Source organism: Malania oleifera, chromosome 11, assembly GCF_029873635.1.
Source record: "Malania oleifera isolate guangnan ecotype guangnan chromosome 11, ASM2987363v1, whole genome shotgun sequence".
Classification (NCBI taxonomy): Eukaryota; Viridiplantae; Streptophyta; class Magnoliopsida; order Santalales; family Ximeniaceae; genus Malania; species Malania oleifera.
In genome coordinates this window covers 35,443,039-35,587,217 of record NC_080427.1, presented here as the reverse complement: position 1 = coordinate 35,587,217, position 144,179 = coordinate 35,443,039, and the positions used below count along the sequence as shown (strand labels likewise).

The 144,179-nt window shown below is 35.5% G+C and overlaps 3 protein-coding genes across 8 annotated transcripts; 1 reads left to right on the top strand and 2 right to left on the bottom strand.

The window, feature by feature from the left end:
• The first annotated feature begins 6,510 nt into the window (after positions 1-6,510).
• Positions 6,511-8,261, top strand: LOC131167317 (zeatin O-glucosyltransferase-like). Its single transcript, XM_058126081.1, has one exon. The coding sequence runs from the start codon at positions 6,596-6,598 to the stop codon at positions 8,066-8,068; it is 1,473 nt and encodes a 490-aa protein (XP_057982064.1). The 5' UTR covers positions 6,511-6,595; the 3' UTR covers positions 8,069-8,261.
• Positions 8,262-26,190: 17,929 nt separating this feature from the next.
• On the bottom strand, positions 26,191-88,104 carry LOC131167316 (uncharacterized). 5 transcript variants are annotated; one of them, XM_058126075.1, is made up of 7 exons: positions 87,845-88,064; positions 84,667-84,849; positions 84,447-84,578; positions 56,056-56,448; positions 29,113-29,262; positions 28,155-28,326; positions 27,490-27,772 (listed from the first exon to the last, which is right to left on the bottom strand). In XM_058126075.1, exons 2-6 carry the CDS (start codon positions 84,786-84,788, stop codon positions 28,188-28,190), a joined length of 936 nt encoding a protein of 311 aa, XP_057982058.1. In that variant the 5' UTR covers positions 84,789-84,849; positions 87,845-88,064; the 3' UTR covers positions 27,490-27,772; positions 28,155-28,187. The 5 variants fall into 5 exon arrangements, with proteins under 5 accessions (XP_057982062.1, XP_057982058.1, XP_057982061.1 ...); XM_058126079.1 differs by lacking the exons at positions 27,490-27,772; positions 29,113-29,262 and adding an exon at positions 26,191-27,141 and having other exon boundaries at positions 87,845-88,104; XM_058126078.1 differs by lacking the exon at positions 29,113-29,262 and having other exon boundaries at positions 87,845-88,104.
• A 1,080-nt stretch (positions 88,105-89,184) lies between these two features.
• Positions 89,185-135,304, bottom strand: LOC131167315 (nuclear pore complex protein NUP93A). Of its 2 annotated transcripts, XR_009140093.1 has the most exons (16): positions 135,102-135,304; positions 134,863-134,954; positions 134,222-134,288; positions 120,616-120,675; positions 118,712-118,801; positions 116,475-116,744; positions 115,843-115,938; positions 115,606-115,740; positions 115,229-115,282; positions 115,003-115,086; positions 111,330-111,416; positions 110,359-111,258; positions 109,472-109,653; positions 91,551-91,839; positions 89,767-90,254; positions 89,185-89,673 (listed from the first exon to the last, which is right to left on the bottom strand). XR_009140093.1 is itself a non-coding variant. In XM_058126074.1 (15 exons), exons 1-15 carry the CDS (start codon positions 135,201-135,203, stop codon positions 90,177-90,179), a joined length of 2,586 nt encoding a protein of 861 aa, XP_057982057.1. In that variant the 5' UTR covers positions 135,204-135,304; the 3' UTR covers positions 89,185-90,176. The 2 variants fall into 2 exon arrangements, 1 of the variants encoding a protein (XP_057982057.1); XM_058126074.1 differs by having other exon boundaries at positions 89,185-90,254.
• Positions 135,305-144,179: the final 8,875 nt, after the last annotated feature.

Here is a 144,179-nt window from a genome sequence, read left to right as displayed (position 1 = left end):
CATTCTAATGTCAATATAGCCAATGATGATGGAAGTGAGTCAGATTTTTCTCTTGTTGGAACATCTTCGTCACATTATTTTGGTGAGTGAATTTTGGATTCTGATTGTTCCTATCACATGTGTCCCAATAGGGAATGGTTTTCTAATTTTGAAGAATTAGATGGTGGGGTTGTTTTTATGGGAAATGATAATACTTGTAAAACAACTGGAATAGGATCAATACAGTTGAAATGTCAAGATGTAACTATTAAAACCTTGACTGATGTTAGGTATGTTCCAAGCCTAAAGAAGAATCTGATTTCATTGGGTGCCTTAGAATCTAAAGGGTTTACTATCACTTTGAAATATGGAACCTTAAAGATTAAATCAGGTGCGTGGTGATGAAAGGAATAAGGAAAAATAACTTGTATTATTTACAAGGTAGTATAGTTATTGGCTCAGCGGCTATTGTTTATGAGAAAGATGCAGGTTCAGATACAACCAAGTTATGACATATGCTATTAGCACATGTAGGAGAAAAATCTTTGCAACAATTAGTTAAGCGAGGTTTGTTAAAGGGTGTAAAGGTGTGCAAACTTGAATTTTGTGAGCATTGCATTCTAAGAAAACAAACTAGAGTGAAATTTGGCACATCAATCCACCGGACTGAAGGTATTTTAGACTACATCCATACAGATGTATGGGGGCCCACAAAAACGGTTAGTTGGCTGGTATGCATTATTTTGTTACTTTTGTTGATAATTTTTCCAGAAGAGTTTGGGTTTATTCTATGAAGCATAAAAATGAAGTGTGTGATATTTTCCTTAAGTGGAAAAAAATTAGTTGAAACTCAAACTGGCAAAAAGATTAAATGGCTCAGATCAGATAATGGTGGTGAATACACGAGTGACCCATTTATGAAGGTATGTCAAGATGAAGGTATTGCTCGACACTTCACAGTTCGAAATACACCACAGCAGAATGGGGTGACAGAGCATATGAATCAGACTTTGCTAGAGAAAGTTCGATGTATGTTGTCTAATGTTGGGTTAGACAAAAGGTTTTGGCCTGAGGCTGTTAGATATGCGTGTCATCTCTACAATCGCCTACCATCATCTGCAATAGGGGGAAAAACACCCTATGAGGTATGGTCTGGAAAGCCTGCTAGTGATTATGATTCTTTACATGTATTTGGTACTATGACTTATTACCATGTTAAAGAATCTAAGTTGGATCCAAGACCCTAGAAAGCAATATTTTTTGGGGATAAGTGCAGGAGTCAAAGGATACCGTCTTTGGTGTCTAGAGACAAAAAAAATGATTTTAAGTAGAGATGTAACTTTTGATGAACTTGCGATGATGAAGAAAACTATACGCAAGGAGTCACGAGTTGAAGAGAAGACCAGTGGTACTTAACAATAGGTGGAGGTTGAGACAATTTTAGGAAACCTAGTGAGAAATGAGACTACACAAGGTAACTCTCCAGTTATGGTGGGGAATAGTGTACAAGAAGAGGAGATTTCAATTCGAGAATCTTCACAGCAACAAGAATCAATTGTTTCTTAAAGGCCAAGATGAGAAATTCGAAAACCTGCTCGGTATATTAATATGATGGCCTATGCACTTCCAGTTGTGGGTGATAATGTTCCTTATACTTTCAAAGAAGCAATGAGGAACTCTAAATCAAACAAGTGGAAAAAAAACAATGGATGAAGAAATGCAGTCTCTTCATCAGAATCAGACTTGGGAGCTAGCCCAGCTGCCCAAAGGTAAGAAAGCAAATGGTTGTAAATGGGTTTATGTAAAGAAAGAAGGATTTCCAGATGCAAATAATGTTCGCTTCAAAGTTAGTTTGGTAGCTAAGGGCTATGCACAGAAGGAAGGCATTGATTATAATGAGGTATTTTCTCCAGTTGTTAAACATTCTTCCATTATAATTTTGTTGGCTTTGGTAGTACAATTTGATCTTGAACTAGTTCAACTCAATGTAAAAACTGTATTTTTACATGGTGATTTGGAAGAGGAAGTCTATATGACTCAGCCAGATGAGTTTCAAGTTGTAGGAAAAGAAAATTGGGTATGTAAATTGGGTAAATCGTTGTATGGTTTAAAACAGTCTCCAAGATAGTGGTACAAATGATTTTATCAGTTTATGATGGGTCAGAAGTACATTAGAAATAAACATGATCATTGTGTTTATTTTCGTAGACTACAAAATGAATCCTTTATATATTTACTCTTATATGTTGATGATATGTTGATAGCTTCAAAGAATAGGAAAGAAATCAACAAGTTGAAAAGTCAGTTAAATCAAGAGTTTGAGATGAAAGATCTTGGTAAAGCAAAGAAGATACTTGGCATGAAGATTCGCAGAGATAGAATGAGAGGAAGAGTTAGTTTGTCTCAGAAACAGTATTTGAAGAAGGTAGTACAGAGTTTTGGCATGTTTGAGCAGTCAAAACCAGTAAGCACTCCTCTTGCTCCTCATTTCAAACTTAGTGTTGTTTTATCTCCTAAATCAGATGAGGAACGTAAGTATATGTCACAGGTTCCTTATGCAAGTGTTGTTGGTAGTCTGATGTACGCAATGGTTTGTACTAGACCTGATATTTCACAAGCTGTTAGTATGGTGAGCAGGTATATGCATGATCCGGGTAAAGGACATTGGCAAGCTGTGAAATGGATTTTGAGATATATTATGAATACGATTGATATTGGTATTGTATTTGAGAAAAAATAATACTATGGTTTAACGAGATATTAGATATGTGGATTCAGATTTTGCAGGTGATTTGGATAAACGTCGATCAACTACTAGATATATTTTTATATTTGCTAATGGTCCAGTGAGTTGGAGGTCTACCTTACAGTCTACCATTGCTTTGTTTACAACAGAAGCAGAGTACATGGCAGTTTCAGAGGCTGTTAAGGAAGCTATTTGGTTGGAGGGTTTACTTGAAAATTTGGGAGTTATTCAGAAGCACATGGTTGTATTCTGTGATAGCCATGGTTGTATTCTGTGATAGCCAGAGTGCTATTCACTTGGCAAAGAACCAAGTCTACCATACACGAACGAAGCACATCGACGTTCGATTTCATTTTGTGCGGGATATTATTGATGGAAGTAAGATACTTTTTCAGAAGATTGCTACAACTGAAAATCCCGCATATATGTTGACCAAAATTGTGACAACAATCAAGTTCAAACATTGTTTGGACTTGATCAATATCCTGCAAATCAAAATATTTTTGGAAGGCGCCGATGATGTGGAACTCCATAAAATGTTGGTGACTGAAAAATTTGTTGAATTTATTGTCAAGGTGGAGATTTGTTGTTTTTTGTCTCACATTGCTAGAATACTTCCACATTAGTATAAAAGGTTGTTTTGAATTTTTTATATTATTTGTTCCACATTGGAGAGAAGTGTTTTTTAGACTTGAAGTTGAAGCTATATAAAGAGCTCAACTCTTTATTTGTAAAACACACCTCAAAGTTGTACTTTGTCAAGAAGCTGTGGATTAATCATCAGCGCCTAAGGACGTAGGTAATTCTATACCGAACCTCGTAAATTTCTTGTCTTGTTTTTTTTATTGCTTTATTATTAATTTCTGCATTGCTTTAATTTCTTATATATTCAATAGCAATAATTGTAGTATTGGTGTTTGACACAAGTGGGGTGCCCCACACAACAATTCTATCTCCTATATATTAATTATATATTTCATTTCCATCAATCTACACACGAATCGTGGCTTTACATCTACCAATTATTGAGTGATAGTTAATTTGACATGAAATTACTCTAAGAATGCGAAGAGGAGTTTTTTATCAAAATATTAAATAAAAAAAATCGAAAAACACAAATATGAAGAAAATAAGAAAAATTTACATAAATGTATCCAACTGACTTTCTAAAAATCGATTTGGGTTTTAAAATAATAAAAAAATATCAACCGTCAACTCTTATCGGCCAAAATAAAAATAAAAAATAAAAAATTTTTGAGAACCGACTTTTCTTGACTGCAAAAAGTCTCCACCCTCCCTCCCGGTTCTGCCCCCTGCCCCACCCCACCCCCCCCCCCCCCCACCCCCCAACCCTGACCCCCCACCCAAAAAAAAATCAAAACCCATTTTAGAGTAGGAATCATAAATTTTTTTAATTTAAATAATAATAAAATATATATTATTTTTCAAATTTTAACATTGAAATAAAAATTTATGAATAAAAAATATATTTTTAAGTGTTATTTAATATAAAAAATATTTTTTTACATTTTATTTTTTTTCACATGAATTAAAAAAAGTAAGTTAGTTTTTTAATTTCAAAATATTATATAAAATTGAATATAATAACAAAATTTTTGAAATAATTTACTTTTTAAAATATTAAGACAAAAAAAGGACATCTTACTTCCTAATTTACATAAAAGAAATTATTTAACATATAATTAAGAATGAAATAAAATTGAATTAGTCTATGTAATTATATATATATATATATATATATATTTATTATAATTTTTTATTTGATTACACTTTTCTTCCATTCCATTATTTGATTCAAAAATTATTTTTAAATACAATTAATGTGATGGGTCAGCTCTGTCATGACCTCCAATCCTCTTTGGAGACTGATTGCGATTGTGACTTTCTTCGTGGCAAAACTCACACCACATCTTTCGATTGCCCTCTCGTACATCTATTTCAGTGATAGGAAATCTAATGCAAGGGTTTCATGTTTGAGTTCGATACAGATCGGTTGCGACTCGATTTTTTGATGTGGGGGTGTGGTCGATTGTGACAGCGAATGAGTCTTTGACTCATTTAGCTGAGTTTAAGTGTCATGTAATAGTAAAAATATTTTTCACTTTTTTATTTCATTACACTTTTTTCCATTCCATTATTTTATTCTACTCCCATTTTTTTTTATTTTAATATACAAAACATAAGTAAATTTATAATAAAATTATATTCTAATGAACATAAAACTGGAAATTTCAAAATGAAAAAAAATTATTATTTTATATAGGAAAATTTTAAAATTTAATATTTCTTTCCTAACCGACTTTTCAAAAGTCGATTTAAATTTAAAAACAAAAAACTTGCACAAAAATTTAGGCACCAAAAAAAAAAAAATCGAAAATGTCAAAAAGCGACTTTTGAAAAGTCGGTTTTTGACCTACATGCATTACACAAAATTGTCTTCTTACAATATATATTTCTTTTAAGAAACATATTAGGTCAAGGCTCATCAGCTCGCCGGTCCTTTACTTCTATACGTTTTATTCATAAAACAGACGTACTCTGTCTTTCTTCTCTCCTTGTCTCCCTTGCTCTACGAGTCTCCCTGCATCCTGAACCCCTAGTCCTCTTGATTTTCCCTCCTCTCCGTGAGCAGTTTCCTTACCATGAAATTCAACTTCCGCTCAAACTATCAAGGTTGTACGAGACCTCTCCCAGTATTTTCATTAATTAGCAGTACCTCCTTCGCCCCCCCATGATCCCCCACAATACTCTGTAGGTTCCAACAATTTTTATATAAATTTACTGATGTTTGGTATATTAAAATAAAAAAGAATGGGAGCACAATAAAATAATGGAATAAAAGAAAAATGTAATGAAATAAAAAAATTATAACAAATATATACATATACGCGCGCGCGCGCACACACACACACATATATATATATATATAATTACATATACTAATTTAATTTTATTTCATTCTTAATTATATGTTAAATAATTTTTTTTTATGTGATTAGGAAGTAAGATGTTATTTTTTGTTTTAATATTCCCAAAAGTAAATTATTTCAAAAATTTTTGTTATTATATTCATTTTTATATATTATTTTAAAATTAAAAAATTAACTTACTTTTTAAAATTCATATTAAAAATAAATAAAAGATAAAAATAAATTTATATTAAATGACACTTAAAAATATATTTTTTATTTATAAAATTTTATTTAAATATTAAAATTTTTAAAAATAATGTATATTTTATTATTATTTAAGTTAAAAAAATTTTATGATTCCCACTTTAAAGTGGGATTAGTTTGGTTGCCTGGGTGGGTGGGGGCTTGAGCGGGCTGGGGACAGAACTGGGAGGCGGGACAGGTGGGATTTTATTTTAGGAGGGGCGGGCGGTGAGGGTGTGGGAGTCCAGAACCGACTTTTCAAAAGAGGTTCTCAATATTTTATTTTATTTTATTTTAAGAGTTGGCGGTTGATTTTTTTTATTATTTTAAAGCACAAATCAACTTTTGAAAAGTCCATCTATTTGTATAAATTTTTTTAATTTTCTTCGTATTTATATTTTTTGATTTTTTTGTTTAATATTTTGGTAAAAAACTCATGCGAAGAGGCCCATAACAGCAAATTCTTTATTTTTTTTTTTTATTTTTCGCTGCTTGAGGCTTGATCTACCACATATCCTTCCATTGTCATTGCATCACAAACTTGACAACAAAACAAATAGCCCTTGAAAATGAAGTTTTCACCGGCATCCATCCCCACTCCCACAAAATCCTCACTGTCTTCTCTTATAAAACCCCCTTCCCCTCTCTCCACATCCCAACCCTATTTCCTTCCCAAGCTTCACAGTACCCATCCATGGCTGCTCATCACCCCCACCACCAAAATGGCACAGATCATTCTTATGACCATGATCATGATGATCAAGTGGTTGTGATCATGGTCCCTTTCCCGGCACAAGGCCATCTCAACCAGCTCCTCCACCTCTCCCGACTCATCTCCTCCTACCGGATCCCTGTCCACTATGTCGGCGCCGCCACCCACAACCGTCAGGCAAAGGCTCGCGTCCACGGATGGGATCACGATGGGGCGCTGGCCAAGCCTAAAATCTACTTCCACGACTTCCCAGTCCCGCCCTTTGCCTCCCCTCCCCCTATCCCTAACTCCCCCACCCAGTTCCCCTCCCACCTCCAACCTGCCTTCGACGCTTCCTCGCACCTCCGGCAGCCCGTGGCAGCGCTTCTGGGCGAGCTCTCAAATAGAGTGCGCCGAGTCGTCGTCATCCACGACTCTCTAATGGCTTACGTGGTTCAAGACGCAGTTCTTTTCGAAAACACTGAATCCTATAGTTTCCACAGCGTCTCCGCTTTCGCCACCCTTTTGTCCCGGTGGGAAACGATGCAGAGACCTCCCTCCATCACTGCAGAAATTCCGAAGCACATCCAGAATAGCATTCCGCCATTAGAAGGTTGTTTCACTGATCAATTCTTAGACTTCGTCCGCTTTCAACATATGTTCTTGAAGCTTGATTCGGGTTGTATATACAACACATGCAAAGCCATAGAAACCTCTTTTGTCGATTTACTAGGGAGAGAAGAAATGAACATAAACAAGAGAAGGCATTGGGCTATCGGCCCTTTCAATCCGGTTAAGATTCCGGTTCGCCGAACTAACGGCTCGCACCGGTGCCTAGAGTGGTTGGACAAGCAAGAAGAAAACTCTGTTCTCTATGTCTCATTCGGGACGACGACGGCGATGACGGAGGAGCAGATAGGAGAACTGGCACTCGGGTTGGAGAGAAGCGAGCAAAAGTTCATTTGGGTATTGAGGGATGCAGATAAAGGAGACGTTTTTGCCGGAGAAAATGGAAGCTTAAGGGCTAAATCCAAGCTTCCGAACGGGTATGAAGAGAGGGTGGAGGGGGTGGGGATGGTGGTGAGGGAGTGGGCGCCACAGCTAGAGATATTGGCGCACAGGTCGACCGGAGGGTTCATGAGCCACTGCGGGTGGAACTCGTGCATGGAGAGCATGAGTATGGGTGTGCCAATGGCGGCATGGCCGATGCACTCCGACCAGCCGCGGAACACCGTGCTGGTGACGGCGGTGCTGGGGGTGGGTGTCGTGGCGAGGGAGTGGGCGCGACGGAAAGAGGTGGTGAGAGCGGGTGAGATTGAGAGGGTGGTGAGGAAATTGATGGCGTCGCCGGAAGGGGAGGAGATGAGGGAGAGGGCGGCAGAGCTGGGCGGAGCCGTGAGGAGGTCCGCGGCGGAGGATGGTGGGTCGAGGGCCGAGCTGGATTCTTTCATTGCCCATATCACCAGAAAACTATAGCTGTAATTTCTCTTTCTTCACTTGAAATTTAAACCCGAGAGCACACTCTTATCTCAGACCATATATAATTTTTTTTATTGTGCAGTAGAGTATATCAGAGATGAGAGATGCTCAGATGCATGGAACTTAATTTATGAGATGGAGATTAATAAAATTTGCATGTGAAAAAGCGGGATCTCCTGTGAAGAATCCACTAGAGTACATTGAGTAGTAGCCAGCTAGGTGGCTAAGCAATAAATAATGAATTGTGTAAATTTTTTTTTTATTTTTTTATTAAAAAGGTCCTTCAATTTTTTTTGAAATGATTTACTCGCACACTATACTTTGGAGTTTAAGATTTTTATGTTAAAAATTCATACGTAACTTTTTTGAAAAATAATTTATTCGCACCACTAGACATTCAAATTGTCAAAGTTTAATATTTTTATCTCAAAGATTCGTACTAGACTTTTATATTATACATCTCAACAATCTTAAATTTTACGTAAAAAAATAATATAAAAAAAGTTATAAATGTGAGATGGGTTATATTTCATATTTTGTATATGTTGCTAAATAAAATTGAATGATCTTTGGAGACATTCTCCGATCACCATCACCTGAAAAGAAAAAAAGTATAAATGGCTTGAAGGGTCCGGAGTGTATTCCGGGGGATTACTCTAATGCCTAAGTAAGAAATTTTATCGAGAGATTTATTGCAACATTAATAAAAGAACGGGTATGAATGAGATGCCCTTACCCCTTCCTCGCATCCCCTTTTATAGTGGTGGAGTTTGACTTTATGGTGATATGACATATATGAGCGTATTATAATATTGGAGTTTGACTTGGGTGGTTTTGTAACTACTCCCATCAATGTGAGTGATTTGGTCTTCACGTGTGTTTATGGAAAGCGTTTTAATGAGGGAATTGACAATCAGTCTTTTTCTTTAATGAGAATATTTTTGGGATATATCAGTTGCCCCTCCTTCAGGTTTCGAATGTTTGGAATTGGTTTATAAAGTTCGAAGAATTTAAGTGTTGGAAAATATCCACCTTTTTTTTTTTTTTCATCTGAACCATTCTTTGGCTTAGTCGTTCGAGTCGCTTGTGCTTTGTTCGAGCTGTTCTTGACTCATCCTCAACATTACCAACTCATCTGAGCTGCTTCTAACACGTTCGCGGCTTTACTGGCTCGTCTGAGTCGCTTAATTAATTGCCAAGCCATTTTTATTCATTCTAGTCGTTATGGGCTCGTCCGAGCCGTTCCTGACTCATCCTCAGCTTTTTCGGCTCATCCAAGCAGCTTAGTTACTTTCCCAACTGACTTCTCTTCGTCCAAGCCGCCTTCGTTTTGTCTGAGCCACTCATGGCTCATTCACGACCCTATCGACTCATTCAAGATGCTTAGTAATATGTCGGGTCCTTTCTGTTCAAGGCTTTGGTGTATTCCAGAGCTGCTCCTTTGTCAAAAATTTCGAGTAGCTCCTTTGTCAAAAATCCAAGCAGCTCCTTTGTCAAAAAATTCGAGCAACTCCTTTGTCAAAAATCCGAGCAGCTCCTTTGTCGAAAAAATCGAGTAGCTCCTTTGTCAAAAAATCTGAGCAACTCCTTTGTCAAAAAATCCGAGCGGTCCCTTTGTCAAAAATTTGAGCAACTCCTTTGTCAAAAATTTGAGTAGCTACTTTGTCAAAAATCCAAGTAGCACCTTTGTCAAAAAAAAAAAAAACCGAGGAGCTCCTCTGTCAAATATATATATATATATATATATATATATATGAGCAGCTCCTTTGTCAAAAATCCGAATAGCTCCTTTGTAAAAAAATCCAAGCAGCTCCTTTGTCAAAAATCCGAGTAGCTCCTTTGTCAAAAAAAAATCCAAGCAGCTCCTTTGTAAAAAGTCCGAGCAGCTCCTTTGTCAAACATTCGAGCAGCTCCTTTGTCAAAAAATCCAAGCAGCTCCCTTGTCAAAAAATTCAAGCGGTTCCCTTGTCAAAAATCCGAGTGGCTCCCTTGTCAAAAATCCAAGCAGCTCCTTCGTCAAAAAATCCGAGCAACTCCTTTATCAAAAATCCAAGCAGCTCTTTCTTTAAGTCTCATGAACTTTGCTCATCAATTGGGTCGTTTCTTCATGCCTAATGAGTTGTGTTCATCTGTTTGGGCATTCTTGGGGCCTCATGAGCTTTGCTCATCAGTTGGGTCATTCTTTTTGTAACGCCCCGACCCCCTACGTGGATACGGAGTGCTACTAATCCATTCATTTACCTGATAATCTGTAACGACCTGCTCATTTTCCATATATTTTTTAATAATAATAATATCAACGTCATACATTCCAACTCAACAGGTCACCATCCACCTGGACCCGTGGGTACCAGGGATATATCAGAATATATAGCAGAAGCCTAAGCAGCAAAAAACATATAATCATATACATCTCATCATAACATGCATTACAACACCAGAGTTACTACAATCACTATATCTCAGTATGTACATCCCAAAAATCATATCTAGGGACATTCCCCACAAAATCTAATTGTCCCTACAAAAACTTACCCTTCAAAAAGGACAGATAAACAGTATTATATCAGCGGGGCTTTTCCCGCTCTTCTATCTGGAGCTCTTGAAAAGTTAATAAGATTTAAGGGTAAGACACGTCTCAGTAAGAGAAATAAACTAATATCAATGTGTGGCAGCATGAGTATTCTGTATTCTACATATACCATATATAACATATTTTATCACTGTTTTGTCAAATCTGGGAAAACATATATACATGTCAAATCATGGCAGAACATATTACAATTTCATAATCATATCTCATCTCATAAAATAATAATAACATAAAAACCATCCTGGTAGGTTAGCTGGTTGTTGTTACGTATTACCCCCACATGACTAGGTTGTGTGGCTCGAAGGCGGGACCTGACAGTGGTTAGCCGATCACTGCCAAGTCAAACAGTAGTCTGTAGGTCCGATGGGTTTGCCAAACCTGGTTCATACACCAGGGGCGATCACAACAAACTTCTTTAATAACCACATCGACCATCCAATCTCACACCACTCCGTACAGCGGCGTTAACATAAATTTCATGATCACGAAGACCATAGACACATAGCAACGGTACCGTGCACGTGCTAGCCTAGACCAAACCAACCAGGTTCTGATATCATATAGCATATTCTAAAACTGTGATACATAGATATTTCATATCATTTATTCTCACATCAATCATATCATTTTGCATATATATATATATATATATATATATATATATATATATATATATATATATGTGTGTGTGTGTGTGTGTGTGTGTGTATCATGAAAATCATCGGCCCATACGCCGATATCACACATTTTATCATAGTTCGGCCTGTACACCAGCAAAACATAGCACAACCCGTACGCTGGCAAATCACATCACATAGCACGGCCCGTACGCCGGCAAAACATATAAAATCTCGGCACGGGCGTTTTCCATCATAAAAATCCATATCATCCACATTCCCAGAAAATAGTGTTTCACAATATTTTTACTCATGCCACACATGGATTTTCACATATTCAACATACGATCATTTTCACAGTATTTTGCAAATATAAATCATATATATAAATATATTTATTTTTCCTGAAACCAGATGCTATATATACCTATACATGCATTTTCTCAAAACGAGACTAGCTTTGTTTATCCACTTACCTGTTTCTTGAAAAGCCCCTAAGAAAATTCTATCTCGCACTCGCAAGGTCCCCAACTCAACACCCTAATAATGCAAACCCCCAGTATTAAACTTCAACATTTCTACGTGCATAACACTTCTTATAACTACTGTTAAGTCAAATTTGGCTTTTAAAGCCTTACCTCAACTTAGGGATGATTTCCAACGTTCCCAATTCAACACCCCTGGAAATGAAAATTCCAAATATTAAAGTTCAGTATTTCTAAGCGTATAAAATTTTTCTCAACTGTCACAAATCCAAATATTGAGTAAAAATTCTTACCTTGGATTTGGAATGGTTTCCACCTAACTTTCACCAACGATCCGCTCCAGTAGATTTGGAGAGAACTTCGCCAGGAACGTCGTGGTAGCCTCAAATCTTCGATCCGGCGAGAAACGAGCCCAAAATCGAAAAAGAGAGAGAGAGAGAGAGAGAGAGAGAGAGAGAGAGAGAGAGAGAGAGAGAGAGAGAGAGAGAGAAAACCGAAGAGGGGGGAGAGAGAGAGAGAGTTAGCTTCTTTGAGAAGTTTAAAAATCCGGATTTCCATATTTATAAAACAGGGGATTTCATCGATGAGCCACGTCATTCATCGACGAATCTTTCATTAATTTCGTTGACGAAATTCAGTCGGCTCAAAACCCCATTCTCGATATTTCTTTGTCGACGAGTCCCTGAATTTGTCGACTAATTTTCTTAAGCCTTCATCGACGAATACAAGGGATTCGTTGACAAAGCCCTGATAATCCCCTTTTGTTTTCCCTTCTAAAATCCAATTTCGCGTTCGTCGACGAAGCTGACTGCTTCCTTCTGTTTCCGATTTGCATTTCCCATCCTCTATATCATTGAAATTCCATTTTATTCGGGTCGTTACATAATCTACATTCTAACATCATGTACACAGCGGAAAACATAAATATAATCTCCACAAATATAATACTAGAGTTTACTATTCCTATCCATAATCCCGATTTCTTGAATTACGCCAATAGGGACCCCAAAAAATACATGCGGCGCTCACCCGAGTCTTGAATCAAAAATTTTAATTTCATTAAATTAACCATAAATAAAATATTATTTTAATATTTCCTATGCCTATAAATTTTAAATAAATAATTATACCCTCAAATATAACCAATTTACCTAATTCCCCAAATCTCACTCTCACTTTAGAGTGGGGCCTAGAAAACTCCAATTGGAAATTTACTCCCATCAAAATGATGACGATCACGACTAGGACCCTGTAGTGGTGTCTGATTGTCGATTTAACGGTAGATTTAAGGAGAAATTAAAGATTTAAAGAAAATATACCTTTCCTCATGAGTGGTGTCTATGCCACTCCCACAACAAATCTACTCCAGTAGAAATGTTGATGGCAGAGTTAGGAATCCAATGACACCTTCTATTTTTCAATCGACTGAATATTCGTTGAGAAATTGAGAAGAGAGAGAGAGACGGAGACGGAGACGGAGGAGTGGACGGACGCATCTAGGGGGGTCGTTTGCCTTTGAAATTTGATTCAATCTTCCTGAAGCTTTCTGCTTTAGGAAGTAATCTATATATATAAAATCTTATATTATCATATAATATAATATATTATTATATTCTATTATATCATTTAATTAATAATAATAATAATAATTGAATTAATTAAATTTTATTTATTTATTAATTATTATTTTTCCCGAGTTATTACATTCTTCCTTCTTTTAGAAAATTTCGTCCTTAAAATTCGCTATCCGAATATTGTTCACATTTATTTTTTTAAATTTATTAACTAATTATCTCACACAATCTAATACATATCATTATATAGATTTCTACATTATCCATAATTAAATAAAACTATCATTTATCTTAAACATAAACTCATACCTACCCCCCTTGGCAATATCTACCTCAGTCGGGATCAATGAGTACACTCGTACTGATCCACCTCTACCTAGAGGTACTTGTTGGTTTCCCCCAATACCATAACCTGTGAAATCAACCAGCCAGCCTCATACCACATATTTTCATATACTCCAATTTAAATATCAAACACTTAAGTTGACCACAAACTGTTAAACCACAACACCTAAATTATTCTCCTTCAAAAATTTTTCTCCCTAAATCAACCAGCCTAACCTTCGAGTTCAAATTCCAAATTCTTATTTATGTGCTTGGAAACATCACAATCAATGGATTTACCATGATTCTCTGAAGTTAGCTGCTTCTTCAGAAAAACACAAAAGACTATCAAGGGATTTCTGCCCCCAAGCTTACGAAACACAACTCAAAATTCCTAACGATATCTTAATCTACCTATCCCTATCCTTATCACAACTCAATCCTATACTTTGATATAAATTATTCCTAACCTAATACTCTAATATTTTCATAACCAGGCGAAATGAAATTAATCACACTTCCGGCTGGACATAACTCTAATACCATCTGTAACACCCCGACCCCCTACATGGACCCAGAGTGCTACTAATCTATTCATTTACTTAATAATCCACATTCTAACATCATGTACACAGCAGCAGAAAACATAAATATAATCTCTACAAATATAATACCAGAGTTTACTATTCCTATCCATAATCCAAATTAACTATTCACCACCTGTACACACATATATACATGTCTCCAAAACATTATCCCCAAATACTAGTATTCTCAATCATCCATTTCTCAGAAAACTTAAAACATAAATTTAGACATATCAAAATTAACATAAAAATATATCATTTTCTCTTTCTATTTCCCAAAAATGTTATAAAACCTCGAGCTCCCTAAACTCGATCTCAAGAAAATCCTGAAAAAGATAAATTCATATTCGGGTGAGACACATCTCAGTAATGGAAGAAATAATATATTAAAATTGTACATAACATAAAACATAAATATAATCTCTATAAATATAATACCAGAGTTTACTATTCCTATCCATAATTCAAATTAACTATTCACCACATGTACTCACATATATACATTTCTCCAAAACATTATCCCCAAATACTAGTAGTCTTAACCATCCATTTCTCAGAAAACTTAAAACATAAATTTATACATATCAAAATTAACATAAAAATATATCATTTTTTCTTTCTATTTCCAAAAAATGTTATAAAACTTCGAGTTCTCTAAGCTCGATCTTGAGAAAATCCTAAAAAAGATAAATTCATATTCAGGTGAGACATCTCAATAATGGAAGAAATAATATATTAAAACAGTGTGTGGCTAACATGAGTTTATATAACAACATAATATTTAACATTTGAAAATCGTTAACATAAGTTCTGAAATCATTCTCTGAACCTAATCAATCACATGCAAAATATTTAACCCACGATATTACCCAATGATAGGGGTGATTAGCCGCCCATATAAGTAGCACCCCTCTGCTCTTATACTTAGACAACCCTAGGATCGTTGCTGAAACATACTAGGGCACTCATCTTACTCAATAAGCCCTCAAGTATTAGATTGATCTCGTACTCACACAGTTCAAACAATGGTTTACCAGCAAAGGCCCCAAGGATAGGAAATCTACCCTCCTATACAAGTAGGTTCCCTCTGCCCTAATACATTATGCAGCTACTGCCATATCTGAAGTTACTGACGCACTCGCCTTTCTCAGCAAGCCCTTAGATGAAGAGTACGCCCCGTCCAATCGTAACATGTTTTACAAGCATAGATACTTCTAATATCATAATACATTATTCTTTCTGTCATTATTCAACCATTCACCTATGTTCATGTTCATAACGTTAACATTTCATCTCATTTTACTTTAAGCGACTCTTTCCCATTTTACATTGTTCACATTTCACACTTCATTTTCGTTTCATTCATTTCCATTTTCATTTCATTTCATTTCATTACATACCCAACATCTTTCAGCTGTTTTACCCAATATTTTTTAACTGTTTTACCCATCATCTTTCAACTGTTTTACCCAACATTTTTCAACTATTTTACCCAATATTTTACAGCTGTTTTACCTAATATTTTTCAGCTATCATACATTTGCATGGTTGCATTAACATACACAAGCAACATGGTTCATATCATATTTCATTCTTAATGTTTTACTTACTTAGTCTGCATCTCATACATTTAATATATATTTGTACAAAACTTACGTTTACTCATGCCACACAATTTAGTAATAAAATTCGTACATATTCCTTGTAAAATAAGTTAACCCACATTTAGCATTTAAGTACTGAAAATATAATTTCCATTTCTTACATAATTATCCTGAAAATATTTCCCACTTTCATCAGTTCATTTTCGCATATACGTATAAAATAAACAACCCTAAACTCGAAAAAACATAATTTAAATGGTTGGCATTTTAAACCTATACCGAAACATATACATGTATATACAACACAATTAAATTTTGATTAAATTCATAAGAATTATGGTTTAATATATATTTTTTTCCTTACCTGATTTCTTAAACTATGCCTATAAGGACTCCGAAAAATACCTGTGGCGCTCACCCAAGTTCTGAATCAAAAATCCTAATTTCATTAAATTAACCCTAAATAAATATTATTTTAATATTTTCTCGGCTCATAAATTTCAAATAAATATTTATACCCTCAAATATAACTAATTTACCTAATTCTCCAAATCCCACTATCGCTTTGGAGTGTGACATAAAAAACCTCAATTGAAAATTTACTCATATCAAAATGACGACGATCACGACTAAGATCCCGAAGTGGTGTTTGATCGTCGATTTAATGGCAAATTTAAGGAGAAATTAAGGATTTAGAGGAAATATATTTTTTCTTAGGAGTGGTGCTTACACCGCTCCCACGACAAATCCGCTCCAGTAGAAATGTCGATGGCGGAGTTAGGAATCCAACGACACATTCCGTTTTCCGATCGGCCGAATATTCTCTAAAAAATTGAGAAGAGAGAGAGACGGAGACAGAGGAGTGGACAGACGCATATGGGGGGTTGCGTTTGCTTTTGAAATTTGATTCAATCTTCCTAAAGTTTTCTGCTTTAGGAAGTAATCTATATATATATAATTTTATATTATAATATAATATATTATATTATATCATTTAATTAATAATAATAATAATTTAATTAATTTTTTTTTATTTAAATTTAAATTTTTTTATTTATTTTTTTCTCCGAGTTATTACACTTTTGTGCCTCATGAGTTGTGCTCATCCATTTTAGCTGTCTTGGGGCTTCATGAGCTTTGCTCATCAATTGGGTCATTCTTTTGTGGCTCATGAGCTATGCTCATTTAATTGGCCTGTCTTGGGGTCTCATAAGACATGAAGAAATGACCTAAACTAAAGAGTAAAGCTCATTCCTTCATGTCTTTTGAGCTATGCTCGTCTGCTGGGTACTTTCTTCAGGCCTCATGAGCAGTGCTCATTTGTTAGGTTATTTCTTCATGCCTTATGAGTTGTGCTCATATGCTGGGCAGTTTCTTCAAGCCTGATAAGCAGTGCTCATCTGTTGGGCAGTTTCTTCAGGCCTCATGAGTAGTGCTCATCTGTTGAGTCGTTTCTTCATGCCTCATAAGTTGTGCTCATCTTTTGGCTAGTCTTCGAGTCTCATAAGTTGTACTCATTAGTTGGGCTCTTCCTTTTCAGGTCAGTTTGACTTCTCCTCATGTCCATCACCTTCTCCAAGTTGATATATTTCTGAGCTCGTGCCATCAGGTCTCCTATATTGGCCAGGGGTTTCTTACCTAGTGAGTTCAAGAAGTCCGCTCGCTGGAGAGTCGTTGTTAGGGCTGCCACTGCTACCTGTGATCTAAGTTTCGAATCTCCAGGATTGCCGTAGCAAAACGGTGCACGAACTTCTTCAATGTTTCTCTTTCTCCTTGGACCAGGCTCATCAGATGAGCCAAAGTTTTGTCTTTTCTATGGCTGCTGATGAAGTGTCCTATGAATTGCCACTCCATTTCGGAAAAGGAACCGATAGAGCCAGGCTTCAGGGTCTGATACCATGCCCTAACATTCCCTTTTAGAGTGGTTACAAATGCCCGACATATGATAGCATCTTGTGCGTCTTGCAATTCCATTAGCACTTTAAAGGTATCTAGGTGGTCGACAGGATCGGATGAGCCTTCATACCTCTCAAAACTAGGCATTTTGAACTTACTAGACAAGGAAACATTCATTACTTCTCTAGTGAAAGGCGGGTCTGAAAACTTCTGTGAGGACTCCGCGAAGGATAGGTTTCTGCGAGCCTCCTTCATCATCTTCTCTAGTGATCAATTCTTTTGAATCTTTCCTTCCAGTTCATTTGAGCGTTGCTCATTTATCCCACACTATTCGCATCCTTTACCTTCTTTGCGGGGTCAACCTTTTCATCGATCTCCTGTGGGACTGCAGCCTTTTTGCTTGACTCAGGATCTGCTTGCTTAGGATAAAGAGCAAGTTCCTTATGATCCTTTTGCTGTAGGATCATATTGAACATTTCCTCCGTTGTTTTTTGGAAAGCAACAATATGTCCTCCATTTTTTTTTTGGAAAGCAACAATATGTGCTCCATTTTTTTCAAGAAAGTAAGGAACTCACCTCTCGTCACGCTAAAATGGTCACCTGGTGCGGAGTGTATGGATTGGGGTGACTGATCACCCATGGCAGGCTCTGACTTCAAGTTATTTGACATGGTTATGATTCAAAGATTGGAAAAGAAAAACCTTTCAAGAAGTTCCCACAAACGGCGCCAACTGTTGTTGAATAAAATTGAACGATCTTTGGAGATGTTCTCCGATCACGACCACCTGAAAAGAGAGAAAGTATGAATGACTTGGAGGACCCGCCCAGGGTGTACTTTGAGGGATCACTCTGATGTCTAAGTAAGAGATTTTATCAAGAGATTTATTGTAACAGTAAAAGAACGGGTATGAATGAGATATCCTTACCTCTTCTCGGCGTCACCTTTTATAGTGGTGGAGTTTGACCTTATGGTGATATGACATTTATGAGCGTATTATAGCGCTGGCATGAATCGCTCTATCCTTTATAGACATTATAGTGCTAGTGTAAATCACTCTAACTAGACATTGACTTGGGTGGTTTTATAGCTGCCTCCATCAATGTGGGTGATTTAGTCTCCTCATCTGTTTATGGAAGAAGTTTTAATGAGGGATTGACAACCGGGTCTATTTCTTTAATGAGGATATTTTTTTAGGTATAGTAGTTGAGATTTTATGGAAAAAGTAAGATAATAATAATAATAATAATAATAATAATAATAATAATTGGGACATTCAATCAAAGGGCTTGCTTATATAGGAGTTTTGGTCATCAAATAAATAATAATAATAATAAAATAATTTGGATGTGCGAAAGACATGACAGCAAAGGACCTCTATTGTAGCATGTCGTTTATATATGTTGTCATTTTGTTTGTATGTTCTAATTGTAGCATGTGGATTAGTTTTGTGTGTTTGGAGAGCATTCATGACAGCGAAGGGCCTCCTTTGGAACTTAATTGCATGTTGAAAGTCTTACCATGTGCTCAAGTCTTAGGAGGGATTGAAAAATCCAAAGGGATTGAAATGGGAGATTGGGTATTTTTTATTTTGTAGTTCGGGTCTAATATGAATTTATGAACAACTATTTGGATAAAGTTCATTTATTTTTTCAGTCCTCTCGAGTTTCAAAAAATGACCCTACTTACCTAGACCTAGTAAAGTGGATCGGGTCGGATAATCCATAGCAGATTAGACGGATTATTGGGTGAGAATATTACAATTCATATCCGACTCGTTTAAGTCACAGATTTATGATGGTTTTTAATTGAAAATCCATGGCGGATGGCGGATAATCTGTCATTTTCATCCCTAATATAATTTTTTTACCATTCAATGAACAATTTATTTTATAATACAATAATTGAAGTTGTTTTTACAATTATAATTTAGTAATATATTAAACATTTAATAACTAATCACAAATATTATAATTATTTTTTAAATTTTTCAAAGCATGAATTTAAAGACTTTTATTTTGATCACAAAAAAAACTGAGTAATTGGGCTTGAGTTTGCATGTGGACATAGGGTAGACCTTGGCTAACAGAGCCTATGCTAATTAATTTGATACGAAATAAGCATGAGCATATCGAATTATCAATGAATTCAAACATTAGTTGTTAGAGGATAGACGGATATCAATTGGATAAAATCTTAAATCTGTCAACCGACTCATTTAGAGACGGATAAAAAAATATTCAAACCATATTTAACTTATTTAATGTGCGGATCAATTTTGAGTCAATTTAAGCGGGCCGGATTCGAATTAACGGATTTTTATTTATTTTGTCTAGTCTAGTTGCACCACCATTTTAATTTCTATGTTAAACTTACGTATATTAGGTGGATCAAGCTGGTTTGATCGAATTATGCTAGTTGGTTAGAGTCTCGTTCGAGCTAACCTATACTCTTCTAAGGTCAAAAAATATTTAGAAATGTTGAAAATCACTTTAAAACATTAAGGTAATGTTTGGAAGTATGAATTTTAGACTATGAATTTGGATTTGGGTAAAATTTAGAAAATTTCAATACAATTTTGTATTATGTCTCATTCAAATCTAATATTTTTAAAAATATTTTAATATATATATATATATATATATATATATATATATATATATATTCAATTTCTTATTTCCTACATCAGACCACCTTCTGGAGAGTGGAGCACTCCTTTGAAAAATGTTTTTTCAATTAAGACGGCGGAAGTATTGTCTTAAAAAAAAATCTTTTTCAAAACTTTTTCCTACTTTCCTTTCAACTTAAATCCTTTTCTGAGAAAGTCTTTCCGGGATTTTCAAGTCTATTTTTTCTTATTTCAACCCTAATTTTTCAAAATAAATACATTTTTTATTTTAAAAAATAAAATATAATGCCAACTCCAAACCTCTTTAATTTAATTTTTCCCCGAATGCGGGTCACCCTTGATGGTTTTCAAAAATGAATAAACTTATTTTTTATTCCACTCGCAATGAACATTCATGCAATATTTAGTAATAATTTTGGCTAAAACTTTTAGAAAACTCGCAATTCAGTGATAAATTTTTATTAATAATTTATAAAATACATGTTTTTAATTTATATAATTAAATTTTCAATATAAAAATATTTACTAAATCATAATAATTATAAACTATATAAAGAAATGAGATATTTAATTTTTTATTTGAAATTAAAAATATTATTTAATTTCATGGCAAGATTTTGTTGAGGTTTACAATTTATTTTTTATTATATTTTTCTACTTTATATAATACTCGCTCTAAATTTATTTAATTTCCAAAATGTATACAAATTGTATACCGGTACAATAATTTTTTAAGTCACCAATGCAACTACTTGCATTTATTTTAATTGACAAAATATAAAACTATCAATTAAATTTAAAAAAAAAATTGATATTCTCACGGTAAAATTTTAAAACTATAATTCTTTGTGTATTTCATAAATGAATTCACAATTATTTTTTAATTTTTATTATTTTATGATGACAAAACATCTTTCCCAATCTACCAAAATTCTTACATTATCAACTCATTTGGCTAGTTAGGAATTTCCCTGCAAATAGTTTAAACAATGTTGCCTTCCCTCGACGGAGAAGAAAGAAACAAATTCAAGGGATTCGGAATTCTATTTTCAGAATTGAAGGAAACCATTGAAAGAAAAGAATTTAGGAAAAAAACAAAAAACGAAAGAAGATATATTAGTGTAAGGGGCATTCTCAATTGATTGTGTTCAAGCACAAATATTTGCTATAAGAAGACTTGTGGTCTTCAGATTATAAGAACTAAATTCTACATATTTTCAATGAATACTCTCTTAAATAAAAATGATTCTATCAACCAAACAGTTCCGTATAAAATAGTGCTGAGATTTTATTTTACTCCAAACAGAATCATATTTCCACTGAAGATGATGTTTCATTGGAAGATGAAGCAAGCAAGCAACGAAGAGGAGCAGAATTCATTTCTGTTGCCAACTATAATTTAAAGACGAGTATTTTAGTTAGAAGGCGGCAGTTGCTGTTGCTAAATAAGGGAAGAGAAGCCGATTTTATCCCTCCTCGCAAGAATCTGAAAGTTTGGTACTGTAATCACCAAACTTTCAGCAATGGCAAAACACCAACAACAAAGCTATGACGAAAAAAGCGTAGGACAAAATCCAGTCGTTCAATCCCTTTCTGCAGCTCTCACAGCTTATTGTTCGTGATAACATTCCAGTTCACCACGTTGGCTCAGCAATGCACAGCGGCCAGGTCATCCTTCGTGTGCATGCCTTGAATCCTCTCGACAGTGTCAAAATCCATTTCGATGGCCTTCCAGTTGCCCCTTCCCTTCACCTCCTCCCACAATCCATTTGGCTCCATTAAATTTCCCATGTATCTCCAGCTGTTATTTGAAACTTTGCAACTTCACCAGCCATTCACTGCGCTTCTCCATACACTGTACCAAACAGCTAAAAGAGTTTGTTATCCGTGATCCCTTAATGGCTTCTGTTGTTCAAGATGCTGCTTCTCTCCCAAATGCAGAAGCCTATGCTTTTCACTGTCTCTGCCTTCTCTTACTTCTTTGATGTATGGCAAACCATGGAAAATCACTCACAGTAGAAGCTGAAATTCCAGATGGGCTTCCATCTAATGAAGAATTCTGCAGTTTCAAGCTTGTGAACTTTGCAGCGTATCAATGCAAATTCATGAATCTTAGAGCTGGAGAACTATACAACACGAATGGATTAATGGAAATACATACATTTATCTGCTGGAAAAAAGACTGATAATGGAAGCAAGAGGCGATGGGCAACAGGGCCATTAAACCCAGTAACATCCCACCAGGAAAGGACATTGGCCAGACAATACAAATGCCTGCAGTGGTAGACAAACAAGCCCCAAATCTGTGATATATATTTCTTTAGGGACTGCAACTTCCATGTCAAACGAACAGATCGAAGAGCTTGCATTTGGGATACTCAGAGATGGAGATAAATGACTTACTTTTCCAGCAAAGGAAAGCAAAGCTGTGTTTTCCATAAAGGTAATCAAGAAAGAGTGAAACAAGTCGCAATGGTGGTCGGAGACTGGGCACCTCAACTCAAAATTTTGGGCCATCCATCGATTGGTGGGTTTGAGTCACTATGGCAGGAAATGCATGGAAAGCATTAGCAAGGGGTGTCCAGGGCAGCGTGTGCAGCGCACTCGGACCAGTTTAAAAAGAGTGATGCTAAGCACCACAAGCCCACTACGCCCACATGGCAGGCCAGGTTGGTTCAAGCAGGTGTTTGGCCCACTCTGTGTCACCTATTCTGATCTTGCCACATGGGCTCGGCCTGCGACACAGAACAATGTCCTCGTAAAAGACTTGATAAAAGTTGGTCGGGTTGCCAAAAAATGGGCATGCATATAGAAGCTTGTGACAACCACAATAGAAGAGACCATGAAAATATTGGTGGCGTCAGATGAAGGGATGAGATACGGCAGAGAGCTGCAGAAGTTGGGGGTGCCATTGGAACAGTCAGTGGCAGAGGGTGGAGCTTCTTGCATGGAATTGGATTACTTTGATTGCTCATATCACTAGATAGCTTCATTTGTCCCAGTAGATATAGTTTTCTAGCATTCAAAAATAAACTCAAGTAATCCGTTGACACCAAATTTCTGAATGCAGATATTTAGATCAATCAAATGAAAAGAACTTGTCCGGAACTATGGTTAATTGATTCATCATCATTTGAGTTTGCATGCCACTCGCACACGTACGTGTGTGTGTGTGTGTGTGAGAGAGAGAGAGAGAGAGTACATCTTTACAAATACATACCTAGATTACATGCAGTCTAGCAACAGTTTTTAATCCAAGCATGTTTTGTTGCCAATTCATCCATGACAAGTTTTTAATCCTAGATAAAGAGCCTTACGACACAAAAATTGTCTCAATGTACACTACAAAGTTTTTAATCCTTGTTGAAGAGCCTTATAATACAAAATTTTCTCAATGTACACTACAATAGAGGGCCCCATGAACAAATTACTTTCACTGAGCACTAACTTGAGAGATTGCAGTAATTGTCTAAGATTCTGTCTCTATGTACTTCAACAATCTCATTTGAATGTTACCAACAATGGTGGATGGCCCTATTCGTCTCCCCCTCACTATACTATTCCTCTTCCCCTCTCGTGCATACACTGTGATGAAGTTTGGTCTAGGGTATGACGAGCCCTTTAATCTGCATTTGGTAGAGAAGAATGCTATTCGCAACAGATGGGTGAGGAATTGGAAGAGGCTGTTTAGTGGTTTGTCTAAGGGCTGTCGGTTTTGTTGCATGGAGAGGGGTTTTCGGAGTTTTCACAAGGGATTACAAACTATTGGATGTTGATTAGGTGGGAAAGTTCCTGGAGTAAGGGTAGGACTGGAATCGTAGGAATTTTCCTGTGTACATTCCTGATGGCACAAAAGGCGAGGGATGGCGAAGCTTCGCAAGTGTTTTCTGTGACCTGGCAAAGGAGATATGAAAAGATGTGGATGAAGTAGTTGCAGAAGGTCGGCCACGTTTCAGATCATAGAGGCAAGTCATACTGGAAGGTAATATAGATGGAGGCGAGGGTCACGATCGTCAAGCCCTTTCTGGAGTTCGAGTTATGGCAGCTGACAAGGAAGATAGGTGCTGTAGGTGGTGTGGTTCAGTTGAACAAGGCTGAGCTTCCAAAGTCAGCAGCAGTCACCGTTAATCAGCCAAGACTTCATTTAAACAGGCCCATTGTCTGAATAATGTGGACCAGGCCCAAGAAGATTGTGTTCTGGAGCAAGAGGATGCTGCAGCAAAGGTTATTTACAATGGTGATGGTGTTTTGGGTAGGATATCTGATGCCTCAGACCTTAAAGCAAAGGGATTTAAGGGTCCCAAGGTTTATGCTCGTCGAAAGACTGCGCAGTTGGGTGCAGATATGAAATAATCATTCAAAGAAAAAAGAGAGCACTTTGGTGAGGTAGAGCCTAAGATTTTAAAGAGAAATTTAGAAGGAGAGCTTGTTATTATGGAGTACATAAATGCTAAGAAAAGATGAGCAATTCTTGCATGGGGTAAGCTAAAAAAAGGAAAGGAGGTATTGAAATGGGAGGATTTATTAGATAATTAAAGCGATGGTCTAAGTAAGTTTGATTGTGGAAGGTTTTTACAATTGGATGAAATTAGGAAACAGAATACGGATATGTTTCTAACTCCAGTAACGGTTTAGGGACTTATCATATGCATACCCATCCCTTTGGAAAGATTGGAAAGGGTCTCCTTATTTGAAAAGGACAATTTAGTTAGCAAGCTGCAGTGCAAGGATGGTATTTTACCAACACCATTGGAGGAGATTTCAGGCAAGAATTTTGAAGTTCAAAAATCTCATGGATAAATTGGATTAAAGTTTTGTGATCCTAGGGGAAATGAAGTGCATCTTGATGGGTGTAAAAACAGAGCTAAAAAGGGTTAAAGGGAGTCAGCTAACTTGAAGAGTTCGGTGAACTATAAAGGAAAAGGATTGAAGAGGGGATTCATTGTTTAGCCGTTAATTTTTTTTTATGTTTATTTTTTTTCATTTTATTTTATTTTATTGGGATGGACTTCTTGTCCCCTTTCATTGTAACTTCTCTTTCTCTATCTAAAATACCTTTTTCTATTATCGAAAAAAAGGCTCTTGGGTTTCATGCATCATGATCATATCAAAAAACACAACATGAAATCTTTCATCAAAGTACAAGTAAAAGCACACAATTTTTTCTCTGTGGAAGCCACAATGAACAAAAAGATAATATTTCTGATCTAAAATCTAATGGTCATAATACAATTACGTAAATAAGGTTGTTTTAATATTTAAGGATTCTATGTTCTGGTATGACTTTCCACACTAGAAGCTACATAAAAATCCTAAAATACAACTGTTCTAATAATAATACAATGTTTAAAAAGCAATAAGTAAAATAGTGAATAACTATTTTAAAAATATTTACAATCCAACTTTTTCCCTTCAAATTCCAATATTTTCAACTTCTTGTTTGTTTGTTTGTTTGATTGTTTTTTTTTCGCCTGATATTCTGGGAAACCTGGGGTGGCTAGGGCCCTCAACTCCTTACCAAAACCCAAGAGGGAATTGATCACACTTGCAGAAGCCAACCCCCAAGCAAGTCAAGGAGGCCCAGAGGGGAATCAAACTTACCACAGAGCCCACCTTGGCGGGTTAATATTTTCAACTTTTTTTGTGAGTTTAAAATATTTAGCATTCTATGTTCTTGTGCAACTTCTCAAAACAAAAATTAACTAGAAACACTAAAATACAACTATTTTAGTGTATTAATAGATGTTTAAAAGGCTAGGAGTGAAGTAGTAAATAAATATTTCATATAATATTTAGAATACAAACTACTCCCCCCAAAATCCAATATATTTGGTGCATGCATTAAAATTGATGTGAGTGCACGACATTTAAGTCAAACAAAATGCAGAAGTATACCGTTGTTCAAGGGGAAAGATAAAGAATTTGGGAATTTCAAGGGCTGAGAGAAAAAGGATTTTGTGGAAAAGCACCAGATTTTGTGGAAAGTTTTTATGTGAAGTGGTGAACCATACCTCATTGGTTCTTCATAGGCTAAATAACAATGATTTGTTGCAAGAGCAGAGACCTTTTTAAGGCTATCAGTCCAGATATTTGTTTTATGTGTTTTGAGTCAAGTTTTACAACTGACCACTTGTTTCTTGTCAGGCAGATAAGCAGCTTTGTATCTATCGGTTTTCAGTTTTTGATGAGGCTTTGGTGCTACCAGTCCATTGACACTTTCTTATTTGTGTATACAGGGATTTTGGGAGTAAGAAAGGGTTAGCCTCGTGAAGATGGACAATCTTTGCTCTTTTGTCTTCCATGGGATAGAGTTGTTTTTTCCTTGCTTCCTTTTGGGCTCACTGTTTTTTCCGGGAGTTTGTTGTCAAATCTTCAGAGGGACTGGAAGGGCCCTTTACTGTAATTGTGTTCTTGTGAGATAATCTTTGTATTTTTTTCTCCTTTCTGGTAATGAAGTTATTCTTTTATCCAAAAACAAAATTACTTTTGTCCAGCCCACCAAGGGCACATACACACATTTGTACACAGGAGCAAGAGAAAGAGAGAGAAGCCTCACGGAAATAGGTCTTACTTTCAACAAACCACCTTATTACGTCAGGCTAATCCACATTGTCCACTAAAACGCACCTGCACTCCATGCATGAAGATTTAAGGGGGAGGAGATTGGGTGGCCATTTGGAATAAGCAGCTCTTCTAGTTCCAAATTATTTGATTATGGTTAGTAAGAGGGATCTTGAGGTAAGAAATCAAGCTGAAAATTTACCTGAAGAGATTGTGACAATTGGGTTAATATATATTCCTGATATGATAAAGAACTATAACAAAGAAACCCTGTAAGAATCTTGCCTAGCAGAAATTGAACTTAAAGCAGAATTAGTTCTCTTCCTCACAACACCTATTTTGGTCAGTTATTTCAACATAATTAAAATTTTGAATGGATATATCTAGTGAAAATCATATCATTTGATGAAGTAATCCATTCATAGACCAAATTCAGTGATAATTGAAATAATGGGTCCGTGCACCTAAAACTTTGCACTTGGTGCAACATAACAGATCCAGATTCATGCACCTAATTGTGCACTGCATGCAACATAAGAATCCTAAAAAATTTCATGTTCAAATTATTTTTCTCCTCACATATAAAATTTCATTTCAATTAATCAACGTCATTTTGTATCAATTTCTGTAGCTTGGTCAGATGTCCATAACAAACAAAACAAAAATGGAAAAGATAGAAGAGATGTCACAAATTTGAACTACACCAAAATCTTCTATCTTAGATGACATGCCTGCTCTAGAACCACAATTCCATGCATCTTCCTCAGAACATTGTTAAGACTTGCAGCTCTCTCTTATCATGAATCCAGAGTTTGTTATGACAACCTCGAAATCTAAAACAAAACAAGTTCAAATTATCAAGAACCTCAAAAGATTCGAGGAAAAACACATGCACACACAATCTGGTGAAGTCTTCCAAAGCTTTCCTCAAGGACCAAAATACCCTACTGCTTTGATAATTTTCACAATATAAAATGATAACAAAAAAGAGGAGAAATGTAATCCAAAAAAAAAAATAAGCATGAATCAAAAGAGATGAAAGCTAACAATGATATTCTACCTACGTGCCATAAAAGTCATTATCATCTCTCAGAATTATCATCATTCATCTAATTTAGAGTTTAATGGTTTGCATTCATAGTATGCATCATGCTTGAAGACATGCAAATCCTATTAAGTTCAGTTAAAATTAAGTTGTTCTTATCCTGTACTTACATCAAAGTATCAAACACCATTTGCATGGGAGTGTCAGGGCAGCATAGGAAGCTCCACTCTGTTGAAAGAGAAAAAACTGACCCGCCCATGCTCTAAATGATAAAACTTTATAGGAATGCCATTGCATTGTCTCTCAAGGCCTTCAATTTCTTCTTTGGATGGTGGGTGACACCTAAAGCAGGAGTGCAAAGGAATTACCATCTGTTTGACAACAAATGTAAACTGCACTATAATAATAAAAACTGAAGATGCAGCAGTGTAGATTATACTGAGCTCTAATAGGAAAAATAATTTGATTTAACAACAGCAATAATAATGAACTCTGAGGGCTTCAGGAAATAATTTTTCTTGCCGAACTAAAAGATGAAACTGCTTTTTTGGGTAATGCTTTAATGCTTCTCTCTCTTTTTGTATATGACAATATGATTTACACATCAGTACATCAGAGGTCATCAACCAGATAAAAAATACAAGCACCAAAAAAAATATCATGAAAGGAACACATCGATTTTCGTGCTCCACTCGACCTAAAAAAATGGAATTGTAAATGCAGATGAAGGGCAAGTCACCCATGCATGAACCTGAAGGCATGAGCACAGCATTTAGACAGACTGTATTAATCAGTTGAAAATGGCAGTGTGGACAAACCAAGGAGTGAACCCTTGACACCAGGACGAGTGCATTTCTTCATGCCTATATAAAATAAAAAGAATAGAATTCTTCATACTACTGAAGAAAGTGTCGCAGAAATAATGGAAAACATGACATGTTACAACAAGAGTGCTACTTAATTTTAATCTGCTGCATCTGCACAGATGTAAACTCTGCCTGTGATGCACTTAATGTCCTAATTTTTTCACACACAGCCAGTCCCAAGCCCGGGTTAAGGAGGAGGGTTGCGTTAAGTAGCTGACAGCCAGCGTAAAATTTGTCAGATCACTATGATATGAATCCTTACCGAATATTTACTGGGGCATCCCCTACGAGCGACGCGTTACACTTGAACCACCCGGGTGTAGCGAAAAGTGGGCGAGGGTGGGCTAGGTCGTCGCCCCGAAGCGACGCGCCATGTCGGCGCCTGAGTACGGTGTCAAATATGCGAGAGTTCCTGCATCATTCTAGACGTGGGCAGGTAAAGACGTTAGTTCAGGAAACTAGGATTAGATTAGCAACTTCGAATATAGGACACTTATGGGTAAAAGCATGGAAATTGTGGATACAATGATTAGAAGAAGAATTAATATAATTTGCCTACAAGAAACTAAGTGAGTGGGGGAGAAAGTTAGAGAAATTGATAAATCAGGATTTAAACATTGGTACACTGGAAAAGAAAAACATAAGAATGGAGTAGGCATTATTATAGACAAAAACTTAAAAGATAACGTTGTAGATGTAACTAGAGTAAGAGATAGAATTATAAAAATCAAGATGGTATTAGAACAAGAGATAATAAATATCATTAGTGCTTATGCTCCTCAAGTTGGCTTAATAGAAAATCTTAAGAGACAATTTTGGGAAGATATGGATAGTATTATACAAGGCATACTAGGGACTGAGAAAATATTTATAGGAGGAGATCTGAATGGACATGTTGGAAGAGATAATAAAAATTATGAGAGGATACATAGAGGATATGGATATGGAGACAAAAATGAGTCTGGGGAGATGATCTTAGACTTTACTATGTCATATGATTTTAGTATAATGAATACTTGCTTTAAGAAGAGAGAAGAACACTTAATAACCTTTAAAAGTGGACAAAATAGAAGTCATATAGATTTTTTTTTCAACTAGGAGGGTAGATCATTTATCATGCAAGGATTGTAAAGTTATTCTAGGTGAAAGTCTAACCACACAACATAGAGTCTTAGTGTTAGGTATATGTATTAAAAAATAGAAGGAAAAGAATAAAATAAACCAATGTAAGAGAACTAGATGGTGGAACCTAAAAAGAGAAAATATAATAAAATTTAAAGATAAAATGATCAAAGATGGGGATTGGACCTTAGAGGATGTGATAGATACAAATACTCTTTGGAATATATTAGCTAACTCTATTAAAAAGATAGCAAAAGAGATTTTAGGTGAATCAAGGGGAAGATTCTCGAATAGCGAAGAAAGTTGGTGGTGGGATAAAGATGTACAAAAAATCATAAAGACAAAAAGAATTTGATATAAAACGTGGCAAAAATGTAGAAACGGAGATAACTTTGAAAAATATAAGGAGGCAAGAAAAGATGAAAAAAGGGCCATTAGTGAAGTTAAATATAGATCATTTAATAGTTTGTATGATAGATTAGGTACAAAAGAAGGGGAAAGAGATATATTTAAACTTGCTAAAGCTAGAGAAAGGAAGAGCAAGGACTTAGGAAATGTAAAATGTATAAAAAGTGAGGATGATATTGTCTTGGTTAAGGACGAAGATATTAAAGAAAGATGGCGAAGTTACTTTAGTAAGTTGTTTAACGAAAACCAAATAGAAGGCTTAAACTTAGAATTGTCAAATGAGGTAAAGACTAAAAATATAAGATTTATTCGCAAAATTAGAGTTAACGAAATTAAGTTTGCACTAGAAAAGATGAAAAATGGGAAAGCTATGGGACCAGATAACATCCCAATTGAAGTTTGGAAATGCGTGGGTGATAACGGAATTATATGGTTAACTAATTTATTTAATACAATTGTAAAAACTAAGAAAATACCAGATGAATGGAGGAAAAGTACTTTAATACCTATATACAAAAATAAATGAGATATTCAAAATTGTAATAACTATCGTGGAATTAAACTTATGAGTCATAGGATGAACCTATGGGAAAGAGTAGTTAAACAAAGATTAAGGTTAGAAACGAAGATCTCAGAAAATCAATTTGGTTTTATGCCTGAGAGGTCTACCACAGAAGCTATTTATCTTTTAAGAAGATTAATGGAAAAATTTAGGGAAAAGAAGAGGGACTTGTATATGATATTTATTGACCTTGAGAAAACATATGATAGGATACCTAGGGAAGTTCTAAGGTCGGTTTTAGAAAAAAATGGTGTATGTTGTAGGTATACCGATGTCATCAAGGATATGTACAATGGAGTAATGACTAGTGTAAAGACTATAAATGGAGAAACTAGAGAATTTCCAATTACCATAGGCGTACATCAAGGATCTGCTTTGAGTCCTTATCTTTTGCCTTTAGTGATGGACCAATTGGCTAAGAGAAAGGAGGTTCCATGGTGTATGTTGTTTGCAGATGATATTTTGTTAATTGACGAAACTAGGGACAAAGTAGAGGCTGAGTTAGAATTATGGAAAGAAGCTTTGGAATCTAGAGGCTTTAGGATAAGTAGAAATAAAACAGAATATATGAAAAGTAATTTTAGTAATGATAGGAGGAATATTGGAGACAAAGTTAAACTTGATGATGAAGAAATAAATAGCACTTGTAGATTTCGATACCTTGGATCTATTATGCAAGCTGAAGGAGAAATTGAAGATGATGTAATACATAGAGTTAAAGCAGGTTGGGTAAAATGAAGAAGTGCTTCAAGTGTGCTATGTGATCGTAGAATACCCTTAAAATTGAAAGGAAAGTTTTATAGGACAGCTATAAGACCAGCTATGCTATATGGGTCGGAATGTTGGGCGACGAAGAAACATAATATCCAAAAAGTAAAAGTTACCGAGATGAGAATGCTTAGATGGATGAGTGGTATAACATTGAAAGATAAATTAAGGAATGAACATATTCGTGATAAGTTAGGTGTAACTCCTATAGAAGATAAGATAAGGGAGGGACGACTCAGATGGTATGGACACTTGCAACGTAGGCCTTATAGTGCACCTATGAGGAAGAGTGACTTAGTTATTATGGCACTTAAGAAACTACATGATTTTCTTTGAGTTAAAAGCTAAGGATAGAACTGATTGTTGAATGTTAAAACTAAGCCTTTTTTTTTTTGGAAGGAGAGGAAAGGAAATTCTGAAAAATATTTATTATGCCACAATGAACAATTATCAAAAGTTGTGAGAGGTATGGAAGTCCTTTCCCAACATATTCCATGGGTTATGTTGGCATCATGGTTTTAAATCGCGGTAGCGGCTAACATAACGCAACGATAACGGGTGTAACAGGAAGCGCAAGTAGCTGATGTTACATAATGGGAAGCGGGTGTAACGATTGAATTTTTTTCAAGCACACACAACCTTGTGCATATTAGTGTACTTGCATGTTTTAAGCTTTTAGCCCTCAGAAAGAGTTTTAGTATATTTTGGATCCTTTAGTTCGACTAAGTTATTTGGTAAGGGCAACAAGTTTACATTTGTTTTAAACCACCATTGATAGAAAAATTACATGTGTGCGCATATTTATACTTCTCATTGTTCTAATCTGTGATAAATTCTTGTGTGCTAAATTAATTAATAAAACAAAATACATTATACAGTCCATTAATCTATTAGACACATAAGATATATGAACAATACGAATATAAAATAACTAGATTAGAAGGTTGAAGTTGAAAAATATAGAACATAAATATCAAATTACTAATATCATCAAAATAAAATTTTTCTTAACAAGTTAGTATTTTCAAATTGTTAATTAATGCATCTCTTGTGAGTATTTAAAGAAATAGTAAATTTTGTATCATTGTCATCCTCATTATAATCTTTTCCCCCTCTCGCCACATGGTATATTGAGAATGATTTATGAAAGAGAGGGAAAAAGTGAGAAGAAATATTAAAAAATAAAATAATTTTTTTGGCATAACAGTCCTGTAGCGGTTCAATAACAGCCATAGCGGCCTTTACGTAACGTTCGTGGTCCATAATGACCGCTACAACTGTGATTTTTCTTCCCACCAATTTTGCGGCATGTAATGGTATCAGTAACCCAAATTGCGGCCGTTATTTAAAACCATGGTTGGCATCCTTTATGATTGTCCAGTTTCTCACCCACAATCTACGAAGTTACAAATAAGGCAGTTAGGATAAAATATATGTTTTATCAACACACATTACCATAGAACATCAAAAGTAACAAGCATTCAAAAACATCAACCCCAAAATCACATTTAGTTAGCATTTGCTTCACAACTGGAATTAGAGTTGGAATGCATTAGAATCAGAAATGGAAAAGAAAATTCCCCACTCTCGTTTGTTCAATGGAGAATCAAAATTGGAATTATATTATAGTGTTTGATGTATGTAGACATTAGAATCAAAATCAATCATATTTGTCAATTATGCCACTATATGGTATAAAAACTTATGTAATTTAATGCAAAATAATGATTTCACAAATAAATAATAACTTTATAATATTATTATATTTAATTATATAATAATTAATTTCTTCAATATTAATTTAGTTACATCATGTACTTATTATACTATGCATATTTTTTTTTTTTTAAATTTCTTGTTAGCATCATATTTTTTAAACTATATTACTAATATTAATTTGATATTATATTTATAGGTATTAATAAGGCATATTTTAATGTAATTTATGATTTCATATAAAATAATAATATAATAAAACAGTAACCATAAATAATAATATAATTTTGTATATTATAATATTATTAAATTAAATATATTTATAATTAAAGAAATTAATATTAATATCAATATTTTATTATATTTTACTTTACAATTTGACATAAAATAATAATATAACAAATCAATAATCAAACCCCAACTATATCATTGTATTTTACAACATAATAGTACTGTATTATTTTATAGGACCATGTGATTATTACATAACACATATAATAAAGTTAATATGACAGCAAAATTTAATAGTTATCATTATAGTTGTGATGTTCCATATTTATAATAGTATTATTTTTGTTAAAACTTACCATTATATATTTAATATTGATATTTAATAATATCACAATGTTAATATTTTTTTACCTTGTGTAATATATATCATAATTACATATATAATATTATATAATTTTACATAATAATATACAATGAATTATATAATATATACTGAAGATTTGAACACCATTCAAACAAACACCAAATCTAGAACTTCTAAAACATAAATAACAATAATAAATCATAGATCTGCAAGTACTTTTTAGATAACAAAGGCCAAATTTATTTTAAATTAGAAGACACTCACTAATTAACCACTAACCACACAAAAAATATACTCTTCCAAAAAAAAAACTGAACAAAAATATCAACTATATAGATGTTAGTTAATGAATCAGAATTTCCATAAATGTTTAATTATTGATACATTAAAAAACAATGTGTATCAAAAACATTAAAGGTTATGTTAGTCATTTAGAATTACTAATTTACTAGTGTGTCAGTGTTACGTTAATAAGTGAGAGTTAGTGAGGTATTATGGTCATTAGAATGTACTTGGCATATACTATAAATAGAGGGAGTATTGCTGAGTTAGGTCTTCTGTTTACCCCAACTTTCAACATGGTACCAAAGCAAGAACAAGCCTAAACCCTACCACCAGTAACCCAACCACCAGAACCACCAAACCAAACCCTAAACCTAGCCATCCTATGCAAATCAGCCAGTATAGGAGGATCAACTACACTCCTTCAGCCTAGAAATCAGTGCAAGGATTGCCAGAAAACTCGGCCATTTCTAGAAAATACCTTGGCCATCATGTCTTTTCTCAAAACGATCAAAATCCTCCCATAGTTCACAAAACCAACCATATAGTAGACAACAACAGAAGCCAGCAATCTGTAGTTCTGCAAAATCCCATTGCTGGAAACCCCTCCACGTGCCCCCACGCACCGACCAACTACTGGCATTCCCGACCCCTGCACTGGTGCATGAGATACTTCCCAGACAGTTTCTGCAGCCCTTCTTCTGCATAATGTCTTGCTTACTTCCACAGACCATAATATCAAGCTATTGGGCATGTTTATTGTTAAAAAATCCAACCATTTCCAACCATGTACTCATTGCAATCTTGTAGTTGCTGTTCAGTGTTAGTAAAGGCAATTGGTGAGTCTCTTGGAGTAGTGCAGCATTCATACATTGACTTTGTGGGGCTGTGGCAGTGTTATATTAGTTTGTTGGTTACTTGTTTGTGATTGTTTCAGCAGTTGACTGTGTTCGTGGTTGTTCCAATTAGTCCAAATGTCCAGTTGTTCCTCTTGTTTGATAGTGGTCTAGTTTGTGAATTTTGGGATGGAGTCTGTGAATCCCAAAAATATGTTTCCCTCGTCACTGGCACAAATAACAACCAAAAAATTGGATGGAAACAATATGTTCAGGGTGTGTTTGGTAAATTTAAGTGTCAAGTTCTGAACACTGAATTCAATCTGATTTTGTGAACCAAGTTTGAATTAAACTTGAATCGGTCACAGAATCTAAAATCTAAATTATTTTAATTGTTTAGTATCTAATATCTGAATAAGTGTTGTTTTCCAACTTTAACCTTCTCAATGCTTAAAATCATAAATATTTGATAAAATTAATAAGCAATTATAAAGTTAAAAGTTTTTAAATTAACAAAAAGTAATATTTTCTTGTTATATATTTAACAATATTATAAATGAAAATAATATAATTTATTGTTGCACAAAAATATTTATTATTTTAATTTTAATCATTTGGATAGTGAGTTCATTGTCATTTTCATTTTATATAAGGGATGAAAATGGAAAATAAAAACCTCTAAATCCAAATTAGACATGTTTCCATGTTTGGTTTTATCAAAAAAAAATTTAAGAAAATTCAAAGTTGCTACCAAATGCTCTGATGTCTAACCAATTCACTTATTTAGTGAATCAGTTTAGACACAACTTCTATTTAAAAGTTATTCAGATCAAACAAACGTCCCCTTAGTGACCTAAGGCTATTAAGGTCTATTTAACAAGGTTAGGAAAATCTGACCACTTGTTCCAATATGGGCCCTTCGATGAGAAGAGAAAAGAAGTGTCGATTCAGGAAGATGCTTTGACTATTTTACTTTTGTGGAACTTGATGGAACCTCAGGTTGCACAGATGTGCATGCATTTGGACGCATGCAAAGAGATTTAGGTTCATGTCAAGCTTTTGTATACCAATAACATTACACGTATGTATGACTTATCCTTAGAGTACTTTCAATTACAACAAGAGATAGGAGTGCCATAGAGTATTTTGTAGAAATGAAGCAAACTCACGAGGAGCTTAACATCGTCCAACCTATAATCGCTGACGCTCGCGAGATGCAAAAGCAGAGGGAGCAACTAGTAGTTATTTGAGTTCTAGCTGGTTTGAAACTTGAGTTTGAGACAGCCCAGCCCCAAATACTTGGTAGTGCAAAGTTGCCATCATTTGCTGAAGTTTGTTCTCGAGTCCTTCATTCTTATTCTAGCAAACATTCCCCTACCCTTACATCTAGTGTTTCAACCTCTGGCTTTGATAGGACAGCCTTTGCCATGCAAAGTGATTCTAGTTTTCAACCATGCAGTAGCAGATATTGTTAAGGTGGTTCAAGTGGCCATGGTGAAAGAGATGGACAAGGTAGAGAAACTCCTCACAACTACACCCATTGTGGATGAGGAGGTCATATTATTGAAAAATGTTGGGTTTTCCAAGGCAAACCTTCTTGTGTCGCCAATGCAACCACCACAAACTGCTCACCTTCGATTCCAAGTGGGAAGCAATGTACCATATCTATGTCAAAAGAAGACTATTCCAAATTCTAGCAATATCAAGTATCTTAGCAAGCTTCTCTTCCCATTGCATACCTTGCCTAGACAGGTAACCCTACAACTTGCCTGTCATCCAATACTTCTCGTTTTCATCCTTGGGGCTTTCGCTACCACTAACCATATGACATGTATACCTAATTTCTTCTATACTCTCCAGTATCGAAAAAAACTTACCTCGTGCTATTTTTGCTAATGGCTCCACCATTACCGTTGAGGGAATTGGGATTGTAAATCCCACTTCCTCAATTTCTATTCCTTTGGTTTTGTATGTAACAAAATTTCCTTTCAATCTTATATCAGTTAGAAAGATTATCAAATCCATGAATTGTTCAATAACATTCTTCCCTAATTTTGTCATCATTCAAGATTTGAAGACGAGGAAGACGAATAGGAAGAGGGCGTGAATCTAGTGGACTTTATCACTTTCAACTGCTATCCCCTTCTACTGCGTGCAGTGCTGCTGCCACACCACTCCAAATCCATTGTCACCTTGGTCATCCTTCGTTGGAAAAGTTGAAGCTACTAGTTCCTGATTTGAGTCTTGTGTCTAGTCTTCATTGTGAGTCTTGTCAATTGGGAAAGCATCATTGTGTTCCTTTTGCTTCTTGAGTCAATAAACGGGCAGCAAGCCCATTCACATTAGTAAATTCTAATGTTTGGGGTCCTCATCGAGTTGTGTCCAAGTTGGGTTGCCAATACTTCGTAACCTTTTGTTGATGATTATTCAAGAATGACTTGGCTCTATTTAATAAAAGATTGTTATGGGTTATCTCACATATTTTGTGTCTTTTGTTATGAAACAAAGATTCCATTTGGTTTGCTAGTTTGGAGAATTCGTAGTGATAATGCTAAAGAGTATTTCAATGCTCAATTCACTACTTATACCACTTAGTTTGGTATTCTTCATCAGTCATCTTGTGCCCACAATCCTCGACAAAAAGGCGTTACAGAGAAGAAAATTAGAAATATCCTTTAAGTCATTCCCACCTTACTTTATCAAATGCATGCTCCTAAATTTTTTTGGGGTGATGATGTACTTACTACTTACAATCTTATCAACAGGATGCTATCCTTTGTTCTTAATGGTAAAATTTCCTAGTTCATTCTCTTGCCTAATTCACCTCCATTCTCTTTACCTCCTCATATATTCAATTTTGTGTCCTATTTTCATCAACTAACCCCTAAGATGGATACATTGGATCTTCATTCTACAAAATGTGTCTTCCTAGGCTACTCGTGTACTCAAAAGGGATACCATTTCTTTAGTCCTACTCTGCATCAATTGTTTTTTTTAGCTGATGTTACCTTCTTTGAGTCTACACCATACTATTGTTAATCCTTTTGTGCTTCTGACCTCAATGAGTCTCTTCCTTTGCCTAATCTTCAAAATTCTAACTTCTTGTCCTTACCCAATCATCCACCTATGTCTCCAAGAAGTTTAAGTCCTTATCGTCTCAATAATTCTAATTTGTAGGTGCATTCACAACGATGACTCCAAGGAAGAGAGTCCCCTCTAGTTTTTACTCCTACGCTTTGGTTTCCTCGTCTGATGATCATATTTCCCACAATGTTGATCCTCCCATTGCTGCTCAAAAAGGTAGACACACATGTACACGTCATACTATCTGCATCTTTTTGTTTCTATGACTTCTTGCCACCCTCCTATTATGTCTTGGGTTAGTACTCTATCCTCTATTGCCCTTCCTAATTCTGTTTGTGAAGCCTTAGCTCACTCTGGGTGGAGGAATGCAATGGTTGAAGAGATAGTGCATAGAACAATGATACTTGGAAATTGGTATCTCTTCCTCATGACAAATCTATGGTTGATTGTTGCTAGGTATGTACTGTGAAAGTCAATCCTAATGATTCTGCAACTCATCTGAAGGCATATTTTGTTGCTAAGGGATATACTTAGGTGTATGGTTTGGATTTTTAGACAGTTACCCTGCTGCGAACTTACCTCAATATGTCTATTCATCTCCTTAGTACCAATTGTGGTGGCCTTTGCATCAGTTAGATGTGAAGAATTCCTCCGTGCATGTTGATCTTGAGAAGAGGAAGTCTATATGGAGCAACCCCCTAGGTTTACTACTTGGAGGGGTCAGGCTTAGTGTGTCGGCTCAAGAAGGCATTATATGGTTTAAAGCAGTCGAAGTGCACTGGATTATTCTGCCTTTTATCATCATACTTCATTGGGTAGGATTCTACTTATTGTCTATGTGGATGATATTGAGATTACAGGTGACAATGATCAAGGCATTTGGGGCCTCAAACATTTTCTACAAATGAATTTTTAAGTCAAAGATTTGGAACCATTGAAATACTTCTCAAGTGTAGAAGTATCTAGACCTCATATGGGAATTGTTTTGTCAGAGAGCAAGTATGATTTTTATCTTTTGATGAAATTGGGCTATTAGGGTCCAAACTTGTTGATTCACCCAAGGACCCTAACAGCAAGTTAGTGCAAGATACGCAAGCATAGTACTCAAAGGTGCAAGCTGTTAAGAAGAAGAACTGAAGAAGAAGAAGAAGAAGAATTCCCATTTTCCACGCAACACGATTAAAAATCATTACTCAAACCATCCAATTCATAAGACTCATAAGAGTCATAAGCATGGTTTTAAATAATGGCCATTACGTAGCGTAACGGACGATACGTAATAGAAATCAAAGGCTCCGAAACTGATACGGGCCGATATTGCGGATCGGAAAAAATTCACAGCCATAACACGGCCATTACGTCTCCGTAACAGTCCGTTATGGACTGTTACATGGCTGACAGCTCACCAGCATTCCAAATCCCTAAAGCAGGCTTTCCGTTGCTTTCCCCCCTCTCCCAACCACCCATCTGCCATTCAATCTAAGTCTAACATTCAAAGAGCAAAATAAAAAACTTACCTTGAAATTTTGTTGGCCGAAGCTAAATAAGAAGGCTTCACTTCTTCGAAGCCTGAGAGTGAGCAGATCTACTCATCTTCGCAGCCTTGCAGCAGTTGCAGACTTGCAGTAGCTTGGCGAGTCACCGACGACAGCTCTGCAGCAACTCCGCCCCCTCAGCGAGTCGCCGATAGCCTTTCAGCAGCTCCCTCCACCAGTCATCACCACTCGCCACGAGCCAACCCTTCGATTTTGGCTTCAGAGCTTGGAGTCATCGGCTGTTCGTGCTTCGACTCCTTCGAGGCTCCTCTGAGTCCTCTCTCAGTCACAGACTCTTTGTTGCGCTCTCAAGTCTCAAGACTCGAGCTCGACTTCTCCTCCACTCTCCAGCCAGCGTATGAGATAAGCTTTAGAGTCAATCAGTCAACACCCAGTCACCCACTGCCACTTAAACTTTTCATTATGTTTTTTTTTTAATTATATTTTGTTGTAAATTATGTATGTTAAATTGAATTAAAAAAAAAAAAAAGTAATTTAATAGAGTATAAAATTAGAAATCAATAATAATCATATGTAAAATAAAATTTTCTTAATTTATGAACATTTTAATTGTCTTATTTTTTTTTAAATGTAATTATGAAAATCTAGTTTCATCACATATTTCCTTTTTATTAATATTTTTTAAGTTTTAAAACATCATTTTAACCTTAAATTTAAAATTAGGTAAAATAAATCTTTACATGATCTATTTTTTGTTTTTAGTTATCAAATAAAGTAAAAATTGATAACCTAATAAACAAAATTTTAACCTAATAGTTAATACATTAATAATTCTAATTTTTACTACTAAAATTTGTAGAAAAGTTTTATTTTAATCCATATAGTGAAAAATGCTTAAAAAGTTAAATAGTCAATTTGTATTGTATGGATCTCTATTAGTGATGTATATGAAAATAGAGCAAAAGTCTTTTTCACCTTTAAAATTTCAATGTTAATTTCTTATGGTTATAAATGAAAGTAAACTCAAGTTATAAAAAATAATGAAAATATCTTTTTAAAGATAAAGGAATATATTTTTTGTAATGAAATATCTAATATTTTATAATTTTGTTTATTTAAATATTTTAAATAAACATTATTTATTATTTTTAATTAAATATTATATTTTATTTTTACGTAATAAGTATTTAAAATTAGAAGGACTATTTAGTACTTACTATTTAATATTTACTAAATTACTAATTATATTATACCTGTCATTTTTTCGGAAAGGTTGTAACTTTGTATTTTCTCTATATTTTGTGTAGAGATCAACAAATTAAGTCTATCAAGATGTCACATGATAGAGGAAATGAGAACTTACCTAGTGAGGATATTGGATGGCATTTTGGTACTGCGGTGGACGGTAATAGACATGTCATTATGTGTAAGTTATGGGGGAAGATAATTAAAGGAGACATTACACGCTTGAAACAACACTTGGCACATAAAAAGGGTCAAGTAACTGGATGCTCAAATGTGACCACACAAGTAAGAGAACAAATGATGAAACATCTACAACAGTATGCTGAGAAGAAAAGAGATTAACGAAAAAGGCAAGAGGAAGCAGAAGCCCAAATTAGAGGAGATTTTGAGAATTTGAGTGATGAAGAAGACTTGGAAGAAGAAAGTATGAGATTTGCTCGACAAGAAAGCATACGATCACAGCAACAATGGGAAGAGAGACAAAGATTTCAAGCAAGAACAACTGGAGGGGGTAATATTTATGAAGAGGGAAGTGGCTCTGGCAGTGGTGCTACCAGTGGTTTCAGTAGAGCAGGAGCTCGATCTTATAGTGGTCGAGAAGCTGGAGGTAGTGGACGACAATGGATCAATCCTAATGCCCCTGAAGCTAGACTAAAGGCAATGGATCCTATTTTAGAAAGAAGTAAGAGTGCAAAACAACCAAAAAACAACACTAAGTTACTGAAAGGTTTAAGAAGTAAATTAAGAAAAGCAGTTGGAAAATTCCTAATTTATAATTAGATTCCAGCGAATGTAGCTAACTCTCCATTTATGCAATTTATGCTTGATATTGTTGCAGAGGTTGGAAAGGAGGTGAAGGGTCCATCACCCTATGAGATATCTAAAATTTATTTGGAGTAAGAGTATCAAGAAATGAAAAATTATATAACTTCTTTAGCTGGAATTTGGAAGGAGAGAGGTGTGACCCTTATGTGTGATGGTTGGTCAGGACCAATTAAAAAACACATCATAAACTTTTTAGTTTATTGCGATAGAGACACCGTGTTTCATAAATCAGTTGATGCCTCTTATGTGTCAAGCAGAACAACAAAATATTATTTCAGGTAATTTTATAATTTTAATTGTATATGCAAATAGTATTATGAACTTGCATGTTTTTAATTAAATAGTAGTAATTATTAAATCTATAATTTCATTTCAGATTAATGGACGAGGTGATTGAAAAAATTGGAGAGGGGAATGTTGTCCAAGTAGTGACTAATGAAATTGCAATGAAGGCAGGAGGAAAATTATTAATGCAAAAGAGGCACAATCTCTTTTGGACAGCATGTGCAGCTTATTGCATAGACCTTATTCTTAAAGATATTGGTAAGAAAAGTAACGTGAAGAAGGTCTTAGAAGATGCAAGACAATAACCTCATTTATTTACAACCACACATGGACAGTGAATTTCATGAGGAAATTCACAAGTAATAGAAAGTTACTTTGCCCTGCCATCACTCGATTTGCCACCAACTTCATTGCTTTGGAAAATATTGTCAAACATAAACAAGCATTAAGGGAAATGTTTACATCTGATGCTTAGAAAAACTCAAGGTTTGGGATGGCAAAATCAGGCCTAACATATGATTCAAAGAAGATTATCTTAGACAAAGAGTTTTGGCAAAAGGTCTCTGATATAATTAAAGTGTAAGAACCCTTAGTGAAAGTTCTTAAATTGGTTGATGGTGATGAAAAACGAGCCATGAGTTTCATATACGAGGCAATTGATAGGGCGAAGTTGGTCATTCAAAAAGATTGCTGGTTTTACAAAGACTATTAGAAAATTATTGACAGCCAGTGGAGTTCTCAATTGCACCAAGATTTGGACGCTGCTGGTAAGTGTAAATCAAATACAATTTCTTATTATTTTAACTTTTAAATTATGCATAGTTGCATTAAAAAACTATTGATTAATATGTTTCTAAATTTAATTGTAGGATATTTTTTCAACCCACAATTTCTTTATGATGCCCCACCCTCTCCTGAAGTTGCTAGAGAAGTCATGGATGGGGTTAAAAAAGTGATAACCAAGTTGGTACCCGATATAGATACTCAAATTCGGGCTATTAATCAAGTAAGTATTGGTTCCATTAAATTGAATAATGAATTATTCTAGTATTTTGTAATACTTTCTAGAATAATTATTAGTACATCTAATTAATTAATTATATTTCACAATCATCCTTTTTTAGTTGCTGCTATATCGAGATAGGCACGAGACTTTTGGAACCCCATTGGCTCAAAGGGCAATGAAACAAACAAATCCTGGTAAATATAGGCTATATAGCTAAATAATGGATGAATGACTCTATTTTCTCTTTTTATGTTTAAATTTGACTTTTGAAATATATGCTATACTGACATAAAACTCTTTTTAAGTATTCATGCAACCGAATGGTGGATTCATTATGGCTTGTGTGCTCCTGAGCTCCAAAGAATAGCAATCAGAGTTCTTAACCAGACCACATCAGCTTCGAACTCTGAGTGTAATTGGAGCACCTTTAGCCTTATCCATACGAACACAAGAAATAGATTAAAGTACATAAGACTACAAAAACTTGTTTTCATACATTACAATATGAGGTTAAAGTTAAGACGTACAATGAGAAGAAGCCAACGAGAAATTGAAGATGGTTTCAATCCTATCAATTTGGACTATATTTTCGAAGAAGATGATCCTTTAAGTCAATGGTTAGAGGAGAGAGAGACACCACTACTCGACTGTCAGGACAATTCAAATTGGTTAAATGAAGAAGTTGGTAGTACTGCAAAAGGAGGTGATCAACCACCAATAAACGTGCATGATAATTCAAGTTCAAGCTCTGAACGTACACAAAGTAATGACAATCTTAGTTTGAGCCCACCAAGTGATGATGATGGTAATAGTGGTGCTGGAGCCGAGGTTGGGGGGAGTGGTGGTGGTGGTGGTGGTGGTGGAGGCGGCAGTGTAGAATATAATTATGGATATGACACAAGGACATCATTTGTAAGGGATATACATCCTTCTGATTGTTATGAACTACATGACATACCTAAAAATTATGACTTGGGTATTCCTCTAGAGAACCAATCTTCACAATCCAGGAGAAGGAGTGCTCGTGGTGACCCTAGTGATTTTGCTGAAGATTCATATGGTGTGGTTGGTAGTTTTGACGACTTTGGTTTAGATGGTTCATCATCACAATCATATGGATCTCATCCAGCACATCCACATTATGCATCTCATGACTCACATTTTTATCCTAGTTGATCAAGAATCTCAGAATCTAGTGAGTCTTCTTCTACACACTACCTAGAGCCAACCCCAGGCCCAACTTATGGACATTATTTAGGATATGGTCAAAGATGCACCCCCTATATCAGTTGGATTTTCAACACCAGTGCATTTTCAAGAGCAACAACGAAATGGCGCAAACTTGGGTTTATTCAGCTATGTATTTCCACAAGGATGGGGAAATAATTTCCAATCCCAATCTCAAGATACAGATGCAAATTATGAAGACCCTCCACGTCATTCTTTTTGGTGGTGACATGTGTTATGTTATTAATTTGTAATACTGTATTCATGTATTTTCAACTATTTATTGATATTTGATATTAATCACTTTTTAAATTTAATTATGTGTAATGTGTATACTGAGTATTGAGTCTATTGATTCATTTTTAGTGACTTTATGACTTTAATTAATTGATTCTTCATTTTAATTACATTTCTACATCTTTTTACAAATTAAAGTAACATAAACTATAAAAAAAATATTTTTTTTTTTTGTAAACAGCGCACTGAAACTAATATAAAAATCATAATGCCTATTAAAAAGCATTTGTAGGTTGAATGAAAGCCTTCAAATTTCATTAAAAATCATGTATTAATGGATTTCATGCTTATTTTTTGATTTTGGCATGGTTGTGCATGTGTGAAAAAAATTCACGACCGTTACGCCCGCTTCCCGTTACATAACACCCGCGTCTCCCGCGACACCCGCAACCGTTACGTGACATTACCCGCGACCGCGATTTCGAACCATGGTCATAAGTACAAATGTAAGCAAGTTTAAATAACAACCAAGAACCAACAAACAAAACTATAACTATCAAAATCTAGATCATCAATATTGGTATCACAATCTAAGCCATATGCATCGAGATCATTATTAATGTCTTCATCTAGTCCATCATCAATATCATCATCATGGACCTCATCATCATCAAATGTATTGGATGCTTAATTTTTAGAATTAGTCATAGGTTCATAAACTTCATTGTCACATCATCATCATCAATTTCATGAATTTGCATTTCATCTTCCCTTTCAATTTCAACATCAATATTTGAACCACCTATTCAAAGCAATGAACAAATGAAGACAAATTATGAGTTCATAATTTTATTTTATTTTTTTGGCTTCAGATGACCTTCTAGCTTTAATATATACATATGCATATAAATGTGAAGTTATCTAAACTCACATCCTTCTTGTAAAGTCCTTGTAATGAATTCTTCATCATCCCAAGATTCCTTACTTTCATCACCATTCATGGCCTGCTTATGGGCTGCCCTAATAAGAATATCCAACCATCTTCCGTTGGGTGGAAGGGTAGGACTTTCTCTTTCTATTATCCATTAATCATCAAATGGAATATCACCAAAACACAAATTCATAGCTTTAGAATCAACCTCCCTCTTAGTTTGCCTTTCTTTTAACTTCAAATTGTATAAAAACCAAATCATTCATCCTCTTTGGTGTAAAAGATTTCTTCTCTATGTATGAACCTATACGAATACACAAGACTATTATAAGTTGCAAGTTTATAATTTAAAAGTTTCATAAGCTTAAATGAAAGTTATTATTTCTTACCATCTCAAATGCACTCCAATTTCTCACGCATCCACACGAACTACATGTCAAGCTTAATATTCGAACTGCAAACCTTTTCAAGTATGAACACTAATCACCATAAGATTCTTACCAATCAACCAAAGACTTTTTGTTTCTTGTCATTCTTGCTGATTCAATGACAAAGAGTCCACTAACATTCATGAATTATCAAGTTGCATACCTATTTTGGCACTTTCTTCAAGATCACACAGCATTCTTTGGAGGCAATTGAATAAACCTATCTTAACTTCCGCATCTACCTTAAAATTTGGGCTATAACAATAGTGAGGATTCAAAAATTAGGCTACAACATGTAATGGCGATTGGAGTTGAAGCTCCCATCTCTCATCAATGATGTCCCAAATTGGTTGATAACTACAACAAAAATTAAAATAAGATCAACTAAAATAAGAGACTTAACATTTTAAGAGTACTCTAGGCATATATTAAAGCAATTTTAAATCAAACCAAAAGAGACTTGAGTAATCTCCTTTGAACATTGTTGAAGTTCAACTGTATTTGTTCCTTTTGCATGACCCATTTGCTCATAAGTAAATGTTATTGCCAATGTTGCGTCTGAATCAACCATCCTCAATAGCTTGATTACTGGTAATGCAGCTCGTAGACAAAAGTTGACATATGGTCAAAAACCCCAAGTGTCCAACACAAGTTTATAAATCTTCTTCCCTTTCTGTGAGGTTGCAAACCAATTATAAGTCTACTTGTTTGAGTAAAACATAGAAATCAAGGCTCCTTTATGCTCACTAAGGCAAGATAAAGTCAAGTAAGCAGTGGCAAAGCCTGCCACAGCTAGTCTAAAGAGATCCCTCCCTTTGGTAAGCTCCTTCAAACAAGTAATGAGCATGGCCCTAGAGTATATACAAATCATAACACTTCTACCCTTTGCAGTAGTTGCACTCTGTACTTGAATTTTCTTCTGAAAGTCCTCCAATATCAAGTCAATGCAATGTGCTACACAAGGTGTCCAAAACAATTTTTTCCTGTTCTCCATCAACTTCTCACCAGTTAATTTGTAGTTTGAAGCATTATCCATCACTATTTGGACAACATTCTTTTCTCCAACCTTTTCCACAACCTCATCTAACATTGTAAAAACCTTTTCTGCAGTTTTTTAAATTTCATAACTGTCAAAAGATGACAAGAAGACTGAATTTTCCTACCAATCCGTCCATCAGACATAATAGTGCAACTTGTTCTCTTCTACTCTAACTTATACACTTCAATCAAATCCATAACCCTCATTACTTCATATTTGAGAAGCTTCACCATAATTTCATGCTAAGAAGGTGGTTTAAGTCCATAATCATATTTCCCAACCATATCAAGCATTTGCAAAACTTCAGGATTGTTCATACAATTGAATGAAATAGCAATACTAGAAAAGTCTAGCAATTTTTTTTGCAAACTTTATCCCGATCTCCTTTTTTAAAAATTTGATTCAATGTTGCTTGATTTCTTGGTTTGGAGGGAAAAGCATCCAATTTACCCTTTCTTGAGTTTCTTCCTAGTGGTTGCACCTCTTCACATAATTCATCATCTAGACTATGAATTGATTTTCTTTTCTTTTCAGATTCTGCTGATTTGGCTTGCAAAATGCCAATAAATTGTTTTCTCACATCCTCTAGAACTTTACTACAAGGTACAAATTTTGTCTAGTTCCAGCAAGACAATGCTTTAGCCTGTATGTACCACCAAGTCAAACAACTCCATATTATTGACATTTCACCTTCTTAGGATTATTATACACTTCTATACCATGTTCACATCCAACATCAGTTCTATTACCAACTGAATTTTTATTTTTGCTCTTCCCTGATCCACCAGCACCACTAGACATGCTTAAGAAGTAAGAAATTGCCTGCAGTGACTGCACAAGGCCTATTTAGAAGATATAGCTCTGTCAAAGCCCAAAAGATACCAGAACTCAGAAATTCAGAATTCAGGAGTCATGGTGAAAAGTTGAAACCAGATATTCGGTCAATCATCAATCTCCATTCTTCATATCATAAAACAAAATCAGATTTTCAGAATTTTTTCATTGTTTCAAGGCATAAGAACAAGGATGAAAAGAAGAAGATTTCAAGTCTCAACTCTCAACAAGAAGAAATAAGAGTTTCAGAAGGATACCCAGCTGCAACTGAAACAAGAAGAGAGGTAGAGAGAAGCGATAGACCTATTCAAAGCCGAAAGTAGCTTTGCTTCTCAGCTCCAGTTCTGCTGCTGTCAAAGGAGATGATGGCTGTGATTGGAGAAGTGGAGATGCCTGCTGCTGCCAAAGGCTCTCCTGCTTCTTCCAAAGGCTTTCCTGCTGCTGCCAAAGAACTGGTCCTGCTGCAAAAGGCTCTCCTGCTCTTGATCTACCCTCTGAGACTACAGCTGCCGCAAAATGCTACTGCTGAGTGCTGGAGGACCTGAAGGAGTCTCTAGATTGTTACAGCCAAAATAAATCCCTAATTTTTGCACCAAAATGCGAAGGCTTCGGGCCAAATGGGCCAAGAGAGCAGAGAAGGAACCATTCAGGAGCTTTAGAAATTAATATTGAGCCTTATTTATTAAGCCCAAACCCTTAAAGATAAAGACTCAATTTCAGCTCATGAAGTAAACTTGTACGATCCCATTATGAGTCTATGATTCTATGATCCTACACAATCCTATTGCGATCTTGTTTGATCCCAATTCCCCTCATGATCTCGATTGAAATCCTATTTTGGGATCCTATGATTGTACGATCCTACAATTCGGATCGGGAGTTTAACAACCATGCAGATACGGGGGATTTGTTGCTTGACCCAGGATGATACTAGAGACTTGTCAGAAAGTTGAATACCTCAGTCACTCAACTGGATATATTTTTCGCAACAAGTTTGTGAGTTAGCTTCAGGATTCTCCAAGGGCAAGTCATTGAGATGCAGTCATTTGCATCTTGAGATATCTCAAAGGTGCGCCTGGGAGAAGTCTCTTATATCGAGATTGGGGTCACACTTATATTCAAGGATATACTGATGCAAATTAAGCCAGATCACCTTCAGACAAAAGATTCACAACAGGGTACTATGTCTTTGTTGGGTTTCCTAGAAGAGTAAGAAACAAACTGTAATGGCCCCAATCTCGAAGTATATGGCCATGGCTCACACTACATGTGAGCTTGTTTGGTTGAAAAGCATGTTAGAAGAAATAGGTTTTCCACATTCTTGATCTATGGAGTTGATGCGTAATCAACCTGCTTTTTACAGTTTATATTGCATCCAACTCGGTCATCCATGAGCAAAGAAAACACATTGAAGTTGATTGCCAGTTTGTTCGAGAGAAACTTGTACAAAAGCTCATTACAACCACTTATGTGAAATCTGATATACAATTTACTAAATTGTTTACCAAAGCTTGGGGTGGGGGGGGGGGGGTACCAGTGTCATTCATTTGTAACAAGCTAGGAGCATATGATATTTATGCTCTAGCTTGAGGGGGAGTGTTAATGGTTATTTTAGTCACTTAAGGTTTATTAGTGTGTTAGTGTTATGTTAATAAACGAGAGTTAGTAAGGGTTTTATGCACATTAGAATGTACTTGATATATATTATAAATTGAGGGAGAGACCTACCAATAAATAAAGTCTTCCATTTTACCCAAACTTTCAACAAGAACTATTGGATTTTACTCATACATCCCGTTTTACCATATTAGATTTAAATTAAATAATATTTCAATTGAATGAAAATCATGACCCACACATATGGTAAAATACACTATTTTAGAAATTAATGCTTTTGACATTTTCAAATATCTTATATATGCTCATCATCACATAACATATTATGCCCATATATATCTTTTTTAGTAGAAAAAGAAAAAATATCATGAGAGAAGAATGAATGTACATAAAATAAGGGCATAAAAGATCCTCTTAAGAAAGAAAAAGAATAAAGAAGAAAATAACAATCAAAATAACACAGCCTTTCAATCACATTGTAAATCCAAAAAACATACCCTCTTGAAACATCCCTACGCAAAATTGCAAAGCGAAGCCAAATACTAAAACCTATCCCAAAGCACAGTCAAGTAGATCATTTTCCCCATAAAAATATGAGCATTCCTCTCCAACTAAGCACCCCCCCCCCCCCCGGGGCGGCGCCCACCCAAAAAAAAAAACAGCAAAACTCTCACACTTGACAACTCCAAACCATCTCTACTTCTCCCAAACCCCATAAAGGAAGCAACCAACAAATCCTAGATCGAATGAGGACGCACCCTGCTCTCCCCAAACATACCAAAATTCTTATTCCAAACCCTCCAAGAAAAAAAAAATAGTGCACAAGGAGATGACAAACAATATCACAACAGAGAGTGCATAGAAATTAGAAATAAAGCCATAGAAAACCTCTTCCTAAGCAACAGATTGTTGTTGTTAACTATATTAAGAACACAAGAAAATAAAATCTTTAATCTTCGATGGATCTCTAGCCTTCCAAACACAACCATAAAGCTCCAATGGTACTTTTACCTAATCAAATAACCAAAAAGAGACTTAGAAGAAAAAATCCCAAAAAAAATGAAGACTCTACAATTGAGTGTCCTTCCTATTAGAACAAAAATCCTCAAGTGAACACAACACAGCTAAGAGTTCATCCACCTCCATATCATTAAGAGACCTACAAAAATGGAAATCCCAAAAAAGGTTATCACTATTAATGATCAAAAAAGAGAAGATAACCCCATTGTGCAACAAGGATGGACAATAGAGACAAGGAAAAGAAATTAACAGAGCATAAGTATCCGCCCAAATATCTTCCTAGAAACGAATGTGCAACCCATCTCCAAGAACAACTCTATACTATATATAAAAGGTGAAAATCATTTTGTGAAAAAAAAAAAATTATATCTGTCCTCATCATGTAAAAGTAGGACAAAACATTCCTATAAACCTAACTTCTAGGTTATAAATATTAATAATAAGGTCATAAATTTAGAATCGCCCTTCATATAACAAAAATAAAATAATTGAATTAGAAAAGCTCACTAATTAACCATTAACCAAAAAAAAAAACCGCTATAAAGTTATTAGCTAATGAATCACAACATACACAAATATTTATCTATTGCAACAAAAGAGTAGTGTATCAGAACATAGAATTCTATTCATGATCTCTTTATAACATGATAGTATATAAATTAAAATAATATTTTATTATTCTATAAATCATAAATATGATTTGTAAACATGGAAAAAAAATGCTTTTAGAGACAACCCTAGATATCATATAACTATATAACAAGTTTATAAAAAATAACTAAAAATTTTCTATGCAGTTGTCCTATATATGTCCTTAATGTATATGTAAAACACACTTTTTGTACGTTTTCCTAATATATATCCAATATTTCATTGAGATGCCTACAATTTTAAAACATATACATTTTTAATACTAGATACATTTTCGACACTTTAGGAGCACTCTTAGAAGTGTATTATCAATATATTTTTAAATATTTTAAACTATATCATGGATTATTTTAATATTACTCATAATTACTCGCAATAATGTGCAATGCACGTGATGTATTTAAATGTTATATAAATGTTTAATATAGTCAGGTCCCCTTTTGCCTCTTTAATACGCAAATTAAACATTATTTGAGGGTCTTTTTGGTATCATTGTTGTTTCCTGTTTTCTATTTTTGTTTCTCCCCAATGAAAAAACAAATAATAAAAACACGATTGTTTCTATAGTCAGTTTTGTTTCTGTAATTGGTTTTCAGTTGTTTGCCAAAAAACTGAAAACCAAATTTTATGATTTTTGGTTGTTTTGCCAACTACTTGTTAGACATTTTAATCTCCAGAAATAGTTTTTTTGGATTAAATTATTCATTTTATACACTTTTGAATTAAAATCAAAATTAGATGATCATATAAATTTAAATATAATTAAAATAAAAATATACATAAATTTTTAAAAATAATTATAAAGCCAATTACAAAATATTTTTACTATTTTTCAATTGTCGTGTCTAATAAAATTTTTATTGTAAATTAAATTTTGAAAGTAGAACAATTAAGTAAAATAATCACAATAAATTTTATTTTTATTATAGTACTTTTTTTAATGTTTATTATTTGCAATTTTATTATTTTAATCACATTTTTATAATATTTTGATTTAAAGATGAAAATGAGCATTTTTTTTAATTAATTTTTTAATTTGTATTAGTTTTATAAATATTAACCATATAGGTTGCTGGTTTCTAGTTTTTAGTTTCTATTTCTGGTTTTTGGTTTTCCATTTCTAGTTTTCATTTTTAAAATTTTTGACAGTGATACCAAACGGCCCTTTAGTATTTTACAATTCAAAAACATGGTTCAAAAATAGAAAAGATTTATTTATATAAAAAATTTACATATTAAAAAACAAATAAAATTTCATTTACCCTTCAAAAATATTTAAAACTAATTTTTATACATTAAAATTTTTGCATGTAGGACATACGAGCCTTGAAAAATTAAATTATAGCAAAATATCTAAAAGAAAGAAATATATTAAATGTTTTGTCAAAAAATGCTTAACATATGTGTGTCACATAAGATATTTAAACATACACAAGTCCTTCTAAAATATTGTAGCAATATAATTATCTCAATAGATTATTAAAAAAAAATTATGATGCAAAAGTCTGACCTAGCAAAGCCTTTCCAGCCCACCCAAGCAGCACCAAACCAAGGGGCACGTGACTGCCCCACAACTCTCTTGATAAATCATGGTTATAAACTTATAATCTCAGTGCCATACTAAAACATGAGACTTCTGAATTCCGGACCCCAGATTGTAATAAAATAACTAGTAATTTTACTTAAATTTTTTTCCATGTCGATAAGGATTATTCAATCTTCATCCACACTAATGCGATATATTAGTAAATATATTATAAATATCAAAATATAACAATTAAGGAATTATCAATTTGTTCAAAATGTATATTATTATAAGGGGTATTTTTTTTATGCTCCCTTTTGTACTTTTCTTTTGTCTTCAATAAAATCTCTTTTTTTCTATCCAAAAAAAATGTATATAAATTATATCAAATGACTACATACCATGCTAGCATTACAAGAAAAGTGGTTGTCAAGTTTATAAAAAAAAAAAAGGTGCTGATTTGTAGATATGGTCTTCCATAAATTACCTCAGACAATGCTACAAATGTTAAAAATAAGATGATGAAAGATTTATGCTTGTAGTTCTAATATTTGTAATGGTAATATATTTAAATATAAAAATTTTATATAAATTTTGCACGTCATATCCTATACTTTTTAATGTGTCATGTCCCTACATTTGTGGTGTCATGTCCCTTCACATGTGTTGTGTCATAATAGTATCTCATGTTCATATTCATATTTTATAGTTAGAAAGAGCATATAAACATATATAAATAACTTAGAGTATTCTTACTACAATTTATGAATTTAATTATGGCTATGTTACCAATTTGTTTTAAAAACATTTAAACTATATTTAATATTACTCAAGATTTATTTGCAATCACGTGCAACACACATGGTACATTAACTAGTTTAGTAAACATGAGGAAAAGAAAAAAACAGAGTAATGTTATGAAATACATCTCCAAGGACTATCTCTTATCCCTATATTTGCATCCTACCTATTCTTCTACATGCCAAATTTGCTTTTACTTTGTGCCAAAGGAATTTTCCACTGATGGAAATTGCCACAACCATTTATCCAAAGACACCAAATTACCAAGACCCAAACCCTCCTCTTTCGTAGACTTGCAGACTGCCTCCCAATTAATCAAATGATCCTTCTTCTCCCCAACCCTAGACCAAAGTAAACCTCTCATGACTCTCTTAATTCTCCTAGTTACCCCTATAGGGACTCTAAAAATGGATAAGTTATAAAGAGATGCCACAAAGATGAGCCTGAATGAGTTTAATACAACCACCTAGATTGGAGCACCCTTCCACCCATTAACTCGATTAAACAGCTTTTCCACAACAAGAGCCCAAAAATAAACAAATATTGCCTCCCAAAGGAACCCTTAAAGAAGTCAAAGGTCATTTTTAAATATCACACCCAGCTAAAAAGGCAAACTCCAAAGATCTAGAATTGCTCAAGTCAATACCAGCTATGCTCCTTTACCCCAAATTTATTTTCAAGGCTGAAAGCTCCTCAAAAAGCCACAAGATAATTAGGACATTCAAAAAAGACTCCTCATGATCATCTAATAAAAAATCATATCATCCGCAAATTGATGATGAGAAACTATTACAACACCCCCCTCCCCCAAACTCTGCACTCCTAAGTCCCAACCCTCTTTCAAACCTCTATGCACTGCCCTATCTATCAATCTACTCAAAGTATCAACCATGAGAACAAACAAATAAGGAGAAAGAGGAACCCCTCGTCTAACACCCCTCAAAGCCGTCCATAAATATCTTTCGAAACATTGTATTTATGCATCTATTCTAATAGCCATATATTTATACATATTGTTAAGCTAATAACTCAAAATTGAATTTATTTAACTTTTTTCACATCGATGAGAACTGTCTCATATGATGTCTTTGTCAACACCATATAAATTTCCCTTTTAAAATTTTAATTTAAGAACGATATCATAAATTGGTAAATATATTTTAAATATCAAATTAAAGTAAGAATAACTCCGACTAGGGTATTTTAAGTTTGTCTAAAATGCATATAGACTAGCAATACGTAACCATATAGCAAGTTTACTAAAAATAAGAATGTAAAATTTTCTATAAGAGTATCATGTCAATATCGACTTGTCATATCCATAACACCAACTCCCTTTTGATGCTTATCCGACACTTCATTGAGACATCCACAAATTTGAATATATGGATTGTTTAATGCTCAAAATCTTTTTTGATGTTTCCCAAGGCATTTCATCAATCCTTTCCACCAATTTTTTAAAATATAATTCAGACATATAATGATTATTGCAATATGACTATTTTATTTTCCCATTCGAACATGTTTACAAAAGAAAAACACTGCAACTTAAATTTTTTCTTTAAAAAACTAAAATTAATTATTGACATTTCTAATGAAAAAGCTATATAATGAAAAATTTTATAGAATTAAAAGAATGAAGGAGATGTAGTCGTACTAATTAGATTTATCACAGGGTGTCATAAAAAACATCAGAATTCAATATTTATAATATGCAATATATACTTAAATATAATGTAATATTGTATCATTTAAACTAGCATGTCATTGTCTTGCCATGCCTCATATTGTAAGATTCAGTGTTATATAGCATTGCCCCATGTTTGTATCCATGCTTGTAGTTTATATTCGCAAATAAAACATCTTATAGATAACTTTGAGCATTCATACTTCAATTTATAAACTCAACTATGATGATATATTGTCAATTTATTTTAAAACAAACCTAAATTGCATTGTAAATTATTTAAATATTTCTGAAAACTACTCACTTATACGTACATAAGTATTTTTATGTAAATACTTGTGTTTGTGTGTGTGTGTGTGTGTGTGTGTGTGTTGTTGTCGTCGTTGTGTATGCATGTATAGTGAGCGGGGCAATATTGTGCTTTCAAGAATCAAAATTTAATTCTAGGGTAGAGGCAGGAATCAAAAAATGGACTAAAAGGGGGAATCTAACTCCTCCATGGAATCAGAATTTGAATGAGATTACTACTGTCAAAGCTTGATACACATTGTTGGCCCCAACCTAACAGCACAAGCTTTTAGGTAAAGTCGCATTCTAACATGGTATTCAAGCCAGTTTGCCAGGAGGTCCTAAATTCTAGTCTTGTTATTCACATTTGATGTTTGTTTGTTAAGAATTATCTTATTCTATATAATGGTGTTGTTCATCATTCGTTTCTCTCTCCGCGTGCTGTTAGGCTGCACGTACAGGGGAGTGTTAAGGCTTGATATAAATTGTTGGCCCACAACTTAATAGCTCAAGCTTTTAGGTGAAGTGGTATTCTAAAAACTATGAACCAAACATTAGGAATTGGGACCAATTTCTGGAGTTGATTCCGAGTTAACTGCCACCTAAGTTACCTTCAGTAAATGTTAAATTCCAGACTGATTCCAATATCCAGTACATAACAAAATGTAGTGTGATATAAGAGTTACAGACCTGGTTAGGCAGAGCATAAAATTTGGACTGCCTGGGGAAGACTTTTTGAACTTGCTGTTAGGAAGATAAACGTCAAAAATTAGTTTCACTTCACTGATCTCCATATTATTGAACAATCCAGCAATGCAACTGTCTTCTGATTTCTTGTCACTTTTATCATCCCTTAGTCGCATGCCTTCAGCAGAGACTGAGTGATTCTTTGTACACTTCATAGTCCAAGGGACGCCATGCCGCCCAACAATGTAACCTAGGGATTTCAAATGCCTATAAACCTGAAAAGACTCCCAACAACATCCATTTCTTCCTTCTGCAATCTTCTCATACAGATCTTTTAAGGAAAAGGAAGTATCATTATCATCCAAGAGGAGCAAGGCACCTATTTCAACCAAAAACCTACAAAAAGAGTTTAATGTTACCCAACCGAAATAGAGGGAAAAGGCAATGTTGATGACCACTTCATTTTAAAAACCACATTAAAGTGTTTGAATATATGTGTGAAACACAGATGCCTTACACAATTTTCAATTGCTTAACTCGTATAAAACTTAATTTTCTAGTTTCTACTCATCTTCAATAAGCATGAGCAATGAGCAGATTAATTATATTTTTAGCATGTCAATTTTAACACTGAAATTTCTTAGGCAAAAGGAAACCAGATTTGTATATTTTTTTTAATAGCAAAACAAATCTACGAATGATAAGAAACAATTACAATGGGAGGATAAGAAATCCTCTAAAAGAGAATGCAAAAAAAAAAACAGTAGGAAACCCCCAAAACCACAAAGGAATGTGCGCAAAGAGAAGCAAAAAAATTCACTTTCTCCCAAATCAAGTATGGACATCTTTGAAGATTCTAGAATTCTTATTGAGCCAAAGAACCAAAGGATTTTATAATACAAATGTACTGACAAATTCAAAACAAATGAGAAACGTTTTCATTCATCAGTTGAGGGCAATGACCATACCCTGTACGTAACTGCCGGCAATTTGTTTATTCAGATAACTAGAAAATTTAGAATCGTTGACTCAAAAGAGTGAAGACTCATATATTAATATTTTTAACCCAAATTGAAAAGCATATACAATACAAATCTCGTTAGTTTTTAGTTTGTAATTTCAAACAGACAATCGTACACTAACTTTAAAGTTAAACACATGGATAAATACAAAGCCATGAACGATCTTAGGTTTCCATGGAACTTTTCCAAATTTCCGCTTTCCACCACTCTTGAAATCGAAATGGCAATCAATTTCCATTTTACAACAATTCTGCCAAATTTTCCATGAATCGCCTGAAATTTATCAAAATTAACTATAGAATGAAAATTTCCTTGAAACTCAAATTTGGGATTCAAAACCCAAACTGAAATTTCTACCATAATATTTTTTTATTTAAACTAAATATTATTACAAGAAGGATACGAATAGCTTTCAGAATTTTTAAATTATATGACAAATTGAACTTAGATATTGCTTACAACATTCTACTTGACCATTTTTTTATAAATTATCTCCATTTGTGTAATAAAAAATACTTAACTGGTTTATGAATTTTATTTATATTAATTGAATATGATTGGTATGATTAAGCATATTACAGTTACTACACCTTATACACCACACACTTAGATATATTTTATTTATATTATTTATATCTATAAATAGTTTCTAAAGTATCATAAAAGAATTTCATGATTTACTGCTAATTTCCGCCATTTTTTTAAATGAAATCAAAATTGACATCAACATTAAACTTTCTGTACTTTTTGTAGCCTCGAAATTTAGTCGAAATCAAAGTTTAAGAACTTGCCTGCATGTAGTTGGGCTGGGTGGGACAGGTTGGGGTATAAGGTTGAAGACATCCGATGCAAGGTCTTGAAAACTGCTGACGGGAACTGGGCCCCTTCCTAGTCCAAGTGGAAGGCTTCTCACAATGTAATTAACACCGAGTGAAACCCGAAAAGACACAGCCATCCACCCAGTTCGACTCAAAATCTCAAATTGAGTATTTATTGTTTAGGACTGGACTCATAACTGACAGTCCCCAAAGAAGCCCTAATGCCCTACAAGACCTGAAGTCCTAAGATCAAAATCAACTTTCTAACTTCATGCTTTGATTCCTTTCTGAGTATTGAGCTGCGAGCAGACTGGCGCAGAGCATCACTGTGAGCCCAGCTGAGGGCTGTCATGAGCCCTCTCCCTGACATTGCCACTTCAACTCCCTCCCTCCCTGCAGCTTCACTTTGAATTTGTGTGTGTGTGTGTGTGTGCGTGTGCGTGTTTTTGTGTGTGTCTGTCTGAATTGTTCAATGGTGAATACCAATCAATTGTGATATCTATTATCCATATATTTTTTTAGTAACAATCTATATCAAACTCCTTAATTATATACATACATACATACATACATACATACATATATATATATATATAAGCAGTCTAGGCAACTTATTTTTCTTCAATCTTACTGTCATAAAATATAACGTTCACTAGTTTATAGCAAGTCATGCATTTGACGCACCCGACACTTACACGGACACGTGTATATTGATGATTTAGGCCCTAAAGGTGATAATTTGCAGTTTCTTGAAATTTAAAAACCAAAAGAAGAATTACAATTCCTTTTTAATTTATGATACCCCTTTCTCAATTGATGTATCGATTTCGTTCATTGTTAATAAGTTACTTTTTAATATTGTTTTGCTAATTCATGCCAAATATATATATATTTTTTTTGGCACAAGGTAAAATAAATTTTATTAATACCAAGGGAAAGCACATATGTACAGCAAAGGAAATGAGCTTAGCAGATATTCCTAGGTTCTTTTGTTCCTTCATCAAAAAGGATGTTATGTACTGTCTTGATGTGTTGACTGTAGGAGGGGGCCCGACCGCCTCGACTTGGGGATGGCAAGGGTTTATAGCCTTAACTTTTGGTTGGTTCGATGGAGTCACCCCTAACCTATTATTTCCCTAGATGTGGTTAGATCACCTAATAACTACCAATTGATTTGTTTCTAGGGTAAACCTATGGGCTAAGCAACCAATACTCACAGTTTACAATACCAAAGTCGATTTCAGAAATACAGTTATGCAAGGGGAAAGTACTAGCGCCTCCTCCGCTCATGGTCCATGAGCGGTTCCTAATTGACCTACGGTTATGCCAATTTGAATCAAATGACATTCAATTCTCTCCTCTTGTTTGCTTTACAAGTCTTTTTGATATAGAATTTCTCCATACCATCTAGAAGTCTATTCAAGAGTTAGGAGTTCAGTGCAAAAAACAGTGAAAATGAACTGAAAATGTTCCTCTGATTTTCAAAAAAATTTAGCAATATTTGAGATTTTTCAGGCAATTTTTAAAATTCAAGGGCATTTTGGTCATTTTTAAATGTTGAGGCATTTTTGGAAATTTCATATATTTTAAATTTTTGCTTTTTTTTTTTAAAATATTTCACCTTATTTTCTGAGTTGTTTGATTTTTTGTTCTAAAAAAAAAAGGGGAAACCACAAACTCTGTAGAAAATTTAATTGTTAAACATGCTAAGTCATAAGCTAGTAAGAAGGCTTCATTAAACATGCACTCAAACACACACACTCATACATTTCCACACACATATACCCATATGCATACAAAAGGAAACCAATCAACAATTATATTGTACACTCACACATACATATATATAGATAAACATCAATATGATACATATAAAGATATATATAAATATATAAAAATATATATTGACACCCAGGCACACACACATATAGATATATATATATATATATATATATATAGACTTATACATACGAAGTCAAGCACATCCACATATATGTATATATGATATGGTACATACATCAATAGACATATATATATAAATATATATAAACTATCATACCCCCATGTGCATATATAGATATGTACATATGGATACGGTACATATATGTATAGATATATATAAATATATACATATATATATTCACATGTACACATATATATACATATATACACATCCACACATATACATACATATATACATACCCACATGTACACATACATACATACATGCATACCCACAAGTACACACACACACATTTATGTGTGTGTGCGTATATAAGTACGCATATATAGATATAGAATTATAGATATATACACACCCATACACATATATAGTCATATACATATATATATATATATATACACAAATGTACACGTTAATGGTTATTTGGTCAATTTAGCATTATTAGTATGCAATAGAGTTGTGTTAGTAAGTGAGAGTTAGCAAGGGTATTATGGCCACTGGTATTGTATTTGACATATATAATAAGAGGGAGAGACCTATCATTGAGGTTAGATCTTCCATTTTACCCAATTATTCAACATAGTATCAGAGCAAGATCCAACCCAGACCCAATTGCATGACAGCTGCTAAATCAAACCCTAAGCATCATAATACCACGCAACCTGCTGCTGTGGAAGGATCATCAGCATCACCAAAACCAAAATCCAGGAGCAGGTTCAGCAGTTGCCAGGAAAAACTGCAGTCTCTGGAAAAATCCTGGATGCTCCTGTCCTCTTCAACACCTCAAGAAATACCTCAAATTTTGCAAAACTAACCACATAGCAAGCCACAGAACCTGCCAATCTGCAAGCCCTCAAAATTTCACAGCCAGATGAGCATCCACGCGCCCTCCAAAATCCGGCAGTGCTGACCCCATGCGCTGCCATGTGAGAGACTTTTGAGCAGCCATTTTATTCCAATTTCCTCCCAAATGTCTTGAACCCTTGCTCACACCATAATACCAAGTTGTTTGTCATTTTTTTGTCCAAAGATCACCTTTTTTAGTTGCTTATGTACAGCATGCTAGGAATGATTGTATGCTAATGCCCAAAGCTGTTGGTCAATGTTTATTGAGTTCATTGATGCCTGAAACAGTGGTATTGCTGTGTTCTTGATTCATTTTTATTTTTCTTGTTCATTGTGTACTTGTAGTTTTCTCCAGTTGTCGAATGTTGTGTGTTGGGATGGTGTCCATGAATTCCAGAAGAATGCTTTTTGCTGTGTATTTCTGATATGCTACTTTATAGAGGCTGTTTGGCACTGTTAGAGTGTGTTGGTTTCTTGGAGCTGTGTCTAAGTCTCTTGGAGCAGTGGCAGCATTTGTATATTGGCTTTGTAGGGCTGCGGCAGTGCAATGTCCAGTTGTTGGTGACTTGTTCATGGTTGAATCAGCAGTTGACTCATTTGTGTTTGTTTCAGTTGGTCTGGAAGTTCACTTGTGGTTGTTTCAGTTAAACAGAAGTTTTTGGAATCCAAGAGCATTTTGTCCGCTGTGTATTTCTGATTCGCTGCTGTATTGAGGTTTTCTGTGTGTTAGAATGGTGCCCTCAAATCCCAAAAGTGTGTTTCCATCATCAGGCATTTGTTCAGGCAAACAGCATATTATAACTATCTTGGAGGAAGAGTATTTAAAATTCCGACAGCATCAAGCATCCAATTGCATCTTTTGCTTTGCTCAGAAGGGTAATCCTACAGTTTATACGTCATCCGGGATCTCTTTCACTAGTCCTTGGATTATCAGCTCTGCTGCTACTAACCATATGACAGGTGTAACCAACTTCTTATCTGCCCTCCAGTATCCTAAAAATCTACCTCAAGTTACCTTTCCTGATGGGCCCACAACTACAGTTTAGGAGATAGGAACAGTAAATCATACTCCTTCCATCTCTCTTTCTTCTATTTTATACATTCCTAACTCCTCTTTCAATCTCATGTCAGTTAGTAAACTAACAAAGGCACTACAGGGGTGCCTATTTTATCTGAATGGCCTCTGAACAGAGGCTATGTCTGAACTGGTTCACTAAAAAAGTTACCGGTTAAACATCAGAGTGTCTGGTGGCAACTCTGAATTTTCTTTAAATTCCTCCAGTATCAGACATGGAAACATGTCTGATTCAAATTCAGAGGTTTCTTTTCCAATTGTATCCCCTATAAAAAAGTGAGAAATGACAAAAAACTTAATATCCAAGTGATTAAAATTAAAACAATAAACTTTAATTTTATAAAATAATAAATTACATTATTTTTATTTTTATTATTAATTAAACATAAGATAAGAAAGTATTTTTTATGTTAAATTAAAAACATTAGTTTATGTAATTGCTCATTAATTTTAAAATATTTATATTCTTAAGCTATGAAAAAGTTAAAATTGAAAAACAACACATATTCAGATATCAGATACCAAACAGTTAAAATAATTAAGATTTTAGATTTAATGATCGATTCAAGTTCAATTCAGAATTGGTTCATAAAATTATATTTGAATCCAGTGTTTAGCACTTAACGCTTAATTTTACCAAATGCCCCCTAAATTGTTCTATAATCTTCTTTCCAGGTTCTGTGGTTATTCAAATATGAAGACAAGGAAGACAATTGGCACTAAGACATGAGGCTTGTGGACTCTAGTACTTTGAGTCACTCTCTTCTCCCATTGCCTACACAACTGCTACTAAACCGCTTCAAATCCATTGTTGCCTTGTCATCCGTCCTTGGACAAATTGATACAATTAGTACCTACCTTGAGTTCCATGTCAAGTCTTGAATGTGAATTTTTTCAGTTGGCAAAACATCATCGTTTCCCCTTTGCTTCTTGAGTCAACAAATGGGCAGATAGTCCTTTCTTACATGTCCATTCTCATGTTTGGGGTCCTAGTCATATCACGTCAAAATTGGGGTTTTGGTACTTTCTTACCAATGACTACACTAGGATGACTTGGTTGTATTTAATAAAAGATCATTTTAAATTATTTAATATTTTTTGTGGCTTCTACTCTCAAATAAAGACAGTTTGATATGCCAGTTAAGATACTTCATAGTGGTAATACTAAGGAGTACTTTAGTACCCAATTAAGTACCTATATGACTAATTCAAGCATGATGCATCAGTCATCATGTACCCACACTCTGCAACAAAATGGAGTTGCAAAATGAAAAAACAGATATATTCTCATAGTCACTCGTACCCTACTATATCAAATAAATGTCCTCAAAGTTTTTTGGAGTGATGATGCACTCACTGCTTGCTCTCTCATTAAAAAATGTCATACTATGTCCTTGGTGGTAAAATCTCATATTTAGTTATCTTCCCTAAGGCTCCTTTAATCTCCCTTTCTTCTTGTATATTTGGTTGTCTTTTGTCCATCGCTTAACTCCAAGAACAAATAAGTTGGATCCTCGCACTATCAAATGTATTTTTTGGGGGTATTCTTATACTTAAAAAGGGATATCAATATTATAGCCCTACTTTACGTCAATTCTTTGTCCCTATTGATGTCACCTTTTTTGAGTCCACGCCATACTACTATGATTCCTGGAGTTCTATTGACCTTAAAGAGTCTCTTCCTCTACCTTGCCTTCCAGATTCCAACCTAATAACTATGCTCAATCCTTCTACATCTTCATCCAGTTTAAGTCCTTCTCACTTGGATCATCCCAATTTGTAGGTATATGCTCGGCAACTCAAGAGAGGAGTGCATCCTCTAGCTTCCACTTATATGCCCTTAGTTCCTTGGTCAGATGATCCTATTTCCCAAGATGTCGATCCCAATGTCTTAAATTTCGATTTTGACTTAAATTTCAAAATTCCAAAAAAAAAAAAATTTCAATTTTGATGTCAATTTCGATTTTGATTTGAAAAAAAATAACGGAAATGAGTAGTAAAGCATGGAATTCTTTTATGAAACTTATGAAAAGGTTAATAGACATAATAATGTAAGTTTTAGGACCAATATATTACAATTTAAATATATCTATGTTGTGTATGAGGTGGTAAATTGTAATATAATGTGTATCAAAACATAAAAAGTGAGGATGATATTGTCTTGGCTAAGGACGAAGACAACAAAAGAAAGATGGTGAAGTTACTTTAGTAAGTTGTTTAATGAAAATCAAATAGAAGGCTAAATTTAGATTTGACAAATAAGGAAAAGACTAAAAATATGATATTTATTCGCAAAATTAGAGTTAACGAAGTTAAGTTTGCAATAAAAAAGATGAAAAATGAGAAAGCCATAGGATCGGATAACATCCCAATTGAAGTTTGGAAATGCTTGGTGATAACAAAAATACATGGTTAACTAATTTATTTAATACAATTATAAAAACTAAGAAAATGTCAGATGAATGGAGAAAAAACACTTTAATACTTATATAAAAAAATAAAGAAGATATTTAAAATTGTAATAACTATCGTGGAATTAAACGTATGAGTCATACGATAAAACTATGGGAAAGGGTAGTTGAACAAAGATTAAGGTTAGAAATGAAGGTCTCAGAAAATCAATTTAGTTTTATGCTTGAGAGATCTACCACAAAAGCTATATATCTTTTAAGAAGATTAATGGAAAATATTAGGGAAAAAGAAAAGGGACTTGCATATGGTATTTATTTACCTAGAGAAAGCATATGATAGGATACCTAAGAAAGTTCTATGGTGGGTTTTAGAGAAAAAGGGTGTATGTAGTAGGCATACTGATGTCATTAAGGATATGTACGATGAAGTAATGACTAGTGTAAGGACTATAAATGGAGAAACTAGAGAATTTCCAATCACCATAGGTGTACATCAAGGATATGCTTTGAGCCCTTATCCTTTTGCTTTAGTGATGGACCAACTGACTAAGAGTATTCAAAATGAGATTCCATAGTGTATGTTGTTTGCAGTGATATTGTATTAATTGATGAAACTAGGGGCGAAGTAGAGGTTGAGTTAGAATTATAGAGAGAAGCTTTAGAATCTAGAGGCTTTAGGATAAGTAGAAATAAGATAGAATATATGAAATGTAATTTCAATAATGGTAGGAGGAATACTACAGACAAAGTTAAACTTGATGAAGAAGAAATAAATAGCACTTATAGATTTCGATACCTTGGATCTATTATGCAAGTTGAAGGAGGAATTGAATATGATGTAATGCATAGAGTTAAAGCAAGTTGGGTAAAATGGAGAAGTGCTTCAAGTGTACTTTGTGATCATAGAATACCCTTAAAATTAATAGGGAAGTTTTATAGGACGGCTATAAGACTAGCTATGCTCTATGGATCAGAATGTTGAGCGACGAAGAAACATAATATCCAAAAAGTAAAAGTCGTCGAGATGAGAATGCTTAGATGGATGAGTAGTACAACACTAAAAGATAAATTAAGAAATGAACATATTCGTAGGTGTAGCTCTTATAGAAGATAAGATAAGGGAGGGACGACTCAGATGGTATGGACACTTGCAAAGTAGGCCACATAGTGCGCCAGTGAGGAAAAGTGAGTTAGTTACTGTGGGAGGGGGGGGCGACAAAAGAGGTAGAGGTAGACCTAAAATAACTTGGAAGGAGATAGTGAGTAAGGATTTAATAGCCCTAAATCTGTCAAAAAAAAATGGTCCATGATCACATAAATTGGCGAAAAATGATTCATATAGCTGACATCACCTAGTGGGACTTAAGGCTTGGTTTTGTTGTTGTTGTTGCAGTTGTTGTAGACAAATAATGATAATTTAGACATGAATGGTTGAATAAAATGTTGTTGTAAGTTCATTTTTTCATATAATTTCAAAAAGCCCCCATAATAATCTTTTGTTTCGAAAAAAAAAAATTAAACTAAGAGAGAAATTTCGTTTTCACTCCTAAATCTCTTATTTGAATTCCCAAGAAATTTCATTTTATAGTTAAAATTTTGACAAGCTTGGCTAAAATTTCAAGATTTCTATAAATTTTGAATGATTCATTGAAATTCCGATAGAAGTCATATGAGAAGGAAGTCTATTGCCATTTTGATTTTGAGGGTGGCAGAAACTAGAAAGTTAGACAAAAATTTCGACAATTTCATGGAAATTTAATACTATGGTTGATCCTCCCATTGTTGTTCGAAAAGGTAAATGTACTTGTACCCAGCATCCAATCTCTAATTTTGTTTGTTATGATTTCTTGTCACCCTCATTTTACTATTTTGCTAGTACTTTGTCTTCTATTGCTCTCCCAAAAATCTATTTGTGAGGCCCTACCGCCCTATCCCATTAATGGGTGGAGGAATGCAATGATTGAAGAGACGCATGCACTATAGGATAGTGATACTTGGGAGTTGATACCTCTACCTCCTAACAAGTCTATGGTTGGTTGTCGTTGGATGTATACTATGCAGGTCAATCTGGATGGTTCCATGGCTCGATTGAAAGCCCACATTGTTGCTAAGGGATACACTCAAGTGTATAGTTTGGATTATACAGACACATTCTCTCTGACCCCTTAACTTTCCTTAGTACGTTTTTTCATCTCCTTAGCCACTACTTGTCATTAACCTCTACATCAATTAGATGTGAAAAATGATTTCCAACATGGTGATCTTCAAGAGGAGGTCCATATGGAGCAACCACCTGGTTTTGTTACTCAAAGGGGAGTCAAGCTTAGTGTTTTGATTCGGTTTAAAACAACCTCCGAGAGCATGGTTTATTTGATTAGGATGCTAGAAGTTCCTTTGATTATTTTTTGATTATAATATCTTGAATAAAAGGTACCACTCTCACGTATATACATATTCATATGCACATCTTTGAGAGTTGATACATAACTCGACCAATCTCACCTTGAGCATAAATACTTATCATCTGTGAATGCATTGGTTGTGTTGTACATATCGGTACATATCTGCTTAGTGTAAGAAGCATCTAGTTGTACAAAATATTTTGTTTGATTACCTATTGTATTCCCAACGGGTGGTTGGAAGAGGGAGACTAGCCCTGTGAATAGTCTCAGACTTGCTCAGACCCGGTTAGGAGAGCACTGGACTAGTTCAGACCCGATTAGAAGAACTAAGTGCATCATCCTGATAAGGTGTTGTAAATGGTGTCGCTCCACCAACAAGTGAGCTGAGCAATTTTAATGAAATCCTCAAGCTTGCGAGCTAGAGGCGGGGACGTAAGTAGTATTGGCTGAACCTCAATAACATTCGATTCAATGTTGTCACACTTGAGTTTGGCCTCCAACAATGTGTTGTCGATCACTTTATATTTTATCATCATATTCCATCTAGCGGGACTTTGCTTATTATGCATGTGGATTTTAGGTATAGAAGTATAGAGATCTAGTATAGGAACAGTCTTGTCACAAAGAAAGTATGTTCTTGATCTTCTAGATGGGACTGGGCTATTGGGATCTGTTAGAGGTTATTTATGTCTTTTAGTATTATTATTATTAAGTGTGTCAGAATGTTAATTAGTGAGAGTTATTAAGGGTATTATTGTCATTAGAATGTATTTAATTTGTATTATAAATAGAGAGGAGAGACCTATCTTCAAGCTAGGTCTCAACATGGCATTAGAGGGTGATCCAACCTAACACCTATTATACTCAATTGTCGCCGAAAAACACATTGTCGTCGTTGTCCTTCTCAAATCCACCTCCACCCCCCATTTTTTCACAAAACCAATCATCTGCCCAAACACAAAACCCCCTAAAGCCCAACCACACAAAACCCCATCGCCAAAAAAGCCCGACGCGCCGGCCAACTGCCGGTAGTGCCAACCCCACGCACTGGTGTCTAAGAGAGTTTCCAGCCACATTTTTCTTTTCTTTTTTTTTTTGTCCTCTACCATGTTCTAATTCCTTCGCTAGACAATATTATCAAGCTGTTTGGCATGTTTTTTGCTCAAAAAATCCAACCTTTTTCTACCATGCACTCACAGTAATTCATTAATTTCTATTCGATGTTTATAAAGGCTTCTTCATGAGTTTCTTGGAGCAGTGGCAGCGTTCGTACGTCAAGTTGTTGGGCTGTTGCAATGCTACATCAGTAGGTGATTCATTCACCTCATCCGTGGTTGTGTCGGTGCCTCAAATAGTTTGTGATTGCCCTTATTAGTTTTGATTGCTCTTCTTGATTGACATTGGTGTGGCTGCAACTTTGTGAGTGTTGGGATGAAAACTATGAATCCCAAAAATATGTTTCCTACATCGCTGCCACAGATAACAACTCAAAAGTTGGACAGAAAGAATTATGTTCAATGGTCTAAAGTTCTTGGGGTTTACTTAGCAGGATTTGGAAAATCTATCCACTTGCTCCAATATGATCCTTCTTATGACAAGAGAAAATAAGTACAGATTCAAGAAGATGCCTTGATTGTTTCCCTCTTATAGAACCCAATGGAGTCATAGATTGCATGGATGTGTATGCAACTAGATACGTGCAATGGCGCAAGGAGAGTTGAGATTATATCAAGCGTCTATACTCTAGTAACGTTACACATATGTATGATTTATCCTAGGAGTACTTTTAGTTACAACAAGAAGATAGGAGCATTGCAGATTATTTTGGAGAGATGAAGTGTACTCATGAGGAGCTTAACATCGTGCAACCTATAACTGCCAATGTTCATGAGATGCAAAAGTAGAGGGGGCAGATGACAATCCTTTGGGTTCTAGCGGGCTTGAAACCTGAGTTTAAGGCAATCCGGTCCCAAATACTTAATAGTGTCGAGCTGCCATCATTTTCCGATGTTTATCCTCGTGTCCTTCGTGCTTCCTTTAGCACGCATTCTCTTGCTCTTGCATTTGGCTCTAGGACAGCCTTCGCCACAAAGGGTGATTCTAGTTCTCTACTAAACAACCGCAAAATTTATTGAGGTGGTTTGAGTGGTCGTGGTGGTAAACACAAACGAGGTAGAGGCACTCCTCACAAGTGCACTCATTGTGGACGAAGTAATCAATACTATTACGCAATGTTGGGATCTCCATGGTAAACCTTCATGTGTTGCCAACGTAGCCACCACCGACTTCACACCTTTGGGGGCAGCCAATTTAGCCACCACGAACTCCACAGCTTTGGGGCCAAGTGGGGAGCAACGTACTATATCCATGTTAGAGGAAGAGCATTCCAAGTTCTAGCAGTATCAAGCGCCACAACAAACTTCACTTCCCATTTCATCTCTTGCCCAAACAGGGAATACCACAGTATGTCTATCATCCAATACTTCTCGTCCTAGTCCTTGGGTCATAGACTCCGCTGCCACTGATTATATCACAAGCATACCTAGCTTCTTTCTCCACTCTTCAATATCCTGCAAATTTACTGTGTGTTACTCTTGCTGATGGATCAAACACTGCAATCAAGGGAATTGGGACTGTAAATCCCACTTTTTCTATTTCTCTTCCTTTAGTTTTGTATATTCCCAAATTTCCTTTCAATATTATGTTCATTAGCAAGATTACTAAACCCATGAATTTTAAGTGGCATTCTTCCCTGATTCTATGATTATTTGGGATTTGAAGACAAGGAAAACAATTGGCGAAGGGCGTGAAGATGGTGGACTTTATCACTTTAAGCTGCTATCTCCTTCTACTGCTTGCCCTGTTGCTGCACCTCTCCAAATTCATTGTCGTCTTGGTCATCCTTCACTGGAAAAGTTAAAACGTCTTGTTCCTTATTTGAGTTATGTGTCTAGTCTTGATTGTGAGTCTTGTAAGTTAGCAAAGCACCATCGTGTCCCTTTCACTTCCCGAGTCAATACACGGTCTGCAAGCCCTTTTATGTTAGTTTATTCTGATGTTTGGGGTCCTGGTAGAGTTGTGTTTGAGTTGGGTTTCTGGTACTTCGTAACCTTTGTGCATGATTATTCAAGAATGACTTGGCTATATTCATAAAAGATTGTTCCAAGTTATTTCACGTATTTTGTGCATTTTGTTCTAAAATATAGACCCAATTTGGTTTGCTAGTTTGAATACTTTGAAGTGATAATGCTAAAGAATATTTCAATGCACAATTCATTACTTATATGGGTCAGTTTGGTATTGTCCATCAATCATCCTGTGCCCACACTCCTCAACAAAATGGGGTTGTAGAGAGGAAAAATACACATCCTTGAAATCATTGCACATTAGTTTATCAAATTCATGTACCTAAAGTGTTTTGGAGTGATGTTGTAGTTACTACTTACTATCTAACCAACAGGATGTCATCCTCTGCTTTTAGTGGTAAAATTTCCTACTTCAGTCTCTTTCCTAATTCACCTTTATTCTCTCTCCCATCTCATATATTTGGGTGTGTGTCCTTTATTCATCAACTAACTCCTAAGGTGGATAAGTTGGATCTTTGAGCTCTATCTTTTTGGGCTACTCATATACTCAAAAGGGATATTGTTGTTATAGTCGTGCACTGCATCACTTCTTTCTGCTGATGCTACCTTCTTTAAGTCTACATCTTACTACACCCAGTGCCTGAGTGCTTTTGAGCTCAATGAGTCTCTTTCTCTACCTAATCTTCTAGACTCTTCATTGTTGTCCTTGCCCAACCAACCATTTAAGTCTTCATGTAGTTCGAGTCCTTCTCATTGCCTTTATCATCCTAATTTGCAAGTGTATTCACCACGGCAGGTCCAAGGAAGAGGGTACCCTCTAGCTTCTACTACCACACCTTTGGTTTCCTCATCTGATGATCATATTCCCTATGATGTTGATCCTCCCATTGATGTTCGGAAAGGTAAATGCTCATGTACTCAACATCTCATTTCCAACAATGTTTGTTCTTACTTCTTCTCCCTCTTCTTATTGTTTTGTTACTTCTCTATCATCTACTACCCTTCCTAAATCTGTTTCGAAAGCCTTAACCCACTCTAGGTGGAGGAATACCATAGTTGAAGAGATGAATGCTTTACATGACAATGGCACTTAGGACTTCGTACATCTTCCTCCTAACAAGTTTTTGGTTGGTTGTCACCGGGTTTACACTATGAAAGTCAACCTTAATAGTTCTATGGCTCGTCTAAAAGTCCGTCTTATTGATGGTATACTCAGGTGTATGGTCTGGATTCTTCTGACACTTTTTCTTCGATTGCCAAACTTACATCAATACGTTTGTTCATCTCCTTGCCCACTAATTGTCACTAGCCTCTGCATTAGTTAGATGTGAAGAATGTCTTCTTGCATGGTGACCTTGAGGAGGAGGTGTATATGGAGCAACCAGGGTTTGTTGCTCAGAGTGAATCAGGTTTAGTGTGCCAACTCAAGATGGCACTATATGGTTTAAAACAGTCTACCAGAGCATGGTTTGGTCATTTCAGTGTTGTAATACTTGAGTTTGGTCTTCAGCCGTGTGCAATGGATCATTACATGTTTTATCATCATACTTCATCGAGTAGGAGCCTTCTTGTTGTTTATGTGGATGATATTGTTATTACATGTGATGACGATACAGGTATTCAGAGTCTCAAACTTTTTCTACAAACTAAGTTTCAAACCAAAGATTTAGGAACATTGAAACACTTCTTGGGTATAGAAGTATCTAGATCTCATATGGGAACTATTTTGTCACAGAGAAAGTATGTTTTTGATCTGTTGGATGTAACTAGATTGTTGGGATCTAAACCGATTGACACACCCATGGATCCTAACAGCAAGTCAGTGCCGGATATGAGTGATTTGCTATCTAATCCTAGACAATACCAGAGAAAGTTGAATTATCTCATAGTCACTAAACTGGATATATCTTTTGCAACAAGTGTTGTGAGTCAATTTCTGGATTCTCCGAGGACAGGTCATTCGGACGCAATAGTTCGCATCTTGAGATATCTCAAAGGTGCACCTAGGAAAGGTCTTTTATATTGTGATCAAGGTCACAGTTATATCCATGGATATACAGATGCAGATTGGGCTTCGCCTTCCAACCAGAGATCCGCAACCGGGTTTTGTATCTTGGTTGGTGATAATTTGGTTTCTTGGAAGAGTAAGAAACAAATTGTGGTGGCTAGATCAAGTGCTGAATCAGAATATAAAGCTATGGCTCACACCGCTTATGAACTTTTTTGGTTAAAGAACATGCTAGAAGAATTGAATTTTTTGCATTCTCAACCTATGAAGTTGATGTGTGATATTCAAGTTGCTCTTCATATTGCTTTCAACCCGGTCTTTCATGAACAGACAAAGCACATTGAAGTTGATTGCCACTTTGTTCAGGAGAAACTTGTGCAAAAGCACATTACAACCTCTTATGTGAAGTTTGATAGGCAGTTTGCTTATTTGTTTACCAAAGCTTTAGGGGGTGCTCATGTTAAATTTATTTGTAACAAGCTAGGAGCATATGACATTTATGCACCAGTTAAGGAGGAGTGTTAGAGGTTATTTATGTCTTTTATTATTATTATTATTATTATTATTATTATTATTATTATTATTAAGTGTGTTAGTATGTTAATTAGTGAGTTTGTATGGGTATTATTGTTATTAGAATGTATTTAATTTGTATTATAAATAGAGGGAGAGACCTATCTTCAAGTTAGTTCATTCATTTTAATCAAAATCTCAACAAGATCCAAACCTATTGATACATCCATGGATCCCAATAGTAAGTTAGCGCCAAATATAGGTGATTTGTTGCCTAAGCTAGGACAATACCAAAGACTTGTTGGAAATTTGAATTATCTCACAGTCACTCGACCAAATATATCTTTTGCAACAAGTATTGTGAATCAGTTTCTTGATTCTCCAAGAACTAGTCATCGAAATGCAGTAATTCACATCTCAAAATATCTCAAAGGTGTACCAAGGAGAGGTCTCTTACATCAGGATTGGGATCACACTCATATTCAGGGATATATAAATGTAGATTAGGTCGGATCACCTTCCAACCGAAGATCCACAACTGAGTAGTGTATCTTTGTTGGTGGTAATCTGATTTCTAGGAAGAGTGAGAAACAAATTGTTGTGGCTAGGTAGAGTGATAAGTCAAAATATAGGGCTATGGCGCACACTACATGTGAATTTGTTTGGTTGAAGAACATGTTTGAAGAACTAGGTTTTCCTCATTCTTAGCCTATGGGGTTAATGTGTGATAATCAAGCTGCTATCCATATTGTCTCCAACCCAATCTTCCATAAGCGGACAAAGAACATTGAAGCTGATTACCACTTTGTAAGAGAGAAACTTGTATAGAAGATCATTATAACCACTCATGTGAAACCTGATTTTCAAATTGCTGATTAGTTCACTGAAACCTTAAAAAGTGCCCGTGTGAAATTCGTTTGTAACAAGATAAGAGCATATGATATATATGCTCCTGCATGAAGGGGAGTGTTAACGGTTGTTTGGTCATTTAGCATCATTAGTATGTGTTAGAGTAATGTAAGTAAGTGAGAGTTTGACATGCATTATAAATGGAGGGAGAGACCTATCATCGAGGTTAGGTCTTCCATTTTACCCAATTATACAATAATACATATATTTACACATATATAAATAGATATACATATATATATATATACATATATATGAAATATGTATATATGTATAGCATAGGTGTGCATATATATATATATATAGGCACCCATTCTTTGACTTTTCAAAAACAGCCCATGAGTAAAAATAGACATGGGAACATGGGCTGCTTTTGAGATTTTTCTTCTCACCTTTTTTTTTTTTTGGAAAACAACACGAGTGTTTATGACTCTTTATTAAAGGAAACAAAACGAAAAAGTAAAAGAAAAGGGTATGGGGGAGGGAGGGAGAGAGAGAGAGAACAAATAAAGAGGGAAATAAAAGAGAGAAAAATGATGGAGGGATCATCTGCTCTTGGTGGTGGGCGGCAGCAATGGAGGGATTCTTGGACTCACTGCACCCCACTACCGCACCTAGCCGTGCAGCCTCTCCACCACTACTGTGTGCCATGCATTGCCTCCACGTCTCAATGTCGCCACCACACACCACTACGAGCTGCTGATCCTCCATCTTCCTTCTTTCTTTCCCTCTCTCTTCTCCCTCTCTTTCACTTCTCTCTCTCTCTCTCTCTCTCTCTCAATGTGTTGTGTGTGTTGAAATCCCCCACCCCCTTTTCTTTTTCCTTTTGTTTTGTTTCCTTTAAAAGAGTCATAAACACTCTTGCTGTTTTCCAAAAAAAAAAATCAAAAAAATTCTCAAAGGCAGCCAATGTTCCCATGTCTATTTTAATACTATTTATTGCAGCTCACTTTTTCTTCTCACCAAAAAAAAAAAATCAAACAAATCAGAAAATAGAAGAAATTTTCCAAAAAAAAAAAAGTGTTGTAAAAATACCAAAAATTTTGAAATTTCCCAAAATGCCTCAACTTTTCAAAATTGACCAAAATACACCTTGTCCCCTAAATTTCAAAATTTGCTTGAAAAATCTCAAAAAATATTCCTGAAGATTCCTAAAAAAAAAAAATTTAATCAAGGTAACATTTTCAGTCCATTTTTGCTGTTTTTGCACTAAACTCCAGACTCCTAAATAGACTTCCAAATAGGTGTGAAGGGATTAAATATCAAAGGAGATAATTGAAGGTTATTTGATTCAAATTGGGATATACTAGGTTAACTAGGAATTGTTCATGGAACAGGCATGTAGGGCATGCTAGTACCTTTCTCTTGCATATCCACACTCCCAAACCCAACTCTGGCAACAAAGACAGTGACTATTGATTCCTTGGCCCATAGGTTTAGCCTAGAGACCAAGAAATTGGTAGTAATTATAATAGGTTAGTGGTGGCTCCATTGAACCAACCAAAAGATAAAATCATAAACCTTTTCCATCCCAAGTTGAGGTGCTCAAACCTCCTCTTGTGGTTCGCACATTGAGACAGCTCAGCAACTCAACTAAACCAACCAAAAGATAAAATCAGAAAGCCTTGCCATCCCCAAGTCAAGCCAATTAGACCCCCTCCCACAATCCCCACTTTGCGACAATTTGGCTACTCTACTAGGGAAGGATTGAACAGCGAGAGGGCGAGGAGTACTACAGAACCCTCTTGCAAATTGCATAGAATGCATTTTTTTTTTATTTTTTTTTTTTTTAAAATATTTATTTCCATCGTTTCATTTTTTTTGGGATATAAGCATGTGATGACTTGGGCATAGGCCAGGGTTTGTATTTAGGTTCAAGTACTGGTTTGGATTTGGATTTGGACTTGGATGTGGCTTTGGGTCTACATTCAAGAACCATTTTTTAATCACATTGAAAAATTGAATAGGACCAATTAAAATTGCAAATTTAAAATGGTTTTAGCCCATAAATTCAATGATCCATTAAATAATCAAATCTGGACTCAAAAGAAAAAAACTTTTTCAAATTTTTTGAAATTAGGTAGTTTGAAATCAATGAAATTTGAACTAAATTTATCAATTCAAAAATTGAGGGCCCAAATTTTGAATTTCAATTTTTTGAAATGATCTTGAGCTCAAAGATTAATTGAGATTTTTAAAAATCAATTGATCCCTGTCTTGAAATCAATTTTCAAAATCTTGAAAACCGACTGATTAGATGATGCTAGAAGCAACCATGTTTTTTCAAACCAAAATTAGCCATAGCTAACCGATTAATAATTGGCCCCAAATGTATGAAAAATTGTGAATTCTAGGGCCAAAAACTAATTTGCATAAAATTAGCTATCACCTAAAAAAAAAACAACAACAACAACAATTTTGTGCCCACAAAGCACAATGGAAAACCAAAAAAGAAACCTTTCTCCCATATTTTTTTTACTTTCCCCTGGCAAAACATGGTGTCTATATGTACAATGGATGCAATATGCAGTGTAGCATTATCATATATCAGATAATTTCTAGCTTCCCAGTTGTGAAAAATATTGGCATTCCAGGCTAGCTTGTGCTCATTGTCAGTCTGGGAGCACCCAAGTATATTAAGCCTTCTGGTGGTCTGATTCCAGCTAGTATCCTGTCTGTTTGATCCCATCAGGACTAGTACTCCTATGTAGATTTGATTGATGGTTGAGCTATTGAAGAAAAGATGGTCCCTAGTTTCTGGAGTAGAATTATGGAGTTTACAAGCTGCATTGGGTATCTTTACCCACGAAAGTTTTTCAAGTGTAGTTAGCCCGTCTTTTGCAGCTAAGCAGGCTATGAAGGAGTGCTTGATGATATTAATTTTATACCATACATTTCTTGCCCGATTCACAAAGAAATCTCTCCTATCAAGTTCCATGCCGTGGAAAAGGAGAAACAAAAGAGGGAGGGGTCCCAAAAAACTGAATCAGGCTTTTGCAGCATTAGGAGTGAAATTGAGACTTTTGGACTTGAAGAACGTTGGTTGATGGCCTCCATCACTGATCCAGGTATTTTCTTTGGTCATGTCTGCCACTTTAGCATGGAGAGAAAAACAAATTTCAATGGGCATGTGCAGACCAGAACTTTTAATTAAAGGGCTGTGGGGATGCCAATTTCCAAAGAAAAGTGATGAGACTTTTCCATACCAAGCCAGCATTTGATGAGAGGCAGGCCACTTGCCTTACTTTGAGGATTTTTTCCCATGTCCAAGTACTTTCAGCTGAGAATTTAGTAGCCCAGATATTCCATTCCTTCAATTTGTATGTGAGGATCCATATTGCCCATAGGAACTCTTTTGAGGCACATACATACTAGTTTGATGGCAGCTGCATCACTCCATTCTGTCAGAAATTAACACAAGCCTACTTTCTTCATGAGGTTTGCAAATATCTATCCACTTTACTTTGCAGCTATTTGCATTCCATAGTTTCCTTTCCATAGGAAAACTTTAAAACTTTTTTTAATTTCCTGTAACACAAATTTTGGAAGGAAAAGTGTTGCTGTCCAAATTCCTTGAATGCTTTGGAGGATGGATTTGCTTAATTGAAGCCTTCCTGCACAGGACACAAATTTGTGAATCCGCTAAATTCTTGCAGAGATAGTGAACATCATTAGTGTGTATGTTCCCTAAATAGGCTTAGCAAAAAATTTTAAGAAACAATTTTGGACACATATGGATAGTATTGTACAAAAGATACCAATGTCTGAAAAGACATTCATAAGAGCTTATTTGAATTGTTACATTGGAAAGGATATGGAGATAAAAATGAGGCTAGTAATATAATCTTAGATTTTGTCATGTCTTACGATTTGATTATATTGAATACTTGTCTTATAAAAAGAGAATAGCACTTAATAACCTTCAAGAGAGGGTACAATAAAAGCCAAATAGATTTCTTCTCAACTAAGAAAAGGGATCGTTAGGCGTGTATTTGAGTCGACACAGTAAAATACTCAAACACGACTCGACTAAAAAATGTTGAGCTTGAAACTCGACTTGAACTCGATTGATTTCATAATTGTTAAACTTGAACTCAAATCAACTACAAGTTCGTAAAACTCGAGCTCGACTTGATGAAGCTCGACTTGATTATAAACTAATATTAAGAAGATATTCCCTTAAACAGTGTTGAAGCAAATGGATCTCCCATCTACACTGACAAAATTGAAGGGCACTTTATCTGGGATGTTGATCCTTTGATGTGTGATCCTCATTGTGATTGTCATATATCACACCAGAAGGAAACCAAACCGTCTTGCAAACCATTTCCCCCTCACAGAAGGCCTGATGATCCAAATAGCTCATGGATATTTATTAAAAATAATTATAAAATATATATTATATGATATATATAATATAAAATAATAAAATTAAAATGCTCGATAGGCTCGAAACTCGACTCGAGTACTATTATTGAATTCGAACTTGAGTAGAATCGACTTGAGACGAGTTAGGAGACGAGTCAAGTTCGAGTAGCTTGCGAGTAAGTTTGACTAACTTACACCCCTAGGGATCATCCATCTTGTAAAGATTGTAAAGTAATACCAGGTGAAAATTTGGCTACTCAGCATAAAGTCTAAGTATTAGATATACATATTAAAAATTGGAAGAGAAGAAGTGGCATAAATCAATGTAAAAGAACTAGATGGTGCCTTGAAGGGAGATAATATAATAAAATTCAAAGATAAAATGAACAAAGAGTGTGATAGGATACTAAGGGATAAGGTTGATGCAAATATTGTTTGGAATAAAATGGCAAATTCTATTGTAAGATGGCAAAAGAGGTTTTAGGAGAATCCAAAGGAAGATACTCAGGTAGTAAAGAAAGTTGGTGGTGGGATGACGAAGTCCAAAAAGCCGTTAAAAAAAGAAGAAATTGGTATAAAATATGGCAAAATTATAGAAATATAGAAAATCTTGAAAAGTATAAAAATCGAGAAAAAATGCAAAAATACTATTGGTGAAGCTAAACATAGAGCTTATGATATTTTATATACTAAACTGGAGATAAAAGAAGGAGAAAAGACATTTATAAATTTGCTAGAGCTAGAAAAAGAAAATGTAAAGATTTAGGTGATGTAAAATGTATAAATTACGAGAATGACAATGTCTTAATTAGAGAAGAAGACATAAAAAAGAGGTGGCGGAGATACTTTGATAAGTTGTTTAATGAAAACCAAAATGAATGATTGAACTTGAAAGTAACAAATGAGGAGAAGACTAAAAATATGAGATTTATTCACAAAATTAGAGTCCTTGAAGTTAAGATGGCATTAAGAAAGATGAAAAGTGGGAAATCTATAGGACCAAATAAAATACCAATTGAAGTTTTGAAATGTTTTGGGGATAAAGGAATTGTTTGGTTAACAAATCTATTCAACCCTATTATAAAAACCAAGAAAATTCCAAAGGAATGGAGAAAAAGTACACTAGTACCTTTGTACAAAAACAAAGCCAATATTCAAAACTGTAATAACTATTGTGGAATTAATATTATGAGTCATACGATGAAATTATGGGAAAGGGTAATTGAACATAGAATGAGATTAGAGAAGATTTCAGAAAAGCAATTTGGTTTTATGCATGAGAGATCAACAACAAAAGCTATTTATCTTTTAAGAAGTTTAATGTAAAGTTTAGGGAAAAGATGAGAGATTTGCATATAGTTTTATTGACCTTACTAAAGCTTGTGATAGAGTACATAGGGAAGTTCTTTAGTGAGTCTTAGAAAAGAAGGGAGTTTGCAGATAGACTAAGGTCAGTAAGGATATGGATGATAGAGTAGTGACTAGCATTAGGACTGTAGGAGGAGAATCTAGAGATTTTCCAATCACAGTAGGTGTACATCGAGGTTCTACTTTGAGTCCTTATCTTTTTACTTTAGTAACTAATTAACTAACTAAAAATATCCAAAATGAGATTCCTTAGTGTATGTTGTTTGCAGATGATACCGTGTTGAGTGATGATAATAGGAGTAGAGTGGAATCTAAGCTAGAACTTTAGAGAGCCACATTAGAGTCTAAAGGGTTTAGGGCAAGTAGGAATAAGACAGAATATATGAAATGTAAGGAGTAGCAATAAAGAGAAGATTAAACTTGACAATCAAAATATTAATAGCACTGATAGATTTAAATATCTTGGATCTATTATGCAAACTAAAGGGAAAATTAAAAAAGATGTAGTACATAGAATTAAAACATGTTCGAGTAAAATGGAAGAATGCCTCATGTGTGTTGTGTGATCGTGGAGTACCCTTAAAATTAAAAGGAAAGTTCTATAAGACGGCTATAAGGTCAGCTATGTTTTATGGTTCAGAATGTTGGGCAACTAAGAAACAACATATACAAAAGATAAAAGTTGCTGAGATGTGAATGTTAAGGTGGATGAGTGGTTTAAGATTAAAAGATAAAGTAAGAAATGAGCATATACATAATAATTCAGGCATAGCACCAGTTGAAAACAAGATAAGGGAGGTGCAGCTTAGATGGTTTGGGCATTTAAAATGAAGACATAATAGAGCACCTATGAGGAGGAGTGAAATAGTTATTGTTTCTGACATGAAAAGGGGTAGGGGTAGGGGTAGGCGTAAAATAACTTGGAATGAGGTAGTGAGGAAAGATTTAACAGCCCTTAATCTAATAGAGGAAAACGCTCTTGATCGGGTGAATTGGCGGAAAAGAATTGACATAGCCGACCCCACCTAGTGAGACTCAAGGCTTGTTGTTGTTGTTGTTATTGTTGTACTAAATTCTTGTAGAGAATTTTCTAATTAGGAGGTCACAGTCCAACTTGATGATTCTTTTGGTAACAAGAGGAACTCTCCTACCTAGTAGAAGCTTTACCTCTAGGATTCCAAGTATTTCATTTTTCTGATCCTTGACAGCTCCTTAAATTCCAGAGCTGAATATTTCTGATTTTTCTTTGTGGCATTTGAGTCCATAGATTTCATAAAACAGGGTCAGAATATGGAAGATGCTCTTCGCAGAGTTGTTGTCACCTCTGACTAGAATTAGGACATCATCAGCATAACATATGTTACAAGATTAAGCTTACTGCAGTGTGGGAGGTAGGATAGCTTGCCAGGGGTTGCTGTATGTTGCAGAAGTCTGGAAAGAACTTCCATTAGACAAAGAGATGGGGAGAGATGGGGTCCCTTGTCTCACCCCTTTTCTTCCTTGAAAGTAGCCTTCGATGGAACCATTTATAATGATGAGAAGGATGGAGTTGAGATAAATTCTTTGATCCATCAAGTGAAATTTGTGGGGTGCCAAATGCATTCAAGAAGCTAAAAATGAAATCCCAGTGAACAGAATCAAAGTTATTCATCAGATCTACTTTTAGTGCAAGCCTTGGTTGATGTCCAGGTGATGGTTGTGAGCAAGTTCTTGGGCCAGTAGAATGTTATCACAAATAGCTTTGCTTTGGATGAATGTTGTTTGATTAGGGATATGAAGGATTTGATACACTTTTGCAGCCTGTTTGCCAAAATTTAGGTGATGAATTTGTACATGAGGTCACAGCATGCAGTGGCTCTGAAGTCCTTTGTTGTGGCTGGGTTTTTAACCTTAGGGACCAGTTCGAGTTGTGCATTTGGTCAGTTCAGCTAAACAATCTACAATGCTGAATTACTTTCGGGTTCTGCCTAGACATGAACCCAACCGACCAAGCTTTATATATACAACCAAACCAACCGATCAAAATAGTCAGTTCAAATACTGAGGAAAAAAACGAATGAATTAAGAGAGCCCCTTCTAATTTCTTTCAACTCTCAGAGTCTCAGATCCCATTCTCTCTCTCTGAATTGAGAGGTGCAGAATTTGCTCTCACTGTGGAAAAGCTTTAGCTAGCCTTCACCTCCTTGCAAGCCTTATTGTTTTCACTTCTCAATCAGTTCAGATATGGGCATCTAGCCTTCATCCTCCATCAATATTTTTTGTCGATCTGTGGCACCTTCTAGTGGTAATGGCTGCACATTGACAGACTGTGTTGCTGGTCAGAATCACTAGCATCTCCCTGTCTCACATCCATGAGCTTTGCTTCTTCTTTTTTTTTTTTTTTTTTTCTTTTTCAAAGTGTCATTGATTTGCTAGATCTAAAGTTCTGGACTAAGGTAGAGCATCTCCTGATCTCCCATCATGGACTAGTGGGGATCAAATGCTAGACAGCTCTGTGCGAAGTGTGGACCGGTGGTGTAGTCGTGCCCTGGCTTGAAAGGAAAAGAGATCATACAAGAAAAGATTAATCAGTTTTTTAGGTTCATTCGTTTCAGAAGTTCTAAAACCAATACCAATACACCAAAAATTCTGAAATTTGAAACTGAACCATTTACTAGACCAACCAAAGTGATCTGACCAAACTCAATCAGTTAGGTCGGTTTAGTCCGTTCAACGTGATTTTTTCACAGCCTAGGACCAGTGCCAATAGTGTTGCATTTGCTTTCCAGGAGCTGTGTCATTAAAGAAAGGAATTAGTGCAGTTGTAAATATCATCTCCTAAAATATGCCAACAGGTCTTTGTGGAATTTGGCATTAAATCCATGAGGGTCAGGAGCTTTCTCATTAGATGAGGAAACTGATGTCCTAATTTCTTCATTGCCCGTTGCTTTGCTTAAATGAGCTTTTGCACTCAAGGTGAGGTTTAGTCCCTTGCTTAGGAATTTAGGGTTGCAAGCCTGAATTTCTTATTTTTCTAGCCCAATTTTCGTAGAAAGAAAGGAGCTCTCTGGTGATGTCCTTGTGAGAGAGAATGAGAATACCTCCGAAGTTTTCAATAAGTGAATTTGGGCTTTGAAGCTACTGTCATCAACAGACATCAAAAAGAATATGCTGTTTTGATCACCAAGTTTCGGCCAATTGATTCTGGTGCTTTGCTTCTTCAGCTTTCAAGAGGGTCATTAAGTGCCCAAGCTAGGATTTTACAGATGCAACATCAGGGGTATAAGCAAGCAGGTCCACTAAAGCTTGTCACAGGTTTGCTCTGGCTTTAGAGATCTTGGAGTTGATGTTTGCAAAATATTTTTCAACTTTTTTAATTCCATCTTAAGGAGCTTGAGCTTCTGGCAAAGCTTGAACATTTGGGATCCACTGATAGTGATAGCCCAGGATTCTGCAACTGTATTGAGGAATTTTTCATGCTTGGTTCAACAGTTGAGGAATTTGAAGGATGCTTTGATTATGAGTCCTTTCCTAAGAAAATACTAGGTACACCGGGTGTGTACACCAAATCTAATATGATTTCACTATATGTACAAAAGACTGCCTATTTAGTTAAATAAAATACAAACACATGGCGAAATCATATTAGATTCAGGGTATACACCTCGTGTGTCTAATAATTTCTCCTTTGATTCTAATTTTAAGAATATCAGGGGAGTGATGAGAGAATCCAGGGGGCAAGAAAACCAGAGCACTTTAGGGAATATCATAAAGCAATAATGAGAGCTAAGAACCCTATCCAATTTTCTGGCCAAGAATCCCACCTCCTTTTTGCAGATCCAAGAAGAATGGGCCAATTCAGGGGAGGTCATCAACCCCGACATGAACAGAAAATCTCTGAAGCCAGCCATGTCTAATAAGTTGCCTGCTGGGACTGGGTTGCTGCTTTCAGGTATCTGATGGTATTGAAGAACCCTAAGACAAAACATAGTTTGTCCCCAGTAGATTTGGAGGATGATAATATTCCAAAGGGTTGCCTTTCTTGAAGGATGTTTGAAGCATGTTTGAAGCATGGATGAAGGTGGTCCAGCAACTTATTCCTTCCATTAGCACCTTAAGAGATGAAGCTTATGTGGTTTTGTGGACTTCTGAGACTTTAATTGTTTTTGGGTTGAGCCCCACCTAAAATATAGTCGTTGGGCCAGTCCTATAGTCATGGATAAATATCCACTCCTGTAGGTTTTTTGTAACTTCTGCAAAACTATCTGCCTTTATTCTTCTTACATATAGGCCTATCATCTCAATGTTGTCTGACTTGATCATTCTCCTTACCTCTTTCTGCTTGATAGGGTCATTTAAGACCCTTACATTCCAGCTGCTGATGCTAAGCATCACACTTGGACTTTACCTCAGGATTTTCCAAGCTCTTAGGAGGCCTGCCCTACTTTCTCCCTTTCTTTCCCATCGTTTGGTTGCCAGGGATTGGGGAAGGAACATTGTCTTTCTCAGTCTTGCTTCAGTTGCAGTGGCTCTATTTATATAATATATATAATACAATATTATCCCCCTTCTTCATGCACATTTTGCATAGTGAGTGTCAACTCCTAGACTTTTTTTTAATAACAAAAAAGGATCTATTAATGAAAAGAATAATTACAGAGTATGGAGGGTAAGAAATCCTCTCGATAAAACAGAGGGCTAACAAAGAAACCCAATTACAATAAAGCTGCCTTCCAATCTCTATGGACATCAGATGGTGATAAACCCTCAAAAAATCGCAAAAAATGTGCCCAAAAAGAGGCGTAAAAAAAGACAGTCTCCGAAAGTAAAGCACAAGTGAGTCTTCTTATCTCTGAAAATTCTGGCATTCCTTTCAATCAATATCACCTGCAGCACTGAAAAAACTGCGCAGACCCAAAAATTCCTCCCTGTCCTATTCTTCTAATATGAAAAATTCAAAGCAGACTTGATAAAGAAAAAGAGTGGGAAATAGCTACAAGATTTGATGGCATTTACAACAAAGACAAACAAGCATATCATGGGGGGACAATTGATTCAAGTCAAAGAGTGTCAAAACAAGAGAGAAACGCCAAAAGGAAATATGGGCTGAATAATTCAAAAAGGCATGTTCTTCAAAAACAAAAAAAAAAAAATCTGACCCTTGACAGAGTGTAGTGGCAAAGAATTTGTGCAGCCACTCTGAGTTTGTGGGATTTTATTCAAATCTCTTAGGTAGTTTTTTGGAGCATGGATTTCAGGGCTTGGATTTGGACTTGTATGTATTTGGAAAAAACTCAATACAATTTTATACTATGCTTTGTCCAAATCCAAACCAAGGTCCGAATTCCATGCTCCCAATTCCCAAATGTAGGGTTAGGATTTGCTCATCTACAGCTGTATTAGTTTCCAAGCTATATGAATAAAGCCATTGAATCACCGACCAGTTACTCATTGAGAATATGAAAACTATGAATTTACTATCACATATGAAGACCAAAAACACACCACATGCACACATACAAGGAAAAAACACAACAGGCCCTTATTAAGGCAAAGTGTTAAATAACCTGCAAGTAACTAACGATAAGTGAGCGAAAAAATAGAACAAAATAGTAAAGTCACTTACAAAGTCTCCTCAATCAAACAGTAGACCTTGCTGTTACGAATTATTCCAGTTGTCGTCCACAGTCGACCCCTCTTTTCTACAATTTCGGCCATTCCCATTTCCTCCTTCCAACATGCCTTAGAAATATCTTTCCTGAGTAAAACAATACAGAGAAACACCAGTTATAAGATTACGCTCTTCTAAAAACCATACAGAGCAAATTTTCTATGAAAACCTTTACCTAAATTGCAATTTTGGTATGTGACCAGATGTATAGTAATGCTCTTCATCATTCAGGTCAGGCAAATAGACCTCAGAATCACTTGTTCCTTCAAAAGAGCTTGCCCAATCTTCAACCTCCATAACATGAATTATTTCTTTAAAAATTTTCTGAGAATCTAATGGGGATTTAAACCCACATTGCCTGAAAAATTAGCAACAGAATAAAAAACACAACTAGAATGTGTATTACTTTGTAATTCCCTGCAGAAAACCAAACAAATGATAAAAATAATAATAGTACTAATAACAACAACAAAAATAACAATAATAATATGAAAATTATCTTAGGACCAAAAAATCACTTAAAAATAGTATGAGAATGGATCAATTCAGCAGCTTCAGTTTCACATAGAATGACCAATTTGAGCCAAACTAGAGCTCAAAATTCTCATTAAACCATTTTCAGTTTTCCTTAAATACAGAGAACCAATATATTTGGGGATATGCAGAAAAAGAAATAGATTGTCTTTGAAGTAAAGATTAGGGAACTTGAGAATCAAGATGTCTTAGATGACAAAAATTCATTCATAACAAATCAAAAGTGCCAAAGGAGGAGATTAAGGTGTCCTTCCCAAGTGGTTTATCAATGCTGTTGTCTCTATATATGCAATATACAGCCGTTTGTGCAATCGGTTTATTTTCAAAATTTGGTGTGCAAACAGAATGTGCAACCTGATTTCTGACTTGTAATCTTTCAAAACCATATTTTGAATGCGAAAGGCACTGGCCTCTAAGAAAGCACCATATTCCCAATTTTCCAAAGAATGAAATATACCAGACAGTCTGGAGTGATCATGTTGCAGTTTAAAATCAAACTCGAAACATCCAAATGAAAACCACTAGTAGAGAATGGAGCTTGGCAATTTTTTTTCTCCCCACGCTCATCTATGCAACAAAAAAGTTTCCATTTCATAAATTTACAAAAATAAACAATTACAACTCCTAAATGTAAACCTGCACAAGAAAAAGTGCACTACTTTCAACTACTAAAAGCAAGGGGAAAAAAAAATCTAACCACAAAACCTTGGAGCAATGTTTTGAAAGATGAAGGCATGAAGCAAGGCCTTTTAACCCTTATGAGGCAAGGCATAAGCCTTGAGGCATTGAGGTGTAGGTGTAGCCCTTTAGAGAATTTTATTTTTTAGATAAAAATATGGAAATAAATGACATGTATTTTTTAAAAATTTTAAAAATTATAAATAAAATTTTTTAAATGAATTATAACTCGTAAACTACTAGTTAGCCATTCTAGGAGTACTAACTCGAATTCGAAGTAAATCATGCCATGATAATTCATTGTAGTTCAAATTTTGATGGAAAAAATTGGAAAAGAAAAATGAATTTTGAAGCCCTAAACTAAGCATACCTCATCACTTCACCCTTGTTTTGAAGCCCTAATCTAAGTATATCCCCTTATTATTATTATTATTATTATTATTATTATTATTATGCCCTCTCACCCTTGTTTTACTATTTTGTCCCTCCCAATTCCCAACTACGACATTTACCCCACTATTTAACTATATAATGTTCTTTAATCTTGCTTGCTTCGCAATATGCAATTCATATACTCTACATACTAACAACTTGTCATGTATGCATTTGCTAATTTATTTTAATTCCAACTTATGCATAATCATCTATTTTTTTCCCAAAGTTCCATTATAAACCTCCATCATTTACTATAAATTTCATTCATTTCTTTATATCAAAATCAAAATTTCGTCAAAATTTCTGTAAATGGAGACCATCGAAATTTCCATCAAAATTGAATTTTAAGTCCTTGTACACAGCTATATTTTTCTAGCAAATTCTAACATGAGATTCACACACCCAAAATGCACAAGCCTCAACTAAACAATGCGCAAAAGTATGCTTTTTTTACAAATGCATGAGTCTCAACATATGATGTGTTGGTCTTTTGGGGATTGGTATTTTAGACTATGCCTTAAGGCATTTTGAGCATGCCTCAAGTTGAGGCCAGCCTCAAGCCTTTTAAAATATTGCCTTTGAGTATGGAACAATGTGATCATAACCAAGACATAGACAACTGGAGCAACCCATGAGCTTCTGAAACATGCCATTCCCAAGTGCATCAAGCACTTGCCACCTCATCTTATCCAGGGTAAGAGTTTCTGTTTCGTCCACACCTTTGGAGGGCTACTATGCTTCGGCAGATACTGTCAAATATTCCCTCCTAGGGAACATTAAATGGTCAGAATCTATTATCCAACCCGCTTAAAACAATCCATATTTAATCGCAACTTAAACCAATAGGATGTGGACGAGAAGAATTCAATCCAATCTCAAGTGGCAACTTTTGTTTTTAAAAATTATTATCCTAGATATGGTTTCTCTAAAATTTTCATTTTTAATGAAAATAGAAAGATCGAATGTGGATGAATGTGCAATTTTCACTCAAATAGAGTGTGTGTGTGTGTGTGTGTGTGTGTGTGTGTGTGTGTGTAATAATCGTTGTATTAACTTATTGCTTCACACACGCACAAATTGAAGATGGATCAAAATGGATACAGTAGCATCGACCTCATAGTAACTTATTGTTTCACACTTAAAAAAAAAAATTGAAGATGAATCAGAACGGGTTCATCCAATTGGAGAAAAAAAGGTTGGAAAGGTTGGGAAGATGGACCACAATTGAGGATATCCTCCTACAACAAAAAAGCTGGAAAAAACACATAAGAAATTTTGAAAAAAAAAAAATAACAAGAATAAGAATAAACAGAAACAATATCAAGATAACAATGCCTATTAATGTTATAGACAATTTGAAAAGCAAGCCTCGTCAGAATAACAAGCAGAGAAAGCCCAAAGAAGAAAAAGAAAACCAAGTGTGGTAGCGCCACACTCTGGCTTAAAGAAGAAACCCTCTCGTACAAAGAAAAGAGGCTTAAAAATGTTTCAGACCAACCGGTTCATCTCTATTGAGCTGAACAAGTTCAGTCAGTCTCCACGAAAAATTGAAATAAAATCATCCATATTGGATGCATCAACCCACTCCTCAAAACTTCCAAAATTAGTTCTTCACGCAAAATTTCACATAATGGGTCAAAATTATCCATCCTCAATTGAAAAAATCAATCAATCAATCAAAGAAATTAAACACATTTTTCACTCACGTGATCAGAGGAACCTGCGGAAGCCGTGCTCACTAACGAACCCAGAGAGACAGAGAAAAAATTAGCACGACGACGACGCTGGGGGAGCTGCACGCCGACGTTGTAGGGCCGAGCTGTCGCGGGAAACGCAGGTGAGGCACGGCCGCGCGGCTACGAGGAGGACGAGGAACCAGGAGAAAGCGGGCCGTCCCCGCGCTGCACTGGTCCAGTGGTCCCAAACCAAAGAACAGAGGAGAATTTCAAAAAACAACTTTAAAGATATTCCAGTAAGCTTAGAAATTAATTATAATTATTCACTTAATTTTGACAAGTTTAAATTTAGTACTCTAAGAATGGTCTATATGACAACTTAGATAAAAATATTTTTTGAATGGATTTTATTATTTTTGCAAAAAAATAGAAATTCTATGAATTTACGAGTATTTTTATTTTAATTACATTTTAAATTCTCATGAATTTTTTTAGTATGTAAAGAATTATTTAGCTCGTAAAAGTGGATGATTAAAGTAACATGATAGCAAATTGTCATAATAAAAGAAATTTTCTAATTTTTAATTTTTAATTTTTGTTAGAATAATTAAACATCGGGGAAAAAAAATTGAGGCAACTTACCTGCTAAATTCACTTCAATTCACCTTGAGTTACTATCAAAGAATGAAAATAAATGAGAGATAAATCATAAGAAATATAAGGAAATAAATGAGGGATGAGAAAAGAACGAGGGAAAATTAAGGATTACTTGATATTGTTGTTAAAAATTATGAAAAAATAATAAAAACTAGAAACGAAAATTGAGATCCACAAAAAAAGAATTAGCAACCTTTGATTAATATTTTTCAAAATTAAAAAAAAATTAATAACTCAATTAAACTCGTGTTCATTTTCCATCATTGAGCCAAATTAAATTTTAAATTTTTTTTATTAAAAAAATAAAAATGCAAAGAATATAAATTAGAACATATTTAAAAAAGTAATTTTAATTGTAACAATTTATTTAATTATTAGATTTTTAAAATTACTTTTAGTGCTCTAAGAATAATCTTCTTATACATGACAAATGAAAAGTGGTAAAATAATTTTTTAATGACTTATTTTTCAAATTCTTAAAAATTCCACGAATTGTATATTAAATTTATAAGATCATTTTATTTTGATTTTAATTATAATTTGATATAAACTGAGTTAATTAACAAATTCAATTTTAAATATTAAAATAATATAACATTTTCTTTTACTAAGTCAAGTTGTGTATGGAAGAAAATAAGTCACAAGCATTTTAATAATGCTTCTCCATGAAATTAATGACAACCAAGAAGATGAAGCAATAGATTACTCAGTTGTTTTATGCTGCTTTAATGCTCGCATTAAGATACTATTAAGAAACACATATATATGTATCAGGAATATTTACACCAAATCCAATTAGTTCATACTCCGATTGAATCCACATCAGGGTAATTTTTTTCTCCCGAGAAAATGGCTACAAAAATGATTGCACAGTTAATTGCTGTAGGCTGCACACCAAACCTAAACTATGCATTTTCATAGCTGGGGTAAGTTCGTCCTGCAGGCCCTGGCCAACATTACAGAACTTCTACGACAAAACAATGGGGGATCCAATTCTACTGAGAGAAGAAATCCATGCAAAGATATCTTTGCTTCGCAACAATCATTTCATTAACAGGAAAATGAACTTTCCTTCCCACTGCATGCGTCACAACCTTGTCCGAAAAGCTTATGCTCACAGTTTTGATTTACTTTCAGAAACAACACTTCGACTTCATGATCGTGAAATATTATGGTAGCTAGAAGCCAACACTCTCATCCCTCTCCAAATATTGAGCAACAAAAGGTGTGAATTTTAGAAAACTAGGAGAAAACAGTAATAACATGACAAATGAGAGCATGAATAAGTCAGCTACCTTCAATTAAACACGGGGCATGATGAATGGCACCGCATCATTTAGCAGATGCCAGTTCCCTCTCTCCACAAGTCATTAACCGAAAAGAAAAAACTGCAGATGAGAATTTAGGCTTCACATCAACCCCAGAGAGAAAATTCCGTACTAACAACTGCTGATAATGAGGTAGAACATACAGTAAGCTGTAGTTTTTCTTGCCCCCTTTAAACCGACAAGGGTAAGTAAATCTAAACAAAACTGCTGCTCTTCTGCTAACACCTCAATTGCAAAAAGACTAATGGACATAACCCAACTGAACTATTTTGTACAAAAGTTCTTCACAACATATCATCACCTCGACTCAGATCACAGCATGTCAATTGTTTGGCAGGAGAGGGAGGAGCATCTCAAACCATCATAGTTTGTTTGACTCATAAACTCTGGGCAACCTTTTCATATAAATCACGAGGCCAGTTCCGATTTAAATTGTTGGCAAGAAAATTCGCAATCTGCACAACCGAAAGGACCCCATCCATCATAAAGCCAAAAAAAAAAGGCATAAAGTGAGAAGCAGATGAAAATTCAAATAGCTAAGGAGCCCATCTAATAAAACAATTGAGCAAGTTAAGATAAAGTTTTTTTTTTTTTCAAAAATTACACTTCTTAATGAGAACAAGACAAACAAAGATAAATTGAAAATTGTGCAATGCAGAAACTTCTCCATTTTATTTGACCCACAAATCCATTCAAGTCATCTGCTATGCAAAGAATGTTTGATTCATTATGCCGATAAACACGTATCCTTTTTCTTACAAACCTGACATTACAAATGGCCCAACTCCCAAAATACAAGTGTCATATTCCAGAAAAAGTTCTAAGTTATGTAAAAGGGAAAACACGAAAAAAATTTGGCAGCCCTATATTCATCAAATATTTTCAGATGTAATGATTTTCACTGTGCTCCAGAAGAAACCATAGATAAAAGATGGCTTCTAGTTTTTACTCTTTTTTTCCAAAATGACAGTCTAGGATCCAAAAAGAAAGTGCAGTCACTCGACAAAGCCAAGTCCATGATTATTAGCTGTGTTAACAAAAAAAAATTCAGGTATACCACACCTACAACCATACACACACAAGTAACAAGTATGTGAATTTACAAGCATTCAAATATATTCATATAATAATATAGAAAACACAAGCAACAAGCGAGCAAATTTACATGCATTCAAATATATTCATGTATATAATGATATATAAAGATATTTCAAGAATATAATTAGTTCATTAGTTAGCAAAGAAAAGAATGTTCATTAACTCATTGTCGATTATGGAATCAATTTGGCTTCTTGAAAAATTGTTGGATACAAAGAATAATGAATTCGGGAAAAAAAATGTGTGCATCACATTCTAAGTTGCAATTAAGTTATTTGTAGACATTTTCTCTTTTAATTAGTTATAAATTGAGTCCAAATAATAAAGCAAACTAGTTCCTGCAGAATTCACGATGGCATTTTATAAAAGTTATGCACATTAATGGGCCATCATAACAGTCAATTTTTTTATGGAAAAAAAATAACATTAAGACCAACGAGAAATTAACCATTTCATTTTAATGCCAATACAAGCATATGTACATATGTTACATTTGAATATATATATATATGTTGCATTTGAAATTTTTAACCACATGCAAATACCAATAAGAAGCAATTCCAAAGTGGCTACAAGCAACAATTTTGGCAGTGGCATCAAATCAGAGAGCGGAAAACAGCAAGAAGTGCCTACTCATAAGACTGCCAACATACCTTCGTCCTCAAGGCACGAAGTGATCCATCGGTATCTGTCACATTGTCCAGACAAAACAGAGCAGCTCTCAGAAGGTCTGGCACGCAAGATTGGACATGTGAAGATAAACTTTGAAACACATCAGTTGTGATATCTGGTGCTCGAGGATCTAGCGGCAGAAATGAAAGCTTGGCAATCTCCCTTAAGGCATCCACATGGTGACCCACTCTTGCCAATTTAAGAACAGATAAGATTACTTCAAGCTGTCTTAACACAGTTTGTTGCTCCAAAACTTCTCTCTCTTGAAAGCTGCACATTATTTCAAGAATGGGAAGAAACCCTTACAATATATATATATATATATATATATATATATATATAGAAAAGGAAAACAATTTTATTAAACCTAAGAAATGGAGCACATGATTGGAGGACAAGGAGTCCCCCTCAACCAACTAGAAAATATGAGGAAAATTTAAAAATAAATAAATTAAAAAAAAAAATAGCAGCACGGATAATATCAAACAAGGCAAAAACAAAATACAATCCAAAACTCCACTACAACAACGCTGCCTCCCAATCTCCAGTAAGGTCAGACAGTAGAAGACTCAAACAAACCCAAACACAAGGAGGCTAGGTAAGCTGCCATATCCCACAATATACATACACATAAAATAAATAACAAGTCAACCATAGGAGTGGAGAAAATTGAAGGCAATTTGTAACTATTCAAAAATTCTAGAAAGGATTTGGTACTTCCAAAGTTCACCAATGTTGAAGAACAAAACACTAGCTATTAAAGCCTATGCAACAAACTTGAGATACTTGTGCGTAATTATAATACTAAATACGGTAGGGACCTCTAAAGGGTGTTTTCATGATTCTCACAACATACTGGGGACTAAAATTTGGATAAAAACAAGCATCCACATTCTTTGACTCCCAAATTATAACTTGTAAACCTTGGCAATGTCATTTGTTAACACTGATGAGTATTGAGAGATAAAAGTACTTAATAAGTACTTTTTGTCATAAGTTTTGAAAATTAAAAGTGGAGTAATGTTAAATAAATAAGTATTGATATAACTAATAATATTATTTCAACGACGACAACAACAATCATAACTTTCTTTGGCAGGGAAGTGGTCATGACAGTTTTTTTAAGGACCTAACTTTCTACAGCACAAGGAAATTCATAGTAATTTTCACAAAAGGAATGGGATGCTAATGCACGAGTTAATATTACTCCCTTGAATCCTTGGAAATTTGAGTCACAGATCTATCTTGCTTTCTTTCCTACTGTTTGTATGCAATGGCAAAAGAATCCACTTTTGGGAGGATCATTGGATTGGGGATGTGCATTTGTTTATTGGGTTCCCTCATTTTCTCAGTTATGTTCTCTTCATGAGTCTCCTATTGCTTTCTTCCTCACTTCGCAAGAGGAGGTTCACTCTTGTGATTTTCATTTTGGAGGGAGCTCAATGAGAGAAATTAATATGCCTGCTTCTTCAACTATTGTGCTTAATTCTTTTCGTCTCCAGTTCAGGAGCAAAACATGCTTGGAGTTTATATTGTTCTCGGGATTTCTCCTACAAATCTTTCTTTTTATAAGTAAAAATGCACTATACTTCAAATTCTCATAACGAGTTATTTAATTCTGGCAAAAGTATCCTGCCTATGCCTATGGTCGACTTCAATGAAAAGAACTATCTTTCTTGCCAAAGAGAATTAGATTCTGTGGGAAGGACCTTGGCCCTAGACTTGTTGGGGGTGAGGACAAAGGAGACCGCAGGAGCTTCTGGATGGCATGGGTTCTTTTGCTGTTAATCCTCTAGGTCAGGTTATTAAGGTTTATGTTTCTCCTAGAACCTATGAGTAGGAAAATATAAATTAAAAAAAAATGGAGAAAGAATTGCAAAATTTAGCTTCCAATATACTATGGAGGGGAGAAGGGAAAGAAGGGTTAGGGGCAGTAAGGTCGCAGAATGAAGATGTCTAGCTGAAATATTTGGGGTTTGGGTTTCTCTGGTAAGCATTGTAAGATTAAGGAAATTATAATAAGGTTGCCCCAGATGTTGCTATGCCTCAAAAGTCAAAATTGGAGGTGGTGGATGGTTCTCTTGTTAGGAGCATTTAGGATTCCAGGTTCATAGATTGGGTCAAATTAGCATTTATTGGTTCCTTAGTGGGTATTGTGATCATTTGGGTACAAGGTTCGCTACCAAATTTGTTTTAATTGGTTCCTTTTCTATGTCTGTTCATTTAGATGTCATAGGAAAGGGGCAGGGGTGGTTTACCTCAGTCTGTCGACTTAACACCCATCGGTTGAGGGGTATAAAGTGAGATGAATTAGCTACTATTTATGGCATGTGTCCCCCCCCCCCCCCCCCCCCAAAAAAAAAAAAAAGGATTTTGGGGGGAGATTTCAATGTCATCAAGTCCAACAATAACAACAACAAAACCAAACCTTAGTCCCACTAAGTGGGGTCGGCTATATGAATCTTTTTCCGCCAATTTATGCGATCATGGACTATTTCTTTTGATAGATTCAAGGATATTAAATTTCTTATTCACTATCTCCTCCCAAGTTATTTTAGGTCTACCCCTACCTCTTCTACTGCCCCCAACAGTAACTAAGTCACTCTTCCTCACAGGTGCACTATAAGGCCTACGTTGCAAATGTCCATACCATCTGAGTCGTCCCTCCCTTATCTTATCTTCTATAGGAGCTACACCTAACTTACCACAAATATATTCATTCCTCAATTTATCTTTAAATGTTATACCACTCATCCATCTAAGCATTCAATATCATCAAGTCCATTAATGAGAAATTGGAAGGCTCTAGAATCACCTCAAGTATGAGGGTGATTTGAGGGATATCCCCCTTTCCAATGCTCAATTTACTTGGTTCGCTGATGGCATTTGGTCAGTAGCTACTAGGATTGATAGATTTCTGTTTACCATTGATTGGGTAGAAATGCTGAATGTCACAGGCCCGTGTCATAGCAGGACTCTTGATTGGTAGGATGCACTTCCTACCTTAACTCAAGAAGTGCACCCTAAAGTTTTCTGACCATTGCCTTTTGGTTCTTGAGTATAAACCTGTTTAATGGAGCCCTACTCCATTTAGACTTGAAAACATGTGGCTGACACATCTTGATTCTCGGAGTTTGGTTAGGAATTGGAGGAGGGAGTGCATTGTAAAAGGTAAGAAGAGTTTTTATTTTATGAGAAGAATAAGGTATTTGGAAGATGATTTGAAAATCTGGAACAGGGAAGTTTTTGGTGATGTCTTCAGGTATTGGGTGTGATTGACAGATTAGATTAGGAGGGACCTCTTTCTGAGGACATATCTAGTAGATGGGTTCAATTATCCAACAACTTTGGACAAGTTTTCTTAAGAGAAGAGATGAGTAGGAGGAAGAAATCTAGAATGAATTGTTCAAGGATGGGGATTGTACTCTAGACTCTTCCAAAGGGTGGTGAGTGATAGGAGAAGAAGGAATTTTATTAAAGAGCTACAGGATGATAAGGGAGAGATTACTAGGGATCCCCGTATAGAAGGTTTGATTACTAAATTTCATAGAAACCTCATTCCAGCGGAGGAAGAGGAGACTAAGAATTCAGTTTTTGAGCGGCTGGAAGAGTGTCCTATTTCAACAGGAAAAGCAGCTTGGTCAGAGAGATTTTTGAGGAAGAGGAGATTAAGAGTTCAGTTTTTGAGATGGATAGAGGGAAGGCTCTTGGGCTGGATGGTTCTACCAAGGCATTTTTTCAGGATTGTTGGGAGTTATTGGAGGGAGAACTTTGCGAAGGTCTTCTTGAGTTTTTTGACAATGGAGAGGTAGGAAGGAGTATCAATTCTACTTTTACTACCCACATGCCTAAAAGAGATTTTAAAGTCAAGGACTTTTAGGCCAATTAGGTTGGTAACTAGTTTCTATAAGATTTTTTATTAAGGTACTATCCAAGAGATTGAGCAAATCTAGAGTATACTCTCTCTCTCAGTCAAAGCACTTGAATAGTCGATAAGACTCTAGATGCAACCTTGATGGCAATGAGGCGATTGAAAATGATTTTGAAGGAAAAAGAGAGGTCTAATGTTCAAAATGGACTTTGAGAAAGCCTATGATAGGGTGAGCTTGAGTTTCTTGGTTATGGATAGAAAAGGTTGTGGTTTGAGGTGGGGGAAATGGATTCACAGGTGCTTATCTTCTATGGTGTTTTTAGTGTTAATGAACGGCGAGGCTAAGTCTTGGTTTTGTGGGCATAGGGGTCTAAGGGAAATCCTCTTTTTCCCTTTCTTTTTACTATTGTTGCTGGTTGCTTTGAGTAAGATGATTGACAAATGAGTTCATAGAGGTTTGGTAGAGGGCTTAAGGTAGGGTATCAGGATTCTACCATATCGCATCTTTAGCTCATAGAAGATACTACCCTTTTCCTTTTAGAGAATTTGGGTTGCTTCTCTAATTCAATGACCATTTTATAAGTGTTTAAGAAAGCGTCCGGGTTGAAAATTAACTCTTCTAACAGTGGTATGGTGGGTCTAGGTATTAATGTGGATCCTTTTGTTAGGCTAGCAGGTTGTTTCATTTTTGACTTGGCCTATTACCTATTTGGATGTCCCCTCAGGGGGTAACTCAATGCTGACCCTTTCACAGACCCAATTTTTGAGAGGGTGACAAGGAGATTCAATGGGTGGAAAGGAGCATGCTTCACTTTAGGGGGTCATATTACTCTTATCCATGCTTGCTCGTCCTCCATCGCATTATCTTTCTCTCTTTAGAATTCTTGTGAGTGGCATGGAGGCTTGAGAAGTTGATGAGAGATTTCTTGTGATCAAGTGGTGGTGAGGGTAGTAGAGACCATCTTGTAGGTTAGGAGACTGCATAGATCTAAAAGGGAGGGAGGCTTTGCTCCAAGTAACTTAGTGTGAAAAAACATCACTTTGATGTAGACTTGGCAAAATGGATACAAATCCGTTAATCCGAACCAAATCCGACCCGCTTTAACCGAATTATAATCAAACCGCTTGTTAAATGAGTCGAATATGGTTTAAAATTTTATACCCGCCCCCTAAACAAGTCAGGTCGGGTTTATCCGGCGGATATCCGCCAACCTGCTTTAAAAAGGTCCAATATGGTAAAAAAGAACAAAACTTAAAACTTAAAACTTAAAACCGAGTAACCCATAAAGCCCAATGGCCCCCCAACCCACCCAGCTGGACCCAAGCAGCAAGTCAGCCCACACACACGCAGCCATGCCCCCGAGCCTAGTGCCCCAGCCCACTTTCAAATTCAATTCACAATTTCAGGTTCAAAATTCATTCAGTGCTCACTGCTCATTGTGCTCTCTCTACGCGACTGCTGAGTACCGACTGCTCACTGTGCTCTCTCTACTCGACTGTCGACTACGCCTCTACTGCTCAGCTGCTCTATGAAGTTCATCAATTTCGTTTAGCAGGTTTAGGCATTTAGGATTTCATTTTCAACCTCGCAGAGATGCAGTTGCCGTCGCCGCCCATCGCTGCTTCATGCCTTCAGTTATGTCTGTAGTCTGTTCACTGCTTCACAGCTCACGCCTTCACAGCCTCGCAACCGCAGCCCTCGCTGCCTCAAAATTGCCAGCGCCTAGCAGTCCCCTATTCTTTCTCCTTGTGAAACCATAGCCTTGAAGACGACATGCCAAAGTGCTGACAGCCGACATCTGACTGCCGAACCAGGTTCAATTCTCTCTCTTGTAAATTAATTTCCCTTTGTGGTTGATTATTTTGGAAGATGCATGAAACAATTTCTTTTCAATTTGATGTCTTGTGGAAGTTTTGGGGCATCAGATTTTTAGTGGATGACCTGATCATTTGAAATATCCAATCCAAGCTCTGTTTTGTATTCCCAATGGGCATTATTCTTTTGCAGTGTGTGTATGTGACATGAATTTTCTAATTTTGGGCTAAATAAGAAAAATGTAAATTTCAAAACTCATGTTTTGCATTTGGACAGTTTAAAATTCAAAATGTTATGCATACATTAAATCATAAATATGTTCTGAATTTTTGTAAATAATCACATTGGAAATATGATGCAATATAGATATGAACCAAAAAAAATACAAACATGGTTGTATAAATTTTACACAAAACTAAAAATAAAGTTCAAATTTTCAGTCATTTTGCAGCTGGCATTGCTTAATTATTTCAAATAAAACTTCATCTATTATGACACAAAATAAAATATTAATAAATAATAATAAAATTACATTTGAGAATGGCGGATTATCCGCCATCAGACATGAATTATCCGACCCGAACCGCCACCAATCTGCCACTTAAACAAGTCGAATATGGATTATGATTTTTTCACCCGATAATCCGCCTAATCCGCCACGGATTATTTAACCCAATCTGCTTTGCAAGGTCTACTTTGGTGGGGAAATGCTTATGGGCCTTATGGCATTTTCCTTTAGAACCTAATTCTCTTTGGCATAAGGTAATTTATAGCAAATTTGGTCCACTACAAAATGAATGGGATGCTAAAGTGGGAGTTAACATACTTATTTGAGTCCTAGGAAGTTTGTGTCTCAGATTTATCATCATTTTCTTCCTAAAGTCCAGTATATAGCAGGGTAGAGAATTCATTTCTGGGAGGACCTTTGGGTGGGCAAGATGCCTTCAGTTCTTTCACCTCTTTCAATTATCAAATCTTCACAATTTCTGCTTTTCTTCTTTTGCAGGAGGATAGGCATTCTTGAACTTCCATTTTGGGAGGAGTCTTAATGAGAGAAAGATTAATGAGCTGGCTCTTTGGACCAACTGGCTTGATCCTTTTTCGTGTTCATTTGGGGAGTGAAAAAAGGGTACAAGCTTTGGATTTTCTCTTGTTTTCCTATCTGAATTGTGATCCTAATGCAGCCCCTTTTGCTTCGTACTCTTTGCTTAGGAAAGCTACATGAACGTTTAGTTGTGGAAAACAATTTTCATTTTTCATTTCAGTTTTCCAAAAAATTACCAGCTAATTTTCATTTTTACAACATTTGTACGAAATAAATTAACAATAAAAAGTTGTGGCACTATTTGCTTGAGGAAATAGTTTTATTTTCAATTTCTAATTGTTCAAATAATTATAAAAATGCCATTTTTTTCCAATTTTATATAGAAAAATTGGAAAACTAGTTTTTATCATGTTTTAGATTTCTCACTCTTACTTTGCACATGGGAGCATGGAAATACTACCTTATATAATTTCTTTTTCTTTTATATAGCAAAATAAAATTTCATTAATAGGAAAGAATTTATACGAGGGAGAATGAGACATCTCCAGCAAAAATAACTAAAGAAACAACAAAAGAGAAAAGATCAACAAACCAGCAGGTTCTACAATCTCTTTGTAATTCCTGGAAACTAACCCCTCTGAAAAATCCAAAACCAACACACCGCAGCGAGGCCAAATACTGGATTTTATCCCAAACTGGCACCCAATTTAATTTCTTCACAGAGAATATTACGCTCCAACCATATCCTCCATAAAATTGCAAATATGCCACACTTCCCTAAAGCTGCCCTATCCTTCCTTCTTCCAAAACCTGTGAAAGAAATGACCAACTATTCGCCCATCAAAGGACATACCCAGCTCTATCTGTAACACCAAAAAGCTTATTCCAAATCCTCCAAGCAAATTCACATTGCATAAGAAGGTGAGAATCTGTCTCAGAGTTCTTGTAGCAGAGCACACATGCATCAGGAGAGAGATCCTTCAAAAGGTCTCCTGATTTGCAGCAAGTTATTAGTATTTATTTTATTAAGCACAATCGAAAAGCCTTAATTTTTTAGGGAGCCTTGGCTTTCCAAATAATTTGATAGAGTGGAAAAGAAGAATTAGAATGAATCAAGAATTCAAAAACAGATTTGCAAGAATGCATTCTCAACTTATCCAAAGACCAAAAATGAATATCCCTTCCCAAAGAAAGGCTAGTCCCATTCAATAAATATAACAAAGAAGAAAACTCCACCATCTCCCTATGTTAAGAGGTCTCCTTAAATGGAGATTCTAGAAAACCAAAGGGCTATTCAAATCCCCAAAAAAGAAAGATATGGCTCTATTTTGCTTAGAGCTCAGCCGAAAGACACGGGGAAAAGAAGTGGAAAAGGATACGTTTCCCAGCCAAGGGTCTTTCCAGAAACGGATACAAAAAACCCTCCCCTCAAATTTAGTGTGAGAGGTGAAAGAAGAATAAGTCTGAGAAATGGACCTCCACGGACTCCCCAAAGAAGATCTTAAATAATCCTGGTATCATGCCAAAGGGGCAATTCTTGTAAAGGGAAGCACTATAGCCATTTAGCTAAAAGATTCGTGTTTTTAGACACCAGCTTACCTAGACCCAGCCCTCCTTTTTATACCTATAGGCCTCTCCCTAGGTTACTATTTTGGTACTTGTAACCCTCCATACCAGACCACAAAAAAGTCTCTCATAATTCTCTCAATCTTGTTATCTTATAAAATTTTTGGAAAATTGAAAAAAAAAAAAAAAAAAGTTGTCTTTTATGCAACTATTTTGAAATCTAGAAAGAAAAAATGAAAAATTATTTTCAACATTTGAACAAACTCTTTATCTTTTACCTTTGTTGACTTTTTGAGTCCAATCCCTAATTTTGATAATGACAAAACGCATATTTCTAATGTGTGTGCCTAAGTACTTGAACAGGTTAATCATTCAGAACACACACATGAAAGTGAAGTGGATGCCAGAAAGACCTTAAAGAGCACATACTCCGGGCATATTCAATGGAAAAATGAAGAGCAAAAGAAGAAGACATGTTGTGCTCCATTGTATTGCATTTTGGTTTTATTTTGGGTCCGTAATATTAATATGGTTTGTAATAATGCACTTGCATGCATGATAGGATTTTAATGCTCAATGACCATAAATTGACCTTAGGACCCCATGCACATAATAAAAAGTCTCTTAGGCTAAAATGTCACATTTATACAAATAGGGATAAAACTTAGGGTCAAAATTACGTTCTTGAATAGCCCCGGTCGACCGAACCCTTCTGGTAATAACCAGCTTGGTCAACCGAACACATTGTAGGCTGAAAAGACTAAGCCTCGGTCGACTGAACCCCTGGCAGTATTAAAGTCTTGGTCGACCAAACCGGTTAGATCAACATGTTGACTTCACATGGTAGACCGTTCTGAAATGAAAGTATCGTCCTAGGTCGACCAAACCAAAACGTGTCTGACCCTCCAACTGTCCAGTCTACCAAATGTATAGTTCTTTTTAGCCATGGTCGACCGAACCTAGATGAGTAGCCTACCGTCCTTTATCTTGGTCGACCGAACCTACGAAGGGTACAAAATCGATCGAACCTCTCGAGTTGGTCAGATTTTTACCATGGTTAATGGGGGTTAAAATTTAATTAAATTTTTTCAAAATACCTAATGTGTCTCCAACGACTATTTTTTTTAGGCATTCTATATATACCCCTCATTTGTATTGATTAACATGAGATTATCAAATTGATTAAGGTAAAATCCTCTCAAATTTTTATACTTTCATTTGCCCATACAACATATTTTCAAGCAAATTTTTTCATACTCTCTTACATTACTTGCTAAAATCTTTTTAAGAGAGGAGAGATTATTCTTATACTTCTCACTTGCAAATTAATTGCAAGTTGAAGGGGAGTTTTGAGCTTTATTGTTGCAAGTATTTTCCTACACAAATCTTTATATACTCTCAAATTGCTATACTTATTTGAAAATTCTTTATTGAGAGTTTGCTTGGTAATTTTTCCCATTGTTTGGAAAAATTATTTTAACTTGTGAGTTTCTTGCATACAAATTGCAAGAATTGAAAGTTTGCATTTATCCTTGATAAATATTTTGCAAACTTAATACATAACCATTTTGTGCTTCATTGTTTAAACATATTACTGAGGTATTTGATTAAGGTTATTTAGATTCTTTAATTGCTTACATTGTGAATACGTCTTCTAGAATCAAAGACCTCACTCACTCACACACACACACACACACACACACATATATATATATATATATATATATATATCTTGTTGTGAGTAGATACATTGTTTAGACCAAATCTCACTTGAGCATTAATTCCTTATCATACTTGAGTGTATTTCTAAGCATATTGTTGTACACATCTGCTTTTGAGAAGCTTTCTGGTTGTACAAAAAATATTTCATTTGAATAACGGTTGTATTCTCGACAGGTGGTCGAAAGAGGGAGATTAGCCCTGTGAATAGTCCCGAATTGCTCAGACTTGGCTAGGAGAGTACCGGACTGGTTCAGATCCAGTTAGGAGAACTAGGTGCACTATCCTAATAGGTGTTGTAAACAGTGTCGCTCCACTCGCAAGTGAGCAACGTAGTGGAATTATCTTGCTTGTGAGCATGAAGCGGGGACGTAGGCACTATTGGCCAAACCCCGATAACATATTTTGTGTCGGCCCTCTATTTTATTTCCACACTTTCAATTTCAGCACATGTATGTTTTATGTTTGATTTATTACATGTTGTACATGTGTTTAACTGTTTGAATATTTGATTGGGTTTATGATTACATAGAAAGGTCCTAGGTTTGTGTAATACTGTTTGTGGAATTTGAATTGACCTAGGAGAAAATTTATAAATACCCAATTCACCCCTCTCATGGGAATACACCAATCCCAACAACCTTTTTTATACAAATCTTGAAAAAATTAAAAAATAAGCTCAAATTTTTATGACTCTTCGGAAAACCAAAAATGGAAAATGTTTTTCGCAACTGATCAGGCCATAAGTTCCCCAAAATATAAAATCTTTTATCTGGGTTGTGATACTAGAGAAAATCAATACCAATTGCTTGTTTCAAAAAAAAAAAATTAAAAAAAAAGGGACCTAATAAGACCCTGTCGCCTGATATTTGTGTCCTTCGTTTAAGCGGGAGGTTTGCTCACATTTACTTCTTCATTGCCCTTCTACTTTGGCCTTGTGGAATAAATATTTGGCATCTTTTGCAAAAGTTGGGTTTGCCCCTCCACATTGCAGGCTTTTTATACTACTATATTTAGGGGATTCGATATGGGAAAGGATAGGAAAGCTTTGTGGTGGTACACTATTATGGCTATTATTTGGTGTTTGATTCAAGAGAAATGCTAGAATCTTCAAAGACGTGGCTACAACTAACAATTTGCTTTCGGAGTAGAGTAGTTTATCTTGTGTCGCTATGGGTGTCAGCAAGTGGTTTCTTTCAACATGTTCCTTTAAAAGACTTCCAACAGGATTGGCTGGCTCTATGTTAGGGTCTTAGATTCTATGACCCTAACAAAAGGTTTCGGTGTATGATTTTCACTTGAAGGTATGTTGGTTAACTTGGATGCAACTACGCGATTTGCAAGAAGATGATTTTGGTACTGTGACATTGTGGTTAGTTCAAATAGTTTTGATGGTGGTATTTTTGAATCTAAGATGTATGATCATTAGATCCTTGGTGATTACTCATATGTGACCGAGAATACTTCAAAGACATGACTTTTGGGGGAGAACTAGGTGAGCTATATCCTACTTCCCCTAGTATTCTGATGGGTACTAAGTGAGCAACCCTAAGGAGCACTCTGAGGTGGGCTCTTGGCATCCTCAAAGGTGTCTTGGCCTTTTATATGGGATTTGGAGCCCCATGGACAATCCATTTGGGAATGAGATCGCATGGGTCTATCGGGCTATAGGTTCGGGAGTATGTCCTTCTTAGTCATCGACTCTATATTTGGGTGTTATCATCTAAAATCCTAGTTGTGTTGTAGGGATGAGAGTTACCCTTAGTGCTGGTGGAATATGAGTCATTTCCCTTACCGTTTGAGTTTGGGTTCATCAGTGATGACCTTAGTTGGATCAATGGTTGTTAAGCCATGAGACTTAACCACTAGGTTAGACACTTAAGTGTTTCATTAGATAAGGATGTGTATGATTGGGCTAGACTTGGTGTAGTCTTGCTGTTGCACGGGCATGACTCCTTAACACTTTAGGAGGATATTGACAAGGGTGGTTCCTTTTGGCCATTGAGAACTCCACAACTGTGACAGTTGGTATCAGAGTTGATCTCAAAATAAGATTGAAACTGCTGCCATTGACTCAATTGTGGGCATTTGGTTTGTGACATTGAGTGGAGGAAAGAGCAAGTTATCTTTGAGTAGGTTCTTGTCAAGCACTCCCCACTTGGTCATGTAACTTGTTACAGACTTACAATTAATGAAAGGAAAGTTAACCTTCAGTGAACATCTTGCAAATTCCTGTTTACTTGATGGTATCCTACACCCTTGAAAAGGGATGAGGGTTGATGGAAGGGGAACTAAGATGAGAATACCTTATACCCTCTAGGCAAGTATCCTTAATGTTGCCACACTTTAGGAGTCGTCCTATTGTGGTTAACATTGGAGTTCGGATGGTTTACCGTTGAGACTTTGTGGTGTCCTCGTTCCACAAGCAGAGGTGATACTCTTTGATTTGGTGGAAGCGGATGGTTGAAGGAGTTTGTCCAAAGGGGTCTTTACAGAACTTGAGAAGTTCGTACCCATAGAGAAAGGTGACATTCTTAGATCTATCGATATAATGAGTTGAGAGCAACTTGAACAAATGTCCTCAAGCCACAAGTGTAGCTCTGTGTTGGTCATAGCGATGATGTTTACCCAGTGGGGTATGGAATCGTAGGGAACCACGAAAGTTGCTCATTAGACTTCTTTGGAACCCAATTGCTCGTATGACATGTTTCGGTGGGAACAAATGCGGTTGGAGACTTTTATTGAGGAATTAATGGAAGCATGTTTGCTCCATTTACATTTGTAGCCTCATCGATTACCCATGCCAAAAAGCACTAAGATGAGTTTTGCCTGAGGGCATTATTACGAGTTTTGCCTGATGACATTCGAGCCATGTTGCTAACGAGCACATAAGACGTTGTGACCAAAGGGCCTTTCTTGTTTGTTGTTGTTGTGCAAGTTTGTGTAGCACAACTAAGCCAAAGGGTTGCCTTTCAGATGAAAGTTAAAATTCAAGCAAGAGGGCAGAGAGAACAGAATGATAACCATGAAGAGTTGTGGTTGAGATTGATTTTGTCAAGAGGACAAAATGGGGAAAATGTAGAAACAGGGATAACTTTGAAAAGTATAAGGAGGCAAGAAAAGATGCAAAAAAGATTGTTAATGAAGCTAAATACAGATCATTTAATAGTTTGTATGACAGATTAGATACAAAAGAAGGGGAAAAAGATATATTTAAATTTGCTAAAGCTAGAGAAAGGAAGACTGAGGACTTAGGAAATGTAAAATGTATAAAAAGTAAGGGTGATATTGTCTTGGTTAAGGACGAAGATATTAAAGGAAGATGGCGAAATTACTTTAGTAAGTTGTTTAACGAAAACAAAATAGAAGGCTTAAACTTAGAATTGTCAAATGAGGAAAAGACAAAATATGAGATTTATTCGCAAAATTAGAGTTAAAAAAACTAAGTTTGCACTAAAAAAATGAAAGATGGGAAAGCTATGGGACCGGATAACATCCCAATTGAAGTTTGGAAATGCTTAGGTGATAATAGAATTATATAGTTAACTAATTTATTTAATACAATTATAAAACTAAGAAAATGTCAGATGAATGGAGGAACAGCACTTTAATACCTATATACAAAAATAAAGGAGATATTCAAAATTGTAATAACTATTGTGGAATTAAACTTATTAGTCATAAGATAAAACTATGGGAAAGGGTAGTTGAACAAAGATTAAGGTTAGAAATGAAGGTCTCAAAAAATCAACTTTATTTTATGCCTAAGAGATCTACCACGAAAGCTATATATCTTTTAAGAAGATTAATGGAAAAGTTTAGGGAAAAGAAGAGGGACTTGCATATGATATTTATTGACCTTGAGAAAGCATATGATAGGATACCTAGGAAAGTTTTATGGTGGATTTTAGAAAAAAATGGTGTATATAGTAGGTATACTGATGTCATTAAGGATATATACGATAGAGTAATGATTAGTGTAAGGACTATAGATGGAAAAACTAGAGAATTTCCAATCACCATAAGTGTACATCAAGGATCTGCTTTAAGTACTTATCTTTTTGCTTTAGTGATGGACCAATTGACTAAGAGTATTCAAAAGGAGGTTCCATGGTGTATGTTATTTGCAGATGATATTGTATTAATGGATAAAACTAGGGATGGAGTAGAGGCTGAGATAGAATTATGGAGAGAAGCTTTGGAATCTAGAGGCCTTATGATAAGTAAAAATAAGATAGAATATATGAAATGTAATTTTAGTAATGATAGGAGGAATATTGGAGACAAAGTTAAACTTGATGACGAAGAAATAAATAGCACTTGTAGATTTCGATAACTTGGATCTATTATGCAATCTTAATGAGAAATTGAAGATGATGTAATGCATAGAGTTAAAGCAGGTTGGGTAAAATGGAGAAGTGCTTCAAGTATGCTCTGTAATCGTAGAATACCCTTAAAATTGAAAGGGAAGTTTTATAGGACAGCTATAAGACCAGCTATGTTATAGGGATCAAAATATTGGGCAACGAAGAAACATAATATCCAAAAAGTAAAATTTGTCGAGATGAGAATGCTTAGATGGATGAGTGGTATAACATTGAAAGATAAATTAAGGATTTCCAAACTTTTTCGCAGTAAGTTAGGTATAGCTCCTATAGAAGATAAGATAAGGGAGGGACGCCTCAAATGGTACGGACACTTGCAATGTAGGCCACATAATGCACCAATGAGGAAGAGTGAGTTAGTTACTGTGGTAGGCAATAGAAGGGGTAGGGGTAGACCTAAAATAACTTGGGAAGAGATAGGAAGGATTTAATATCCCTGAATCTGTCAAAAGAAATGATCCATGATTGCATAAATTGGCGGAAAAGGATTCAAATAGTTGACCCCACCTAGTGGGACTTAAGGTTTGGTTTTGTTGTTGTGTTGTTACAAAAAATTGGGAGCCTTAAGCTTCGTCTTTGGGTTTTGAGACTTGAATGTGTGAGGACATAGAAGATTGGTTTTGGTACTGAGGATGGCCACTTGAGGTGTGGCTTGAACTTGAGACTTGAGAACTTGAGGAAGTTCTTGGCTTGATCTTTTGGTTGGATTTGTGCTGGTTGGTTAGCTTAAAAATTGTGGTATTCTGGACAGGTTGGTTATCTCACAAGGAATTGGTTTGTGTACCCTGAATGTTGAGATTATTCGTTGTTCGTGGAGTTTCCTTGGGGAGGACTCATCCTTGGATTTGTGTTCAAGAGGCTCATTGGGTGGAGACTTGCCTTCGAAATGACTTGTCAGGTTTCAGCTTGGTTGTCTTGTTGGTCATGGTAACCCCATGGTTTTGTATTCAATTGTTTGTGTAGCGACTCCAAGGTGCGGATCCATCTTTGGACCTATGTTTTGTCATACTCCTAGGTGGAGACTCACTTTGGTTTCAAAATTTTGATTTCGAGCTTTTATGGCTACTTGGTTAGTTAAGTACCAAGTGTTTTGATGGTCAAACTAGGAGAACCTTCGATATGGGATCTATTCTTACATGGTAAGGTTGGTATGGAACCTTGAGATGGTATCGATTGTCAAAAATGGTACCGTACAGAGTATCAGAATTGCGCTATGAGAGAAACTTGATCAGATGAGATTTCGACTTGGCTCCATGTACTGGACTAAGATGAATCTCAACTAATTTCAGATCGAGTTTGGTTTTGGGAAGTGGTTTGCCGCTGTAAACTTGTGTGGTGAATGCTCTTTAGAACAATGGTAAGAGTTTGGCTTCAAGAGACAAGGTTGTAAATACAAATCCATATCAAGGATTGAGAGGTTTGAGTTCTAAAAGTTATCTTTTGAACTTATTGGTATGCTAGTTGGCAGTCAACTTGCAGTTGTGTTGTGACCAAGGTCTTAAATTTCGATTTCGACCCAAATTTCGAAGCTCCAAAAGTGCGGAAACTTTGATAGGAATTTCTATGTGGTGTATGAGGTGCAAAAGTTGTAATATAGTGTGTGTATCAAACATATTTGTAAAATAATGTACATTAAACATATTCAGGTAATACAAACGAAATTCATAAATCATTTAAATATTATTTATCATACAAATAATGATAATTTAGACATAAATAGTTAAATAAAATGTTGTTGTAAGTTTTTTTTTCATGCAATTTCAAAAGCACTTGTAATAATCTCTTGTTTTGATAAAAATAAATAAAATAAACTAAAAGAGAAATTTCACTTCACTCCTAAATCTCTCATTTGAATTCCACGGAAATTTCATTATATGGTTAAAAATTTCGACAAGTTTCACTAAAATTTCAAGATTTCAATAAATTTTGAATGATAAGTTGAGATTTCGATGGAAATTATGCAAGATGGAAATTGACTGCCATTTCAATCTGAGTGTCGTTTAGAGGAAGCTGAATTCAGTTTTGGCTATGAGTTTTGTTGAAGACCTTGGGTTTAGACTTTAGAGATGTGTGCCACGAGCAATTTTAAATCAAATTGGGATCAAGTCTACCATGGGATTGGAGACAACTGTAGCTACGGTGAAGGGTTTGGTTTGAGGTTGGTTTGAAGCTTCTTGCATTATGGTTCTGCAAGCATTGCTAAAACTTGGTTCATGTATGTTCATCAACGAAGACGTTAATGGAATGGGTGGGGGAAAATGGTAGGGTCTTAGATTCTACAATCCTAACACATGGTTTTGGTGTATGATGTTGACTTGGAGGTATGGTTAGTTAACCTGGATGCAACTGTGCGGTTGTAGCCGGGATGATTTTTTGGTATGTCTTTGTGACATTGTGGTTGGTTCAGATAGTTTTGATGGTAGTATTCTCGAATCTAAGATGTATGATCATTAGATCCTTAGTGGTTACTTGTATGTGACTGAGAATACTTTGGATAAATGACTTTTGGAGGAATACCAAGTGAATGTCCTACCTCCCCCGCTATTCTAATGGGGTACTAAGTGAGCAACCCTGAGGAGAGCTCAGGGTAGGCTCTTGACATCCTCAAAGGGTGTCTTGGGCTGCCATGTGGGATTAGGAGCCCTGCGGACGATCCATTTGGGAATGTTATAGTACAGGTCTCTTGGCTTCAAGGTTTGGGTGCACGTCCTTTATAGCCATCGGCTCTACAGTTGGGCGGTATCATCTAAGACTCTGATTGCTGTGGGGATGAGAGTTACCCTCAATGCTAGTATAATATGAGTTATTTCCTTTACTGTTCAAGTTCGTGTTCGAGTTCAGCAGTGATTACCTTAGTTGGATCAAGGGCTGTTGAGTCATGAGACTTGACAGTTGGGTTGGAAGCTTGAGTGTTTCCTTGGATAAATATGTATACGATTGGGCTGGACTTCATGCAATCTTGCCGCCATACAAACGTGACTCCTAAACACTTTAGGAAGATATTGGCAAGGGTAATTCCTTTTGGTCATTGGCAAGGGTTTTCTTGTTGTAAAATGAGGATTTCTCATTCTTGTTTTATTTTTCCTTTTTTTATATCTTCTAATATAATTTTTTGTTTATCAAAAAAATAAAAAAAATAATAAGTACAAATGCACAATAGTATATATAATATGATACAATATAATGCTATATTATAATACAATATAATATTATAATATGACATTAGTATATCATTGTATAATGGTATCATAGGCATCTCCCTACCTCTAATTTAAGAAGCTTTTTATAAGTATTACTTCTAATAGGTGATGCGATATCCTAGCAAAATAAAAATGATAAAAGATGCAAGTACTTATTTATAGGTGGTACCAAATGAATGATCAAATGCCTCTTAATTCTCGATAGTTCCTTCTGCATATCACTTTTACTAAAAGTACCAACCACATACCACATTGGAACAGTAGAGCAGAAAAAATAAATAAATAAAGTGGTAAAATGACCTCGCATCAGGAGAATACTTATATGCCTCCAAGATCTCATTGCCAGAATGAATCAGTCCAGCAGTCTGACTCTCACCATCCAATCTACCACGTGACAGGGCACAAATTGCTTCTGAAAGGCACTTATTAATTGTATCCAGCGCCAGAGAAAATGCTCCAACTCTCTTCCGGATTTCTATAGACTGGATGTTGATGGTTCCGTGAGACAAAGAAGGTAAATCAGTAGACTAGGTTAAAGAAATTACTGGTGAACGATGTGAAAAAGAAATAACTCAACATCATGGAAGAGTACAAAATCAACACTATTATCAAGTGCAAAAGGCAAATGAGACATCTTAATGTATGAGCAAGGTAACAATTAACATACTGAAGTCTGCAGCATGTCATATTATATAAGGTGAATCCATAAATGAGACATCCTGATGCATGGCTATAGCATTATATACATTCATATCATTAGCAACGTTCCAGAATCTCCAATTTGTATTATGAAGAGGGCTTAACATCAGAACAAACACAAAAGGAAAAAATTTCAATTTTTACTAAGTCAAATGGATGAAGAGAGAAAAACAATGTTACCGAATCTTTCAAATGTTCATGTAAGCATACAAATTACAAAGTAACAACACAATTATTAGCAACTTTTACAAGGTCCAAGCAGTCCTACTCACGCCCATCGACACCATCCCAGATGCACAAGAATGAACACACACACACACACACGTATTTATATATATATATGTGTGTGTGTGTGTGTGTGTAAAATAATAGTGTATGAAAGTCTTCCAGCATATATGCCAAAATCAAGTGTCATGGAGACCCAAGTGAGGTCCTATAAAATACCTAATTAAATTCATGGGCGAAGGAAAGAAGAAAAGACGCCTTACTTTTTCATAAAGCCCAGCTTCCTGACACTGGCGTGCAGCTTCAAGCAGAAACTGTTGTCTGGTTTTTGCATCAGTCAGAAAACGTTGCAGCTCACCTTCTTCAGTGCCTCTTGAACCAAGTAACAGATAAATCCCACCATCCCTTAACAACAGCTCAGTTAGGAGTTGCTTCAGCATCAGGCTCCTCTGCCTTTGCTGATCCACATTACCTCTCCCAAACCATGACAGCTGACCACCACCCACTGTGGCTGCAGCTTGTGCATAATATTCCAGTGCCATTGGAAGATTACCAAGGCGAAAATACTCTGAACCATACTGCCTGATCAAGCTAGATGTCTCTGCAAAAGCGTCCATCATCCCCAGTTTCTGCCCGGCTCCAGCACCTTCAGAAATAATACCATGGTCCGCCAACACAATAGCTATATGGGTAGCATCAATGTTATATCCTTCATCACCTGTTTCCCTGGACAGGTATAGGATTGCGGGTAGCAACTGGATGCTCAAAAGCAAAACATACGGATATACCAAAGAGTCCTTTCCATTTTTTGTATAATATGATGGCTCAAATTTATTTAAATAAGCCTGCAAATCATCCAGGCTGTAGGGTATTAAGCCCTCATTGAGGACAATAGAGGAGGATCCTGCAGGGCAGTCCCTTACAGCCGACAATTTGAACCACAAGAAATCTTCAATGGTGTTAAAAAGAGTCGGAAGCTCTCTAAGCAGGCGATCAATCTGCCTGCGAGAACCAGATATCATAGCATAAAGAAGTAACTTTTTTTTGTCATATGCAGCTCGACCAATCCGATCACCCATCCTTAACAATTTTTCACATTCTTCCAAAGCAATGGTGGCAGTATCAGCTGATACCATACCTCCAGTGGTAATCCACTCAGTAAGCTGTAAAGGAGGAGATCAACAACCAAAGCCACTAAAATCTGCCTCAAGAACAAGAACTCAATAATCAGTACCTGAGGAGCAAACTGGTGTGAAACACGAGATGACGAGGCAACTTCTCTTGCTTCATCATGGTAGCCAGTTCTCAAGCAAAAATATATCTGCATTTAATACAAAAAAGAAAAAAAAGATCTATTATGCAAGCTGAAAGAGGAATTGAAGAAGATTAATGCATAGAGTTAAAGCAAGTTGGGTACAATAGAAAAGTGTTTCGAGCATGTTGTGTGATCATAGAATACCCTTAAAATTAAAAAGGAAGTTTCTATAGGACGACTATTAGACCAGATATGTTATATGGATCAGAATGTTGGCCACTAAGAAACAACATACCAAAAAGCAAAAATTGTCGAGATGAGAACGCTAATTTGGATGAGTCGTATAATGTTAAAAGATAAATTAAGGAATGAACATATTTGTGGTAAGTTAGACGTAACTCCTCTAGAAGATAAGGGAGGGGTGTCTTAGATGGTTTGGGTATCTGCAACATAGGCCAAACAGTGCGCTAGTGAGGAGGAGTGAGCTAGTTACTGTGAGGGGCAGTAGAAGGGAAAGGAGTAGACCCAAAAAAATAAATTGGAATGAGATAGTAAGGATTTAATAGCCCTAAATTTGTCGGAGGAAATTGTCCTTGATCGTGTAAATTGATGGAAAAAGATTCGTACATTTGATCCCACCTAGTGGGACTTAAGGCTTGGTTGTTTGTTGTTGTTGTTGTTGTTGTTAATACATAAAATAGGAGTTGGTTTAAACCATAACTATTTAAAATTGGGGGGAGAAGTACTACATGGGAGACTGTTAAACATGTTTAGCATTAAACCACCAAATAATTCTAATGAGATAAGGTAGGGGCAATGCCTAGGCTCTCCTCTTGCAGAGACTTTTATAAGCAAGCAAACCAATAATTCAAACAGGCATTTCAATTTCCTCTGTGAGAAGGGAAGTCATGTATAAAACAGAACAGAAAGCCCTCACAGCCTTCCCTCAATCAAAAAAATAAGGGGGGTGGGGGCAAGTGAGGGAAAGGAATAGTTTTCTATTTTTGAAAACAATGGATTGGATAATAAAATGCTGCACAAAGATGGGATTTTACCTACACCAGTGAAGGTGATTCCTAGGAAGGCTTGAGAAGCCCAAGAGATATTGGATGAATTGGATTCAAAAATGGGTGATGCTGGAGGAACGAAGTGGGATTTGTTGGGGTTAAGTACAAAGCGAAGAAGGGTCAGAGGGGTAAAAATAATAGTGCTGTATATCCTCAAGGAACAGTTCTTAAGAAAAACAAAAGCATGAAATTGACAAATGAGAGCATTCGAAAACAGACAGAACATCTAAGAAGCATAATGTAAATGCTACAGAAATTTAAACACCCATGTGCACAAAGATGTGGCAATTGACTAACTAATTTAACCAAAATATAGTTCTTTCATATAAATGTTTGCAAACCTTAAAATCTGAAAAATTACAAATTCAAAGTTGTGCAGAAATACAAGATTCATCAAATGGCATTGACTCATACAAACATGCTGCAATTTGAAAAATTACACAACAACAACAACAACAATACCAAGCCTTATTCCTACTAAGTGGGGTCGGCTATATGAATCATTTTCCGCCAATTTATGCGATCATGGACCATTTCTTTTGATAGATTCAAGGATATTAAATCCTTACTCACTATCTCCTCCCAAGTTAATTTTTGTCTACCCCTACCCCTTCTACTGCCCCCCACAGTAACTAACTCACTCTTCCTCACAGGTGCACAATCAGGCCTACGTTGCAAGCGTCCATACCATCTGAGTCGTCTCTCCTTCATCTTATCTTCTATAGGAGCTACACCTAACTTACCACAAATATGTTCATTCCTTAATTTATCTTTCAATGTTATACCACTCATCCATCTAAGCATCCTCATCTTGGCAACTTTTACTTTTTGAATATTATGTTTCTTCGTCGCCCAACATTCCGATCCATATAACATAGCTGGTCTTATAGCTGTCCTATAAAACTTCCCTTTCAATTTTAAAGGTATTCTACGATCACATAGCACACTTGAAGCACTTCTCCATTTTACCCAACCTGCTTTAAATCTATGCATTACATCATCTTCAATTTCTCCTTCAGCTTGTATAATAGATCCAAGGTATCGAAATCTGCAAGTGCTATTTATTTCTTCATCATCAAGTTGAACTTTGTCTCCAATATTCCTCTTATCATTACTAAAATTACATTTCATATATTCTGTTTTATTTCTACTTATCTTAAAGCCTCTAGATTCCAAAGCTTCTCTCCATAATTCTAACTCAGCCTCTACTTCATCCCTAGTTTCGTCAATTAATACAATATCATCTGCAAATAACATACACCATGGAACCTCCTTTTGAATACTCTTAGTCAATTGGTCCATCCTAAAGCAAAAAGATAAGGACCCAAAGCAAATCCTTAATGTACACCTATGGTAATTGGAAATACTCTAGTTTCTCCATCTATAGTCCTTACACTAGTCATTACTCCATCGTACATATCCTTAATGACATCGGTATACCTATAACATACACCCTTTTTTTCTAAAACCCACCATAGAACTTCCCTAGGTATTCTATCATATGCTTTCTCAAAGTCAATAAATATCATATGCAAGTCCCTCTTCTTTTCCCTAAACTTTTCCATTGATCTTCTTAAAAGATAAATAGCTTCTGTGGTAGATCTCCCAGGCATAAAACCAAATTGATTTTCTGAGATCTTCGTTTCTAACCTTAATCTTTGTTCAACTACTATTTCCCATAGTTTCATCGTATGACTCATAAGTTTAATTCCACGATAGTTATTACAATTTTGAATATCTCCTTTATTTTTGTATATAGATATTAAAGTGCTTTTCCTCCATTCATCTGGCATTTTCTTAGTTTTTACAATTGTATTAAAAAAATTAGTTAACCATATAATTCCATTTTCACCCAAGCATTTCCAAACTTCAATTGGGATGTTATCCGGTCCCATAGCTTTGCCGTTTTTCATTTTTTTAGTGCAAGCTTAACTTCGTTAACTCTAATTTTGCGAATAAATCTTATACTTTTAGTCTTTTCCTCATTTGACAATTCTAAGTTTAAGTCTTCTATTTGGCAATTTGAAAAATTACAACAAAAGAAATTTACATAGAAATTGCTGCTAATTCAGTGTCATCTTTTTAGATAATAAAAAAGATGTACTAATAGAAAAAGATGATACAAGCAAGAGGATAAGATATGCCTATCCAAGCATTTTGTTGATTTTTTTAGCAAAAATACATAAAAATATGTCTACTCAAACCCGGAAAAAAACTCCTATTTTAACTAAAGAATTTTGTACTTAACATACTTAACAATGCCTTAAATTTATTTGATAATTTATAAGTAAATAAGAAAGTAATTGTCCATCAAAACAAACTTCTGTAAGTCAGTTTTTATTCTAAGAATTTAACTAGTCTTCTTATTGAATTAATCTCCCACTTCTGTGTGGGTGGGTGAGTGCACATACATGCTATTGTTAGTAGGATTTATAATAAGAGAGAGCTTATGAATTTGAGTGATTATAAATTAAATATATCAATTAATTATGCATCTTATAACCAAGTTCTTTCCATAAAAATTATTCGCTATTAGAACTATTGAATAATTTGGATACAAATTATCAGAATGACGTGTTCAGAACCTGCTGCCAAGTGGTATCAACTGGAGGCTGCCTACGAGCATCACCTGCATCAAAATCTAGAACCCCATAATCCCTCAAACGAATCTGCAGAGAAAAAAATAGAGAATCACAAAATAAAAATAAGTAACCCAGAAAGATAACACAAGACTCCAGTATCATGCAAGAGGCCTATAGCACTACAACAGGCAAATTCCAAGCAACCAAATAAGGGAATGTGCGGCCGAACCCGAAGAAAGGCACGAACTCTCTGCAAATTTCCTACAACCCCACCAAGAGCAGCCTACAATGAGATCATAAAATTATCAGGAAATATAATTTTAGAAACACCAAGTGGTAGGTATTGCATTTTTTTTATTTAGAAGAAGAAAAAGAAGCACAATGTAATCAAAGAAAGAGCTGCCTACAGGAGGAGCATAAAGCTTTAAGCAAATCATATAGGTAACTGTGATTAAGGTCATTAACCAGAGTCAGGATACCAAGGCAAAAATAGTAGTTGAACGAAAATAAACATGTTAAAAATGGACATCAAAACTCCAAGCAATATTCATTAATCGAAACTGAACTAAACAACATCAAATAATGGTGTACCAGATAAATTATTACCTGTGCAGGATGACTTTGGATGGTATCCATGATATATTTCTCATGCCCCCATTCCAGGTGGCGTCTCGCACCAATTACTAATGACATTCTTCTTGAAACACCCCGTTGAACAGTTATACCCTCTCCCACCAATGACTGAAAATACTCATCAACAATTAGTTGCATGGAAAGTTCAATAAAGCAAATGCATGACAAGAGCATTTGTAAGCCATTCATGCCCACAATTGTAAAATATACCTGAACCAGGTGCCATATCTTCTGCATGCTCACTGATTTTCCACCAGATGTCTCAAGACCTAAACTTTCATAAGCCCCCTTGAAAGCTGCTGCAGGCTAATGAGAAAAAGGTGCAAGTTGATCAAACATCTCTCCAATAGTCCAATGAGAGGGGAAATGTAAGTAGACAATAAATCTAGCACTATACAATTAAATAACATGCCCCACCGAAGTACAGTGCTTCAACATACGAATACTTATGTACAAAAAATTAAAGGAAAGAGGGGTAAATCACTAAATAGGGTATTCAAATCCCACCAGCCGGATGCCTGAACCCTACAAACCGCCAAGATGACACTCAGTACTATGGAAATTTATAATCCAATTGATTAGTTAACTATCAAACAAATACAAATATATCAATACTGTAGAAATTTATAATCCAATCAATTAGTTAACTATCAAACAAATACAAATAAAACGAAATTAGATGACCTAGAACTTTAACTTTCAAATAACGAAATAATAGAGAAAAAAGGAAAGGAAAAATCTTTTAAAATGAAGCAGATATATTTGTTTTCTGTTAATTTTTTTAATCAAAACAGAACAATGCAAAATGCAAAACTTCTGAGTAACAATAACTGAAGCATTACTTTAAATGGTAAGCCACGCTCTCGTGCATTGTTCAGATTCTTCACAACTTCAGCATACACAGAAGCCTTTTTCTCAAGGATAGGCTTGTTAGCTAGAACTGCAAGCTCCATGCTAGAAGGACCAGATGAAACCTGAGAAGTAGAAGCCATGGACACTATTTGACCTGGAAGAGGACTTCTTGTGCTTGAATCAACCAAGTTAGTCTTGGGTAATGTAGAAATTCGAGTCAAACTCTGAAGAAAGTTCCTTTTTTCCTTTTGCCAATCTTCCTGTCAAGCATTGAATTCAATGGGCAGTTTAGTAAACATGAGCAAAATCAAATCTCTTGTGCTTTCATCAATTGACCAACCCTTACATATGGAAACACAAAAGCATGTTCTCGTAATTGTGTGCAACAACAACAACAAACAACAAAACCAAGCCTCAGTCCCACTAAGTGGGGTCGGCTATATGAATCATTTTCCGCCAATTTATGCGATCATGGACCATTTCTTTTGATAGATTCAAGGATATTAAATCCTTACTCACTATTTCCTCCCAAGTTATTTTAGGTCTACCCCTACTCATTTCGTAATTGTGTGCACAGATGTAATATGCATGCAAGCATTCTCTTTTTTTTTCCTGCACAAGACAGGGGGAAGTGGGTGTTGTGTTTCATGGAAACAGATGTAATGGTGGGTTGCAGCACCAACATGCTAAACTAGGTGGAGTGTTGTCATGTCCAACATGGGTCAAACAAAGACATGCCATCAACATGCATCTAAAACTGTCAAATAAAATACAAATTTCAAACTTGCATACAGCATGGACATGGCCACAACATAGACCCCACATCACATGGGAGGGGTGGTTTCCAATTTTTTCTTTTAAAAAAAAACACACACACACACCATGGGGCTCTTTGTAAAAGTAGAGAAAGAAGGTAACTTCAAAAAAAAATATTGAAAAAATGTGCTTTAAGACGAAAGAAAATAAGCAAATTTCTTTGAAAGCTTCTTCAGGATGGTTGTTTATACACCAAATGTTGGGACTTGGATGCGACTATAATTTTGATGGTTGATTTATTGCTGTCATTCTGCTACTTCTTTTCATATTTGGTTGGTTCATACATTCAATTCATTTATCATTATATTTTATATTTACACATTCTCTTATATACATGTCCATGCCACATCATGTCCGCCTTTTTTTATTTTTCTATGCCGTCACATTTGTGCCTTGTCATCTTCCAGGTCCCACATCCCATCTGGCACTCCAAAAGTATATTGCAGAGAAAAAAAGACAAGAAAATACAAATAAATAGTCCAGAAAGATAACATGAGACATCTAGACCCCAATAAAGTCATCATGAACAGCTCAGAGTTCCACCCAATAAGAACTAATTTATGTTCATTAAATTAACTAAACAAACAAGCTTGAACAAAATGTTTAAGCTCATGAATAAACAAGCCAAGCTTGAACATGTTAAAGCTTGGCAAGGTTGAGCTAAAAAATAAGCTCATTTCTAACTTTGTTGTATGTTTGTTTGACTTGCCTATAGAAATTCATATGGGATGTCATGCATCAATCTCTATTCTCAACAATCTCTTAATATATTTCTTTTGCAATGGAAGAAAAACAAAAGGTCTCTTACCCTTCTTGTAGAGAATATCCTGTGTTTATGGACTAAATGTTATAGTTTCTTTGTACTTGGGTGCTTCCTCCTTCAGTCCTTTTAGTCAATATATACAGTTTAATTTTCAAAAAAAAACAATTACTATGCAGATTTATTTTAATGCAATAGACTCGATTTATTGAAATACCAATAAAGTATATTAATTATTTTTCAAAAAAATAAAATAACAGAAAAATCTTGTTAGATTTCTTCCTCATGATATTATAATATGATAATTTATATTTTTTACAAATTATTAGCATTTGATAACTCTACTTACAATAAGAAAAAATGTTTATAAAATGAAATAAACTACAGCTGGGTAGTAGCTCAAGCTCCAGTTAATACTTCAATAAACAGGCTTGAACAACTATACCAGGGTCGATTTAATCTGAGTTCAAGCTCAAGCTTGTGTATGAATTTAGTGAACAAACATCAACATAGCAAAGCTGTTCAGTTTGATTCAGCTCAATCGCAGGCCTCTAATTAACTTCTTAAACTAATATGGCACATTCAAGCATTTGAATAGTTAATATTTTCTGGCTGTCTGACATTCCATTGGACACATTCTTGCACACTAACCTCCAAAACTTTCATCATGTAATCACTGAAACTTCTAAGATTATCCTTTTGAGCTTCTTGGACAGCTGAGACCACTGCCATTTCGCGAACCTGAGGTGCAAATATTGCAAAAGAAAAGATCAAGCCAGTGGGTAGTAAACATTATTAAGCAGAGCAGGAAAAAATAAGTTGGTGAGTGTGCATTGGGTTGTGCATGTGCGCATGCATGTCTTCATATGTGGAGCATGTCAAAAAGAGCTAAGTGCAGATAAACTACTAAAGGCACTGCAAATAATCCAACTACATTGGAAAAACCACAGTAAATCATAGCTGCAGAACCTTGAGCACATGTTGCACAGTCAAAATGTGTGCACCCTAACAATTAATAATTATGGAACAAAATTCTGGCACTCCATTCAAAACTGACAAAAGATAGCCCAGGATTACAATAACCTAAATCCAGGTCTGACTCATAACTCAATAGATAGGTAGAAGAAGGCTCATAAGTCACCCCCACACGTAACAACTTTACTAGCTTATTAATTTATCCAAGTTAATTAGTACATGGGATAGTTTTCCGATTTTTCTCAAACAAAAACCCGCCAAATGGGAGGAAAAAGCAGCACAAAGATAATCTTATTCACTCAACTTCGTAATTGATAATCAGCATCTTCATCATGAGAGAAGAAACTTCAGATATAGGGAAGCTTATAATTAACCTAAAAAGAATGACAATAAAGAAAGGACGTAAATTTTAATGGAACCAAATAAGTTGAAGAAATGACCTCCACTACAGTATTTTCCTCCCATTTCCATACGCTGGATAGCAAAGACGATGCTTTAAGCACTTGAAATATATAAATTAATCAGCCAAAATCTTTATTGTTGATGGGTCTGCCTTTCTCTAGGATGGAGGGAAACAAAGAGGGTTATGAAAAGAAAGTGAGCAACACCTTTTCGTGACAGGGAACCCAACCCAGAAATGGGAACAGGATCAGTAAACCTCTGGAAGCCTGTCCTTCTCTTACTACTCCAAGTCTCAAATAACTAATGGAGATTCAAACCCCAACTGAGGATGCAGATTGTCCACCCACTTACAAACAAGCTAACCCCAAGAAGGAGATGCAAAAAGCAATTCGGGCTATTTTGCATGTTCCTCCTCATTTTATCATCCTGCAGCCCTACCTTAGTCAAATGGTACTTGATATCCATTTTTGCCTCCTATGAAGATGCCTCCAACAGGGATTTACAAAACAATTTCTATTCCTAGAATTGGCAAAAGAAAGGGAAATTCAAGACTTCAACATTATCAACATCAATTCATTAGGCCAGAAGTGTAAATCATTCATGGTGTGATTTATAAGGATTAATAACAAAATCATATTACCCCCACTAACAAACATAGTAGGAAGCAAGCAAGCAAGACTTTGCAGTCTACGAGTAAAAGAAATGCCACCAAAGCCTCCGGGGGAGGGGGTGGACACGGGACACGAGAAAAAAGGAGAATAATTTTACTGGAAAAGAATAAGAAACAGCAAGACAAAGAACACATCTCCAGCTGCTTGACTTAAAAAATTTGATTTCGATATGATGTGGACAACTTTCAAAAGACACTACTTAAATAAAACAAGTAAGCATGCCTTTCTTTTGTTGACTACATTTTTGCATGTACATTTGAACCACAGGAATTCTTTAAAAAAATTATTTTTCATTACTTCAAGCCAAGCAGGATATCAAATACAGATATTGCCAATCAGCTAAATACATTAAAATATATAAGACAACATAGATGTACAGCATTTTCTTTGTGCGATCTAAGTGAACTAAAGTCAAAATTTTAAAAATAAAAAATAACAAGCAAAGTCACAATGGCAATGTATCTGAGTTACACCATTTGTCAACAATTTAAAGATTTTAGAACATACCTGTTGCAAATACTCATCAACACTTGTTGCCTCGGCTGGGAAAACATCCTCAAACGTGGTCTTCAACAAGAGAAAAATATATATATAAATGAGTATTTTAATGAACTGCAGCACCGAAAATAAAGGAGGGAAAAGGGCCAGCAAAGAAAATATATAGAAAGTTGGCATATAACAGACATTGAAATTTGATTGAAATTATAACTAAAGCAAATGAAGTGGGGGACTTGTACATTAGCATATTAAAGACCATTCACTGTTTCCTAAGGCAAGAATTGTGAAAGGAGAAATAAATCACACCAGAACAGCATGTATAAATCATATAATTTTGTTCTCATCTACAAAGGCCCATGGAATTTACAACAAATTCATCATTTTCACATACATTGACCTATCAACATCCTTGCAATCAAAACACATTAAAAAAAAATCAATATTCATATCGAATTGCCAGAGTTCTAGATAAAAGAAATTTTTAATATTCAGAATATTTTATCATCCTGCCTGAAGTGTAGAACACATGTTTTAAAGTGATTTATAGTGATGCATTCTTCATGGATATTATAAAAAATATACAGGCTCAAAAGCATGCTCGCGAATAAAGTAAAAAACTTAAAAATAAATTGTTACACTATTAGCCAACTATTCATGAATCAAAATAGTAGTTGGATGCCTCCTATAACTCCAATAAGACCTCTCCACAAAACCATTCAACAATATGATATTTAAAAACCACCCACGCTGTTCAAAAACATCGCTATCTCTTTCCATCATCTACTTCCCACCAAAATCAACATTGCTCAGTGTAATTTTGGTATTACCTAAAACCTCTAGCCTGGAAAAGCCTTGTCAAGGGTATTATAGTCATTAGAATGTATTTAATTTGCATTATAAATAAAGGGAGAGACCTATCTTCAAGTTAGGTCATTCATTTTAATCAAATCTTAACATGGCATCAGAGCAAGATCCAATCTAAACCCTATTCCCCTCAGCCATCGCCAGAAAACACCATTCCCACGGCTGTCCTTCCCATATCCACCTCCCTCCCATATTATTTCACAAAACCAACCATACAACCATAAACAGGACCCTCCGAAGCCTAACCCCACAAAACCACATCACCAGAGGAGCCCCCACGGGCCGGCCAAATGCCGCCTGGCCCAAACCCATGCGCCAGCGCATGAGTGAAGTGCTGGCCACTTTTTTTCTTTTCTTTTCCTCTGCTATGCTCTGATTCCTTCTCTAGATTATATTGTCAAGCTGTTAGGCCAGTTTCGCACGGCCCTTTCACAACGGTGTGAAAATAGACAAACCGTGACACAATGCTATATCCGTTGGTGAGTTGTTCCCCTCGTCCATGGTTGTGTTGGTGCTTCACATAATTTGTGATTGTCCTAATTAGTTCTAATTGTTCTTGTTTTGTTGTGGTTTCTGATTTTTGAGTGTTGGGATGGAATCTATGAATCCCAAAAATTTGTTTCCTACATCACTGCCACAAATAACGACTCAAAAGTTCAATGGTCTAAATCTATTCGGATTTATTTAGCAAGATTAGCGAAATCTGACCACTTGCTCCAATCTTATCCTTCTAATGAGAAGAGAAAAGACATGTGAGTTCAAGAAGATGCCTTGATTGTTTTCCCTTTTATGGAATTCAATGGATCCATAGATTGCACGGGTGTGTATGCATCTAGATACCTGCACGGGAATTTGGAATTATGTCAAATTTTTATACTCCGGTAACATTAGATGTATGTATGATTTATTCTAAGAGTACTTTCAGTTACAACAAGGAGATTGGAGTATTGCAAATTATTTTGGAGAGATGAAGTGAATTCATGAGGAGTTTAACGTCGTGCAACCTATAACTGTCGACGTTCATGAGATGAAAAAGCAGAGGGAGCAGATGACAGTTCTTCGTGTTCTAGCAGGCTTGATACCCGAGTTTGAGGTAGTCCAATCCCAAATACTTAGTATTTTCAGATGTTTATTCTCATGACCTTCGTGCTTCCTTTAGCACGCATTATTCTACTCCTGCATCTAGCTCTGAGAGGAGAACCTTTGCTACATAGGGTGATTCTAGTTCTCTACCAAACAATCACAAAATTTATCAAGGTGGTTCAAGTGGTCATAATGGTAGATATGGACAAGGTAGAGGTATTCCTCGCAAGTGCACTCATTGTGGACAGAGTAATCATACTATTCAACAGTGTTGAGATCTTCACGGTAGACCTTCACGTGTTGCCAATGCAGCCACTGCCAACTCCTCACCTTTGGGGTCAAGTTGGGGGGAGGGGGGGCAACATACTGTATCCATGTTAGAAGAAGAGTATTCCAAGTTCTAGTAGTATCAAGCGTCAGAACAAACTTCTCTTCCCATTGCATCTCTTGCCCAAATAGATAATGACATAGTATGCTAGTCATCCAATACTTCTAGTCCTAGTCCTTATCATAGACTCCGTTGCCACTAATCATATCACAAGTACACCTAACTTCTTCTCCACTCTTCAATATCCCGCAAATTTATCTTGTGTTACTCTTGCTAATGGATCCACCAATATAGTCATGGGAACTAGGACTATGAATCCCACTTCTTCTATTTCTCTTCCTTCAGTTTATATATTCCCAATTTTCCTTTCAATTTTATGTTCATTAGCAAAATTACTAAATCCATAAATTGTTCAATGACATTCTTCCTTGATTCTATGGTAATTCAGGATTTGAAGACAAAGAAGACGATTGGTGGAGAGCATGAAGCTAGTTGACTCTATACTTTGAACCTCTATCTCCTTCTACTGCCTACACTACTGCTGCCACATTTTTCCAAATTCATTGTCGCCTTGGTTATCCTTCATTGGAAAAGTTAAAATGTCTTGTTCCTAGTTTGAGTTATGTGTCTAGTCTCAAATGTGAGTCTTTTTAGTTGGGAAAGCACAATCATGTTCCTTTCGCTTCCCAAGTCAATAAACAGGCTGCAAGACTTTTTATGTCAGTTCATTTTGATATTTGGGGTCCTAGTAGGGTTGTGCCCAAGTTGGATACTTTGTAACCTTTGTGGATGATTATTCAAAAATAACTTGGTTATATTTAATAAAAGATCTGAGTTATTTCATGCATTTTGTGCCTTTTTATTCTAAAATAAAGACTCAATTTGGTTTGCTAGTTCGAATACTTCGAAGTGATAATGCTAAAGAGTTTTTCAGTGCACAATTCACTGCCTATATAACTCAATTTGGTATTGTTCATCAATCATCATGTGCCCACACTCCTCAACAAAAAGGGGTTGCAGAGAAGAAAAATAGACATCTTCTTGAAACCACTTGCACCTGACTTTATCAAATGCATGTACCTAAAGTGTTTTGGAGTGATGTTGTACTTACTAATTGTTATCTGATTAACAAAATGTCATCCTCTATTCTTAGTGGTAAAATTCCTACCCCATTCTCTGTCTTAATTCACCTTTACTTTTCTTCCTCCTCGTATATTTGGGTGTGTGTCCTTTGCTCATCAACTAATTCCTTGGGTGGATAGTTACTCAGACACTCAACAGAGATATCATTGTTATAGTCTTGTGCTGCATCCCTTCTTTGTTTCTACCAATGTTACCTTCTTTGAGTCTACACCTTACTACACCCAGATACTAAGCGCTTCTGAGCTCAATGAGTCTTTTCCTTTGCCTAATCTTACAAATTCTACGTTGTTGTCCTTGCCAAACCAACCATCTGAGTCTCCATGTAGTTAGAGCCCTTCTCATCGTCTTGATCATCCTAATTTGCAGAATAACTCATGACGACAGCTCCAAGGAAGAGACTCCCCTCTAGCTTCTACTACCACGCTTTTGGTTTCCTCATCTGATGATCATTCTTCCCATAATGTTGATCCTAGTATTGCTATTCAGAATGGTAAACCCACATGCACTTAACATCCCATTTCCACCTATGTTTGTTATGACTCTTTATCAACCTCCTATTATTGTTTTGTTCCTACTCTATCATCTACTACCCTTCCTAAAAATGTTTTGGAAGCCTTAGTCCATTCTAGTTGGAGGGGTGCTATGGTTGAAGAGATGAATGCTTTACATGACAATGGTACTTGGGACTTGGTACCTCTTCCTCCTGACAATTCTGTGGTTGGTTGTCACTAGGTTTACACTGTGAATATCAACCCTAATGGTTTCGTGGCTCGTCTAAAGGCCCTTCATGTTGTTAAAGGATACACTCAGGTGTATGGTCTGGATTATTCAGATACTTTTTCTACAGTTGCCAAACTTACGTCAATACAACGGTTCATCTTGTTGGCTACTACTTGTCATTACATCAGTTTGATATGAAAAATGCTTTCTTGTATAATGACCTTGAGGAAGAGGTTTATATGGAGCAACCACCTGGGTTTGTTGCTCAGGGGGGGAGTTAGGCTAAGCGTGTCAACTCAAGAAGGCTTTATATGGTTTAAAACAGTATCCTTGAGCATGGTTTGGTCTTTCAATGTTGTAGTACTTGAGTTCAATTTTCAACGATGTGTTGTGGATAATTTCGTGTTTTATTTTCATACTTCATTGGGTAGGATCCTTCTTATTGTTTATGTGGATGATATTGTTATTACAAATGATGATGATAAAGGTATTCAGAGTCACAAACTTTTTTTTACAAACTCAGTTTCAGACCAAAGATTTGGGACCATTGAAATACTTCTGAAGTATAGAAATATCTAGATCTTGTATTGGAACTGTTTTGTCACAAAGGAAGTATGTTCTTGATTTGTTGGATGAAGCTAGCTTGTTATCATCTAAACCAGTTGATACACTGATGGATCTTAACAGCAAGTTAGTGTCGGATACAAGTGATTTGCTACCTAATCATGGACAATACGAGAGACCTGTTGTGAAGTTGAATTTATCTCAGTCACTCGGTTGGATTATCTTTTGCAACAAGTGTTGTGAGTCAATTTCTAGATTCTTCGAGGAAAAATCATTGGGTCACAGTAATTCGCATCTTGAGATATCTCAAAGGTGCACCCAGGAAAGGTTTTTATATCATGATCAGGGTCACACTTATACCCATGGATATACAGATCCAGATTGGGCTGGATTGCCTTCCGACAGGAGACCCACAACCCACTACTATATCTTGGTTGGTGATAATTTGATTTCTTGGAAGAGTAAGAAACAAAGGCAAGGTCAAGTGCTGAATCAAAATATAGAGTTGTGGCTCACACAGCTTGTGAACTTGTTTGATTGAAGAACATGTTGGAAGAATTGGGTATTTCTCATTCTCAACCTATGAAGTTAAGTATGACAATCAAGTTGGTCTTCATAATGCCTCCAACCCAATCTTTCATGAGCGGATGAAGCACATGGACGTTGATTGCCACTTTGTTCAGGAGAAACTTGTGCAAAAGCTCATTACTACCGCTTATGTGAAAGTCAGATATGCAGCTTGTTGATTTATTTACTAAAGCATTGGGGGGTGCTCATGTTAAATTCATTTGTAACAAGCTAGGAGCATAAGACATTTATGCTCCAACTTGAGGGGGAACTGTTAGAGGTTATTTATGTCTTTTAGTATTCTTATTATTAAGTTGGTTAGTGTGTTAACTAGTGAGAGTTAGTAAGGGTATTATTGTCATTAGAATGCATTTAATTTGTATTATAAATAGAGAGAGATACCTATATTCAAGTTAGGTCATTCATTTAATCAAATCTTAACACTCTACAACTTGAATTTAAAGGCATAGAATGTATCATCATCATCATCTTTAAACCCATGAATAGAACATGGCAAAGCACCATCCAATACCACAGCAACTCCTAACATATGAAACAGGTTCATCGTCCAGTTATGAAACCTTTGAAAAAAGAAGAACTGAAGTCTAGCTGCTACACCAAGTTGGTTACAAAAAACTGATGGCCCAGTGAACAAATCAGGAATACAGAAGCAAAAACAGTAATTGGAGCAAAGAATGCAATTGCAAGGTGGCAATTGAATAGATCATGTTTGAATTGGTGCAACATGGTGCTTTTCATATAGATGAAATAAAGTGAATGGTAGTTTAGTTTGTTTTATCAATTCTTTCTTGATTTACTACATTACTGTATATGTATTTATTAAGGCAATATTAGTAAAAGTCCCTTTTTACCTTTTTGTCAAACAAAACCCTAAGAGCTTCTCTGGTTCTCGCAGTCATAGGCGCCAAAGGAACAAAACCGCTCATAAGCATCTCAATAACTCGGCTCAGTAAAGGCTCGTCAACTCACTCATTTACACAATGAACATGCTTGAGTAAATGAATTAAAAGTTCAATTTGAGCTTGGCTCAAGCTTGAGCTCAATTAAAAATTTAATAACCAAGCTTGAGCATGGCAAAGCTCGACTTGGCTCGTTTGCAGCCTAGGTATAACAATCTAATATAGGACAAGAAGTTGGGCAACAGGTAGACCCTTGTTGAAGACTATTGAGAAGAATTGGATCAAGGAATTGTTCATTGTTGTGTTTAGTTTAGTTAGCAGTAAGATTATGTGTATTGGGGGTTTGTTTGAAAGAGATAAGTCTTTTAGGGATTCATTTGTAATTTCATGTATCTCTAGAGGTTTACAAATACGATGTCAAAGCCATGTAAGAGTTAATTTTTAATGAATTCAAATTGAGAAGTTTAACGTATTTTTCCGTCCAACTGTATTTCCTTCCTCCTCTCTTCTTCCTTCTTCCTTCCTTCCTTCCTTCTGTTTCTCCCTGTATTTCTGCCAGATTCTCTCTTGGCTGTAATTCCTTGATCTTGTTCTGCAACATTTGAAATTAGAGGATCTAGAGCCCAAATTCAATTTTCATTCTTCCATTTCAATCCCTCATTTTTCCCTCTGGCTCCTCTTTTTCTGTACAATCCCAGCCTTTCATTTCCCTCTGCAGCAATCAAATCCCTGCAGAATTCTTGAACAAAACTTCTATTTTTTTACATCTTTCATTCTCTCCATTCAACACCATCCACAAAATCAATTACCAATCCCAGATTTCAGCCCCCTTCAGTCATCATCTCTGCTATAAAATTTTGAGTCTCCAGAAAATATACTGCAACTTCCACAAAAATTATGGCCATGACCCTCAAATTCAAACCCTAATTTCCGGGCATCATCTCATAGCACCTCTCTCACAATTAAGAACAAAAACTTCTGATCAGCCCCTCCCCCCAAATTTCATCAATGTCCAACCACCTGTGTGGCCAAACACACCAGATCGGTTGTCGCTCCTCTTAAACCACTTAACTTGCTGGGGTTTCCTCACCACACAACCACCACCATTGCAATCACCACCCCCTAATCTGACTTCCCCATGAATTTCATTGCTGGAAAGTCACCGCTGGTGACGCGCATGTGGGAAAAATTTCCCTGTTATGCAACTTCCAAACCCATAAAATATTTGCTTCCTGCCACTTTTTTTTGGAACTTTTAAGTACAAAACTGCAGTTTCGTGAAGTTGTTTGACAGAAATGTGGATTGTTTGAGTTTGGTACTCATTTTGAAGTATCCATCATCACTGCCAGTATCAAAATCAGACCTCAAATTTGTAGGTTGTCTGCTTGCTTATAGAAGTTTGTTTAATTACCAAAAGGCGAGACATACTTTACAAGAAATGGGAAATTGAAGATTGTGCTTGAGAAATTGAGAGTCAAGTTTGTGGTTTGCACGAATAAACTTACGATTGTCTATATCTATAAATATCCAGCAACATGATGACAAACTGTCAGAAAAAGAAATGGCCTATGTCATGCTCTGAACTCAAATATCAAGCCATTTTTATAACTTTCTCGAGTGTGGAGAAAATGTTTGCAAAATCATCATTGGCAGATGATGCCCTACGAATGTGATTTCTAGAAATGGGGTCACTCTTATGCAACTTCACCGAAGCCCCACCCAAAGCCGTATGAGGTATATTGTGTTGATAACACTACTTTACACATTCTTGAAAGATGTTCACTTCCTATCCAAATAGTTAACTATTTTGATGATGTTTGGTGTGATATAATACCCATGAATAATTTTTTTTTAATGAGAAAAAGAATTATATTAGCAGCAACCATATGGTACATTGAAGGAAGAACAAGATTTCCTCCAAAGAAGAGTGAGAAATACAGCCAAAGAAATTACAAATACAGCTAAAAATTACAAAAGTAGTTATAGAAGCACCGCTCTCCAATTCCTAACAAGATCAGGCAGCAGTAAACCCCTAAAGAAACCCGAACGAGTGGACCCAAATGGAGGCAAAAAAGACTGCTCTATCCACAACAAAACGGGGGAGGCTATGCGATTATTGAAGGTTTTATGGTATTTTTTTCACCCCATATTGTCCACAAAATAGCAAACACAGCACTATGCCATAGCACTTCTCCCTTCTTACTCTTTACAAAACCCCAGAAGGCAATAACTCATGAGAAAAAACCACCTACAGCTCAAGGAGGCACCCAGGCTCCACCGAAGCAAGAAAAAAGAGCAGCCAGAGGTGGGTAGCAACCCTACAATGTAGGAAAAGGTGATTAGTTATTTCATTGGACTTGCAGCGCATCACACACATATCAGGCTTAAGAGAGAGTCATGTAAGGCCTTCTGATTTGAAGCAAATCATGTGTGTTAATCCTATAGCCACTCTCCAGATAAAGGTTTGAATTTTGAATGGAACTCTAGCCCTCCAAACAATTTGGTTTCAAGGAAACAAGTTGGGTGTGGGAGATTTGAGAAGGTGGAAAAAAAAAAGGAATTGGTGGAAAAAAACTCGACATTTGACAAATCACCTTCCCACATTCTCACATAAACACTTCTAGAGATGGAACAAAATAATCAATAAATTGAATAAAGTGGTCAATTCAACAACCATTCTCTCGTTAAGATTCCTAAAGAAGTGGAAATCCTAAGAAAGAGATCCCCCTCGGAAGAAAGAAAGGCACTAATAGGTGCATTATGGAGGGAGGAGAGTTTAATAGCCAAGGAAACAATGACTCCCACAAACCCTCTCCCACTAAAGGATTCTCTCAAAACCACACTCTATTGTCATTGCCCACTTTGAAACGGGGGACTAGAAGGAAAAGACTAGCAATCCAAGACACAAACTTCCAAGGGCTAGCATAAGAAACAGAACCATTTCCTCTAGAGTCCCACCCATCCTTATGCACCCTGTAACCACTTTCTCTAGAGTCCTACCCATTCTGATGCACCCCAAACTTTTAATTACCTTGTGTCATAAGGAGTTAAGCTCTGAGGGGAACCCCCAAAACCATTCACCATTAAAGAGATGTTCTTGGAAACCACGTTCCCAAGCCCCAGCCCCAATTTAAGATTTGGGTCTATTAACAACCTCCCAATTAACAAGGTGATCTATCCTAATCTCCCCCGACCCCGACCAAAGAAAATCATGCATCATCCTCGGCAAAATCCTAGCCACACATTTGGGCATCTTAAAAAGATATCAAAAGTTTAATCGAAACATTAGATAGACTTGCACTAATAAGTGTGGTACAACCCCCAAAGGAAAAGTACCCCCCTTTTCCACCCCTCCAACCTCCTCCTAACTCTCTCAATCATAGGATCCTGAAAAGCCACGGAATTCAGATTTCCTCCAAAAGGGAGGCCAAGTTAGGAAACTGGCCCCTTCACAATAATGCATGCTACCATGGCCTCAAACCCCTCCAAAAACTTACTTCCCACATTGATGCCTACTACCCCACTCTTAGACAAGTTAACCTTCAAAATTGTAATCCTTTTTTAAGTTTTTAACAAAATGAAGGCATTTCGAAATTTCCCAACATTGACCTCAAGAAAAAACAATGTCATCTGTGAATTGGAGATAAAACACCTACATCTCCTACCAAGCTCCCAGCCTACTAAAAGTACCCTAATCACCCCTAGTCCTACATGTGTGTGAGCATCCTACTGTTTATTGTAATGTGAAACGAAAATGGAGACAAAGGGTCCCCTAGACTAAGCCCTCGATAGGCTCTAAACCAACCAAGATTGCCCACTAACAACAACAAAAATATTGATCGAGCTCGAGTAGACATGCACCCTCTTATCCGTCTTCACCACACACCTCCAAATCCTTTCCTACACATCAAATTATCCAGAAAACCTAATTCACCCTATCATATGCATTCTCGAAGTCCAACTTGAAGATATGACCCTATTGCCCCTACTCACATCCTTTCACCACCTATTTGACCACCAAAACTACATCTAGGATCTATCTATCTCTAATGAAGGCTCTCCCAAAACCTCTCTCAGCCTCTTAGGAAAGACTTTAGAAAAAATCTTATAAGGGCTAGTGAAAATTCCTCATACACGCAAACCTTTCCTTCTTAAGGATGAGAGTTAAGAAAGTAGAGTTCATGCTCTTACGGACCACAAATTTTTCATGGAACTCCTCAAAATATTTCATAACATCCTCTTGCATGATCTCCCAATTTTCCAAGAAAAAAAAAAGGGGCCATCATGAAATTGTCAATGCCTGGGGCTCTCTCTCTACTCATGTCAAACACAATGTTTCAACTTCTTCAATTTCAAAGGGCCTCACCTGCGACTAAGCTGCGGTAGATTGACAGGATTGCAATTCAAATCCTCTAGCCTCATTCTACTCAAGCATTCCTCAAAAAAATATGTTTATAAAAGTTCATTATTTTCACCCTAATATATGTATTCCCATCATCCTCACCCCAGAATCTAATCCCATATCCTTAGTAAAACTCTTCCTCCTCCTTCCATTAGCCACTCTATAAAAGAATCTGTGTTACAATCCCCTTCAGCGGCCCACTTCACCCTCCCACTTTAGCACTAAACCCTCATTCCCCCAACCAAACTCTCAACTACTTCTTAAACAAGGGGTGCGTCAACCACATGTTTTCATATCTAAATGGTGCGGGGCACCAATGCATCAAGTTGGACTCCAGGAGCATTGGGCAATGATCTGAGAGAGGCCACACAAGGGTCTCCTCCCTAACAAATGGATATGCACACATTGATGAACAAGAATCTATCAATACGCAAGGAAGCATGCCTATCTCCCGATGTTATCCAAGAGAAATAGTTCCTGCTTAGAGTAACATCCTCAAGCTCATTGTCTCAAACCTTCGAACCCCTAGTTTATCTCTAAAACTACAAATAATATTGAAATTCCCCCCACCCCAAACCATCCACTAGGTTACACATACCAAAAATGCTAGCTAACTCCTTAAAAATTGAGTTCCACAAAGATGATGAGTTTGGGTTGTAAACTTATGCGAACCACCACTCCCCAAAACCTTCACATTCAAACAAAACCAACAAAAAGGAACCAGCCAACTTCTTGAATTTTAGTCTCCTTGAAGAAAAAGAATGTTAGGTGTAATCTTATTAGGTAGTTTCTTAAACATCCTTTTTTTTACTTGTGCCGCTCCCCCCCCCCCCCAACCCCCAAAAGAAAAACCTAACACTCTAGGACATGATCTCCGACACCCTTAGGGACCCCCTGGAGGACCTTCCTCCCTTCTCATAATCCACATATGACACAAGTCTCGACAACTCCCCACTTAGTTTCTTGACTTTTTTCCGAAACTCCAACTCCTCAACCTTCAAACTCACTCTCCCCAACAAGAATATACTAGAGACAAACCCAACTTGTCTAAAAGTTATTAGGCATCCAGGTTTTCCCTCTCATCCTCTTAAAGGTCCACAAATCTAGAAGACCCCCTTGCAACAAACTTCTTATGGCAGAAAGGCGATAAAAGATCTTTTTTGGGGCAACATCAAGTCAGGGGGAGTACTATGAGAAGGGGTTATGTTACTTGGTTAGCTTTTGAAAGATCCTTTCCATGGTTTGATGACTTTCGAAGTTGAGCGAAAATTGAGACCAAGGACAATTCTGCAAAATTGGCCATGTACTCCTTGGTTCTCCATGATTGGATGATTTGGATGCGATTCAAGGACATGAGAACATGTCTTCACTATAATGGTAAGAAGATTATTTTGAAGGCTATTCTACCAACCAACGAAGGCAAAGAATTTGAGTATTGATCACGTCAAGGTTAGCAAGGAAACGCATGTGTGTTTGAAGGCATCCAAAATCTTCTAAACATTCACTAGATTGTCATTTTCGAAGTGTTCATTGATGTCAACTCTTAACTCCATTTCTTTATCTCTCTGGCGCTACCAAAGGGGCAAGGTTTCTTGCATCGCTGAAGCACAAACTTCCAAGTTCATTGCTTCTTATTTGTGATCCTCCAACATTTCTATTCAAGGCCAATTTTTTTCCAACTAGGGTAGATATGATGCAGGACAGGAAGTTGGACCATGAGTAAACCCTTGTTGGAGACTAATTTAGAAGAATTGGATGAAGGGATCGCTATGTTTAGCTTAATTAGTAGTAGGATTATGTGTATTTTGGGATTCGTTAGTAATAGATATGTCATTTAAGGTTTCATATGTAATTTCATGTATCTTGGGGTTTTGTGAAAGTCATGCAAGAGCCTATTTTTTATGAATTTGAATTAAGAAGTTAAATGTGGGCAACACCCCCCACCCCACCCCCCAAATTAATTATATCTTCATCTTCCTCTTCTCTTCTTCCTTCTTCCTTCAGCTTCTCTCCTCTGTCTTTCACAAATTCTCCCTTATGCAATTCCTTGATGTTGTCCTACATCACCATCCCAAACCCCTCATGTCAATCCCACAAGGCAATTATTATTTCTTATTTGATCATGGCAAGAGTGCAAGCAAATTAGGAAATACTGTATTGAGTTTAGGGATAATCTCAGAGATGACTTCTAGCATGTCAAGGTGACTCTCAAGCATAGAGTTATAGCGTTCCCAAACCCCATCTAAATAGAATTGACTAATCCTAAGCCAAATGGCCAAGAAGCTCAATGGCACTATTATCAAACAATTTGGAGTTGGGATTTTTTGCAGTATTACAGATACGAAAAAGAATAAGAAAAGAAAATATGGATTCAATTGTCAATTGCTCCTAAGTCAACTAGTCAAGAAACTCAACGCCACTATTAATGAACAATTTGAAGTCAAGCTGTCTTTTGCACTAGTACTAATACAAAAATGATAAGAAAAAAAAAAATTGGATCAAATTGCCAACTTCTCCTATCAGATATTGATCCAAGAGATGAAGACCCCCCCTCTTGATTAGTGTTTGGTAGGAGCCTAATCAAAGCATAACTTAAGAGAACGCCCACAAGGTGCAAGCTTGAAAGCCTTCCTAAGAAAAACCATCCGCACTGTCCTCAATCCTATTCCCCTTTCCAAATGAAAAGCTAGAGTACACACCAAATATTCTAGCGCCTACCACAACAAAAGTTTATGTTGTCATTTTTGCTATTAAATATGATGATAAAATCAATAATAAAAGCTTAAAAAATAATACAACAACAAGAGGCAAGCAAATATCTATGAAAGCAGCACAAGAAAATATTCACTGTATAGTCCTTACGCATCATAAGGTGACATTTGGGAATACAAATTTGGGATTATGAATTTAAAATTATGTAAACTAGAGAAATTTTAAATATATATGTGACATTGTACCCAAATTTACATAATTTTAAATTTACATTATATTGTATCAGCTACATTATAGAAAATACTATAGTACCTTAATTTCAAAAGATTTAAGATCCCGAGCAAGTTGCTCCGCATTTATTCCCTCACGGGCAAGTAGCCTGTGAATGCAAATTTTAACAAAAATATGAGGAAGAGGAAAATTATATCAATAAAAGGAAAAGAAAAAACAAAAATGACAACAGCTATTTTGGGAGGGTTGTGTGTCTACCAATGTTCTCATTTTTAACAGTGTCAAAAAACAAATCATAATGTGTACTCAACTAAGTTGAAATCATTGTTTTCTCAGGTATCTGCCTCCTAAGTGAAGCATTCTGAGTTTTCTTGCCTTTTCCCCACATTTTCTCAGCAACCAACGGGAGCATAAATGAAGTCATTGCAGACCATCATTCCTAAATGGTAAAGTAATAATAAATTTCCACAAATCCACAATCATGCTCCACTTGGCTTGCTAAGAAACCTAAGAAAGCAGCACAAAGATGAAAAATCAAACCTTCTAATTTTAGTTTTCATTATCAAATAAAAAGGCCCAAATATATACTGTAAAGTTAGCTGAGCTTAAGGTAAGCTAACAGCGGAAAATTTTAAACTGCACATTTCGCTCCTTTTCTTTTCCTCGCAACCAGGCAAAGGGTTATTACAACATACCGTCAAGAGAAAGTGCGAGTAAGGTACCTCGTAGCAGCATTTGACTGAGAAGGAGCCTCGGTTCGTAGAGTTTTCGCCTTGAGCTTCTTTGACAAGGCTTCTAATTGATCCAAATTCCTCTGAAAACAATGCACGCGAATTAGGAGCTAAATCGCGAGAGATGTAACATTTTTTATTCTCTAACTGCTAAAGCAAGTTCACTGTTCATAGCAAAGAAGTTTCTCCGAGGAAACAAAAGGAGAGTGAAGACAGCAGGGAGAGTGAACCTGGAGAGGGGGGAACTGAACAGAAGGAGCGGCCTGCTCGAGAAGCTTCGTGGAGGAGTGGAGGAGATCGGTCCAGCCGCTCATGTCTGATTCGTTCGCCATGAATCGAACCTCTGCAAAGCTCCTCGCAGGTCTGTGAAACACTGAGGCGCGGGGGGAAATGACAGCTTGGAGCCCTAATTTGAAACGGGGAGGAAACGGTAAAGTGGCGAACCCTGGGACGTGATACGAAAATGATAAAAATAAAATATTTTTTAAAAAAAAAATACAATATTTGATTTGAAAAAAATATATATATTTGATGGTCCTCCCATTTTAGCTTTTCCTGAATAAATTATTACATTTTTATTATTTTTTAAAAAATTACAATATTATCAATAATTATCTACATTTCCTACAAATGAAAAAAAAAAAAAAAATAGGCATGATGGGTGTATCATGTATGTTCAATTAAAATTGTGTTGTGTTTGCTTGTATAGGATTAAATTGTTTAAGTAAAAGAATTTTAGTAAAGGAGACGACATGCATATAAATCATTTTATAAATACATATTTGTTTTAATAATTTTCATACTTTATAACTTTTTTATTATTACTTAAAAATTTATGTTTATTTTTTAATATTTTTTCTTTCGCCTAAAAAAAGTGTTATAATTATGACAACCACTTCTTTTATAAGTTGCTTTTTAGAATTCTTTTCAAATGTTTTTCTTGGATGATTCATGCACTTCTAAGAATACGAACAAGTGGAATAAAAGGGACATTTTTTAGAGGTCCAAATTTTTTAATATAAGTATATTTTAGTTAATTTTTCAAGAAATTGTTACTAATAGGGGAAAGGGGTGAAAATTATAATTTAAACTAGTATAAGAATTTTTCATTAGAATAAGCAACCAAATCTAAGGCCGAAGTTTGGAACACTTAAGTAGGTGTAAATCTTGTTGAATTAGAGTGCTAATATATATATATATATATATATATATATAATAAAATATTTTAATGATAAAAGAAATATTTCATTAATGTTAGAATTGATATTATTTTTTTCAATATAGGGTTTTTTAACTTTTAATTAATATATTGTTGTGTCCATATGCAAATTATGTTTTTAAAATTTTTGAAATGCGTATATGTTTGGTCAAAAATCAAACATCCTTTTTAGGGATGGTGTGGATTTGGATGGGTAGATGTTAGATTTGTTGTAAATAAACTTGTCGTGCATTAATATCGAAGGTGCAAGGACAAGGATAGAATTATAGAATTCATAAAAATTGTAGAAGGATGGAGAAAGATAGGGAGGTGAACGGACTTAAATTATAAGAGGTAGGGAAAGAAATAGGAAGGGATAAACTTACCTAAATTATAAATTATAAATCATAAACTCAAATCATAAATATTAACCATAAGGTTTGTTTCTAAATATTAAAAGTATTATCATAAATTAAAATCATTTTTAAACATTAAACACCCAATTATTATAGTTGACATTCATGCTTGCCCGACACTTATTTGCCCTCTTATTTGATGACTGCACAATCTTAAATGACTAAGCAACATTTTGTTAAATATATTACTTTTGTTACAGAATGGTAAGAAAGCTTGGCTTTAGGATGCTTAAGGATGAAGTCGTCGGCGATTACAGTTACTACATCGACAGTTTACTCCCTATCTAAAATTGTCGATGCTTATATTGTTTTTATCCTCGATTTTTTGTTTCTATCTGAAACCGTCGACGGTTTGCCCTGTAATTGTTGACGATTTCCAGTCTATCAAGTCAGCTATCTATTATTCAGTTAGTCTTTGTTAGTTAGTTGTTATTTTCTTCAGTTGTCAATTTATTTTTATAAATAGCAGGTTTGATTCATGTACAAATATGCAAGATAATACAAGTTGGTAGTTCATTTTTTCTTCTCTCCAAGATTTTGTTTTCATTGTTTTCTTACAAATATATTTTCTTTTATCCTGATATGGTATTAGAGCAAAGTTCTCGTTTTTTTATTGAAGATTTTTCCAATCCATATTTTCTTCATCATGGAGAAAGCTCTGGTTCAATTTTGGTTTCTCAACCTTTGAATGGTAAGAACTATTATACGTGGAGCAAGTCAATGTTGACAGCTCTCAATGCCAAGAACAAGACGTGTTTTGTAGATGAAACGTTTTCTCAACCTGAAGATTAGTTTGATCCATTGTATATTCTATGATTTAATTGCAACAACATGGTCATTTCATGGATCTTGAATTCTCTCACACGATAAATTGCTGCTAAGGTTATCAGCACTTCAATTGCTGAAGAAGTTTGGAGGAATCTGAAAATCAGATTTACACAAGGTAATGGCCTCAATTTATTTCAATTCAAAAAAGATCTTGCTTCATTAGTTCCAAATCAATATTCAGTTAGTTATTAGTACACAAAGTTGAAAGTTGTACGAGGTGAATTTTCTACTATGAAACCAATTCCTAATTGTTCTTGTAATCCAGGATGTTCTTATGGAACCTTAAAAACATTGATTGATCAACTTCGAAAGAAATATGTTGTTCAACTTTTGATGGGTCTCAATGATTCTTTTACACATATTCGAGGGCAAATTCTGCTCATGGATCCAATGTCATCCATTACTGGAGTTTTATCTCTCACTTTACAAGAAGAAAAGCAAAGAAAGGTGGTAGGATCATCTTTGATGATTGAAACTGTTGTTTTGTTCAATAAGAATATTCTTGGAACAATGGCCAAAAATCATCATAAGCAATGTTCTAAGCCAGTTCATAATCATTGTGGTATCACTAGACATAAAGTTGACAATGCTACAAGTTACATGGATATCCACCTGGATATCGTTAGAATCCAAGAACCAAAACATCTTTTGCGCATCAAGTTTCATTATCTTCCAATGACCCATACTGTTCTTCCACAACTCCTCAATTTCCTTTCACCAAAGAATAGTGTCAACAACTTCTTTCTCTTCTACAACCCTCTTCAAAATCACCTCAACCCACATCCATGAATGTCATGAGCAACTCATCTGCTGTTTCAAACTCTTTGAGTTTATCATTTATGATTATTTTACCTGATTTTTTTCAAAGCAATCAAATTCTTGGATAATTGACAGTGGTGCTACTGATCATATTGTCATTTCTATTTCGCATCTTACTACAATTACCTCTGTTGTAAACACATCAGTAAAATTGCCAAATGGAACATGTGTTTCTGTTACACATGATGGAACTGTGAAAAATATCAGATTCACTAGTTCTTCATAATGTTTTGTATGCCTCATCTTTCTCTTTTAACCTCATTTCAATCAAAAGACTCACAAAAAATTCTTATTGTTTTCTGTTTATTTCTCATTTCTGTTTTATACAGGACCTACACTCACGGAAGACTATTGGAGTGGCTAAGCAAGTAGCTGTTATGAATTCTAGTGTTTTTTCTGCTATAAATTTCACTTATATTGTAAATCTTCCTTCTTTTGATATTTGGCATTTTAGGTCAAGTCATCCTTCTCTTAATGAGATTCGAACACTATAGAAGTTGTTGCCTGATATACATACTCCTTCAGATTTCAATTGTAATATATGTCCATTGGCAAAACATAAAAGATTGTCATTCAATACTAGTCATTCCATTAGAAATAAAATTTTTGATTTGAGACATTGTGACGTCTGGGGTCCTCTCTCTATTGAGTTAATTACTGGTTTTCAATATTTTCTTACAATTATGGATGATCATTCATGTTGTACTTGGGTATATCTAATAAAAAATAAATCTGACACTAGCTCTCTAGTTCAGTGATTTTTTAAGCTCATAAAGACACAATTTGATATTCATATCAAAACTATAAGGACTATTAGAGGGGCCGAGTTTGATATGCCTAAATTATACTCTTCTAAAGGAGACTTGCATCAGCAAACATGTGTTGCTACACTTCAACAAAATGGTGTAGATAATCGCAAACATCAACATCTATTAAATGTGGTAAGATCTCTTAGATTCCATGCCAATTTACCCCTTACTTTTCTAGAGTGAATGTGTTCTCATAGCAACTTACTTAATCAATAGAACGCCTTATCCTCTTCTATCCGATAAAACACCATATGAGATGTTATTCTCAAAACTACCAAATTATTCTCATCTTAGAGCTTTTGATTGTCTCTGTTTTGCATCTACTTTATCCTATAATCGTTCTAAACTTGCATATAAAGCTCGTCCTTGTGTTTTTCTTGGATAATCATATGGCACAAAGGGATACAAACTCTATGATTTAGAATCTAATGCCATTTTCTTATCCAGAGATGTCCTTTTTCGAAAATCTATATTTCCATTCAAAACTGGTCATGATCTTCCCACTCTGTCAGTAGTCATACAAGCTCCTCAAACAGATGATCTCAGTCCTATTGATATATTCACATCTCATATAACTCAGACTACTCAAAACATTTTTTCAGATGCTTTTGATACTATTTCCAACTCTATAAATGAACTGGTAAATAATGCACCTCAAACTAATTCTCAGAAAAATCTTGATTCTACTATTTCGCAGCTTAAAAATTAGAAAATCCACTAGAATTCACAAAATTCCATCATATCTTGCAGAATACCATTCCAACTTAGCTAACATTGTAGATTCCACTTCATCATATGATTTGTTGAGTAAATGTCTCCTTTCAAGTACTTAATATCCAATTTCTAATCTTATATCACATTATAATCTTTCTTGTTCTCAAAAAGCATTCACACTATCTATTTCTTTGCAAAAAGAACCAATATCTTTTAGACAAGTCATTCAACACACTCAATGGTGTAATGCATGGCTAATGAAATTAAAACCGTGGAAGAAAATAAAATTTGGACTATAACTCTCTTACCTCCTAACAAGCAAGTTGTTGGATGTGATGGGTATACAAGATTAAATATAACTCTAATGGTTCTTTGGAAAGATACAAGGCCCAATTAGTTGCTAAGTGCTATACACAACAGGAAGGATTTGATTGCTTAGAAACCTTTTCACCAATTGCCAAGTTAGTTGCTATACGAGTTCTGTTAGCCATAGGTGCATCCAAGAACTAGTATTTGCATCAACTGGATGTCAATAATGCATTTTTGCATGGAGACTTGGAAGAAGAGGTGTATGTGTCTCTACCTCCTACTCTTCATTATAATTCAAAGGGATCATCTACTCAGGGGGAGTATATGCCTTTTGCTCAAACTCATTCCACTAACTCTTAGTTTGTGTGCAAACTGCATAAGAATTTGTATGGCCTTAAGCAAACATCAAGATAGTGGTTCTTAAAGTTTTCCTCTCCTTTGCTAGCTCATGGTTTTGTCAAATTTTCAGCTGATCACACTGACAGGAATGGTGTGATTTCAAGAGGGGAGTGAATTGTGTTTTAAGACTTTCCGCTAAATTAAATTTTCCATTCACCACAAATCTTATCCCATTCAAAGTATATGCGTGTATGTAAAATGATTTAAGTAATGAAAATAAACATTCAGGTGTGGAGTATATCTCATTTAAATTTAATGTGTCTATGCAACATAGTTATAACAATAAATGAACAAGCGTACAAGTACGGAATTTAAAGTGCACAAAATTTAAACAAAATACAGAGAGACACACACAAGATTTGTTATCAAAATTTGACCAAACCAACCTACGTCCCCGCCTTAGGCCAACAACCAAAGGATTCCACTAACCTGCTCACTTAAAAGGGCAGAGCAGAAGTCGGTTACACATCTCCTTATGGGGCGGAGTCTCCCCAGCTCACTTACGAGTAAGGCCAAACCGTTTCTCTTTACGAGGCTGAGACTCCCCAACTCAATTCACCAGGCTAAGCCAAACTAGTTCCTCCTTATGGGACGGAGTCTCCCCAGCTCAATTACCAAGCTGAGCCAAACTGGTTCTTACTTACGGGGTGGAGTCTCCCCAGCTCACCTAACTAGGCTTAAGCCAAACCGATACTCAAATATGAGATTTTTCGTGCACAATAACTGCTTCTCAAACTAAGCAAGGATGTCCAAGTTGAAGCTCAATATGCACTCTCAAATGATATGAAATAATGCTCAATAGAATATGGGTATTTTTCTTCATAAAACTTTTTCAATCTTTGAATAAAATATTTATGAAAGATGCTTCAAAGATTTAATCCAAATAAAAATGTTCTCCTAAAAATATTTTTTCAATAAAGATGTAGAAGAACCAAGGGTTTGGTAAACTCAAAGCAAGAAGCCTTTCAAGCAAAGTATATATCAATAAATATATACTTAAGGCCTTCTTGAATAGCTCACAAAATTTATCCAAAAGATTTTTCAAAAACAACGTGTAGGGAAGAAATTTGTTCTTTGAAATCTCAAGAACAAAAAGTCTCTCAACCAAGTATATACCAATTATATATGCTCAAGGCTTAATTGTTATAAGCAGTATTTTTTAAGGCATTTGCTATCTTAAGGAAATGTTTCAATGAAAGATATTATTGACCAAACCAATCAAAATGAATTCTCAAATAAAATTGAAGATATAATGGGAGATTTCAAAATCAAATAGAAGAAATCCAAACAATCTTCAATGGAGAGCCAAGCATTAATAAAATGCATTAGCAAGGAAAGAACTATTATCGTAAACCAACTCCACCAGACCTTCAAATCGAAGAGAGGCATCTGCTTGCCCTAGCAAAATATGATGGAGACACTTTCTATGAATGGAATATTGATGGTCAATCAGAACATCAAATCCTTAATACTCTTAAAGAAATGATTACGGCAGCATCTGCTTATAAGACCAAAAACAATTCTGATCATAAGATAGCAAATGCCTTAACTATAGGATTTACTGGTGCATTAAAAGGATGGTGGGATAATTATCTCACGGAAGCCGAAAGAATTGAAGTTTTAACTAAGGTTAAAATTGAATATCGAGTTCAAGGAAATGAAAATGTTGTTGTTCAAACGGAACATGCAGTATCAACTCTTATTCTCGCCATAACGAAATATTTTGTGGGAGACCCAATTAAATATCAGGAAAGAGCCTATGAAATTCTTTCAAATTTAATTTGTAGAAAACTTCAAAGACTTTAGATGGTACAAAAATGTATTTTTATTTAAAGTATTTTCAAGAAGTGATTGTAATCAATCATACTGGAAAGAAAGATTTATTTATGGTTTTCCCAAATTATTTGCAGAACAAGTGAGAGAAAGAATAAGAAATATAAATAATGGATCAATTCCTTATAAAGAGTTGACCTATGGAGAAATCATAAATTTTATAAATCAAGAAGCTTTATCTTTGTGTACAACTGTTAAATTAAATGCAAAGATGAAGAATGAACTAAAAGAATCAAGAAAAGAATTAGGATCTTTTTGTTGCCAATATGGTTATGAAAAACTCCATCCTCCATCTAGCTCAAAGAAATTAAAGAGAAATAAATACAAAAGCAAGAATGTATCAAAATGTTCAAACTACTCAAAATGCAAAAATACAAATTATAAGAAACAAAAGAGTTCCAAAAGAAAATTTAAATCAAAACAATCAAACACTAGTCAAGTTACTTGTCATAAGTGTGGCAAGTTTGGACACTATCCAAATCAACGCAAAATGAAGAAAAAGATTCAAGATTTAAATCTAGATGAAAAGATAAAAAATCAACTTGTTAATCTTCTTCTAAATAGTTCCTCTGAAGAAAACTCAACCTCTGAAGATGAGATTCTCGTCATTCAAGAATTAGATAGCACAAACTATTGTTCATCCTTGTCAAGTTTTGAATGTGATTGCATAGGCAATTGCGTATGTAATATAAAAACTATTAATGTCATTTCTAAGGAAGATAAAAATATCCTATTAGAAATCATAGACGAAATAGAAGATCCAAATTAAATATTAAAAGAAAGTATTTAGAAAAACTTAAAGATTCAATTATAAAAGAAAAGGAAATTCAAAAACCCTTTAACATCAAAGACATAATAAGTGAAAATTGAAAGTAAACAATCTTCTCAAGATTTAAGGGATGACTAAGAGTCCGCTGGGGGGACTGGCTATTACACCTGTTTAACTGATCGAGTCAGGCTTAACAGGCAACCCTTGAGCAATCTTTGAGAAACGAGATAATTGAATAATTAAAACAGGTTTTCTGATGCACAAGATCAAACAGAGTCGCAAGTGCAGAGCATACTTATTTGAAATATTGATAAATGTAGATCAAACAAACTTATAGTTTATTTTAAAATTTAATAACTTACAAGCAGAAATGGCCTTACAGAAGTTGAGAGAGATGGGAGAAGAGAGAGCAGGATCGTTCTTAATCAAAGGAAAAGTTTAAACAATTGGCAAGCAAAAGAACATAAGCATCGTAAACATAAGCATCGTAAGTACAAATTGAAAGTAAACAATCTTCTCAAGATTTAAGGGATGACTAAGAGTCCGCTGGGGGGACTGGCTATTACACCTGTTTAACTGATCGAGTCAGGCTTAACAGGCAACCCTTGAGCAATCTTTGAGAAACAAGATAATTGAATAATTAAAACAGGTTTTCTGATGCACAAGATCGAACAGAGTCGCAAGTGTAGAGCATACTTATTTGAAATATTGATAAATGTAGATCAAACAAACTTATAGTTTATTTTAAAATTTAATAACTTACAAGCAGAAATGGCCTTACAGAAGTTGAGAGAGATGGGAGAAGAGAGAAGTTGAGTGGAGCTCTAGGACTCAGGCTTTCTCTAGTAGAAATTAAACCCTCAACTTGGTGCGAGGAACAACTGAAGCTGAACTTCTTATTTATAGACAGACTGGCTCGGACTTGAAACATTTTGGAGTCCGGGAAAATAAGTGCGGGTGCTCTTTGGGCCCCATCGTCCACTTAGATGACGCAAAATCCTTACACGACAAACGAGCCGACGCAATAGAACAAAATACTTTAGATAAAGGTGACAGCACATGGACGGCTGCATTTGTGTGGGAACCCACCACCTTTAAATAAAATATTGATTTTGACAAGAGAAAATACAGCCCTGGCCCCGAGTGGTGGACAGGTGTAAAAACGCAGAAAAATAATTACAAAAGCTGCGCTAAATAGCTGACAGCTGTAGCAT

What these genes read in the sequence shown, in the direction of transcription:
- LOC131167316 (XM_058126077.1), bottom strand. Translation starts at nt 84,788, where the DNA reads ATGGAGGTTGAAGATTGGGCAAGCTCTTTTGAAGGAACAAGTGATTCT. An exon ending in TGTTTGATTGAGGAGACTTT is followed by an intron (nt 56,449 to 84,446) that starts GTAAGTGACTTT and finishes CTCTTTTTGTAG; the next exon opens with GTTTTTGGTTGAAATAGGTG. An exon ending in GATGCCCCAGTAAATATTCG is followed by an intron (nt 28,327 to 29,112) that starts GTAAGGATTCAT and finishes CTCCTGCTTTAG; the next exon opens with GTGTCACCCACCATCCAAAG.
- LOC131167317 (XM_058126081.1), top strand. Translation starts at nt 6,596, where the DNA reads ATGGCTGCTCATCACCCCCACCACCAAAATGGCACAGATCATTCTTAT.
- LOC131167315 (XM_058126074.1), bottom strand. Translation starts at nt 135,203, where the DNA reads ATGGCGAACGAATCAGACATGAGCGGCTGGACCGATCTCCTCCACTCC. An exon ending in TTCAGTTCCCCCCTCTCCAG is followed by an intron (nt 134,955 to 135,101) that starts GTTCACTCTCCC and finishes CATTGTTTTCAG; the next exon opens with AGGAATTTGGATCAATTAGA. An exon ending in CACACCAGTTTGCTCCTCAG is followed by an intron (nt 111,259 to 111,329) that starts GTACTGATTATT and finishes CCTCCTTTACAG; the next exon opens with CTTACTGAGTGGATTACCAC.